Source organism: Cryptomeria japonica, chromosome 11 (genome assembly GCF_030272615.1).
Source record: "Cryptomeria japonica chromosome 11, Sugi_1.0, whole genome shotgun sequence".
NCBI lineage: Eukaryota > Viridiplantae > Streptophyta > Pinopsida > Cupressales > Cupressaceae > Cryptomeria > Cryptomeria japonica.
In genome coordinates, this window is record NC_081415.1 from 575,794,557 (window position 1) to 575,938,735 (window position 144,179).

Genomic DNA, 144,179 nt, shown 5'->3' on the forward strand with positions numbered 1-144,179 from the left:
CTGAGGAGGTAGGATGAGGACCCCAGAAACAATCCAGAGGTGCCATGTGGTAGAGATCTATGCAACAAGATTCAAAGGTTTAAAATATGATTTCAGACTATGGTGAAAGGTAGAAAATTAAACGACCAACCTGTAGAGGGATTGATGACTAAAGGATTTGTTTTGCTCGATATATGTGTTATATATCATTGGAAATCTCTCGATCTGAGGAATCTAATTCTGCAGTCAAGTGTATCCCATGACAAGTATTTTTGGGGTAGTGACCTCGGGATCTCATAAGTTATATTTCAGTCAGAAAGATTGGATTTTCTACAAGCCAAGTTGTGCGAAGCTGTTAATGCTAAAAGATAGGGTAGTTGCCATTTTCAGAGAATGAAATCTTATTTTTTCCTCCCTTCCTTCTTAATTGGATTATCTTCTCATGTTGTAGGGTTCCAGATTTTTGCGAGCAAGGCTCCTGAATCTTGGTTTCCATTTTTTGAGTTTTCCCAAGTTTGTACAATGAATGTCCCTTTTCAAGTAATAGAGTATCTTCTTGTTGTAGATGTTTTGTATTGTAGGTCACATATATGTAAGGAATATACATACAGTTTATTGGATTGTCTCTAGGCCTTCTCTTATTTTCAATAAATCTAGTCTTCAAGGGAGTTTGGGTTTGTCCTCTCAAAGTGGGAGTGTAATGGTTGTTCTTAGGTACTCTTCAAGGAAGAGTTTAAATTCTATGAATAATCATTTTGGATTCAGGATAATGTCTGGATATCTATGATCCTCTATTTGAGTTTAGAATGTATTAATGTCAAGAATTAATACAAGGATATATTTCTCAATAAATTGGATTTGCAATAGAGGTTTTCATTTGTAGATTGATGTATGACTCCATGCCCTTGGATAAGGCACTGATCTTGCAGATTCCTAGTCATTCTTAGAGAGTTTTAATAATTAAATATCCTTTCACTTTTATGTTTGTAGTTTTGGTTGTTCTTGTAGACGTATAAAAATGACCACATTCCTAAATGAATATTTTATGTTCATTTTTCTATTTGATTAAATCCAATTTAATTAAATTATCCACATTCTTCTATTTTATTAAATAAATTATTCAATTTATTTAAATAAAATTCACTATACCATTTAATGAATAAATCATTTTATTCAATTAAATCCCCCCTATCCACTTTTAATTAAATTCAAATTTAATTAAATAGTTATCCCAAATTGAATAAATCTATTTTATTTAATTTCCCCAAATTACAACCAAATTGAATGAAATTCTTTATTTCAATTAAATCCTATTATCCCTCCATCCACTTGCAAAATCCCAAACCCCTTCCTAATCCCTTCTAGAATCTTCTAATCGCTTCTAATTAACCTAACCCTCTTCTAAATTTTGTCACATCCCTAAGCAAAGGGAAGTCACTTCTCAAAAACCTTAAAGTCTTTGATAACCATTGAAGGTTTTCAACCTTCAACCACTAAAACCCTTAAAGTCTTTGAAAACCATTAAAGGCTTCCAACCTTCAACCACTTAATCCCTAAAGTCTCCAATAACCATTAATGGTTAATTCAAACCTTCCCACATGGTTAAAATATTTGTTTTGACTCAACCTCTATCCAACCCAAGGGTCTCATCAGGCCTTTAATGCTTTGACCATGATTATATCTTAATCATTTGCACAAAGGTTTATCCTTGGATTAACTCTTAATCCAGTGGGTAATCTTAACTTAGACTTGACCCTTAGCCTTTAGATAACCATGAGGTCTTCTCAGGCCTTTAATGCCTCCAACCTCTTCTCTCAACCCAATCCTATGTTGACACTTGTCACCATTTCATTGGTACAAATTGTGCACATGGATCCCCAACTTTCAAACCTGACCCTTGATTAAACCTTTCAATCTTGACCATCCATTGCCCTGTTTTTGCTATAAATAGAGCTCTCATTCCTCCATTCTTAACAATCATCTTTCAAATTTGAAGCATTATACTTATGCTCAAATACTTTCAAGCTTTTTCATCATCTTTATGCTCTTCATTTAGCCTCTTTTAGACTAATATGCATACTTAGATTACTTTCTTTATCATTTTAGTTCAATCATAGACTAAATATAGTATGCTAGGATAGTATCCATACTAATCTTGTCATCTTATCATTTAATTTATTGCATTTTAGCATCATACATAGCTTACAACACATCTCATACTAAATTTAGCAAAAGCATCTCTCGTTCTCATATTTGCCATCCCTAAACCATTTTGCTCAGTAATCTGAGAGCAAAAACGTTGGTTTGACGGACATTGTGAGATAGAGAACCATGGGACCCTCCTTGGGAAGCTGAGTAACACTACGTTACTCCATAGCTTGCATCAAGAAGTCCTATGTGTGTGTGTGGACTAATGTATAACATAATTTTCACATATTAAGTTTCATTCGCCCACTTTTCCCGCATACATTTCTGGCGCCCACCGTGGGGCTCGAACCCTAATAACACATCGGTTTTTGAAATTGATCATTTTTGCAGGTCCACAGGAAACGAGAATCAGCGCGTCGAAAAGATATATTAGCGCATCCGCCTAACAGTTTAGCGCTTCTAGCCTACTGTTTAGCGCGTGGGCTCTCTGTCTTAGCGCGTAAACACTTTTCCTTAGCGCATGATGCTGTCTAACAAATTTTTCTGTAGGTGTCGACGCAAACAAAACACATAGTAGCGCATATACCTAGCAGATTAGCACATCCGATCCACATTGTAGTGCATGTAATACATCTTCTAGCGCTTATAATATAAACATTAGCGCATCAGATTCAAACTTTTCCTGCATAACTGACCGCGGGAAAAACAAAAAAATAGAGTAGCGCATGCAACACGTAGAGCAGCGCATCCCAGTAACAGAATAGCGCAGGAAAACAATTGTATAGCGCATCTGGAGCATATTGTAGCGCGTACAGTTTGTTCTGTAGCACATCACAGACAAAACAAAAAAAAAAAAAGAATTATTATAACCGAATTAAAATTCTAGACTTGTAGAAGTCCCCCGAATCAACTAACGATTTTATCTTTTTGTTTGTTTGCAGGGCTATAACGGTTTCTTGCAGGTAAAGCGTGGAAATTCACTTTTACATCAAAACGATTTTTTTTGTTGACCTCCAAAAAAAACAACGAAAATTTTGATTTGTTGACCTTTTTTTCACTTTTCTAGATCAGAAAATTTGTCCTTTAAAGATTAAAAAGAACATCATGTTTTTGTGGAGCAACATCTCTGCATAGATTTTAGCAAATCACTGGTTTGAAAGGATAAAATAAGACCTCATTGTTCGCTTTATCTCGAAAGTGGAAGGTATATGCTCTCCCCTTAACTGGGTGATCAAAAAGCCAAACCACTCTTACGCTTTCAGTACTTCACACATTTAAATCCTTTAGCAGGCCTGCCTTCCCGAGGAGTTGCAATCAACTCTTAAAGCCGTTTATGGCCGGTGTGAAGGGAACGACCTAAGTGGGAAATGGCTTTGATGCCAAGAATTCCAACCCACTATAATCAAATGTGAAAAGTGACGAAAGTCCTTTTCAACAGTTGCGCGCAGTGATTAGCCTTCCCCGAGTATCCTCGAGATACGTAAAGCCTCTGTTCTAAAGGTTGGGAAGCCTCTTGAGGGAGTTTATCACTGACGGCCGAACAGTAAGCCTGATTACGAACCATAGAATTAGAAACTTTGAGTCGAGTCAGTAACCAAACATTGTAACATCATAGTGCAAGGGTGGGGAAGAATCTGCCCCCAAGATTACTCACCATCTATCTCCCAAGATAACTACTCAATTGTGAAGCAATTCACTTTGGGTTAACTTCTGGCAAAAGGAAAAAAAACGGGCGCCCCCTAGGGGGTGACACGGCTGTTTGAGCTGACGGAGTATCGAGACTAGTGGGCTATGATGTTATTAATGACCCTTGAATAAAGAGTCTTTCTGAAGTGTTTTATTTTGTATCCAACCTGTTAAAACATTGGGGATTTGAACACATCCTCGCAGAACATACACTTTCTGTTAGATTAGGCAAAATGACTGTACTTTGTGTGCCATGCTTGCATTTTTTATTTCAGAAAATCATCCATCATACTTGAAAATTTTCTCAACAAAATTCAAAATCCTCACAAAAACACAAAAAAAGAAAAATCAGGTCCGTTTAGCGCATAAGAGCAACATCTTAGCGCGTGTAACAGTTCTATTAGTGCATTAAAACATCAAATTAGCACGTACAACTAAAATAGTAGCATTTCAATCCTAAGGCAAAACAGTGAACAATCCTTTAGCGCATCCAAAACACATTCTAGCGCGTATCAAGAACATATTAGCACGTAGGTATCCACAGTTAGCGCATAAAACAAAACAGCTAGCGCGTATCAGGCCCAGTGTAGCGCGTATATTTTTCAAAACAAATTCCACAACATTTTTCATAGTCCTAGTTTAGCGCGTGGCAGCTACATCTTAGTGCGTGGAAGATATATATTAGTGCATTCGTCAAAACAGTTAGTGCATCTAAAGCCCAGTATAGCGCGTAGCTTTTCCAAACAAACTTGAGCAGCAAATTTCAACAGCATGAGTTTTTGTGCGTGAGACAAACAACTTAGCGTTTGAAAACCATATTTTAGCGCATTATCCAAAACAGTTAGCGCTTGTCAATCCCAGTCTAGCGTGTGAATTTTTCACCCGCTAGAGCAAAAATTTTCCAAAAATAAAATTTTAGCGCGTAATTAGGGGCAGATTAGCGCGTGTGCTTATTAGTTTAGCGCATTAGGGAAATTCAGTAGCGCATTCAACTTCTGTTCTAGTGCGTGATCCAAGACCAAAAAACAGAGAGTTACAAACTGAAAAATTTTGAAAAATTCAAAAACATTTTAGAGGACCTTTTCGTCAAAAAAATCATCTTCTATCAAACCAAAGTGACAAAAACAAACCGTTAAAAAATTTTCTCAAGTTCAATTTGTGTCAAACAAAGTTGTCAGAATCTGAAAATGAATCAAGCAATAGAGGACGTCTCTCCTATCATAATCCGGAAAATTTTCATCATCAGTATCAATCAAATCCTTTAACATCTTACGGATTTTATCTCCAAAACACTTGTCTAAAAATTTTTGAATTGTCAAATCCAGTTTCCAGATCGGGAAACTTCTTATCCATATCATTTGACATGCTTTATCATGAAGAGATATCTAAACCTTCATTCTGATAAAGTAAAATTTGAAATTTTCAAAACAAGAATCAACTAAATCCAAACAAATCAAAGAAAATCATTGATCACTCTTGCATGACTAATCCCCTTATTCTGAGAAGAAAGAACCTCTATCATAACATCACGTTGAAGAAACAACAACCTAGCTTCTCCAAATTCATCAAGAGAAATAAATTTTTATACATCAATCGTCAACTCTTCAAATCCCATCGGGTATTTCTTCATCACGTCAAACGTTATATCCAAAACAAATCCAGCGAATTTGACAAAGAACCCCTGAAAACAAGAGCATACTGTCAAAAGTCTGCTTTTAATCAAAAGATAAACCGCAGAGGAAAGATCAATCCAGCATTCCTGCCCGACGAGTGCATCACATATAACACATCTCGACCAGAACCACCAATGCCCAAATGACACATCGAAGAGGCTTTTGTTCCTTTCATCACTGAAAGCTTCTACTAAAAATGCCTGTCACTCGCTCTCAATGAGATAAACAAAGTGAGACACTCGCAGAATCAAGTATGAATCACAGATTATCAAATCCTTTTGAAGTTCCACCCATCGAAGAACCTGAAATTACTGACGCACTTCTTCGGGAATGTCAAGAAAATCCTTCCTTCCAAAAACTTGTCGAAAAGCTCATGGAAAATGACAAGGAAAAATATCTATTGATGCTCACAAGCAAGGGTGTTAAACTTCCTGAAGATTTCGACCCAAATCTTTTTCAAACCGGATTTTGGCAATATACATCTCAGGAACAAAACCGAGAAGAAGAAACTCACATACCTGAACAACATAACTTTGAACAACACATTCCAGAGCAATGAATACCAGAAACTCACATACCTGAACTTGAAACTCCAGAACAACACATACCATTTACTACACCTTTTTAGTTAAGAACAACTACAAGGGAGAACTCTTCCCTCGGCAAGATAATGCGCCCTTGGTTGCTCTTACTCAACAAATGCAAATGCTGCAAAGACAAATACAAGATATGCAACAAGGGACAACAGTGCGGTATTCTATAAATGAAATCTGTCCTTATCCATTTGACAGAAGATTAAACATGGTACCTTTTCCTCCAAACTCAGACGTTCCCAAATTTCATAAATATGATGGGAAAAGTGATCCTCGGGATCATGTTCGAGAATTTTGCACCATGAGTCTTGAATTCGCTCATGATGACACTTATCTAATGAGGTTGTTCCCAAGAAGCCTGGGAGGACAAACAATGGAATGGTTATCCAAGATTACACCACTTGTCAGATCATTTTGACGAATTGGTTAACAAATTCATCACCCACTATTCTTACAACATCCAACATGCCATAACCATGCTAGATGTTTGCAACACCAAACAAAAGAACAATGAAACATTCATGTTATTCTTTCAGCCTTGGCGATGCATGGTATCCAGATATCCTCGCGATATTCCTGAAAAGGAGAAAATGGAAATCTTCATTGATAACTTGAATGGCGAGATGAGTTACAGACTCAAACTTCAATGCATACCATCCTTTGCCAAATTGATTGAAAATGGCATTCAAGTAGAGGAAGCATGTGTCAAAAAGGGAACACTCAAATTCTACAAGGAAGGAACAAATTCATCAAACTACAATAACCAAAACAATACCAACTTTGACAAATCTCGATTTTGGACTCGAAACAAAAACGAAGGCAACAACGAACCACATGATCCTAAATCGAAACAACCAGTGCTTGCATTATCTGGAAATCCTCAGAACACGAAAAATGCTAAAAATGCTACTCCCAGTGCTAACACATATGCGCAAAACACTGATCAAGGACAAATCAACACAAACAACACAAATGATAATCGAGACAAAAACATGAATCCAGGACTTAACAACAATCCATGCAACAACACGAACAATTTCCAAAAGCGTATATTCACACCACTGGGACAATCACTAGAATCCACATTCAGAGAACTTTTGGCAAACAAGGTTCTTTCTTTACCACCACTCAACAATTATGAACCCCCAATCAAACCACCTTGGTGGAATGATTCACACTATTGTGATTTCCATCGCAACAAGGGTCATAGAACAAATGAATGCATGAGATTGAAACATATAATACAAGACATGATTGATCGAGGTGACTTAACGGTCGATGGTCTCAAAACAAATAATGATCATGAAGCCTTCAAAAATCCTCTCCCAAATTACAACAAAGATGGAGCATCAACTTCAAATGATACACGCGGAGCTCGTATTAATCACATCTACAACAACACAATCAACCACATATCAGCCGAAGACCATCAAGTCAATGTTATAACCATTCGAGATAGACATGATCATGAATCTGTCAATGTAGCAACCCAGACTCAGAAATATGTCTTGAAGGAACACACTGCACCTCCAACTACCACACCAAAGATCCAATACGACTTGGTTAACCAACTATGCAAGACTCCAGCTTAGATATATATCCTGGAATTATTGAAACTATCTCCAAAACACAAAGACATATTAGAGCAAGCGCTATTAGAAACAAATGTACCTCAAAATCTGGATACAGATAGATTCCAAGCCATGGTTGCCCATATGACAGAATCTCATAACCTCACCTTCTCAGAGCATGATAATACTTCATTAAGTCACCCACATAATACTCCTCTGCATATTGAAGTCATTGTTTGCAAAAACCATGTCAAAAGAGTCTTAATAGATGGAGGAGCCAGACTTAATATATGTACTTTAAAGCTTATCCATGCACTAGGTTTCTCAGAAGAATCTATTGATCCTTGTAAAAAGATTACCATAAAAGCATATGATGATGAGGAAAGGTCCTCTAAAGGAACAGTGATATTACCTATTCAAGTAAGAGCAGTGCAAAAGGATACTATATGTCAAGTCTTAGATATTGATCTCACCTACAATATCTTATTAGGCCGACCCTGGATACATGAAATGCAAGCAGTACCTTCTACATATCACCAGTGTGTCAAGTTTCCTTATGATGGATAGGAAATCTCCATATCAGCTGATCACAATCCATTTCAACATTGCAACGCAATGGGGGTAGCCCAAGACAGTTTGGTTCCTTATAACAGAGAAAAGCAGCGATCTTCAACATCCAATCCACCAACAGCAAAATCCAACTCCTTATGGGGAGACTTCAAACAGAAAATGTAAATCAAAGACTAAGGCATGGGCGAATATTCTATGGAGCCTTTATGTTTGACCAGATTACCAACATCACCTAGATCGCATGGTTTACCTACTATATCAACACATCTGGCAACTCAGCCCATAACTAAATTTGATGGTACCTTCATCCAATTGGGACTCTAGCACATGAACCAGAAGATAAGGACGTTCTTAACTGGCTATACAAAGATGAAGAAGAAGCTAATAGAGCGGCTGCTCTAGACATTGTTCTGCCGATGCACCTGTATGGAAAAGGCCACTTAATCATGAAACAAATGGGATATGGCGGTAAAGGACCTATCGGGAAACGCCAAGAAGGAGTCACTGAACCTATAAATCTTCCTTCACAACCTAGTAGAAATAAAGCAGGATTAGGTTCTAAATTCACCTTCCTATTGAAACGGCCACCACACACAAATGCAAAACCTCAATGGAAGGAAAAGAAGAAGTACAAGGAAGAATCCTGGCAGGAAGCACTCTTTGAATCAGCAGAAACAATCCGCAAGGCATGAGAACGTCAAGATTGGAAGTTGCATCAGGGAAAGCTTTTAAATCATAAGAAGGCCATATCTGCAGTAGTGGCTCATGTTAACACACCAATGGCTCAAAAACAAATCATGTCATCACAAGAAACCATCATTCCTCCCCGAGGAAACACAATCTATGAACAAATCCAGACCGTGGAAGATGGATCGGATACAGAATCAACACAGAATATCAAAATAGTATCCATCATCAAAGATCTGTTTTCACCATACAACATACCTGTTTGCAGCACAGATAGAATTTGGGATGATGCCTATGAGACAGATTCAAATGAATATGAATGGGGTACCTGCTTTGAGACTACTACAAATATCCCAGATGATACTGATTTTATATCCATTTCTCAAGAAGAACATAATGTAGAGGATAGACCTCTTGAGTTTGGACCACAACATATCTATGACGTTCAGGAAAGCGAACAGAAATATTACGAACAAGTCTATGTAGAAGATGATACCATCGAAGACCTCGATGAAATCCTAGACTTCTTTAAAAATAAGACCCATCACGATGATAACTCTATCCTAACACTTATAGTAGCTGAACTTGACCTGCCAAATGATTCCTTACCACTTGTCTTCCCTGATCTCATCGACTGGAATGAACCTGAGACTCATGATATCCCAATTTTTCCAGATGATGAATCTATTATCCATTACCTAGGTACCATAAATCCTGAAACAGGCTCTACCGATAAACCAAATAACGATGTCTGTTCTTCAGGGAGTGCCAAGTCTCTCAGTCGCAAAAATGAATCAAATAATGAATCTAATGCTGAAAACTAGTCAATGGCAGCTATAGATCCCAAAAAAGTAAAAATAAAAGACGCATCTGAGGGTGAAAACCTTTTTAAGGCACCTAACGATGGGAGACTTGACACTCTTCCTGAACATTTTCATGAACGATCACCCATATTGATTGAGCCTACTCAATTAATCAACATTGGTACCACAGAAGCAGCTAGAAATATACATCTTGCAGAATCTCTGACAGAAGAAGAAAGATCGGCATTCATCATCTTCTTTAAAGAATAGCAAATCAACTTTTCTTGGTCATATGCTGATATGCCCGGAGTAGATCCACACTTAATCATGCATCACTTGTCCATCTCTACAAGAGTTAAACCAGTCAAGCAAAAGCTACGCAAGATGAATCCACAGGTGGCACTCATGGTCAAAACTGAACTAAAAAAATTATTAGACGTCGGATTCATCTGACCCATTGACTATGCAGAGTGGATATCCAATATCGTTCCAGTATCAAAATTGGATGGTAGTATCAGAATATGCACTGACTTCAGAGACGTCAACAAAGCTTGTCCCAAAGATGACTTTCCTCTGCCCAGTATCGACATAATTGTAGATCTCACAGCAGGCCATGCAATGCTCTCATTAATGGATGGTTTCTCAGGATATAACCAAATCAAAATAGCTCCTGAAGATCAAGATAAAACAACATTCACCTGTCCTTGGGGGACATACTGTTGGAATGTTATGCCCTTCGGCTTAAAAAATGCAGGGGCCACTTACCAAAGAGCAATGACCACAATATTCCATGACATGATGCACACATTTATGGAAGACTATGTGGATGACTTACTAGCCAAGTCCTTCACCAGAGCAGAACATCTTGGCATCCTATCAAAAATCTTTGATCGATTGGAGAAATTCCAAGTCAGGCTTAACCCTAAGAAGTGTGTCTTCGGGGTTACCTCAGGCAAGTTACTAGGCTACATAGTCTCAGCTAAGGGTATTGAAGTTGATCGAGCAAAGGTACAAGCTATTATGGAAATACCACCACCACGGAATATCAGTCAACTCAGATCTCTACAGGGACAACTTCAATCAATCCGACAATTCATCGCTCAGCTAGCAGATAAAAGTCTACCATTTAACCATTTGCTACACAAAAATGTACCATTCAAATGGGAGGCTAAGTGTGCAGAATATTTTTATCAAATCAAACAGTACCTGATGAATCCACCAGTTCTAGTACCACCAGTTGCCGGAAAGCCACTTATTCTATATATCTCAACAACAGATATTTCACTGGGGGCATTATTGGCACAAGAAGATCAACAAGGAAAGGAATGTGCCATATACTACATTAGTAGAACATTAAATGGCTATGAGCTCAACTATACATTTATTGAAAAGGCTTGCCTAACAGTAGTCTTTGCATCTCAGAAGTTCCGACATTACATGCTAGCACACACCATCAAGCTAGTTGCAAAAATTGATCCTCTCAAATATCTACTCAACAAAGCTGCTCTTATAGGCCGATTGGCTAAATGGGTCATGATTCTCAGTGAATTTGACATCCAATACATAGAAAGATGAGCCATCAAAGGACAAGCAATTGCAGATCAGTTGGCTGAAGCACCGCTACCAGGCAAACAAACCATGGAGGTTGAATTTCTAGATAGGGATGTACTCGCTCTTTCTACTAAACAATGGACCCTATACTTTGACGGATCCTATACTCAACATGGTTCAGGTGCCGACATTTTGTTCATCACTCTTGAAGGACACACTATGCCAAAATCATACAGACTTATGTTTCCATGCACAAATAATGTGGCTGAATATGAAGCACTGGTCATCGGCATCAAAATGGCCATAGAATGGAAAATCACAGAGTTAAAAGTCTATGGAGACTCACAACTGGTCATTAATCAAATTAATAACAACTATCAGACAAAGGACGACAAGCTACTACCTTATAAACGAATGGTGGATGACTTCAAATAGTATTTTGTGCACATCACCTTCGAGCAAATACCAAGGTTGAACAACAAAGCAGCCGATGCAATGGCTACAATTGCTTCACTACTACAAATTCCTGAGCAACAGAGTCGTTATGAGTTCCTGGTAGAGCAACTGTTCTCCCCCGCCTATGACCACTCTGAATCCCATGTTATCTATGCCTTGACTAGTTCAGATTCTCCGTTATATGGACCAATATACGACTACCTCAAGCATAATATCTTACCCATTGACCAATCTCGTAACCAAAAACATAACTTTATTCAACAAGCTGCCCGTTACACCCTTACCACTGATACCTTATATCGTCGAGGTCTAGATGGTGCTCTTCTTCGTTGTCTTGATCGTAATGATTCCGATTCAGCTTTACACAAGCTTCATGAAGGTATTTGTGGCACACATTCAAGTGGCACTACTCTTGCTAAAAAGCTTCTACGAATGGGATACTACTAGCCTACAATGGAGAAAGATTCATATCATTTTGCCAAGAAATGTCCTAAATGCCAGATCCATGGCAATCTGATACATGCACCAGCACAGGAACTATAGCCATTTACAACATCCTGGCCCTTTTGTCAGTGGGGATTGGACCTGGTTGGCAAAATACATCCTTCATCTTCCAATGGACACAAGTTCATTATAACTGCAACCGAGTACTTTACCAAATGGATCGAAGCAGTTCCCATGACCACAGTGATCGGGAAACAAATTGCCTCTTTTATCCTGAATTATCTGATCTGCAGATATGGTATTCCAAGTTCAATCGTCACAGATAATGGACGACCTTTCAAAAACCAAGATGTGCAGGAACTATGTGAAAAATTCAAAATCCAACATCAGTTTTCTACACCATACTACCCACAGGGCAATGGTCAAGCAGAAGCATCTAACAAAACAATCTTAAAAATCCTCAAGAAAACAGTGAATGATGTAGGTAAAGATTGGCACGTACAACTCAATCCAGCACTTTGGGCATACAGGACCAGCATCCGCACGCCTACAGGGGCAACACCATATTCATTAGTATATGGATCCGAGGCTATTTTACCCTTGGAGGTAGAAATTCCATCTCTTAGAGTCTCTTTGAAAGGTTTGATCCCCGATGAAGAGTATCGAGTTAACCGACTGCAAGAACTGGAACTATTAGATGAAAGATGCCAACATGCTTATACTCATCTCAAAGCATATCAGCAACGCATGTGCAGGAGCTACAATCACAAGGTCATTCCTTGCAACTTCAAGGTTGGTGATCTAGTCCTCAAAGAAAATCCAAGAAATCAACAAGAGAGAGAAAAGAAAGGGAAATTTGAACCTAACTAGTTGGGTCCCTATGTCATCATCTCAGTCTATGGATCAGGTGCCTATCAGCTAACAAATTCTGAAGGAGATGTGCTCGATGATCCAACTAATAGCATTCATCTGAAGAAGTACTATACTTAAGGTAGCCTAATGCACGGAAAAAGCCAAAAACAACCAAAAAAAAAAATCCAGAAAAGGCAAAAATACAAAGTACAATAAAAACAAATGGTGAAAACCTGGTAAGCAGGCGCCCTTGTGAAAGAATGGCTCCTCTATCTATATCCATGCTCTTTTATCCATCAAAAGACTATCGGCCATCGCCCGACACTTAGCATATATCCATTCAAGACATACTTAGCGTAGTCACTATCCTGAGTTATCCATCTACCGCACTCCACCATGGCTTGGAAATCACTGTACATAATCATATCCCAAGGTACACTCAGCTAGGGGCATTAAATTGTTCAAAAAATTACAAACATTCAAGACATGCCAACTATTGCAAAACTCAGACACATGACATCCAACAAACACAACTAAGCTTCATCACAACAACCAAAGCGAAACCAATACACAAGAAACTCAAGGATGGATGATTTTCTGAAGTACTACATGTTGCATTATCACATAAAAGTCTTGATTATTTTGCATTTTGAACTTTTTAAATTGCTTGGAATCTTCTTCTTATCTCATAAAACAAGCTTCAAAGGTAAAGATCATGAGGAACTTCCAATATTTTCCTAGTCTTCTGTCTGGGAGACCATCATTTGTACTATGTGAATATTTGCCTCGAGATGTGATACATTACATATCACTAAAGGCCTGATTCCATTTCACGCATATAAATGATCTACTCTTGTATGTTTACGCAATACGCACTCAAGTCGTCCTGGTTCAATTATACCTTGACGCTTGTGCTATCTTGCAAAATCAAATATCATGTAAATTTTACTCAGGTCATTATGGTTCAATTATACCATTATGCTTGTATAAATTTTCAACATACCCAAAAATCAATAAATGCTCCATGATGATATTTACAAAGAAAGCAAATAAATGGTTATATCGGACAGCAAATATCGAATGAGAGATGCTCCAAAAACAATTAGTTGCATATCATTTACAATTAGTTGTATATCATAGTTGCATATCATTTTACAATTAGTTGCATATCATTTTACAATTAGTTGTGTATCATTTACAATTAGTTGCATTTCATTTTACAATTAGTTACATATCATTCTTATATCATTCATTACATATCATTTTGCATCATTATTACATCATTTTTTACATCATATCGTATTACAATTAGTCGCATATTAAATCATACATCTCATTTTCAAGATACATCTCACAGCATATAAAAACATACATCCTGCATCATACATTACATTATATATGTAAACATTACATCATCATATAAAAAGCAAGTAGCACACATAACAATGCATCCATAAACACATCACATCGATCAAAAATGGTGTTGTATATATATATCTCAAAAATGATCAAAATCTACAAAATGTGCCTCAACACTATGTCCAGTACACAGTATACAAAAGATCCAAAAATACAACAGAGACACTGTCTGTCAAGTATGACTATCTCCGGACGGAGATGGTCTCGCTCCAGCTGCACTCGCCCCTAGATCTCCAGGAGGGTCTTGTCTAGCTCCAGATACGCTCACCCCTGGATCTCCCGGAGGGTCCTATCTCACCGGCCCAGTCACTCCTCGGCTCTCAGATCGTGTCCCAGCAATTCGAGATCGACTCGATCTCGACTGTGCAAAACTCTCTACACGCCGGTCTCTGGGAACTACAACCTCATAATGCCGCCTGTAATGCTCTGCCTCCTGGACACTCCATGTCAGCTCTCTAAGGGTGTCTCTCAAAGGACCACCCGCTGCTGCTCTCTGCATAGTTGCTAAAGCCTCCTCTGCTCAACCCCGCCGCTCTATCTTCATATCTCTCTCAATGGTCAACTGAGAAATCTGTCGCTGATAGGTCAAAATCTGTGCCTGTAGCTACTGCACAGTAATCTGTAGGGTCCGGATCTATGCATCCTCTACCTGACCCGGCACTCGAACCCGCAATGGTCCCTGTGCTGGAGGAACCCCTCCCACTCGCCTTGTCCTCAGTACGGGAGGTGGGAGTATATCTACCCTCCTCCTCTGAGCTGGTCTCACCATCTCCTCCTCACCCCCCACTGCCACCAAAACCTCCGTCACTCTCCCCTCTCTCCTGGCTCCAATGGCCAATCCTCCTCTCCCCCTCTCAATCCTACCCTGCCGTACCGCTCTCTACACACCTCTGCTACCCTGCCTCCCCCTGGCTCCTCTACCTCCTCCATCATCTCCATCGTCTTCATCATCTCCATCATCTCCCCCCTCCTCTCCATCTGAATTAAATGCTGGCCTCATCTCCTTGGGATCTGAGATCCTCGCCACTACCCGCGCAACAAACAAACGGGCGAACTCCTCTGTCATCCCGGCATCCTGTATCTCTGGGGCATAGTCCCAGATCTGTTCTGCCAGCCCTGTGAACTCCTCTATGGCCACGACACTATCAATAGTCGGCCCCCAATCGGCCACATCCTGCTGTCGTCGTGCATACAAGCACGCTCCCAGTGGAATCCCCTGCTACCTCCCGAACTGCCGCAAAACTCGGGTCACCAAAAACCGCTCAATGACGAACGGAGTCCTCCCAATCAGATACCTCATCATGAAAATGAACGGCATCTCTATCCCATTCTCTGCCCACACCTCGCAACCTGTATACGGTCTCTAGGTGACCATATCTATGTCATCAAAAACTCTCCTCCAGTGCTCTAGTTTGCCTAGCTTACGCTGGACAACTAGGCCTCTGTATCCATAGGCGTATGCTGCACCTACGGGCCTATCTCTGTCTGCCACTGGCCTCGCTACTGGGATGTGCTCCCAGCACCATACCTGTAATAGGGTCACACCCGCTGATAAGCTCCCATAACCGAGGTATACTACCTCATGCAGGCTCCTGTAAAGATGGGCCAACATCGTTGACCCCCATGCAAATCTCTGACCCTGTGTAACCATCTGCTCCAGGACCAGCCCCCATCCTACTGAAAATCCCTTTGACCTGCGATCAGGACAAAGGAATCCCCCAATGAATCCTACCAATACAGATGGCAGCGGTGCATAATCCAGATCCAAAAACTCCTGCCAGGGGATCTCATAGCCACAGACACTCTCATCATGAAATATACGGTGCAGGGCCTCTGTGCCACCCTCCTCTGTTTGCTCATAAGGTAAAATGGCCCCTACCATAGGAATGCGCAAAATCTGGTAGCAATCCTCCGGTGTCATAGCCATCTCTCCAGTGGCAAAATGAAAGGTGTTTGTGTCGCTATGCCACCTCTCTGCCAATGCTGTCAAAAGTCCCCGGTTCATAGTGAACCGAGGCATATCCAGAAGCGAGGTCAATCCACATCTCTCTATAATATCCAAGTCTGCCTGTGACAGACGTGGTATCAGCGTCCATGGTCTCGGGAATCTCTCCCTCAACTGCACAATACCCAAACGCTCCTAGCCACAAACAAAACAAATCCAATATCAGTTTCCACATCAACACAAAGATATCAAAATAAAACTTACATCAAAAACATGAAACAATTTTCTCATCTACAATCAAAGTTCAACATCATATCATTTCATAACAACTTGTAAAACAACTCAAGTTCTCAAAAACCATATCAAAACTTGTAAAACAACTCAAGTACCACAATCACATAAACTTGTAAAACAACTCAAGTTTCCCACCTATATCAGCTTGTAAAACAACTCAAGTTTCCAACCCATATTGGCTTGTAAAACAACTCAGGCTTTCATACACATTGAACTTGAAACAGACAACGCAAATACATCATATTCTGATCAAAACAACAACTTGATAATCTATACATAACTTGGAAAATTGCACATCAAAACAAGTTATACAAATACTCATCTTGGATAGATACATCACAATGCGACAGGCACACAAAAACACAACTTTTCCAATTTGATCAAAACTGCAAAAAAAAAAAAGAAAATTAAAAAAAATTAAAAAAAAATAAAAAATAAAAAATTCGGATGCGCTAACACAGACCTTCAATGCGCTAAAACAAACCCACGCGCTAGGCTGCTTGTCCTACGCGCTACTCTATATGTCCTATGTGCTAGAATATATCTACGCGCTACTCTTTTCTTCAATTGCGCTACCTAATCTGTCCTATGCACTAGAACCTATCTACGCGCTACCATATCCCTCCTAGGTGCTACCCTTTTAGCCCTATGCGCTAGGTTAGTCCTACACGCTAAACCCCTTTGCCTATGCGAACCCCGACAGCTCCTATGCACTAGGTCATACCTACGCGCTACCCTGTTTCCCCTACGTGCTACCCAAGCCTTTGCATGCGCTATTTTATCTACACGCGCTAACCTATAGATCCTATGTGCTAACTAAGCATTTTCGGACGCAACTTCTAAATTTAAATCTGATGCGCTATTCTACACTTCGTATGCGCTACTGTTGACCCTAGACGCGCTAAAATGAACTATCTGAACTTTAAAATTCAAAAATACACCTGAAAACGACAAAATAAAAAATCCAAAAGGGGTCAAAAATGTTGACTTACTGGTGGTCCACGTGCTACTGGTCTCCGATATCTCCGGACGCGCTCGAAACGATGTCTGTGATAGGGAATAGGCATTTTCTCTCTAGAGCAAATTCTCTTTTCTTCAAAATCAATAAAGCACAAATGACTTTAAATCAACCCCTTTTCCCCTTTTATAAGAGGAAAATGAAATTAGGGTTAGCCAACTGGACCTGTAATATGGTCGCGGTCTCCCCTATACCAAAACAGTTGTAATTTATCGGGAGATGAATCAATTTACACACTTTCTACAAGCACGGAATCCTACACATCATACGAACTTCATCAATTTAAATAAAAAATTTTCTAAAAAAATATTGATTCATCTCCCGAGGGGGCATCACCATCAAATCTCGAATCTGGGGCATCACATCAAATCTGGGGCAAAACTGACAAATCAAAGGAGCGACACAACAAAAATTGCATTTGATCATAAATCATGATAAAGCATCATTTTCTTTGAAATAACATGTGCACACACGTCACTTCAAAGAGGGGCAAAATGTAGACGTATAAAAATGACCACATTCATTTATGAATATTTTATGTTCATTTTTCTATTTGATTAAATCCAATTTAATTAAATTATCTACATTCTTCTATTTTATTAAATAAATTATTCAATTTATTTAAATAAAATTCACTATACCATTTAATGAATAAATCATTTTATTCAATTAAATCCCCCCTATCCACTTTTAATTAAATTCAAATTTAATTAAACAGTTATCCCAAATTGAATAAATCTATTTTATTTAATTTCCCCAAATTACAACCAAATTGAATGAAATTCTTTATTTCAATTAAATCCTATTATCCCTCCATCCACTTGCAAAATCCCAAACCCCTTCCTAATCCCTTCTAGAATCTTCTAATCGCTTCTAATTAACCTAACCCTCTTCTAAATTTTGTCACATCCCTAAGCAAAGGGAAGTCACTTCTCAAAAACCTTAAAGTCTTTGATAACCATTGAAGGTTTTCAACCTTCAACCACTAAAACCCTTAAAGTCTTTGAAAACCATTAAAGGCTTCCAACCTTCAACCACTTAATCCCTAAAGTCTCCAATAACCATTAATGGTTAATTCAAACCTTCCCACATGGTTAAAACATTTGTTTTGACTCAACCTCTATCCAACCCAAGGGTCTCATCAGGCCTTTAATGCTTTGACCATGATTATCTCTTAATCATTTGCACAAAGGTTTATCCTTGGATTAACTCTTAATCCAGTGGGTAATCTTAACTTAAACTTGACCTTAGCCTTTAGATAACCATGAGGTCTTCTCAGGCCTTTAATGCCTCCAACCTCTTCTCTCAACCCAATCCTATGTTGACACTTGTCACCATTTCATTGGTACAAATTGTGCACATGGATCCCCAACTTTCAAACCTGACCCTTGATTAAACCTTTCAATCCTGACCATCCATTGCCCTGTTTTTGCTATAAATAGAGCTCTCATTCCTCCATTCTTAACAATCATCTTTCAAATTTGAAGCATTATACTTATGCTCAAATACTTTCAATCTTTTTCATCATCTTTATGCTCTTCATTTAGCCTCTTTTAGACTAATATGCATACTTAGATTACTTTCTTTATCATTTTAGTTCAATCATAGACTAAATATAGTATGCTAGGATAGTATCCATACTAATCTTGTCATCTTATCGTTTAGTTTATTGCATTTTAGCATCATACATAGCTTACAACACATCTCATACTAAATTTAGCAAAAGCATCTCTCGTTCTCATATTTGCCATCCCTAAACCATTTTGCTCAGTAATCTGAGAGAAAAAACGTTGGTTTGACGGACATTGTGAGATAGAGAACCATGGGACCCTCCTTGGGAAGTTGAGTAACACTACGTTACTCCATAGCTTGCATCAAGAAGTCTTGTGTGTGTGTGTGGACTAGTGTATAACATAATTTTCACATATTAAGTTTCATTTGCCCACTTTTCCCGCATACAGTTTTATCTCATGCTCCAATCTAGTTGAGATGCCAATGTAGATCTAGCCCATCTGCAGTAACATCCTTGTTGTTGAGTCTTTTTGAGATTTTTCTGCTTTTATTGATGCCATATGTTTGTAACTGGTTCTATTGTATGCATCAAAAGGGTGTCCCCCTAGGTCTAGCAGAACCTGAAGTGTAGGAGGATCATTAGGATCCTATGTTATGTTGTCCAAGCCCTGAAGCTTTTCATTGATTGAGATTGGCTATTTCATATATAGTTTGTAGGTGAACTTGGGTTTCTCCTTTTTGAGAACAACACACCAGGTCTATCAATAAATGAAAGGAATGCCTCAAGTGCATGAAATTGAGGATATGCACTTGACTGATTGAGAAGGCATGTTGAGATGTCAATCCAGATGAAGATTGTGTTGGCATTTTGGCACTAAGTTGTCATTGATGTCAACTGGTGAAGATATGCAACCGGTATTGGATGCTCTATCAGTTAGCAAAAGGAGAACACTCTACTAATCTTGCCAAACCAAATGCATATTGGTAGGCCATGTCTTAATCGGCGTGATGTCGTGTGGAGCAGAGGTGGAAAGGTTGTTGTGGTTGGTGAAGCTTCATCAATAGGGTAGATGAAACAGGTAATCGTCTTTGATGAAGGAACTATAAATCAAGGGATTGCATCTGATTGACTGCGGCTTGAGGAAGAAGGAATAATAGAGGAAGATCAGGGAGCAGTTAGTGCCTGGATCAAAGAGAGAAGATTGGATTGAAAGTATACCTCGGGAAGGAGACAACGGAGGCATTAATATCAGTTTGATAGTTGTAGGTTGAAATAATGGATTGTGTTTTTTTTCCTTGTCTGAAAAACATGTTTTAGAAAGTGCAAACATTGGTGGAGATAAAAAGATGGACATCAAGAAAGATCAAATCGTGCAAGATCTGATAGGATTTGGTTTTCCTCGTAGATGGTGAGGAAACCCTAACTGTCAAAATTTTGAATTGTATTTTGGCGGGAAATCACCTGATAAGTGATGAGTGCTCCAGACTAAAAGGTGTTGATGCTGAGAAGATTAAAAAAAAAAGGAGTGGAGAGCGAGAAAAGTTGAAAAATCTTGAGAAGGTGTTCCAAACAAGTTGTAGTGTGAGTGAGCAAGCTAACCGGTGAAAGGATTCTACTGGTGGTATCAAATTTTGGCAGTTAAGTCTACCAGTAAGGTATAGCAGAGTAGGCAGAATCCTAGTGTAACACAATGTGTGGTGAGACTGTGTGTAAAAGGGAGAGAAAGATAATAGAGAGTTACTTGATTAAAGAGTTTTAGGATTAATTTGCAGCAAGAAGCCTTAATTGTATTCAAATAGTATTTCAATATACATCACCAAGTTGAAGCTTGGTGAAGGGGTTGGTGATCCTAGGTTGGTGCCCTAAAAGTGTAGGGGTTGGTGCCCAAAATTTTTGTAAATCTATGTTTTGCCTATGAGGTTGGATTGAAGCAGTAGACTTCAACAACTTTTCTCACTGAGGTTTTTTCCCATATTGGGTTTTCCTCGTAAATATGGTGTTGTGAATTACTTGTGTGTGCATGGTCTCTTTGGCTTTCCTTTTTCCATTGCTGATTTGACTATTTAATGATTAAGTAAATAACTGATATTGTCAAGTTACATCACAAGAAAGGAGAAACTTAGAAACCACTGATTCACCCCCACTTTTTCTAAGTGGTATTTTGTGTTCAACAAATTGATGAGTTTGTCACTTTGACAAACCAGTTGTGATATGGTCTGAGCTGATCAAGGAGAAGGCAAGGCTAAGTAGATATAGATAGAGAAAAATGGCCTATTTGAAGATAGAGTCTATTAAGGGTTGATAACATGGTGTCATCATGAGGTTTTACCGGTATGAATGTTCATCGGTAATATGGAAAAGGTGCAGATGAAGAAGACTCCCCATCTGATGAAGATGTGCATAAGACAGGCTAGCAAGAGTGCTAACCGATTGAGTAGTTCATTGAAAGAGAAGCAGAGTGAAAGGTTGATGAGAGACCGGTTTGAGGGTTTAACCGATAGGGTTAGTATAATGGTAGATGAATCCGGTAATGGAGTTGGTCGGTGATTCAATCCATACCAACAAAGAAAACCTAGTAGAGGTGGCAAGCATGAAGAGGTTGGTGGAGTGTCATGTAGAGATAGGTGTTTCTATAGGTATGCATTTAATATGGATCTAATGATTTGGGGATCGGATCAGAAGAGTGTGGCTTAAGGAAGAATGAGCGACAAAGACAAATCAGGGAGTTGTTGGTGCCTGGATCTACGAAAGAAGATCAGATTGTGAGAAGACCTTGAGAAGGAAATGACAAAAACATTAGTGGTGTTTTGATAGAGGCAAGTTAAGAGACGAGGTCGTGGTTGCTAAAATTAGAAGATGTGTATTTGAAGGCACGTTAATGGCGAAAATGTACATCTAGTTGTCTCAAAGATCAGATCAAACAAGATCAGATTGGATTTGGTTTACCTCAAAAATGATGAGGAAACTCTAATCGCCCATGTTTTTGAATTGGCTTTTGGCGAGAAAACCAGGTTATAAATAGGGAAGCCAAAATCATTGAAGGTTGCTACTCAATAGAAGAAGATAGTGCTACTGCAAAGTGATTGAGTGTTACTTTTGCATGAGGGAGAAAATCAATCAAGTACTCAAAGAGTATCTAAGAAGAGACTAAGGGTGAGGGAGAATCGGGTGGAAGTGTTCAACCAGTAGCAGTGAAAAACCGGTAGTGTTCATACTGGTAGAGAAGAACTAAAGGAAGCTGCAGAGAAGGCAGACATAGAATCGATGAATTATAGTACCGATAAATAGAAGAGTAGTGAGGAGGAGATCCAGTAGAGTAGAACAAAGGAGAGGTGAATTATTCGATTTTATGAGCAAGAAAAGCAGCAGATGAGAGAAACATAAAGAGTGGTGTACCGATGTAGCAGAGAAGGTGTCTCACTAGCAAAGTGAGGTATATGATATGGTTATAAGACTCACTTGTAACAGTATGATTAATTTTGTATTTTTAAGTTATCATTGAGATCACTAAGTTGTAGCTCCTTTGGGTTGTAGCCCATAAACAAGTTAGGGGTTGGTGCTCCTTGGGTTAGTGCCCTAAATCAAAGGTTGGTGCCCTTAATCAGGGGTTGTAGCTCCTTAGGTTGTAGCCCTAAACATTAACAGATTTGATTATGAGGGTGGATTGGAGCAGTAGACTCCAGCACCATTTCTCACTGAGGTTTTTCCCATCTTGGGTTTTCCTCGTACATACTGGTGTTATGTGATGTCCCTTTGTGTGATTGCTTTTTTGATTAGTCTCCCCACTAATTGGTAAGTGTACATTGTGTTAGATCCCATAACTGGTATACTCACATAAGTCAAATAAAGGGAAAAAATTTGAGAACCACTGATTCAACCCCCTCTCAGTGGTGCATTGTGTCTAACAATATTTTGTAAACAAGATAGGCACATATTTATTAAAAATTTTAAAAACCGTCAGTAGAGTAGAACAATTTCTCCTTGACGCTCAATTAAGCAAAATGCATACCTGTTGAGCAACAAGATCTTTCTCTTCTTTCTCCTTGGATTTCTCTTCTTGGATAGCCTCTAACTTGTCCTTAATAAGCTCATCAAATTTTGTCATCTATTCTCAAATGAACTTTGAAAAAGAAATTTTTTGAATAATAGCTATTTAATTCTGCAGAAGATTTAAAATATTTACTAAAGAGAAACTTAAAATATTTATAGAATCATCAGAGTATATCAAGAACCTGAAGTAGGTATGGAAACACAAAGTCAATCATATTATTCATTGAGGCAAGTTCCAAAGCCACATCTGGTTTGATCAAGTCATAGCATATGAACAAGCATGAAGCAAAGCATTCTTTCTTGCCCTATAGTTCCAAATGCAAAAGCAAGCCCCATTTCAATTCCCCAATCCAAAATGAAAATTCAAAATATACTTTAGCCTATGAGAGAGAACAACAAACTATGTGTTTTACCAATTGTATACATGTTCCACAAAATACACCTACAATTCCTCTACAAGTTCATGATCACCTGATTGAGAACTAGTTTCCATTACATCCTTGTAAAGATTATCCTTTTTAGATAGTGCAACATGTTAGCACATAATTTTTCTATAATTTCCTTAATTATGCTTTTAAAAATGCTATTGGAGGTGCTCGAAAAGCAAGGGTGAGAAGTTGAGCATACATATTTTGTAAACGAAATAGGCACATATTTATTAGAATTTTTAAAAACCGTCAGTAGGGTAGAACAAGTTCTCCTTGAGGCTCAATTAAGAAAAATGCATACCTATTGAGAAACAAGATATTTCTCTTCTTTCTCCTTGGATTTCTCTTCTTGGATAGCCTCTAACTTGTCCTTAACAATCTCATCAACTTTTTTCGTGTATTCTGGAATGAACTTTGAGAAAAAAAAATTGAATATTAGCTATTTAATTCTATAAAAGATTTAAAATGTTTATTAAAGAGAAAATTAAAATATTCACAAAATCATTAGAGTATATCAAGAACCTAAAGTAGGTATGGAAACACAAAGTCAATCATATTATTCATCCAGGCAAGTTCCAAAGCCACATCTGGTCTGATCAAGTCATAGCATATGAACAAGTATGAAGCAAAGCATTCTTTCTTGCCCTACAGTTCCAAATGCAAAAGTAAACCCCATTTCAATGCCCCAATCCAAAATAAAAATTCAAAATATACTTTAGCTTGTGAGAGAGAACAACCAGCTATATATTTTACCAATTTTATACCTGTTCCACAAAATTCACCAGCAATTCCTCTGCAAGTTCATGATCACCCAATTGAGAACTAGTTTCGATTTCATCCTTGTAAAGATTATCCTTTTTAGATAGTGCAACATGTTAGCACATAATTTTTCTATAATTTCCTTAATTATGCTCTTAAAAATGCTATTTTTCTATAATTTCCTTAATTATGCTCCTAAAAATGCTATTGGAGGTGTTGGCAAAGCAAGGGGAAGAAGTTGAGCATACATATTATGTAAATAGAATAGGCACATATTTATTAAAATTTTTAAAAACCATCAGTAGAGTAGAACAAGTTCTCCTTGAGGCTCAATTAAGCAAAATGCATACCTATTGAGAAACAAGATCTTTCTCTTCTTTCTCCTTGGATTTCTCTTCTTGGATAGCCTCTAACTTGTCCTTAACAAGCTCATCAACTTTTGTCGTGTATTCTCGAATGAACTTTGAAAAAGAAATTTTTGGATATTAGCTATTTAATTTTGGGGAAGAATTAAAATGTTTATTAAAGAGAAACTTAAAATATTCATAGAATCATTAGAGTATATCAAGACCCTGAATTAGGTATGGAAACACGAAGTCAGTCATATTATTCATCCAGGCAGGTTCCAAAGCCATATCTAGTCTAATCAAGTCATAGCATATGAACAAGCATGAAGCAAAGCATTCTTTCCTACCCTGCAGTTCCAATTGAAAAAGTAAGCCCCATTTCAATGCCCCAATCCAAAATGAAAATTTAAAATATACTTTATCCTGTGAGAGAGAAAAACCAACTATATGTTTTACCAATTGTATACCTGTTCCACAAAATGCAATAGCAATTTCTCTACAAGTTCATGATCACCCGATTGAGAACTAGTTTCCATTACATCCTTGTAAAGATTATCCTTTTTAGACAGTGCAACATGTTAGCACATAATTTTTCTATAATTTCCTTAAAAATGCTATTTTTCTATAATTTCCTTAATTATGCTCCTAAAAATGCTATTTTTCTATAATTTCCTTAATTATTCTCTTAAAAATGTTATTTTTCAAATTAAGCACTCTGGGTTTTCTTTTGAGGTGAGGAGGCCTGGCAAACAGGTTCTTGGGATTGATCAAAGTGTACAAGTAATTATCAGAAAGGGTAAAGCTCCCATGCAAAATAGAGTTTTTGTTTAGATTGTATTAAATCCATTATCAATTTTTGTATCTTAAAGGAGTTGAAAATGATTGAAATTTCACATTATTGTTATAAGTTATACTGATGCAGCCACTTAAACTAACAAAGACCAATTTTGCATCGTGATACCATATACTGATGAGAGAGCGTAGCAAGCCAAAGTTGTTCTCATCGGCAGAAGTTATACCTATCAAGGAGCAAAGTTGAGGAGAATTGATGCATCGACAAAAACTATACCGATGTGACCCATTGGCATAGTAAACACTAGCGATAACAGTGAAGAATTGTCATGACGATAGCTGATGTAGCCATCAGTAAGACTTATACCGATAAGAGTGGCAAAAAGAAGAGTCCATCGGTATAACCAAAGCGATCAACATGTGTTACTTTGAGCTACCCCGACGCCTGAAGAAATTATTGGTGAAACATATACTAATGGAACATACTCTATCAGGAAGACTTTGCTTATTGGTATGTTTCATTTTGGATTACCCTGATACCTGATGAAGGAGTGGACTGATTGAGTGGAGTGAAGACACTATCAAAAACAATCATGGCATTGAATCTGATTGCATCGGGAAGAGATATGTCGATGGTGAAGCCCATTGTGAAAGCAATGCCTATCATGATAATGCTAAATGAGTTCACCCAACACCCGATGAGAATATCGGTTTGAGATATACTGATGAGGAGGAAAAGGACTCATCAGCTTAGGGTATCCCAATAAGAGAAAGTAACATGTCAAAGTAGATAAAGGGCTATTCAAAGAGTACCAAAAGGGAAATTTTCATCGAGAAGACATATGTCAATGATCTGTTGTCATATCAAAATTCAAAATTGAAAATTTTAAAAATCTTCTATTTAATACTTGCAGTAGATGCATCTATAGTTTGCATGAGGCAAATTTTATGAGAAGTTCATTATTACAAAAGAATATGGCAGAACTAGAAATTGCCTTGTCTAAATACTGCATTGGTGAAAGAAGATTACATACATAGAACACATTGCACCTTTGAAAATAGAGCAGAGGATTGTAATTGCAGAAATGGAAGCTTCAAGTTCAATGGGAAAGAAGAGGGTGGCCAAGAAAGAAAAAATTGAAGAGGTGCCTCTAGTCAGGAGGTTAAACCAAGACAAGATAGACCAAATGTAGGCACCCAGCCCAAAATCCAAAAGTTTGACACAACACCTAATGGGGAGAGACCAATTAGAAGACAAGTACAAAGAGGTTGGAGATGTCTAGACCAAGGTAAGGGGACATGAACTATTTATGTTCCACTATTTGAGGAGGAGCAAGAAGATGTCACTCTTCAATCCATGGATGACAAATTTAGGTAAGCTAGCAGTCCCCAACGTTTTTTTAACATAATATTGCTAGAGGTTTTGGTGAGGAATTATAATTTGGTGAAGAGGTGCATTCATCTCCCAAATGGGGAAGCATTTATTAGATTTTGTACAGGTACCATAAATGAGGTTTTGAATTTAGACCCCAATCCTAATAAGCCCTTGTCCTTTGGGGAGTTGGAGGAAGAATATCTTAGAATGGACACTACATATACCAGATGGAAATTTTCCAATCATAAGAGGCAGGAAGGAAAGTTAACAGAGGAAGACGAGCCACCATTCAACATTAATTTGTTCAGACACTACTTGCAGTACACATATATGTCATGTGGGAAAGTAGGAGGGGTGGAGGTGCCTGATCTGGCAAGCACTGGGCTGCTGGTGTTAGCCTCTGATATACAAATGTATGAACCTAGGCCTTTTGACTATGCAACATATCTGGTGGAGAGGTTGCACGAAGGTTTTTTAAACCTTAGGGATGGTACTCATCCCAATATCAAATTTTATTCACTATTGATGCATCTAGTGTTATTTTATGGATATGTAAAGGGTTTTTGGCATGAGCGCCTAACCTTAAATACCAAGAATAGGGAAGGTGAGGAGAAGCCCATCCAATTGTGGACATCTCTTTGGGATTCTTGATATATGAGGTCCAACTATATTAAATTTGAAGAACTTATTGTGAAGCCATTGTACCGAATGTATGGGATTTCATGTGAAGGGTCTATCTCTGACGACATCAAGAGGTTCCTAAGACCCAGGGATTATGATGAAAGACACATTGTTGATCATAACAGGGGGGACTGGTTTGTGAATAAGGATTTTACATGTTTTAGAGTATATGGATTTGAGGGGAGCCCCTACATACTGCCAAAACTAGTACCGAACAAAATAGCTTATATAGAGATTGTGAGGAAATTGAGTGTATCCAATGCTAAACATTTTGCAAATATGCGTAAGAAAGCCTTCCTATCCAGGACACTAAGATTTGGTGATTTAACCATAGTGTCAACCAAAGCTTATAAAATAATTGATAGGAAGATGATAGAAGAATACAATTTGTTTGAGCATTATGCTAGGAAAAACTATGATCCTGAAGGATACATTCACTCTTGCAAGAAGAGGTAGAACTTGGGAGGTTATTTGTATGTCAGTATTGAGGCTGAAGATATCTTCAGGAACATGGAGGATGCAGAGGCCAAAGAGATAATTGATCAACTGAATAATGAACTCGTAGAAAAGAGACAGAGACTCCAGGAAACTGAAACTGGGGAGGAGGAGGCAGAAAGTGAATCTGATGAGAATGCAATTAACTCTAGATGGAAAGTGCCAGAGAAGGAAGAAGAGCTACACACTGTAGGGCCAAATAGAGACAACATTATAAGTTCATGTTGACTCTCGATTAGAGGAGTTTTCTGCTTTTGTTGTTGATGATGTTTTAATTCATTCCAAAGAATTTAAATCATTCTTGTACAATTTTAAGGAAGAAATTGAGGGACTCTACTCCCAACATAATGGCTGATAATGAGGCTAATTTGTTAAAGAAATTAAAAGAGGCAATTGATGCAAAGATAACCACAATGACCCCTCAAAAGGGGAGGCAATTATTTATAGAGGCTGGGGTGATTTTGTTTCCTGGATGGGACCTTAGTGCTTCTTTTATCTTTGACAATTTATTGTATTCAGAAAACAAGGAATTCAAATTGGATATACAAGGTGTAAATGATGTATTTATTGGTTCAAGATTTGATCACGATGAGGAATCTTTGTTGTTATGGGCTTTGTACCCTCCCAACAAGAGACCAAAGATCATTTATGTTGACAAGGCCTTTGGCCATATGATGAAACTAAAAGTTGGTGAAATTGATCCAATTTTTTCTGCTGATATCGGAGTGGATATTTTAAAATTCAATAAAGAACAGATGATTAGAGTAGTGAGGGAGAGGAACCAATACAAGGCATTGTATGAAGAAACGCTAAGGAGAAGTGTGCAATAGGTGCCAATGGTTCTTACTCTGGATAGCTCTCAATGGAAGAAAACTGAGAGGAGTTGCAACAAGAAAATAAAAGGATATTAAAACATATGCAAAGTGTGAGGGAAAATACTATTGTTGTATTACTAACTTAAAGATTTGAGGTTTTACAAGGCTTTCTGAAAGAATTTTGGACAATAGAACATGGAAAATATAATTTCACACAACAAAATTTCAAATAGATTGCGAACAAGGTTCCATTATAAAAAAATGGTCAAAGCAGAAATAGAAGAAATTGAAAAAATAAAGAGGGTGCTGGATAAACACAATAAATTTGATGAACAATTACAATTTGAATATGATGAATGCAAACACACTGTTCAACTCATGGTTTCCCAGAGTTAATTGATTAGAAGGGTGAGATAAAGGATAAATATGTATGGATCTTAGAATGTCATCATCTTCTCAATGTCGCCCTTGATATTGCCCAAATTGATGGAATTGAATTAAAAGAGACTATGAAACAGATAGAAAACTTTGTCATGCTAGAAGTCATTGTCAAGGATATCATCCATGATGCAGACACATATAAGTCCAAGAAGTACTTGGAGGATATCTAGAAGTATGGCAAGATGCTGGGAGACCAGACCTGATGTCTAAGTTGGAGCCTAGAGTCATGTGTTTCTATGTTTTTATAATATGTTCATATTGTAAAGACAGTTTTTAGGAAGTTAGTTTTTAGTTAGTTTTTGTTAGTTTTAGTTTTAATGAAAGGGTATTGCCCTTTCACTTTCAAACTGAATCCTCATCTATAAATGGAGGATCTTTTAGAACAAATCGGGGAGATACCTCAAGTTTTATGATCTTATTAAGACAATTTTATACAACACTTGTGTGGTTTGTTTTCTGGAAATATCAAAGTTGATGGATGATACATATTGAAATCAATTGGTCTAATTATCTATTTTTCAATATAAATTTCAAGTGTTCTTCATTCAAAATGGTATATACTTTTCAATTGATTGATTAGTTCCATGTGATAAATCTATTTTATTAGATTGCACCAATGTGTTATCTTATGCTATTGTCATTGAGACTAATTTCTAGTTTGAGCATCAGTTTGAAAGGTTGGTTGGCAAGTTTCAAATTGTCTTATTGGTCTTTCTGAGAAAAGTTAAAATTCAATAAGACTAACTGCATTTTATATTTTAGTTACAATCCATATAGATGCTTTGATGTGATGGTCTTGTTTTGAAAACAAGTTATTAAAACTATCTCCATGGTTATACGTAGGATCTTTCAATTTGAAATAGTATTAAATCAATAAGGGATGAAGGAACTGGTCTATTATTGATCTAATATAAAATCGGGTATTTTCAGAAGCAATCTTCATCAATGAATCATACTTTTAATTTATATAGGCACAACTTCATAAACACTTATAAGTAAGCATTTCATAATTTTCACCAAGCAATAAATATAACCAAACAGAATTCAAGAATCATTTGCCTCCTCAAAGGGTCACTGGTTTTTTTAAACAAATACAACAGAACAAAAGATACTCATGAAATTTTTCCAAACCAAATAGCTTCTAAAGAGAACATCTAGAAAAACTTAACACCCAAGTGAAAGATACCTCGGTAATCCTAAAAACACTAATAGAATAAAAGAGTTGAGATCCATGCCTTACGCATTATGTCAACCACTCATGTGTGGTCTACCCTAAGGGAAAGGACATTCAAGAGGTCATTAATAAGATCCGGGTGTTCTTGCAAATGAAAGTAGATAGCTTTGTAGTACAATTCAAAATTGGCCACTTTAACTATAGCATCTTTGAATTTCATATGATCCCATGCCTCTAGAGAATTCTCCATGATAGTAGTGGCAGCATTATCATATTCATCATCTTGAATATATAAATATGTAAGTTCTTTCCAGTGTTGCTGCTCATCACAAACATGAATATGAGTTCATCAAAGCGACCCCTATTTTGATAGTAATAATTAACCTCTTCCAAGTCATCCACCTGGAACAAAAAATAAATGTCAAAACACAAAAAATATCAATTTCTCACCTTCATAGTTACACATAACACTATAGATGAACCTTCCCAGATTGGCATGAAAACAAAGAGGTGTCTTTGACTAAAAGCATCAATATCCAAAATGTTTAATCTTAATCTTACAATACTTATTTACAAAAAAGAAAAACAAAACACACATCAAAAACAACTTCTGTTGAAAAAAAAAAAAAACTTAAAAAATCTAAGGATATGCATAGGTAAGCTCATTGTCAACTTTTGGGTCTTTAATATTTTTCCTTACCATCAGAAATACTTAACTAGCTCATTATACACATTAGCTAGCTTTGCAACCCTTATCACATCAAAAACACCTTATGTTGAAAAAAAAAAAACTTAAAAAACAAACCACTTACTTGTGGTGTTGTTGTTCATGTTGGCTCTATTGGACCTTGCAATTAAGAGCCAATATACATTATTCAATAAGATTAACTATGTAGCATAATGAAATATTGAGAAGTGTGTTATCTTATTGAGATTTTCTTGGTTTCAAGAATAGTTTAATATTCTCTACTTTATAGGGCCAACCACGTGAAGGTGGAAGCTCATTTGTCCCCTCCCCCCCCCTAACATCACTCTAAATTCTTTGTTAACATCTAACATTCATTCATTGTTTCATCAATTAATAAAATATAACATTCATTCATTATGACATAATGTTCAATAACACATAACATTCATTAACACTCATTAACACGCAACATTCATCAATATTAATTAACACATATCATTCATGAACATTCATTAGCACATAATTACATTCATTAACACATTAAAATCAGTCATTATCAAATAATGTAGATTACAATCATTTTTATTTTTTTTGAAGCTATGTAAAGACTAAGTGGAGTATTGTTTCCTTCATCATTTCCCCTTTCTACAATTGTTCTGCCCTCTACTCGTGATCTCGATGTATGCCTAGTCCTCTTTTGAGAACAAGGACATCGATGCAAAGGGGGCTCCTCTACAATAACAAAGAAATTGGTTAAATTCAAATCATTTTTTATTTTTGTTACAAGTGTTTCATTAATTTAAAGAACATAACTATGGCACTCTTTATCTGATGGCGCTCTTTATCTGATGGGGCCACATCATCTTCGAAATCATTTTGTCTAGCCTCAACCTCAACATGTTGAACACCCTCTAGATCCTCTGGAGTTGAATACAAAAGGTTGCATTAATCAATACAACAATTGCAATTGAATTTGTTTAAAGGAATAACAATGGTCTTCTTTACCTAACTGGGGAACATCACGTTCCTAATGTGTACTTGGATCATGCTCCACTTGGTCACCACTAACTACATGCTCTAAAATATTAACAAAAAAGGTTACGTTAATTTCTACACCAATTACAATTTAAGATGTTTATTTGTATTAATAATTACGTAAAAAATTTTGAATAGAAAATGAATACCTTAACTATTGGGATGCACATCCAGACCTTCATGTGGAGGTTGTGTTCCATGATTATCAGGTTGCATTCCAATGTCATGCACATTGTTATAACTGATTGCTTAATTAAAACAAATAATTTCACTTTATGTTGGAACTTAACATCAAATAGATTATTGGTAAAGTATTCAATTTGAAATTATTTTCATATAGCTTATTTACCTATGTGACGGATGCACCAGAATCTTGTGTTTTCCCACTCAATTCTTATAGTCGTTCAGCCATGGTTGTATAGCCTTGTTGGTAGGCAATTCTCAAGTCATATTGTGTGGGCACTCTATTGAATTCAAAGCCTTGCATTTTTGCTTAGTATCATGAATTTTTCTTGTATTATTTGATAAAAAAAAAATTGTTTGCAATTTATAAATATTTTGATGCGATATTTCATTTACTGATACTTACAATTCATGTGGGAAGTTTCATATAACTAGCAGAGCTAAGTTTGTGTTGCCCGTTCTTTTCTTGTCTTACCTTGGTTGCCTTTGACATGTCACTCAGTCTATGAAAAGTTTGAAATATGTTAGACTATATAAATATAAAGAGTAATTAGTACATAATTACATTCTTAATAGTATCACATACCTTCTTTTGGCGTTTGGTGGTGTATTTCCTTTTTTCCTTTCAATTCTCTCCTTTGCATCCAAAATCACGTCCTTCCACTCCCTCTCTGGAATCATGGGGGATGCTCATACTTTACGTTCTTCTCTAAATGTGTCTTGTGTTGGTCCCTCACATACTTTAGATATGTGCCAGCTTTTTCAAGGAGCTTGGTTTTGTCAAATGTGTCATTTCTGAACAACTCAACCATACGATTTTTGAGTTCTTTTAACTTGTTTTCTTGGTAATTCCACCTTTTAACCAAAAACAAGCCTATTAGATTCATAAATGAATTGAAGTTGCCTTTAATATAGTTCAATAAATGGATCAAAGGAAAACTATTCTAGAAATGATGTGAAATAAAAATAGTGGATTAGGGTTAGTTCACATATGATGTTCCATCTTTTACGTATGGTGGGCCCAAACATCTACAATGCAATGTCATTAAGATTTTTATTAAATATATTGTTTCCTGCAAAAAAATCATAGGATCATTAGTCCAAAATGAGTGATCATTAAGTAAATTACAATTACACTATATATAATAATAATTTTAAAGTACCTGGAACCTTCTGTATCTTCAAGGGAATCAATTATTCATCGCTCACCACCAATGTGGCTTGCAACGTTCCCATACTAGCAATACAGGAAGATCCAGGAAATGATGGTATGTTATAACTAGTATTCACCTTTGGCACATCCTCATGTGCATCTCTTGTTGCTGAAAATGAATCCACTATGAAATGCCCCCAAGAAAGAACACTTCAATGGAAATAAACACATAACAAAAGAGAGGAAAAGAGGGATCTACCAACAGTGGGTGGATCAACATGACGAGCAGTAGAGGACGTATGCATGCTGCTTATTATTGATATTGAATTTGGCAATATAGATGGGGATAACCTTGAATGAGGCGGCATTTCCACAGGAACATTGACAGCACTTGAAGAATAATGCATTAAATATATGAAAACTGCAAGAATTGTAAACAAGGATGAACCGTTATTAAGAGTTGTAAAGAAATATGAACCTTTATTAAGTGTTCAATGATAATCTTAATGATACAATAGTATGAAGGAGAATAACGAAGGTAGGTTTTTATGTAGGACAAAGGTATGGAAATTTGTGACAAGAGGGTAGTGTAAGTGATAAACTAGTACAGTCCTTACAAAAGATAGTCCATGGAATCTATTTATTTAGATTGCTTCAATGTGCTATCTCATGTTGTCAAACTTCACGTTGTCTTATTGGTCTTTGTAATGTCCCTACTTTGAAATATAATTTAATAATAGTAAATTAAAATACAAAAGAATTAAAAAAAGAAAATTAAATTAGAATATTAAAGAATATAATTAAAATAATTAATTATATTTAATTAAGTTAATGAATCGTATGTTGGTATTTTAGATATCTTGATATGGTTTTGTCATTGATGTCATCACTTGTCAACACTTATCAGCACTTGGAGATTTGGTTATGTTCATTGGCAAGTTTGTGACTTATGCACAGTCACTGGTATTTGGTTCACCAGCAGGATATATTGTTCACCGGCACTTGGAAAAACTTGAAGACTACTTGGTTATGTCGAAGACATTATTCGGATACTTTGTTTTGGTGATTTGTTCATTGGTTTATTCGAGTTTGCATATTTTCCATTATCGACAAATAGGTCTAGGTTATGCACCGATAGGCATATCTATTCCAGATCAACACGACCCATCAAGGAGATAATTTTTGTTATTGTAAATGCATTGAGCCAACATCATGCATCGGATATTGTTTTATTTGTTATTGATTTTATTGTAATATCTTTTAGTGAGCTGACCTACTCAATTGGTCTTATGTTATGGTATAAATGTAAGATCTCATTTGTGAGATTGATATGCGATTGAGAAAAGGATTGTAATTCGGTATATGCGAAAATTAGCAGAGCTATACATGCATACATCATTCAAGATTGAAGGAAGGTTTGAAGAAGACATATTAGAGCTAAATTGGTACTGAATCTAGCATAAGAAGATGCTATTTTGAGCAGTACATTATCATTGGATTTAACCATCCAATTGTAGTCAATGTGACTCTCATTTTGTGTTTGAGCAGTGAGCTCTAAGCACTTGGCCTTTCTGCATGTGCAAACCCCATATTGTACACACATACTATCTACAGTAGTATCATTTGATTGTGGGTAAGGTTTCTCACTATGGTCTTTCCCCTTATAGGGTTTCCACACACAAATATTGGTGTTATGTGTTGTGGATGTTATTTTCTTTTTGTTTCATGCATTAATCTTTACTGGTACTACAATTAACTGATAAACTGTCTACCAGTATAAAGTTTGGTTTACCAGTATTAAGCATTAAGTTTGGTTAATTTGATTTTGGTTTGAATTTATTGGACAACTGATTCACTCCCCCTCTCAGTCATCTCGAGGACCTAACAATTGGTATTAGAGCTTAGTCCTCTTTTTGTAGAAATTCAACAACTTGAGGAGATCCAATGTCTTCTAACTATTTTAGGAAGGACAGTCCTAAACTTGATGGAACCAACTATGGCATATGGAAGATTAGGATGGATACACATTTCAATTGCATTGGTAAAGACATATGGGATGTTACAAAGAATGGTTATGTTTCTCCTACTCCAGGTCAACCTAATCCACCTACTCTAGCCAAAGATGAAGAAAATGATTGCAAAGCAAGAGAAACACTTTTGAGCGCATTATCAGATCAACAAATCATGGGATTATCAAATAGATCTACTGCTAAAGATATTTGGGATAAATTGGAAACATTAAATGAAGGCAATACCATAGTCAAAATTGCAAAACTTAAATCCTTCCGAGTCAGGTATGAAAATCTAAAAAATGGAAGAGGATGAAAGGATTTCTACTTTTATGGAAAGAGTAAATGAAATTGTTTTGGGTATAAATGTTGTGGAGGAACCTTAAGTGAAGATGAAATTGTTTCAAAAATTTTAAGAGCATTGCCACCGGCATACAAAATGAAAGTAACTGCTATAAATGAATTGAGAACAATGCCTAATACATCAGTAACTAGAGACACTTTGGTTGGAAAACTTTTAGCTTTTGAAATTGAGGAATTTGGTCTTGTTGCTACTATAAAGACAGATTTAGCTTTTAAGGCATCATCATCATTTGATAAATCTAATTGGAAAGACTTTTATGCAAGAGAACTTGAAGAACTTGAAGCACTATTTGAAAGGAAAATGCCTAAAGGTCCTATTGGAAGTAATTATGAAGGTAAAACACCCTTTAAATGTTTTAACTGAAATAAGATTGGTCATATGCAATCTAGGTGTCTTGATAGACATGCAAGATTGAAGGAAGAAGCTAGAAGAACATACAAGCCTAACCCTGAATATCAGAGATACAAATTCAAGAAAAATAGAGACAAATCTTGTTATCTTGTTGATGAAGGAGTCACCAATGATTCTGATGAGGATCTAGTAGACAATGGATGGGTTTTTGTTGCTATAACAGAAGATCAACCAGCACCTACTATTCAACTAGTAGAGTAGGCCCTGGCAGCTAGAATTGAAGGTAAGGATGAATGGATCATTGATTTAGGATGTTCACACCATATTACTGGTGATAAAAGTAAATTCTTAACCTTTCAGGAATATAATGGAGGTCTAGTAAGATTTGGAGATGATAAAGCTTGTTTGATCAAAGGAAAAGGCACTATGTCTATTAATGGTAAGCACAATACTAATAATGTTTACTATGTTGAAGGTTTGAAGCATAATCTTTTAAGTGTGGGTCAATTAGTTGAAAAAAGATTTAAGTTACAATTCAAGAATGGAAAATGCAAAGTCATGAACAAAACTAGTTTGGAAATTGCAACTAGTAATCAGACTAGAGGTAATATCTTTCATTTGAATAATAGTGAAAAGACATGCTTGATTGCACATATTGATGAAATATGGTTATGGCATAAGAGACTTTTTCATGTAAATTTTGATTGCATTGTGAAAATCAGTACAACTAAGGCTGTAAGAGATTTACTTAAGATTGTTAAACCTCACAATCTGGTATGTAAGGAATTTCAATTTGGAAAGAAAGTTAGAGCATCTTTCAAGAGTATTCCAGAAAAATCCAATAATGTTCTTGACTTAATTCATACTGACTTATGTGGTCTAGCAAGAACTAGAAGTTTACAAGGAGATAGGTATTTTATGCTAATCATTGATGACTATTCTAGAATGTGTTGCGTTACTTTTCTTAGGGAGAAATTAGAAGCACTTGGGAAATTCAAGCTATTTAAGGTGATGGTAGAGAATGAAACCGGTAAGAAAATCAAATGTCTAAGATCAGATCAAGGAGGTGAATTCACATCTAAGGAATTTACTACATTCTGTGAAGTGAATGGAATCAGAAGATAGTTATCAGCACCTCGGACACCCTAGCAGAATGGAGTTGTGGAAAGGAAAAATAGAACTATCTTGGATGCAGCTAGAAGTATGTTATCAGAAGAAAATCTACTTCATGTATATTGGAGAGAAGCAGTGAGTACAACGGTTTACACATTCAATAAAGTTCACATCAAAGGTGAAACCGGTAAGACCCCTCATGAACTATGGTTTGGTATTACTCCTACTCTTAAATATTTCAGAATATTTGGAAGTAAATGATATATTAGAAGAGATGAGTATATTGGAAAATTTGATCCTAGAAGTGATGAAGGAATATTTCTTGGTTATTCATCTAAGAGCAAGGCATATAGATGTTTTAACAAGAGACTGCAGAAAATTGTTGAGAGTAGAAATGTGAAGATTGATGAACAATTTAGAGGAAATTCAAGGTACATAGACTCTAAACTAGAAACAGAGATACTGACAAATGAACCTACAATGAATACACCAGTACAGAATGATGATCCAGTTACACCAGCATCACCTGAAAATTCCATAGTAACTGAGGAACAACAAAAAGCAAAGACACCTCGGTATGTAAGATTGAACTACTCTGAATATCAGATAATTGGAAACAAGTATCAAGGAGTTATGACTAGGGGAAGACCAGTAAATGAAGACATATATCTTATTTCTCAAATTGAACCAACATCAATTAATGAGGCATGTGAAGATAAACACTGGATTAAAGTAATGGAAGATGAATTAGAACACATTGAAAAGAATAACACATGGACATTAGTTCCCAGGCCTAAAGACAAAAATGTAATTGGAACTAAATGGTAATTCAGAAACAAACTTAATGAAGATGGTAAAGTAATCAGAAATAAAGCAAGACTAGCGTGTAAGGGATATTCACAAAAAGAAGGAATTGACTATAATGAAACCTTTATAGCTAGAATTGAGGCATTCAGATTATTCTTGGCTTTTGCAGCACACAAGAGCTACAAAGTATATGAGATGGATATTAAATGTGCATTTCTGAATGGAGATCTTGAAGAAGTTTATATTGAGCAACCTAATGGATTTTCTTTAACAGATGACAAGAATATAGTTTGTAGGTTAAGGAAAGCTTTGTAAGGGCTAAAGCAAGCTCCAAGAGCTTGGTATGCTAGATTGGATAAAAATCTTTTCAAAATTGGTTTTCCTAAAGGTAATGCTGACAACAACTTATATTACAAAGTGACTAATGATGACATCTTGGTTATAGAAGTTTTTGTTGATGATATAATCTTTGGAAGAGAAGATGGATTATGTAAAGACTTTTCTAATGAAATGTAGCAAGAATTTGAAATGTGTATGATTGGGGAGATTAAATTCTTTTTAGGATTGTAGATTTCATAGACTGATAAAGGTATATTCTTGAGTCAATCTAATTATTTGAAGGAGTTACTGAAGAAATTTGGCATGGAAAACTCTAAACTGGTAAGCACCTATGACTACAACTAACAAATTATCATTAAAGGATGAATCAGAACCTATTAATCCGACTAGGTACAAGTCTATGGTAGGAGGTTTATTGTATTTGACACAAACAAGACCTGATATTATGAATGCAGTATGTATTGTTTCAAGATTTCAGAGCAATCCTAAAGAAAATCATGAATCAACAGTAAAAAGGATTTTCCGGTACTTACAAGGAACTACAAATCATGGCTTATGGTATCCTAGAGATGAAGACTTTGAATTATGTGCATACAAAGATGCAAATTAGGCAGGAGATGTAGATGACAGAAAAAGCACCACCGATGGAGCATTTTTTCTTGGTAGTAGATTAATTTCTTGGTTGAGCAAGAAACAAAGTTGCACATCTTTATCAACAATAGAATTAGAATATGTTGCAGTAGCAACTAATTGCACACAGATATTATGGCTTAAGAAAATGTTGAAGGACATAAAGGTAAAATGCAAGAAACCTATAACAATTTACTGTGATAATATGGCAACAATTGATATATATAAGAATCTGGTACTACACTCAAAAACTAAAGATGTTTCTATCAAATTGAATTTTCTGAAAGATAATGTTGAAGCAAAAGAAGTGAAATTGGTTTATGTGAATACTAAAGAGAAGATTGTGGATATTTTCTCTAAGCCTTTACCTAAGGAGGCTTTTGAATATCTTAGAGAGCAGCTTGGGGTTATACCCCCACCGGTAGAGACTTAGACAGTTGATGATTGTCATCAACCAGCAGAATTAACAGAGAAATCTTTTGTTCCGACTTTAATGAGGAGAGCTACTTCTCAGGGGGATTAGTTGGTATTTTGAATTGGTATTTTGTATCTGAACCTGATTTTTGTATTGATTTGGCATTTGATGTCAAAGGGGGAGATATTGATATGGAAAAACACATGGAAAACACATTATCCCTTGGGGGAGAGATTTCAATTTTGGGGAGAGATTGTTAGAGAGATTGATTACTCTCTGTATCTATATTTTGATTTCTAGCTAATGATCTCTTTGGGAGATTCTTGGTTTTTGGCATTTGGCATTTCTATTTTGGCACTTTGATGGTTTTTCCATCTTGTGTTGCCATCAATGCCAAAGGGGGAGATTGCTGGTATTTTGGATATGTTGATATGGTTTTGTCATTGATGTCAACACTTGCCAACACTTGTCAACACTTATCAGCACTTGGAGATTTGGTTATGTTCACCGACAAGTTTGTGACTTATGCACAGTAACCGGTATTGTTGGCATTAAAATGGTTTGTTGATATGAGGATATTGAGAAGGTTGTTGGAGATTGATGATATAATTGATAAAGGATGATTACTGTCTTAATAATATTATTTTGTCATTGATGTCAAGCAATTGATTTTCTGATTCAGTATGATGTTTCCATATCTTAAAAAGTATGTTTTGATGAGTATAAAGATGTCGGTAAGTGACACAGAAAGAATGTGAAAATGAAGGATAGTAATAAGTTATTCAATGGGCAACTATAACCGAGTTAGATAGTGATGAGATTATGTTATTTTGATTGTGTTGATATCCTATATATGTGTATTCAAGACTGAATAAGAAGGAGAAAAGATCTCATGCAATAGATGAGTAAAAGTTTGATACTGTTCTATTTTACTAAGCAAGAAGCCAATCGGTAAACACCAAGGTTATCGATGTCGGTTAAAGAGGAAAGAAGCTACTAAGTGGCAAGCAAAGCTACCAAGTAAAGTTCAGAATTAACTGAATATCAACCGAGCAATAACAAAATGCATTGGATGAATAAATACATTATTAAATGAAGGATGCCAATGAGCTGGAGATTTATAGAAGATTGGAATGACGTGCAAGAAGTTTGTTAAGGATCAACAGTAATGAAAATTCAAGAGTTAGATCTACAACATAGATTGAATGGTCTTAACCGAGCACAAGTACCAAGGAAGGAATACAAGTTCCAAGGCAAGATAAAACATTTTTTAGTTCGAAGGATTCAATGAACCTAATCAAGTTTGAAGATCCGATGGCTAAGATTAATCATGGGAAATGTGATTAAGGAGATTAAGTGGTTAGGAATTGCTTATAAATAAGTTAAAATTGATGAACAATATATGCGGGCAAATAGAAGAATAGTGATGTTGCTGAAGGGATTACCGAGTACAGAAGATTGAAGATATAATTGAAGAATAGATTGAGAAGCCCAGCAAGGATGAAGATAAGTCTTATGACAAGATTATTTTGAGCACATAGAGTCTGCTTTAGCGTTCCAGATGTGAAGTTGCAGATATATTTTACTACTGTTATTTATTTTTGTAAGTGACAAGAAATCTCTTAACCGAGTGGACCTAACAATATTATTTGTAAATCCTCTAGCAAGGTAACATTTGAATGAGTGTTTGAAATCCTTTGACAAGGTCACTTCTAACAAAGTGAAAGATTCTAATAGATCTGAGGGAAACCCCTTGACCGGGTCACATCTAGAAATGTGTTTATGTAATCTGTAACATGATTGGCTTTTAACCGAGCATACTCTAGAAGAGTATATTTTGTTTGTGGGTCCGAAATCCCACAGTGGTTTTTCCCTATTTGGGTTTCCACATTAAATCTGGTGTTAAATATGTTTTGATGTTTTAAGTTTATCATTTTATGAGTTTGAATGTTTTACTGTCATTGTTGCATATCAAGTAAGTTCTACCAAGGTTGAATCTGATTAAGAATTTGCAATTGTGAGCTTATCTGATTCACCCCCCCCCCACCCCCCCCCCCCGCTCTCATCTAACTAACAATTGGTATCAGAGCCTAGACTCTGAAAGAAAAGTTTAAAGGAACTTGAGGCAAGATCTGAAGATGTATAAAAGGGATGCACCAAATTTGAACAAGTCAAGTTTCTCCACATGGCAGAAAAGGATGAAGCTGCATTTATTAGGAATTGGAGAATATGCAACATATTATTTGGAGAATGAATACACTACACCTAGCACCTACCCTATGATGATGGAAGAAATAAAGGCAAAGCAAGAACATATTCAAGCTATGATTGAAATAACATCAGCATTGACCGACTCAGAGTTTAATGATCTAGAAGGTTGTAATGATGCCAAAGCTATGTGGAATAAGCTTATATCTATGTATGGTGGTGATGAACATGTTCAAAGAGAAAAAGTAGATAGTCTAAGAGGACAACTTGAATCCATGAGAATGAATGAAGGTGAAAACATAATCTAGTACAGTACAAGGCTAAAGGAAACTATCAATCAAATCAAAGGAGCAGGAGGAACTATTGAAGAAAAGGATGTAACAAGTAAGTTGCTGAGAACACTTCTACCTACTTATTCCATTCAAGTCTCTGCAATTAATGAATTAAGGTCTGTACCAAACATGCCAGTCTCTTTGGATGCTACTATCGTTAAGCTACATGCTTTTGAGTTAAGTAATTTTGATAACAGTGGATCTCCGATAAACAAAGTTGAATCTGCATTCAGTTCTTTTCATCTTGGTGAATCTAATGATTACAATGATAGAATGTATAAGTATGATGAAGGAAATCACAGTGAAGCAAGTGAGAGATTTCACAAAAACATGGAACAAGTACACAAACTATATAGGGAATCAGAAAGCAAGAAGAGTTTGAAGCATTATTGGCCAGAAGGTTACCAAGACGCAAAGGTAAGTATAAAGGAAAGCTACCTTTGAAATGTTTTAACTGTGATAAAATTGGACATATGGCTTCTAACTATCCTGACAAAGAATCTAGTGAAAAGAGAGAATACTGAGATGATAGACAGAAAGACAACCAATATAGAGGACACCGAGACTTCAGAAGGAGAGATAGAAAGACATGCCTAGTAGTTGATGAGGAATCCAATGATGATAAATCTGATGAGATTGAGATAGAGGAAGTTGTATATGTGGCTATCAAAGATGGATCAGATGAAGAAAGGTATGAAGAAAAAGCCTTAATATCACACATAAATAATAATGATTCTTGGATCATAGATAGTGGATGCTCACATCACATGACAGGTGATAAACATAAGTTTATTAAATTGAAAGATTATGATGGAGGTTATGTAAGATTTAGTAATGATGCACCATGTCCAATGAAAGGTAAAGGTTCTATCACACTTCTTGACAATGCTCAATGTGATGATGTATCTTGGGTTGAAAGTCTAAAATACAATTTGTTGAGTGTAGCATAGCTAAACAATACAGGATACCGAATACAATTTCACAAAGGAATTGTCAAAGTTCATGACAAACATGGAAAGTTGGCTACTATCGGGACTCAAACAAGAGGTAATACATTTCATCTTGACTCAACTCTAAACAATTGTCTGTATGCAAAAATAGAAGATACCTAGTTATGGCATAAAAGGTTTTGTCATGTAAATTTTGATAACCTGATAAAAATAAGTAAGAAGCATCGAGTAAGAGGTCTTTTGAGCTTAGAAAAAATTGAGAATGCTATGCCGAGGATGCCATATGGGTAAGATGACAAAATCAAGCTTTACAAGTAAGTCTTACACTTCTAAAGGAATTTTAGATCTTGTGCACACTGATCTTTGTGGTCCTATGAAAGTTCAAAGTTATTATGGTGATAAATACTTCATATTATTTGTGGATGATTACTCAAGGATGATGTTAGTTATGTTTTTAAAAGAGAAATCAGAAGCCTTTCAAATGTTCAAATGGTATAAGGGAAGAGTTGAAAATGAAACAGGAAGATAGTTGAAATGTCTAAGATCTGATAGAGGAGGAGAATTCATTTCAGATGAATTTAACTTATTTTGCAATGATCATGGTATAAAGAGACAAGTGTCTGCACCGAGAACACCACAGCAAAATGGAATAGCTAAAAGAAGAAATAGATCTATTGTAGATTATGCCAGAACATTGATGATAGAAAAGAGAGTACCTCAAACATTTTGGAGAGAAGCAATAAGCACTACAGTTTACACCCTAAACCATGTACAACTGAAGAAAGGAACTATGAAGACACCGTATGAAATCTGATATGACAAGAAACCAAATGTAAGTTATTTTAAAATATTTGGAAGTAGATGTTATGTTCACAAAGATGATAGAAATGGAAAATTTGATCAGAAAAGTGAGGAAGGAACATTTCTTGGTTATTCCTCTAGGAGTAAAGCATTTAAATGTCTCATCAAATCATCTAATAAAATAGTGGAAAGTGCAAATGTGAAAATTGATGAATTTGCAGAAAGGAATGATGAAGGGAACTCCAAAGAACTAGAAGATTATGAAGAGTTTGTATATGTACAATCGAGAAGTCCTACTGAAAAAGCTGATGAAGAAAATACTCAGTTACCGAGTGATGAAGAAGATCATACAGAGCCTACCAAGCCTATATTAGTAAAATATGTAAGAAGAAATCATGCATCAAGTCAGATTATAGGAGATGAGGATGACCCAGTTATGACAAGGAACAAACTGAGATAGAACACATGTCTGATATTTGAGTTTGAACCGAGGATAGTAAAAGAGGCATTAAGCAATGAAGATTGGGTGAATGCTATGACAGAAGAGATTGAACAAATTAAGAAAACTGACACATGGACACTAGTCCCAAGACTGAAAGAGAAAAATGTAATTGGTACAAAGTGGATTTTCATAAATAAGCTAAATGAAAAAGGTGAGGTCATTCAGAATAAAGCAAGATTAGTTTGCAAAGGTTATGCTCAAGAAGAAGGAATAGACTATGGTGAGACTTTTGCACCTGTGGCAAGACTTGAGGGAGTAAGAACATTGTTGGCATATGCTGCTTACAAAAATTTCAAGGTATATCAAATGGATGTTAAATCTGCATTTTTGAATGGTATACTAGAAGAAGAAGTGTATATTGAATAGCCTGAAGGATTTATTGAAGAGAAGAATAAAGATCAAGTATGCAAGTTGAACAAAGTTTTATATGGTCTGAAGCAAGCACCTAGAGCATGGTATGAAAGGTTACACTCTTACTTAATAAAGATTGGATTTATAAGGACTAGTGAAAACAACAACATGTATATGAAGAATGATAAGGAGAATGGAATACTGATGTCAGCCATATTTGTTGATGATATTATTTTTTGTGGAAATAATTCTTTATGCAAGAACTTTGGAAATAAAATGTGCAAAGAATTTGAGATGTCATTAATCAGTGAAATAAAGTATTTTATAGGTTTACAAATTCTGCAAATGCCAAATGGGATTTTCATTACTCAATCCAAGTATATAAAGGAATTCTTGAAGAAATTTGGAATGGAGGATTCTAAACCTATAAGTACTCCTATGACTACTAATTGTAAACTATCAAAGAATGATGAATCTGCATCTGTTGATGAGACACTTTACCGATCTATGATTGGAAAGTTGCAATATGTAATTTACAGCAGGCTTGATATAGCACATGTAGTAGGTATAGTTGCTAGAATTTCTGCAGATCCCAAAGAAACCCACATGACAGCAATCAAGAGAATTTTCAGATACTTGAGAGGCACTGAAGATTATGGTTTACTATATAAAAAGAGGAACGATTTTGACTTAAAAGTCTATACTGATGTTGATTGGGCAGGAAATATTGATGATAGGAAAAGCACAAGTGGTGGAGCTTTCTTTTTGGGAGAAAGACTAGTGAGTTGGCTTAGCAAGAAACAAGGATGCATTTCACAGTCAACAGCTGGAGCTGAATATGTCATTGCAACATTGAATTGTACCAATATAGCATGGATCAAACAACTGTTGGAAGGTATGAATAAGATAGTTACCGAGCCAGTAACTATATTTTTTGATAATACTAGTGCTATTAACATTTCAAAGAACCCGGTAATGCACTCTAAGAAAAAGCATATCTCTATAAAGTATCATTATCTAAGAGAAGAAGTTCAAGAAAAGAAAGTTGTGCTGGAGTATGTTAGAACAAAGGAGCAAATAGCAGACATCTTCACAAAGCCACTACCCAGGGACACTTTTGAGTATCTCATAAGCAAGTTAGGGGTCCTACCCCTATCTATTACTCACTGACAGAGTTCGGTGAAAGCATCAATTCTATGACTCTACAGAATACTATTTGTGAGTTGATGCTGATTTACAAACTTTAGGAGGGTTTTCTAAAGTTGTGCAGGAATTAGTGAATGAAGACAAATTGCTCTAATCAAGACTTAGATGATACATTTGTATATGTTTTAATTGCAAGGAAATTACTTCACAGGGGAAGTAATCATGAATTAGTTTTACTTTTGGCATTGTTTTCAAAGGAGAAGAAGACTAATGACTGGGGGAGAAAATTTCAGGAGAAGTTTACAGCTCAAGGATAATAGGAGTTGTGGCAGTCCGAATCAATTAGAATAAATAAAGTTGGTATTGCCATCAATACCAAAGGGGGAGATTGTTGGCATTAAAATGGTTTGTTGATATGAGGATATTGAGAAGGTTGTTGGAGATTGATGATAGAATTGATAAAGGATGATTACTGTCTTAATAATATTATTTTGTCATTAATGTCAAGCAATTGATTTTTTGATTTAGTATGATGTTGCCATATCTTAAAAAGTATGTTTTGATGAGTATAAAGATGTCGGTAAGTGACACAAAAAGAATGTGAAAATGAAGGAGAGTAATAAGTTATTCAATGGGCAATAATTACCGAGTTAGACAGTGATGAGATTATGTTATTTTGATTGTTTTGATATCCTATATATGTGTATTCAAGACTGAATAAGAAGGAGAAAAGATCTCATGCAATAGATGAGTAAAGGTTTGATAATGTTCTATTTTATCGAGCAAGGAGCTAGTCGGTAAACACCAAGGTTATCGCTGTCAGTTAAAGAGGAAAGAAGTTACCAAGTGGCAAGCAAAGCTACCGAGTAAAGTTCAAAATTAATTGAGTATCAACCGAGCAGTAACAGAATGCATTGGATAAATAAATGCATTATTAAATGAAGGATACTAGTGAGCTAGAGATTTATAGAAGATTGGAATGACGTGCAAGAAGTTTGTTAAGGATCAATGGTAATGAAAATTCAAGAGTTATATCTATAGCATAGATTAAATGGTCTTAACCGAACATAAGTACCAAGGAAGGAATACAAGTTCCAAGGCAAGATAAAGCATTTTTCAGTTCGAAGGATTCAATGAACCTAATCAACTTTTGAAGATTTGATGGCTAAGATTAATCATGGGAAATGTGATTAAGGAGATTAAGCGGTTAGGAATTGCTTATAAATAAGGAAAAATTGATGAACAATATATGCGGGAAAATAGAAGAATAGTGATGCGGCTGAAGGGATTATCGAGTACAGAAGATTGAAGATCTGATTGAAGAACAGATTGAGAAGCCTAGCAAGGATGAAGATAAGTCTTATGACAAGATTATTTTGAGCACATAGAGTCTACTTTAGCATTTCAGATGTGAAGTTGCAGATATATTTTACTACTGTTATTTATTTTTGTAAGTGAAAAGAAATCTCTTAACCGAGTGGACCTAACAGTCTTATTTTTAAATCCTCTAGCAAGGTAACATTCTGAATGAGTGTTTGAAATCCTTTGACAAGGTCACTTCCAACAAAGTGCAAGATTCTAATAGATCTAAGGGAAACCCCTTGACCGGGTCACATCTAGCAATGTGTTTATTTAATCTATAACAGGATTGGCTTTTAATCGAGCATACTCTAGAAGAGTATATTTTGTTTGTGGGTCCAAAATCCCACAGTGGTTTTTCCCTATTTAGGTTTCCATGTTAAATTTGGTGTTAAATATGTTTTGATGTTTTAAGTTTATCAGTTTATGAGTTTGAATGTTTTACTGTCATTGTTGCATATCAAGTAAGTTCTACCGAGGTTGAATCTGATTAAGAATTTGCACTTGTGAGCTTATCTGATTCACCCCCCCTCTCATCTAACTAATAGGTATTTGGTTCACCGACAAGATATATTGTTCACCGACACTTGGAAAGACTTGAAGACTACTTGGTTTTGTTAAAGATATTGTTTGGATACTTTGTTTTGGTGATTTTTTCATTTGTTTATTCAAGTTTACATATTTACTATTACCAGCAAATAGGTCCAGGTTATGCACCAGTAGGCATATCTATTCCAGATCAGCATGACACATCAAGGAGATAATTTGTTGTTATTATAAATGTATTGAGCTGACATCATGCATCAGATATTGTTTTATTTGTTATTGATTTTATTGTAATATCTTCTAGTGCGCTGACCTACTCAATTGGTCTTAGGTTATGGTATAAATGTAAGATCTCATTTGTGAGATTGATATGTGATTGAGAAAAGGATTGTAATTCGTTATATGCAAAAATTAGCAAAGTTATACATGCAGACATCATTCAAGATTGAAGGAAGGTTTGAAGAAGGCATATTAGAGCTAAACTGGTACTGAATCTAGCATAAGAAGATGCTACTTTGAGTAGTACATTATCATTGGATTTAACCATCCAATTGTAGTCAGTGTGACTCTCATTTTGTGTTTGAGCAGTGAGCTCTAAGTGCTTGGCTTTTCTGCATGTGCAGACCCCATATTCTACACACATACTATCTGCAATAGTATCATCTGATTGTGGGTAAGGTTTCCCACCGTGGTTTTTCCCCTTATAGGGTTTCCACGTATAAATATTGGTGTTATGTGTTGTGGATTTTATTGTCTTTCTATTTCATGCATTAATCTTTACCGGTACTGTAATTAACTAATAAATTGTCTACCAGAATAAAGTTTGGTTTACCGCTATTAAGCATTAAGTTTGGTTAAGTTGATTTTGGTTTGAATTTATTGGACAACTGATTCACCCCCCCTCTCAGTTGTCTCTGGGACCTAACATTGTCAAAAGAAATGGAAGGAAAAGATGTGACTCCCTCAACAATGAGATATAAAAGTGAGAAGAGAACCTCATTTGAGAGGGGGGAGAATTTGGAAATGTGGAGTGCAGATCTGATTTAAATAAGAAGTGCAGATTTGATTTAAATAAGAAGTGCAGTTCTAGATTATTTTCCAAAAGAATATGGACAATGTTGTGTCTCACAATAGGAAAAGAATAGATTGGGTGTGAAGTTACATTAGAAAACTTCAGAAAGAGCAGATGCAAAAGGGATTGATAAAATTAACATGCTCTTGGAAAAACATGACAAATTTGACGCCCAATTGCAAACAGAATATGATGAATGCAAGGACACGGTCAAACATGGAATTCCTACATTAGTTGATCAGAGAGGGGAAATTAAGGATAAAGACAAGTGGATTTCTAAATGTCAAATTCTTCTTGATGTTGCCCTTAGTGTTGCCCGGACAGATGGGATTGATTTAACGGAGACCACAACATAGATGGAGCAGTTTATCACTTTGGAAAACATTATTTGAGATGTCATCTTTGATGCAGATAGTTTCAAATCAAAGAATTATTTTGAGCATATTCAGAAGTGTGGTGCAGTTCTGGGCAGTTAGCCCGTGTGTGTAATGAAACAAACTTTGGTTCTTTAAGAGATTTATGTAATATGTTTTCTGTGTTGGTTGTAAGTTGGGTTAATTAGCTTGTTTGTAATTAGGCTTTAGTTAGTTTGAGTCTTAATGAAAGGGTATGTCCTTTCACTTTCAAACAGAATTCTCTTTTATATATATATATATGGAGAAATTTTAGAGAGAGGAGATGATGTTATCATCATTTTTCAAGACATTTTTAATGCAACATTCTAAGTTTTATTTTCTGGAAATGCTACACTAGTGAAGTACATTATCAATTGATTCTCTCATGTTCTCTATTTATATGAAGATCAGATGTTCTATTAATCTTTGATGACATCTATGTGTTCAATCATTTGATTAGTTCCTTGAGATCAATCTATTTTCTTTAGATTGCTTCAATGTGCTTCCTTATGTTTTTATGTTTTGAAGTAAAGTTGTAGTTAGAATATCAGTGTGGAGGATTGGTTGTCAGGTTCCATTTTGTCTTGTTGGTCCTTCAAAGAAAAGTTAAAAGAGATATAAAGGAAAGAAATCAATAGCTTCCATAGACATCACCAGTGATCAGATCAGATCAAATGAGAACTTCTAATTGTGCAACTAAATACTTTATTAATAGTTTAATAAACTATTATTACAATCATATATACACACAAAATTTATTATTATTCATTCAAAAGAGAGAGCAATAGTATAGACAGGGAAAGGCCTGTGTAAATAACACTAGCATTACAAAAGCAAGTTCACAAGTCCAAAGAAGGAGTAGTTTTTTAAAGAACATGGTCATCACCTGCAATGTGTTGGTCATGTCCACCAGGTTGATGATGACACATGAAATTATGTAAAAAAAACATGCACATATTTTAGTTAGTGACATAAAAGAGTATAAAATATAAACCATTATTGAACTTTTGTTATAATTAAAGCTTTCATTACTACTTACTCGCATGTTTTTTGATGTCTGCATCAATTGATACACCCTATCTTTTATATCATCAGTCTAAGGGTTTGTGCATACCAAAGAAACAATCTCTTTATTAATTTTTGTGATAGGCATTTTTATCACTTCTACAAGGTTTGTGGAAATTGCATAGTCCTCATCGCTTAATACTGTGTTGAGGTGCTGATGTAAGGGAGGTTCCTTTCCCTTTCCCTGAACATCCGATTGTGACAAGAATATTATTAACACTATCAAAATTACTTCAAAACACTCAAGAAAATAATATAATAATGTAACAGTTTGCTTCTATCTAATTTGTATAATTACAATGAGCTTTACCTTCTCAGTAGAAGTGTCGGGACCTACATCCCTATCTATGCTATGTGATGGATCCAGATTGCCCTGTGACAAAGAAAAAATGTAAACACGTTAGCGAAATGAAACCAAGAAACTTAGCAAAAAAACTTAATAATAAGATGGTATATTAGAGTCATTAATTGGAGGTTGGTATAAATGATATATAGTACATACCACCTCCATGTTAGTAACTTTGTTTGGATCTATATGATTCAAATTGTAATCAATTAGCAGCTCTTCCCCTACACTTATTGATTTTATCGTACATGCGAATACATGATTTCCCTCACATGCCTCAAATATGCAATTGGGTTGCTTATTAGTTGACCTAGGTTGTGTACTATTTATAAAACCTGCAATATTCCCTATTGCTTGTGGCCTTCCATCAATGTATAAAACCACTCATTTACTTTGATCATTATCTTTTTGTTGTATATAATTTGTTGACAGTGCATACTTACGCATACTTTTTTTATGTTGAACAATTTGCATCCATTTTTTGTAATTGTAACAAGGTCCGTCATACTCCATTAATTTAGCAACTTTGTTATAATAGACATTTACGTCATCCATGAAAAATAGGCCCAAACCATGTAATGACGAAGGTGCCATGTGATATATCCTCTTGTTAGCACAAAAAATGGTGTTTATTGGAGGAAGTTCCTTGGGTACCCATTATTTCTGTAGATGTTTGTACCTCAAGGGCACCTCAATGTCACCTTTGGTCTCATCATCATAATAACATGACCCCCCTTGAGTAAGGAAAAATTCCATGTGTTTATTGAATTTTCTTCTAATCTTTCGACCTCTAGTTGATCTCCCTATTTTAGACCTACTACATGTCTCACTTTCATCAACTATTCCTACATTTCCCTCACTTGAGGAAGACACATCTGACAAATACCTATTTGGTGGTACCTGCACTCCATCAAATGAGAGTTTTTATTGGTAATGAGAGAGATATTTTGCAAATGAGGGTAATGTTGATGAAGAATTCGGCCCTAAAGTTGACATTGAGATTAAAAATTGAATAAGTCCAACAGGGGCCTCAAGTGTTGATAACTGTATTAGATTTGCTGCTAAAGTTGAGGTTTAAAGAACTAAAGAAGTTTGTTTTCCTAGTAATTTTGAAAAAATAAACTATTTCTATAGGGTGTATTGACTTATACCTGTCAATCCATGAGACTGTACAGGATCCTTGTCAAAGGGGTTCAGGTTCCTGCATATGGAATTTAATTATCTTATGTTAGCTAAAAATTACATGTACCTATACTAAAAATTACATAGTACACAACATGAACAATATGCAATCATCATAATCGTTGTATATTTTTTTATTCCTTACCTTTACTTTATGTAGACTGTGCAGGATCCTCAACTAAAGGGTTGACAATGTCTATAGGCAATTACCTGTTTACACCAAGGGTGGCAGCATCACCCAAAATATATACATGAAATCAACACCAACAATTGAGAATCATAAGCATTATATTTGTAATTTAATAAACAATAAATACATATGTATCATGAGCATCATAAGAATCACATATGTAATTGAGCATCATAGGCATCACATATGTATCATCATAAACATGTAATCTATCACATATGTATCAAAAATCACCATCCATCACATAGCTAATAGACAGTCCACATTCCATAAATAAACACAAAGTTCAAAAAATGTCAAGTGTATCATCATAAACATGCAATCCATCACATATGTATTTTAAATCACCATCCATCACATAGCTAATAAATAGTCCAAATTCCATAAATAAACACAAAGTTCAAAAAATGTCATACATTTCATTCATGTCATTGATCTTCTTCTTCATCCAACTCATCATCATGACCATCATGATCATCATCGCCATCATCATCATCATCATCATTGTCATCATCGTTATCATCATCATCATCATCATCATCATCGTCATCATCATCGTCATCATCATCATCATCGTCATCGTCATCGTCATCGTCATCGTCATTGTCATCGTCATCATCATCATCATCGTCATCGTCATCGTCATTGTCATCGTCATCGTCAGTGTCATCATCATCATCATCAGCAGCAACATCATCATCATCATCTAGATCATCTTCTACTTCTTTGGTATCTTCTTCTTCCATCTCATTATATTTTATCGAACTTCCTCTTGGATCATGTCTAACAACAAATGACCAACCCAGTTTATGTGGAACCTCTGAGTAAAATACCTACTCACATTGGCTTGGAAGAATATAGGGCTCATCCCCAACTAGCTCAAACAACCTTGTATTAACCATTGTGAATCCATTATCATGTTCAATAACAGTTCTATCAGGATCATTTTTATTCAGTGGTAGCCTATACCATTTGACGACGAATAGAACTAATTTGAAGGAATTAAAGTCACACTCAAGTATATCATCCAAATTTCCATAGTATAAATTTTGAGACTCTTGAGGATGAAATATTGGTCACCTCAAAGACTGCAATTATCCCAAAATCACAAGTTTTCTTCGTGTCATCCAACTTTTTGATGCGAAATTTATGACCATTGCAGCACATAGCCTTGTGGTGTTTGACCTGCAATATGTCTAACATATTAAAATTATTGCATCGTGAGTTGATAAACATATGGGTGATTAATAAAATTATACATACTTATTTATCTCTTAAACCATATGCTAAATCAATTTCCCTTTGCGTAACATTGGAATCTCCATTACGATGAGATTCTTTAACCAATGAATTCACACCTTCCCATGTTAGTGTGCGACCAAAATGTTGACATCGTTCAATCTACACCATCATCCAATCAAGATTGTTTGCAATATACAAATGTATCGCATCCCATTCTATACCAACTGTACAAATAATTAAGAGATGACTTACAACCGATTTATTTAGAATATTAAGAATTAATTAACTACAATAACATCTTATAATTACCTCTCACTTTCATCAATCTACCTTTCCCCATCAAGTACTCCCCTTGAAATTTGTTAATGGGGTTGGGATCCCAAATGCGATCTACATGGATCTTTGCTGCAAACTTAGGAAGATATTCAACAATGTACAGCATATTTTGGTATACCATATATCCCTCCACCATAGAACCCTCAGGATGTGCTCTTTGTCGAACCAAAGCCTTCAAAAATTTCAAGTGCCTCTCAACCATCCATATTGACCTAGTGTGTATAGGTCCACACAATTCAATCTCCTCAACTTGGTGTATGATGTAGTGTCCTTGTGCATTGAAAAAAGTTGAAGGTAGACACTTTTGCATTTCATACATTAAATGAAGAATTTTTCTCTTCCAATATTTTATATCATTTTTATGGATTTCTTTAGATGACAACCACCTAGAAGAGATTCAAGATGCAAAAATATATAAACGAGACTTTACAAAATAATATACAATATATTACATAACAAGTAAAACAAATTGCAAATATATTATGTATACAACAAATTGAACAAAAGATCACTACTTACCTCATGTATTTTCCAAGATCATATATGACTTGTTTGACATTATTGTCAAAGGTGTCTAGGAGAGATAGAGATAGAATATACTGCAACAATTATCAAATGGACTTTTCATTGTTTTCTAACATAATAAAATGAAAAGTACATGTGTAGTATACAAATATTTAGTAAATGCACAAGAACATGATTTACCTTAATGAAGGTATGCCAATCATGTGTTTTTATCCTATTGGCATTGTACACTCTAATGAGAATTAAAGGTGTTGTCATTGTTGGCAACCTTCTGGCATTCATCTGGTAAACCACCGACAAACATCGGAACTGGCACCGGCACCGGCAAGCACTTCATCGACAGCGACAACAATGTATATCGGCACCCCAGCTGACAGGAACAAACTTTTATAAAGCTGACATGGCATATTGTATTAGACTCATATATATGTATGAGTTCTTGTAAATCATTTGAACATGTATGGACATGTGATGGATATGGTAGAACTGATGAGCGAATATTAAGGCAGATTTTGTATAAGGTTTATGGTTATAGTATGAGCTTAAACCGGTACTGAACTTGGAATAGCAAATGCTGAATTGTAGCAGTACATTATATTGGATTCTCATAACCTATTTTGTAAGTCAGCGAGACTTCCATTTTGTATTTGAGTAGTGAGCTCTAGGCAGTTGGTCTTCCTACATGTACAGGCACCACATTGTAAGTAATATCCATTCATTGGCCAATGAGTGAATATTGTGGGTCACAAATCCCACCGAGGTTTTTCCAACACCAGGTTTACTCGTTAAAAATCTTGTGTTATGGTGTTTTTTCTATGTTGTCTTTATTGTTCCTATTTACTGCATTAATTCTTATTTACTGGTACACTATTTTGAAATGAAAAATATTTAATAAGGTCAAATATTTTGTAAATCGGTTAGATACTGATTCACCCCCCCCCCCCCCTCTTAGTATCTCTGGGACTATCATTAATCCTAACAATTGGTATCAGAGCCTAGTCCTCTATTTTCAAAAGCCTAATAGCTTGAGGAAGATTCTGACATGGATATAGATGGAGAACTTGAGAAAGCAATTAGAAGGAGCTCTTGCGGACTATGATGCAGAGAAGTTGAAGAATATCAAACTTGAAGATGATCTGAGGACTGCACAGGAATTCATTCAAGGACTTTAGGAAAATCTTACTATTGCTAGAAATAAAAGAAAAGAACTTCATGAGAAGATGCAAAGTGATGATGATGAAAAGGAAACTCTTAATGATCTTGTGAACAAATTGAGGCAAGAAAATAGTACTATGAGGAATGAAATGCAAGACATGACTACGAGGTTTTGTAAAGACATTGAGGACAGGAAAAGAATGAAGATGACTTGACTAGGAGATTCAATGATGTTGGAAATGGAAATCTAAGACTCAATCATGAAAATGATATGTTGAAGACAGATCTGATTCATGTGCAACATGATAAAACTAAACTTATGAGACAAAAAGGAATTTTGGAAAATGAACAAGCTACTGCAAATCAACATAAAGAGAAATTCAAGAAAAGTTCAGAAGAACTTGATGATATGCTAAAAAGTCAGAAACCTAATGGAGATACTAATGGACTTGGATTTGAAGTTTGTGAAAGTTTCGGTATTGCAAACAATCATGATCATAGTAAACTGGTAAGACAACCTAATGCTTACAAATTTAATGGTAAATGCTTTAACTGTAACAAGTATGATCATAGAGCAAATCAGTGTAGATATAGAAACAATCAGAACGTTAATGCACCCACCGGTCAATGTTCCAAATGCAACAAAATTGGTCATAATTCATAACACTACAGAATGAATATGAGATGTTATGTTTGTGGAAGATTTGGGCACTTATCTAATCAATGCAGAACAAAAACTGACATAGGATATGGAAAGGCTAATCAGAAGAACAATGTGACTTGTTATGCATGTAACAAGATTAGACATATTGCAAAATTTTGTAGAAGTAAGACTTCACCGGCAAATAATAAAGGACCTAGTTTGAAAGGCAAAGAGAAGGTAGATGAGGTAAGAAAGAATTTTCAAAATAGTGGATTAGAAAGAGAGATCAGAATGCTGATGAGACTATTCCTTCACCGGTAGAATAGAGTATTACTCCACCGGCAAGAGATTCTTCATCCAACTGAAAAGTAACCCTTTGAGGGTATTGCAACAAGTTGAATATCATGCATCTTACCCTCGGTTGATGGTGAGAAGATGGACTTCTTCTCTACTAGTAGATGTGTTCAGTTTCACTTAACCGGTGAGCATTTAATGTTGTTGTTGGAAGAAAAGACATTATAAATCATTGGTTTTCCCTCTTTTTCAATTCACCAAGCATTCAAACTTTCAGAGAGTGTGAAATCTGAGTGAAGGTATCGAAGGCGAAGAAGTGAAGCGATTTATTTTCAAGCACTCAAACCATTATCAAGTAGCTTAAGGTATTTATCAATGGCTTCCTCCTCTACTCCAGAATTTATTGCAAACCCTACTATTGTAGAAGTTGTGAAATGCCCTAGGCCCATTTTTAAGATCATTCCTGAGATAGCGAAACAAGATGATTCATAGGTGCTTTTTCAAAAATTCCTAAAGGTGTTGCTTATGTTGAAGAGCCTAGAATTTACATTCACTGCAATATTGAGGAATTAGGTTCTGATGAAGTACTAAAGATGTTTAAAATTGCTATCTGTGATAAAAATGGAGATGTCAAACCCAAACACAAAATAATTGAGACCATAGGTTTTGTGGAAATCTTGGACATCCCTCAATTTCCTAAGGAGGTAGTGAGAATTGTCCTTAGCAGGGTTCATGGAGAATTTCTTTGGCTAGATTTAGTTTGCAAAATCACCAAGGAAGCAATTAGGGCAGTGACAAGTTTACCCTCCACTAGTAGCAGGCTAGATAAGACTAAGAAGGTACCTAATAACAAAGTCATGACCTTAACAGGAGCAACATATGATAGCAGATCCCTGAGAGTAAATGACATCCAGGATGTAAATATCAGATTCATAAGCATGATTTTAGGTTATAAAACCACACATGCAAACCGACTCAATTCAGTTTCTAGTCTTTGCATTAAAAGTGCTTATGATATGGTCAATAATGATGCAAAAATATATGTATGTGAGTGGCTAAAGGATGAATTGATAGAAAATGTGAAAAAAGATAAAAGGAGATAAGAAAGGAACATTTTGTTTTGGCAATCTTTTGGTATGTCTTATGTTGTATTTCACAAAAGAAGTTCCCGGTATTGGAAAGAAAGTCTTTGGTTATGACATACTGGTAGGAAAAAACTGCTAGAAACCTTCACTAGCATGGGTACTGATAAGGGAAATAATATCACTGAGTATTTCAAAGCCTTCCAAGCAAAAATGAAAACCAAGGAGAGACTACCACAGAGTGTAGTAGACAAGTACAATAAGAAACTATGTTTTGTGATTAAAAATGATGAAATTTGGATGGAAGCAATTGTTCCTAGAACTGTATGGGTAACTAAAATGGGGTATGAGGCAAATGTAAACATTACTGAAACTTATTCTAAAGCCCTGTTAGAAGCACCTAAAGAACCAAAAGAAAAGGTATTTGGTAATGCAAAAACAATTGAAAGTGGTGTACAAACATTGAAACAAAGAAATAAAAGAGAAAAATACATAGCGAGTGCAACCAAGCAAGTGAAGGAAATAAAAGAAAACATTATGAACATCACTGGAATAAAGGAAAGTGACCTAGAAGGATTACAACCAGAGGCACATATCTCACTGGTTGGTACATCATGTGAAAGTGAGATACCTACAGAATTTAAGAGAGTTGATAGGAAGATAAAACCCTCACTGGTACCCTCTCCTTCACCAAAGAAGACAAGGAAGAAGCAACAGGTAGTGAAACCACCGGCAAAGAAGTTGACGTCAAAGAAGAAACAAAAACAAGTCACACCACCTATGGATAACTTACTGAGTGAAATCACTGATGATGACAACTTGGCTAATGTTAGCAAACTGTATAATACATTCACTGATGCAGAAAGGAAAGTATTGAGAATAGCATAATTCTACATCTTGATATATACAAGAAAGTGTTAATAGAAGTTGTAGATGATTTGCCTAATGAATTGTATAGGAGGTTAGATGCAAAGAGAATTTCAGTTATGGAGCTAGATAAGAAACTTAAAATTGAAAAACTTATAGCGGTACATCTGGTTGACTCTAAAGAAGAGATTGATGAACTAATTAGTGAAGCTAACATATCAGTTTTTTCTAGTGGACACTAGCATGTAAGCTTAATGGATGGAGGAGTCAATGAAATTGCAGAAGAAATAGTAGATAAATGGGATATCTTTTTCGTAGAGAAGGAAAAATAGGAAGAGTTGAACAGACCTAAGAAAACTTTCAAGGTTTATCAAAAGGACAGAGACAACGGAAAAGGTAAAGTTGGTGGATTACCAAACATAAAAGTAACTGACAACCTACCACCACCTTTGGTTACTCCACCGATACATACTAAGGATATACTAGCTATTGAAAATGTTGAGACACCACATGAGGACACTAACCCTGAGTCAGAAATTTTATACACCATGAATATTGACACTCATGTTGTAAACATTGTAGTGGACAAGGATAGCACTGAGGTGAAAAATGATGTTGACCAACCAGAAAAAAATATTGAGGTTGGGATACAAATAGAGAAAGTAGAGAAAGAAGAGCATTCAGTGGAACCTTTGGACAGTGGAATGGTTACTGGTAATATTGATGCTAGCACTAAGAAACCCAAAGAGACAGTGTAAGAGATACCAACAGCAGATAATACAAAGAAACCAATAGAGAAACCGACACATACATAGGCACACATTGAGGTAGTACAACCAACAATCACTGAGAAACCAAAACCATTGCTAGTAGAAATGAAAACTTAGACTGGTCCACTAGAGGTTGATTCAAGCAAATTGGTTACTCCCACTAGAAGCACTGAAATTGTAAAGGTAGTTGGTTAGACATCTAGTACTTCATTGAGCAAATTTAGACCTACAAATGTGATAGAGGTACTTCTGGACTTAATAAAGAAAATAACTGACTATAATACATTGGCCTATAAGGCGATTGATGATACTATTCCTATTCTTAAGATGATTGCACCTAAATGCAATGTAGATAATGTAAAGGATTCTTTAAGTCAGTTAGACACATTGTCTAAATATATTGCTGGAAATATACTGACAGTTGATCAAATTAATGAGGAAACATTTAAGGAGAAAATGGAAAAGGAAAAAGAAAAATTCTTTGTAGAAACAATAAAGAAGTGCATGGAACACATTGACACACTTTTACCGACACTGAATACAACAATTTTGGAGTATAAGGAACTATATAGGGACACATGCAAGCCACATCTGTTGACAGTGGATATTGAAAAGGAAATAAGTAAAGTTCAAAAGGAGATAGATGATATAGCTGATAACATCATTGGTTCATCTGAACCTATATCAGTTATTGAGCAAGAGATAGCAGGATTTGAGGAAAAATTGGAGAAGCTAGAGAAAGAGAAAGCAAGGATCAAAGCAAATGCTAGAGAGCTTTAGTACAAACTCAGTCCTAAATTAGACAACCTTATCTCTCTGAGAAAAGAGATCTTTGAGGCATTAATTCAAGGGAAAAATTCACAGGAGCATATGCATCATCTCACTGGTAAAATCCAAATAACTGAGGCAACCATGACTGACAGTAACATATTCATACAGAGCTTAAACTTGGTTTTGGTTGACATATTTCTGATTGTAACCAATCGGTTACAAAGTTCAAGGTGAAGTTCTGCACTCATTTGATAATTTTTGACAACCTTTGTCATTGATGTCAAAGGGGGAGTAGTGCACAGATTTTTGGTAAAATTTTGGACTTCACTTTTTGGGACAATTTTTAGATTTTTCTCATGAGTGTTGCCATCAATGCAAAAGGGGGAGATTTGGCATTGCACACTCTAATGAGAATTAAACGTGTTGTCATTGATGGAAACCTTGTGGAAAACTTCAGGCAACCATGTGGCATTCATTTAGTAAACCACCGGTAGACACCTGCATCGGCAGGCACTTCACTAGCAGCGACAACAATGTATACCGACACCCCAGCTAACAGGAACAAACTTTTGTTTATTGCATTTAATTGTAAATATCTTTTGTAAATACAACATGGCATATTGTATTAGACTCATATATATGTATGAGTTCTTGTAAATCATTTGAACATGTATGGACATATGATGGATATGGTAGAAGTGATGAGCGAATATTAAGGCAGATTTTGTATAAGGTTTATGGTTATAGTATGAGCTTAAACTAGTATTGAACCTGGCATAGTAAATGCTGAATTGTAGCAGTAGATTATATTGGATTCTCATAATCCATTTTGTAAGTCAGTGAGACTTCCATTTTGTATTTGAGAAGTGAGCTCTAGGCAATTGGCCTTCCTGCATGTGCAGGCACCACATTGTAAGTAATATCCATTCATTGGCCAGTGAGTGAATATTGTGGGTCACAAATCCCACCAAGGTTTTTCCCACATTGGGTTTCCTCATTAAAAATTTTGTGTTATGGTGTGTTTTCTATGTTGTCTCTATTGTTCCTATTTACTGCATTAATTCTTATTTACCGGTACACTATTTTGAAATGCAAAATATTTAGTAAGGTCAAATATTTTGTAAACCGGTTAGATACTGATTCACCCCCGCACCTCTCAGTATCTTTGGGACTGTCATTAATCCTAACACATCCCTAGCCCAAATTCACTCTTCTTTGATATGAGATTGTTTATGTTCACAACAAGTCCTATGGGAAATCAAATTTTTTGTATGACTTCTTTTATAGCATTACTTTGCTAGTCCATTAATAACCAAGGAAGGGAACTTATATTAATCTAGTCTCCATTTCTATTTGATTGAATGATATTTTTCATTGCATGATTGGATTCGTGAATGTCACTATAAATTTTGACAATTTTCTCTTTGTCACACCTTCCCTCCAATATTTTCCATAATGTCTCTATTATATTTTTTCCAATATGCATAGTATCGAACAAATGCACAATTTGTTGTTGCTCGTAGTAGGGAAACCTACTAAATTGTCTCATATAACTTTTTAGTCCTTTTGGAAGGTGGTCATTAATGCCTTGATGACCTTCACAATCATCAATTACATCATCAGTAAACAAAACACAATAGAAAAATACAAATGCCAAACATAAACCATTAGATGGAATGACATTACCTTGATGATTAATTTTATTATATTCTAACTTCCATAGGCAAGGTGTCATTCTCTATGGCTTTGATGTAGTCTCTTCTTTCCCATTGAAAAGTTTTTGTCAGTATTTCGATACTTATGATTTATGTGGAGGAAGTGCCTATACTCATCAAACACCTACTTTCCTAAACTTTTTGAATGACAGGATTTCATCTTTGGACCACAAACTGGACATGCAAATTTTCCATTTGTTTGAAGACCTACAAGATAATGTTTAATTGGATTAAATATGTTAATTTTTATAATTATAATTATAATGTGCAACTTGAACACTGTAACATACCACAAAAGTGTGTTATCCCTGGGGCATCATGTATTGCCCATACAAGCATTGCATGGAATTGAAATTGTCTTTGTCATATTGGTCTAGAGACATCATACATAGTGACACCATTACATAACTCCAGAAACTCATCGATAAGAGGCTCAATATATACATTCATATCTTTAACTTGGTACTTACCTAGTTGAATGAACAAAAACATTACATAATTATTATGACCAATTTACTGCAATATTTATAATTAAATGTAGATGACTATTAAATGATAAAATACCTGGAACAATCATCACCAATATTATGTGCTCCCTCTTTATTAACATCCATGGAGAAATGTTATTGTTGATAACAAAAACTAGCCACACCGAGTAAACTGATCTCATCTCTCCAAATGGATTGACACCATCCGCTGCCAATGAAAGCTTGAGATTACGAGGTTCTTCTTTAAAGTGTGGCAACTTTTCCTCTATGTCCATAAATTTTGAACCATCCATGGGCATTCGAATAATGTCATCTCAACTTCTATTGTGTGCATGGTAATCCATAAATTATGTCGAGCTAGTGCACCTAAATAATCATTGCATACATGGAATAATGGGAATATAACGAAAAACCTTGCGAGGCACCTTTTTTGTTATTTGATATGTCTGATATCTACTGATATGTCATTCGGGGCATTTTGTTGTAAATTCATGTTGTTTATGATATATAATATGATCATTGGGACAAGCATATATTGCTTGATACTCCATTCCAATATCTTTCAGAATGGAAGATAATTCTCAATATGAACGAGGTAGAATATTTGATGGTGGTAACAAAAACCCACCTATCACTCTACAAAATATTAATTTGTTAATATAAAAATATTAATGGTACATGATTACCCTTTATTAACTATAATGACATATAGGACATACCTTAACATACATGAGATTGTTATGTTGGATAAACCATTCATAACCTTGAAGTTCACTAGCAACAATAAAATAGAGAGAAGAGTTGTTTAGGAGCCTTGACAAAGGGGCTTGTATGCCTTCTCAAGTACAGGTAAATCATGAACAACATAAAAGTCATCTTGATCATCATGATCGGCTACGCCAGTACTAAATGTGTCATGGATCAATGTATTTGTACCATCATCTTCAATTGTGTTTTCTAGTGCATGATCATCATCTTCCATGGGATCATTATCTTTAGCTTTGATATTCACACCTCCATGTTCCTCCACTTCGAAAAACATATTCATCAAGTTGTGTTGGTCCATATCATGTTCCCTGGGGAGCTCGACCTATATAAAAATGATAAACATAAATAAACCATGATCATGATCTCATCATGAAGTAATTTTTTATTTACATAAATGGTTAAAATGATATAATGAATAGATTACCAATGGATGATAATCATGTCCCCTTCAATGTGACCATGCTGCCTACAATGTTTCTTAGTTGTTTTGATTAGAAGTCTTCTAGTCTTTAAGCCCTTACAAATTTTGAAGGGACAATAACATTTTCCATCACTTTTTCTTTTCAAGTTAGACCACAATCTAGAAATTGTCTCCTTATTTTGTTCTTTGTTGATATTTTTTGACATGGTCTTTCTTCACATGCAAAAAAATTGAGCTATCGAAACTTTGATGCATATCCTTCACAAAATATGCAAAAGGATATCGCAAGTATGGAATTATTCTTAGAACTAGTTATATAGAAGTTGAAATGTTACTTAAACTTAGACTCACTTCAATTATGAAGACTATTTTATTTAGATAGTTTTCTTGGCTAAAAAGGAAGCTTGATTTTGGCAAGTTGATGAAAAATATTTGAGTTTTAAAAAAAGAGAAACCTTTTTATTGTGTCATCTAATAGAATCAACTTAGGAATGATGAATTTATGAAGAATTCAATCAATTCATTCTTAATGTATTAAGGTTTTAATTTGAGAATTTTAAGGTTTTATCATTCATAATGTGGTTTTGAGTAAATGGCATTTAGGCTCATTCCATATTTAGCCTGCTAGGGTATAAGATTTCTTCTAATTTATACAACCAATCAACATGAAACCAACTTCATATGAAAGAGAATTGAATTGACTATTAGAGTCCAAAATATGAAGAAACTTAAGTAGTTACATTCAAAGTTATAATCAATTCTTTTATTGCAACCCTGTCAACAAGGGTTTTATGACAGTTTCGACAAAAACCATTAGAACTTTCTTTATAATTCATGGCTGACCTTGAAACTTGTCTTGAATTAAAGATAACTCTTCATTCTACAACATCAAATAGGTTATTAGGGGTAGAAGAGAATGGAATATTGGGACAAAGAGACAAAAGTCCAGCTGTTCATTAAAAACCCATAAAAGGAGGAAATAAAAATAGATGAAGAGAAGAAAAACCTAATATACTTAGCAGAGCTTCCATGTGGGACTGACAATTGGAACTGAATATTAGATAATTAGAATAAGTCTAGTAGTCAACAAAAAGTCTGCAACTCCACAAAAAGTGAGAAAAATGACCAAAACCTTCCTGGACAGAGAAATGTTTTGGGCTTTTACAACTTTCAACATACGATAATAGCAGGTGCAATGAAGAGGAACAACACCTAGAAAAATTTGACCGAGGGAGATCCAATTAAAGATTTCTCAAATTTGTTATATATGTGGGCAAAATAAGGCTATATGCCCAAGGGGGTATTCAAGCAAAAATTCCAACTGTTAGATTGAATCCCAACACACTCTACAACTGGTGCCAAATTCAACTATGGAAAATTCAAATGCTTATCACCTTATTTGATTCTAAAATATTTTTCTGTGGATTTGACAAAACTGGGAAGTTAAAGTCTATTTTGTAACACCACTTAGATAAATATGTGGACATCACTGCTTCTTATGTCCCAATTCTGGTATAGTAAATAGGGTATACTTATTTTTTAATTTTTATACAATACTTTTAGCCTTTATCTAACATAATCGATAATTGGAAGACTTTTCAATAACTAGGAACTGTAGCATTAGGAAAGTAAAGAAAAATAGATAAATGAGAACATACCGGTAGGATGACAAGCTCAAATTTATGAGACACGCACTCTAAAATGAACTTGTCTGCAACCAACTTTACATGATTCAAAAACACAACCTGAAAATCCATAGGAATTTATAGGCATGCAAAAATCTACAGGAATTTATAGGCATGCGAAAATCTACAGGAATTTTTCCATCTCCAATAGTTCGATACCCTCTAAACTAGCTACTCAATCCTTCTATATCACCTGCTAGATAACCCAATTTTAAACCAAACAAGGAAAAGATAACAATATGGTTGATATAAATATGTTGTTGTTAATTAGAAAGTCAAGAGTTAAAGGGAGAAGGACACATTGAACCCGATTTGTAGAGAGGCAAAGAAACAAAGGAATTGCCAAAGGCAAAGGAACTTTTAATTCAATCTGTCACGTGCAATTTTCAAATGAACCCATGCTTTTTTTTTTTTAATAATGCATGTGGCCGTCAGAATTCTGAATAACATGGGCTTCATTGGAAAATATCATTGGCATTTCAACATTATTGGGCATTTAAAAAAAAAATCAAATTTGATCACAAAATGCCTTGTCCGTCGGAAACCTCCATCGAAATTTGAGGTCAAGTGTATTAGTGCCTACATGGGAGATGTTTCTTATATTAGAGGAAAGAATGAGGAATATCTTTGGTGCATATCCAAATGTGGATAGGATTCCTTTGCCTAATGAGAGGCCTAGATTGGTCGTTGAACCTCAAATTCAGTAAGTGGAAGAGGAGCCTAGTTCTCCCCAATCTATCGGTTCCCCAATTGGTCTTGTTTCTCCTCCATCATCTCCCTCATCTATTTTTGATGAACCACCATCCACTTCTGCTACTATTGAGACATGGTTACCACCATCCCAAGAACCCCTTCCACCACCAAGATTACCTACAAAAGCTACAATGAAGAAGCCAATGATTGCATCTTCCTCCTTAAGTGGACAACTTCATCAAATTCTAGAAATTCATAGAGTTGTGACTCCTCTACATGGGTTATCTCCGGGAAAAGATATTCATTTCTAGTCTTATGAAGGCTTTTATTTTCAAGGAGAGGTACCTCTACCTACACACAGATTTGACATCAAGTTGGGTGTCACAATTCCGGACCCCTCTCAGGAATGGGCCCTTGATACTTTCAAGCTAGGTGGAGAGCTTAGTGAGGATATAAGGCTCAATGATTGTGAGAAATTCATGAGTCATGATCAAAAATATCATAGATGAAATGGAAAGAAGGAAAGGTATCAAGCTTGACAATTTGAGGGAGGATGAAAGATAGGATGAAGGATGAAGGTTGCTAAGGAACAATTAGCAATTATGACTCATGGGATGGGGAGACACGTTGTGAAGAAGATTGGTGTACTTCTCCTTGAAGGGTGGGACATATCTTCTACAATTACATTTGATGCCTTAACAAGAAGGCATGATATTTACTTAGATACATTGAATCCATAACAGAGGAGCAAATTGCTCTTAGGAGCCATTTTTTATGACTATCTAGATCAATTGGTTATTTGGTGTTTACATCTAGTCACAAGGAGGCCAACACTGAGTCATGAAATAGATCGGTTGTTTGAAAGCCTAATTGTCAAAAGGATGGTTGATACTTCTGCTACTAAGACCACCGGAATGACCATACAAGTGGCAGGATTTGCCAATAAGGTGGGAATAAAGGCTAATGAGGAAGTTCATATCTTGAGGGATAGGGTAAAATCACTTAATGAGAAATTATATTTAGGACTGATGTATAAGCCTCTAGCCCTTCCAGAATATTCATCTAAGGAAGGAATAAGACTAAGAAGAAACCTAGCTTAGGCTAGGCTGGACATTTCAAGATTGAATAATGAGATTAACATGTTGAAGATGGATAATTCAAGGATGGAGAAGAATGAAGTTAAAGAGATGACTCAAGGAAAGCTTGAGTCTAAGTTTAATACAATTTTGGATCATGTGGATGCATCATGGTATAAACATGGAGAACTCAAGGTTTTTTTGAAGAGCATTTAAGAGGGTAAAGGTTCCTAGCTTTCTCTCTATCTCATATGAGAAAGATAATTATAGTATTGGAAATTACTTTGAGCCCCTTCCTCCCCCATTTGCATGACATCATGGTGTAGTTTAGATCAGAGTTTGAGGTGATCAAGTAGATTCTCATCATCCATGAAATGTACACACAGATAATTAGGTTTGAGATCAAAAGATTTCAATGATTGGTCACATTTCACATGCCAACCATGTTTCATAGAGAAACATGAACCCTTGAAGAGAAAAAGATATTAGGACCAAATTCAAATTGGAAAGAAGAGATTGGGACTACATTAAAGCCTATATCAGTTGACATCTTTGTAAATGAGACATAGATCATGAAGAAGTTAGAGTTTTACATGGATGCAATGTTAAGGTTTGACAGTGTAATGACAAGGATGGAGGTGGCCATAACCAAGATAGTGTTGGCAACAATGCAAAAAATTGAGGGGGGGGGTGAATCATTTTTCCCAAAAACCTACTACAACTTAAACCACAAATCAAATCTGATAATTAACAGTTTAAAGCATGAAACAACACCACATCAATAACATGCATAACACCAAGATTTTTTAAGTGGAAAACCTGATTAAGAGAAAAACCATGGTGGGAACCTACCCACAATGAGATAATACCCTATTAGGAGTAAGTGAAATATTACAATGAGGAATGCACATGCATTCAGACACACTGCCTAGAGCTCACTGCTCAAACAAGAAACCCAGAAAGGGCTACAACCCTTAGGGATGACTTACTACCTTACAAGAAGTCTCATTGAATTACAAAAGCATTTGGACAACAACCCAAACTACATGAACTATGAAAATAGCATCTCCATATGCTTGGGTATAGTTTTGGTTTAGCTCACTACCAAATCTTCGTTGTAACACATTCCTTTGTATAACTTCGCACAACTTCTCTGCTACTGAATGATTGATACAATATTCACACATAGCATGATACCTCACAATGATTATTGCATTCATTTATATAAGTCATCAACCTATATTTCAAGGTTGGCTAAACCCTCAACACAAATAACAAAATAATAATATCACACGCTACAACAATATATGTGAGCTAAAACAATGTTGGCTAAGACATAGTCTAGGCCTAAACAACCACCATAAATATGAAACACCTTCAATAATTATGCCTCGATCATTCACAACATGCTACCACATCATGAATGTCGCATAACAGGAAGAACATCACCAGACAAGGAAAATCTTCAATAACGCACACAATAATCAATGCGGACCACCAATATACACATAGAATAGGATCAAGAAACATTCACAAGCAACGTGAATTTCACCACAACAACTTGAATTACTAGAATCATGATCATCTCTCTACCAGACCTCAAGAACACCAACATAACTGACTATCAACTTGAAAGGTTCCCTTGTGGATTTCTAAATCATAAACCAATCTAACTGAGGACACACACCATTGTCTAGAATGCATCCCACACATCTGCAACTAAAGATATTATAATTCCAGAGCAATATAGAGCACAAACCAAAATATCGAGTAACAAGATCAACTGAATAACATCTTCAATACCAAACCTCATAACTCAATCAAATCAACATTTGAACTACTGAAACTTCTTCTAAATAAACTAGATATAAGTATCTCAAAATCAATTAATCCACATCATCTCATCTACAACATACAGGCTAAACCAACTCATTCAATCTGACTGCAACACCGGAATACATAGAAGAATATGTTGACAGCAATGACAACACACTATTCCAGCAAACTTCCCAATAGATAGACAATGAAGACTACCACCAATACATTAGAAGACTTCAAGGGTACAAGAAAGATGAATTGGGAGCCTTATGATTCTTTCTTCTCTTTGTTTCTGCATTTTCTAAATTTTGAAATTTTGAAATTTGAATTTCCCACCTTTTTTTGAAAAAAATTTATCTTTCTCAACATGTATAGATGAAAGAAGATATTATACTTGATTAGCTGACTCATTTGTGACATTTTAAAATAATAATGATTTTCATCTTCTCTATTCAATGCATATCTTTGGTAAAAATATGCTAAGATGTTGTATCTCCATGTGCATTAAATAGGTTTGTGGATTATTTGATCCTCCAACTTGATAAGAGTTATCGTGTGTAGAAATGAATAACTCCAAATTATCTACAACAACTACCACTTACAGAGCAAACAAGGAGAATGTGTCTTTGTAAATAAATCTAAAAAGTAATTTCTCTTATTCTGTCAAGCGATGACCTAACACATTTTGGAATTGTAAAAGGCTTGAAGCTTGTTGCATCCTTGCTTTTCTATAAAAGGATATTCAAGGTCTTGTGTTGAGTCTCTAGGTTTATATTTGAAGAATTATTCAAGCATAGTAAAATATTTTTCACTAAGAGTGAATTTGCTCTCAAAAAGTGCCTAGGTTTTGCAATATAGTACTGTTATCAGTTTCATGTCCTATTTTGTAGTCTCTTTGCAAATGGATATGTGAAAGTACTTTTATGTTATAAAAGAATCTTGAAATAACTTCAATGATTTCCAAGTTGTTCTCCCTATTTGTGCTCCTAAATCTTGTTCAAAATCAATATATTAAGGATTTTTAATTTTTCTTCCACATTGTGTTGTTGAATTTGTGTGAATTTGAGCTTCTTCTAAAGTGGGAGATTAAATTACTTTATTCATTCAAAGGGATTTTGTAGAGAACAAACCTTGTTGAGTTACAATTTGGGAATTCATTCATGTTATGAATAATATTAGATATTGGTTGAATAAGGAAAAAGATGTTGCAGAGCCTGCATATCTTATATTGTAATAATCATTCATCTATCCTAATGGACAAGTCATTGGTAATAGAATTATGTTGCTAACTATGGCGCTTGAAATCTAGAAAATTTATCAATCTTTATATTCATTTTTTATTTTATAAATTCCAGTTTTAGAGTAATAGGCTAAATTGACTCTCATTGTGATTCATAATACATATGTAAAGGATAAAAGCCATATCCAACAGTCTTAAGAATTTTTTTGATTTACTCTAAATATACTCAAATCATATTTGTTGCAGTACTAAAAAAAGAGAATTAGGACTATTGAAGTATTGTTAAAGGGAGACCCGCCTAGGTCCAATAGAGCCTAAAGTGTAGAGAAAATAGCTTGTTTCTTATCCCTGGTTATTTTTTTGTCAACTGACCCATTGATCCAATTCCTTGAACATTGAGGTTGGCTTCTCTTAGAGGATTTTTGGAGCAATTAGTTTCAAACACCAACACTCCCTATATGATCAAGATTGGGAGGACAGTGACCTATTGGTGGATGATCTCTAGGTTGGCATATCTCTTTCTTTATCTTGTAGATTAGAGCCTCTTTGGACTCTACTTGTGTTCCCATGTACTTTCTTTATGTGTTTGTTCCCTCCTAAAGGACCCAAGTTACCCCATTGGTACTTGGAAATGAGAGGTTACATGTCTTTATATGTTACGTGCTCTCCTAAAGGACCCAAGTCATTTTGTAGGTGCTTGGGAATTGGATTTTTTTTGTTGTAATCTTCCTTTATTTGTTAATCACCCTTCTTCTATTTTTTGTATCTTACTTTTTGATATTGAAGATGATGCAAAGCATTAGGGGCATTTAGGCTCTCTTTCATGTTAACCCGATTTTTATTTTCTCTTTCTCTTCATTTGCCTTCTTCATACGATCCATAAAGTTTGATACCATGATGAAAAACCCATATTCATCTATATATAATCTATTTTCACTACTATGGGATTTGACATAGAATTAACAGATCCCCCTATGCCCTTATGTTTTTGTTGATGTTGTGGGTGTTATGTGTCATCTATTCCAAGGTGGCATTCCATAGAAACATCTCGCTATACTGATATGACATGACATTTGTTCTCCTTATAATGACACATGATTCACACATACCATTCTAAGTGGGGACCTCTCATGCTTTCATATTTTTTCTTTTTTTGCATTCATTTGCAATTTTTGCTTTATCATAGATCCCCATCTTGCACTATCTTGTTTGCCAATTAGTGGGGGCCAAACCATTTGATCTATCATCTTGTTTGTCTATTAGTGGGGCCAATCCACTTGATCTAAGTTGCCCCATCATGTGGCCATCTAGCATAACTTTCTACCTATACCAATGTAATCTATCATCTTGTTTGTCTATTAGTGGGGGCCAATCCACTTGATCTAAGGTTGCCCTATCATATGGGTATCTACCATAGCTTTCTACCCATACCAAAAAAATTTATAAACCATTATCTTGTTTACCTTGGTGGGGGCCAAACCATTGGATCTTATCACCTTTTGTGGGCGCCAATTCACTCTATTTAAAATTGCCCTATCATTTGTCTATCTAGCACAATGTACTACCCATACAAGTGAATTCTATTTATCTTTTTTATCATTATATGTTATCTTAGTGCTTGTAATATCAAGTTATTGGATTTTTCATCTAGCATATTTGTCTATAGCTAACATGTTTTTGATAGAACAACCTAGAAACATCTTTTCAAATATTCAAGACTCTTCCCTAGGGGTATCTCTGCACAGGTAGAGGATTTTGCTTCCCCTTCATATCTTGATAATCTTTACTTTAGCTCACATTTTAATAATAATATGCTCGCTAAAGAGGGGGGGAAATGTAGTGTCATAAATTACACCTCATGTAATTATGTACTACATCAGTGCCTTCACTTTATGCTGATAGGAGAACTCCTTGACCACTTTGTCCTTTTGTCAATCTTACTAGCCTTGTCAACCTTTGCCTTGTTCTTTCCTGACCATGTTGACTGTTTGAATTGTAGACACTAGTGTGCTATGGAAGTGTCCACACACTGCGCTTGCATCCCATGAATCTGATAGCTTGAAGGTGGTCATTTTAGTGTTATGCATGCCTACACCTAGAAGATGCACGTAAGGTCTTTGTGAGTGATCACTGACATTTTCCTTTGTTCATCATGCCTATCTTCTCCTTTGAAGCCCACTTGTGTCTCACTAGTCATTCATTCAATCTCTCTTGCTATGAATTGGATCACTCCATTAGTTTCTTGCATCTATACTTGTCTAGAAGCTCATTTTGGTTGCATACTCAGCTCTCTCATATTACCATCATTGTCATGCTCCAAGGAAGACTGGTTTCTTATTCTTCATCTAGCAATCTTCTCACCTTGGGTATGGAAGGAGAGTTTTCTTCTTCCTCTTTCTCTTGTTATCTCCCTAGCATAGTATTAATTATCTTTACTGTATTGTTATTTATCAGTTTCCATTATCTTTCTATCAATCTATCTTCGATGTTAGTGGAGGTGGAAACACCAAAAAAGGGGTTTGATTGTGGAAAACCTCTAAAACACAGCCACAACCTTATGTCTTTGTTTTCTTTGTGTGTAGGTTGTCGAGTTGATTTGAGGAGCTAGCTAGAGGATTCAAGGGTGGACTAGTTGTGAGGATTTTCATCTTTTGTCTCTTAGAATTTCACAGTTAGTCGTGCACATTTTGTTTTAGCATTATTTCCTACTTTTTCATTATTTCAGCATGTTTCCATCATAGTTTGTTCTCTATACAGTCTCAATGACTTTTTTTGCATGGGATGTCAGCATGTTGTTCTATTGTCTAAGACCTACACATGAGTCCTTAGATAGAGTGATAGTGTTGCATCAGAAGACCTCTATGAAACATTCAATGTCATCTAAGGGGTACCAAAAATTTATAAACTTTGTACGGCATCCTAAGTGGAGAGGTAAAATAGTAAGTCCCAACTAGTGTTCACCTTCCTATTGGGTGGTTCACTTTTTTCCCTCTATAGTCTCTACTCATTTATATGTTTCTCGTGTAGTGGGAGTACTGAGAATATTTATGTGCAATTGAGGTAAACCTCATTGGGAGATAGTCAAATCGATCTTGAGATATTTAAAAAGTACTTTAGATTATTCTTTGTGTTTTGGAGGAATCAATGCATAGTTGCGAGGATTTGTTGATTCTAATTTAGTCGTAGATTTGAATAAACATTGATCCACTATAGGTTATGTTTTCATATTTGTTGGGGAAGCAAATAGTTGGGTTTCCAAATTGTAGCTAGTAGATGATATGGTTAAAGTAGGTGTTGAGTGATTTGAGATACAAACAAGATAAATTCATTTTGTTCTATGATAGTAATAGTGCTATGCATTTGCTGAAAAATCTTGCATTTCATTTTTGCACTAAACATATTGAATTATGTTTTCATTTCATTCGAAGTGTTCTTGAAGAGGGTAAATTATAACTTAGAAAGATCAACATTATGGTGAATCCAATTGATGCATTGGCAAGGTAGTTCCAAGAGATAGTTTTGAATTATATAAGACTTCTCTTGGCATTGTTAAGATGTGGCATTAGGAGTAAAGCAAGGGAAAGTCTTTGATGTGTTGTAGTAGTCATTGGACTTCAAGTGGGAGATTGTTGGATATCTGAAGCCCAATGGTCTTATGTATTTCCCTCTATTTAGTCTCTTGGCTATTCACATTCTAGTTGAGACATGTTTATTTGTTGGATGTAAACTACTGTTGTAAAGTGTGTTTTAAAACCGAGACTAACAAAGAGTTTTCCTTGCTTAGAAAGTGATTGTAGCCTTTATGGTCAACCACTATAAATTCATTTTCTATGGTTTTTCTCTGTTTTAATTTCTTTTTTGCAAATTCATTTGTTGCCACCTTTTTATTAACACATATTTGGTCTATCGACTTAAGATTGTTATATTTTTTATAGAGATCATTATATTAACTAATAACTCAAATTTGATCAAAATTGTTATGCATTAATCTTGAGTTCCCTTCTAACTCTTCGAGATAAATAAATCTTCCTTGATCCCTTAACTTAGTTATTATACTATATGATAGGAGATATAATATGTGAATTCTCTATGAGCCAAAATAGAGTAGGCATTCATGAATTGAATTGAGTTATCTTTTCTCTTGACCAATCACTGATAACTGTGTATTGGTACACTCTAGTATGTGAGCAGATTGGGCATTGGCAAAATGACCAAAATTATGTTGGGGATCCCAAGATCCAACTACCTTCAAGTATTATTTAAATAAAATATATGAATAAGGAAAAGACATTCTTTATCTTATATAGGAGAATGAAAGGTTGATGTTTGTTAGTATCTAGTTGTTTGTATTATAAGACATTTACGACTAAGAAAATTATATCTTATAATTGTAATAAAGCTCTTACATTGGCAAATACTTAACTTTCCTTAACTAGTTACTTGGTATTATATTGAGGGTAATGTTTGAATGTTCTAGCAAGAGAAGTACCAAATTACCTATAATAATTGGTTAAGTTGTTTCTTTTAGTCAAATATTATTTTCTTAGATAAGTTGGACAGTGAGTTTGTCTTATCAAATTGTTAAACATACTTTATTATTATTGTACGCACTGAAAATTGTCCTTAGTCTTCGACGACACTTTTCACCAACCTTTTTCATCTAAATTGATTAAATAATTTTAATTATTTAATTAGTACTAATATTCTTCTTCTAATTTCCTATAATTAAATAATTTTTAATTATTTAATTATTGTTCTTCTAAAATATGCATCATTGTCTCTTTCTAATCAATTAATCTTGATCTTAATCAACTAATCCTAAATATTTTTCTTTGATTAAATAATTAGCTTAGAATAATTTTTTCTTTGATTAAATAATTTGCTTAACATTTAATCCATTTATTCTAAGCTAATTATTTTTCTATGATTAAATATTTATTTTTTAAATATTCAATCCCCTTTCTCCATTTATTCTAATTAAAAAAATTTATAATTTATTTAATTATCATGTCTGTATGAAATAAATAAATTTAATTTATTTATTTATGACCTCACTTAGTTCTTCCACTTTCTTATTTTTTTATTTCCAATTATCTCTTCCACTTTCTAATTTTTTTTATTTTCAATTATCTCTTTCACTTTCTAATTTCTATCTCCCTTATCTCTTCTACTTTCTAATTTCTATCTCCCTTATCTCTTCAACTTGCTAATTCCCAAATAGTCTTTTCCTCTATTTCATTTTAGCATATTTTGGTGAAAATAGATGTTTCCAATAGTTATTTTAATTTATCTCTTTTTATTTCTATTTCTTCCTAAACATTGGAAATGCAATTTCCTTTTTATCTTCACTTAACAAGTCATCTAATTTAATCTTGTCCATTGATTACTTTCAATCTCAAATAAATCTTAGCCATCCAATCAATCCTCAATTTGCCCATAAATTGGACACTTTGAGTAACTTTATTCTGCGATTTTCATCTCTCATTGTCAATGTAATGCCCCGCCAGGAACCCTAAAGGATCGCAACACAACAAGGCAACTAAAAGGCGCAATAATTTTTTTTTTTTTTTTAAGATTAAAGGAAATAATCATAACTTTGCTCAATAATTAACATAAGCGGAAGACTAACATTACATCCTAAAGGGTTACCAACAAAGATTACTTCTAAATAAAACCACATCACAATATTAATCCAATCATCCATTTAAATTAAGGAAAGCCAATAACGATTAAATAATTCATATTCATAAATTGATCTCCAAAAGATAGGCTTAAAGAATTACAACATACATACTTCCAAAGATTCATTTATACATAATAGGAAAGATAATTGAAACAATATACATCCCATGACTTAAATTACAATATTCCATAAATTACATGGCTTCCATAGAACAATAAAATACAAAGGTTACAAGTTGTTGATACAATGACCACACGGGCCTCAAGGTACAAAATCAAGAACATAAGTGCTACATGAAGCAAGAACCAAAATGCACCGGCGAAGCCAATCCTCGCGTGAAGGTAGGAACAAGATATCCGATGGGAAGTGGCACTACCACCCGACCATGTGATCCCATAATGGAACCACCCCACCGTGCTAGGAGATAGCAGAAGACCCTCAAGCAAGCAAGAAAGTACAACAGTACACATGACTCCACAGTACACAAGTGACTCGACTCACAAAACACTAGCGACCCTAGAGAGAGAGTGTCATCACATGGCTTAACATGGTTACCCTAGGTAGGTCTCCATAGGTCCCGGCCCCCATCATGGGTTATCCTGGTAACCTCTCCCGAACCCCCGGCTCCATCTAAGCATCATGCGGACCCTACCATCTTTTCGTGAGGACAAGGTGGTAGGTTTGCCATTCCAGGCCTTCCCAAACACCTTGAGCCTATACAAGCACTCAACCGTGTACGGGGTACATTATCTTAATTAAATTAATAACTACCCACCCCCTAAGCAAATTATTAGGTTATCACTTAATAGCTGACTTTCGAGGGGTTATCCTGCCATCCACTTTGGGTGCGGCCCCCGCTCGAAAGCTACTCTCTCTACTAGGTCACTAACTGGATAAGACTATCTATGAGAACTCTATGGTGGACTAACAACCATAAATTATCCAGACATAACACAGGTGGAGGACTCACAGTCACAAACCCAGGGTTGACCATAAGGGACATAACACATAAAAGCCCACTTCCTCAAGGTTTGAACATCGACACCTGACCAAAGGTAAACATCGACAACATAATGACCATTTAAACATAATGCAACGACATTAAAACAACTAGACTGCAATTATTAAAACATGAGATCCTACACAAGCAATCTTTCTTTGAGCAGTCAACATTTAAATCAAATTAAACAATTGTAAATATTGGCTAATATAAAATAATTCCATAATAACAACTATTCGTCGAATACAATCATCATACGATTATTTTACAATATTTGGATAACTACGCTAATATCAAATTTACCCTAAACTTTCCTTTATTCCAACATTAATACTAACCTCTAAATCATTTTATTTATCTTCACGATACCAAGCAATTAATCCTCATCACTAAATCGAAAAATTACTAATTAATCTTAACATCATTATAAACTACAATTAACACATTATTATTATTTAATATTAAATAATAACATATTGTTATTATTGTTTAAATAACAATATATTATCACTTAGCATTAAACACCAAATTAACACTTATTGAATTTATTTAAACCACTAACATATTATAATATTATTTTCATTTTTTTATAAAACTAAAAAAAAATATTAAAAAAAACAAATTTCAAACAACAACGTGGGGCCCCCACGCACCCACGGCAGCATGCGCTGCTTTTCCCAAGCTGGGGAATGCAGCGAGTTGCATCCTCAGCTAGGGGAAAGCAATGCTGCTACTACCCCATGCTGGGTGAATGCAGCGAGCTGCAGGGAAGGGGGGTGCGTGGCTGGGTCGAGCCCAGCTCCCCGCCACCGCCCCCAATGCAATTGATTTCAAAATTTAATTAATTTTTTTTTGTTTTCAATTTTTTTTTTTGTTTTAATAACAATTAAATTTTGTTTTTTTAATAAAAACAACTGAGACAAAAAACATGGAATTAACAGAGATACAGAGAGGAGGACCTCTGTAAAAAAATACAATTAATCTCCAGCCAATCCCTTTTTTTTCTACAACCATTCAAACAAATAGAATCATTTAAAAAAAATCATAGGAATGGTATGCTTCAGTAGGAATCCCAGCTAGTTCAAAACCCAAATCCACCCTTCAAGCAATTTTTTTTTTTCCAGAATTTCTTCTTCCTCCTCCAAAAATAAGCATAACCCCCAAAATCTCCTCCAAGGTAATTTAGTAAGACAATCTTTTAACCTAATTTTCTAGGTTGCAAAATTTCTATTTAAAAAAAAAAACATTAAAATCCCACCATTGACTTTCTTTTCTTTTCTTTTTCTTTTTCATATTCCTCAAAACAAATAAATGAAAATTCCCTCTTTTTTGAAAATTACATTTTTCATAAATAGCAATTAAATCAACTTTTCTACTAAATAGGAAAACAATGAGTTAACTTTATTTGCATATATTAAAAACAATTAACTAATTTATTCTACTTCTTCCATTGGATCTAAACACGATTACTTTGCCAAAATAAGCAACTAAAAGTTAAAATCTAATAAACTAATCAATTAAGCTTGATTCAAGACATAAGGCATAATAAGGAATAAATCGCTCAAGCCAACAAATAATGACAACATATACTTTAAATAAATAACCGAACCACTATGGCATGCAAATCGAGGAAAAGTAAAAAGACTCAAAATTTGAACAAAAGGGATGAACGACCGACTGATGGCACTCACAAAATAAAGACTGAGGTAAGGACTAGGGTCAAAAGCTATCTCCTCCACTCCCATCGGACATATAAGGCACGCTCAGACCTGTGAAGCCAGGTGGAGACGATACCCTGTACCTACCCGGTACTTGTACCTGCAATATCCTGCATCACCGAAGCACACATACATGCATATAAATATAGAATACATGGCACGCACACCGATGAAGGAGAATCGTGACGTTCCCTGTCTCATCGAAACGAGTGAAGGAAAATCGTCCCCTTGCATCCAATACAATAGCAAACACGCAACATATATATGACACATCGCCTAGATAAAGTAAGATGTCAGTACGAGCAATAATCCATGAAATACTAGAAATCACCAATACTGAAATACTGAAAATAACTCATGCATCCAATATCCAGATAAACATGAAATAATATCAAATACGTCTGCAAAATGTCAAGCAATAAAGTGTCAACTGAATAGTAAACTGCAACACAAAGACAGTCTAATAAGTCCGATCAAAACGGGGTACTACAGTCAATTTCCTTTTCACTTGTAGGTGAGATCCACATCAAATTTGAAATTGAAAGAAGAACAATGGAGGTCAATGGAGGATACATCTATATTTTTTATGGTTTGCATTTTTTTATGTTTTATTTCACATTCTTCTATTGATTGAACTAGGACTGGATTTTGTTACATTTTAGGTTTGTGGTTGCCTAATTATGTGCTTTGATGATTTTTCCCAAATTCCTAGTTACATTTTCTGGTAAACCTGACGTGAACATGTTAAATATGATAATTTTGTGAGTCTAATATTTTCATGAAAGTTTTATATGTGGATTTGTTCTTGCATGTGGGCTTGTGGTGCTAATATGTTGTTGCATGCAAGTTTTCGATAATAATTTATTGTTGCATGTAGGTTTCAAGTGTTGATTTGTTGTTGCATGCAGGTTCTACGTGAGGATCTATTATTGCATGTGGGTTTTATGGAGTCTAAACAATGATTCATGTAGGATTTATTAACATGCAATGAACAACAATTCTTCACATAATTTAACTAGAGGGTTTGAATGAGTAACAACTCTTCACATGGCCTAATTAGGAGGTTTTAATGAACAACAATTCTTCACATAGCCTAATTAGGAGGTTTGAATGTCCAAAATTTCCTCACATAGCTTAATTAGGAGGTCAATCAACAACAATCTCTCATTACAATATACTAAGGGTTTCAAAATGAATCATCACATAGTCAAATTAGGGGATTGAATGAACAACAAATTCTCATTTCATTTCATAAGGTGTTAAAATTAACCCCACAATATCCATCTAGATTTTTAAGTAGGGGTACAAATTGGACATTTTATTGATGATTTGTGCAGCATATTGGCATTTGTGGGCAAAATATTTCATTGAAACTACTAATTGATTTGGTCTAGGACATGACCTCTTATAAAAAACATAGTGTTTGTGATTTTTAGCTTAGTGTAAACTTCAATTTCCTAAAAGATAAATAACATCGTGTTTTTTATATCTTATTTCATTTTGAGTGTGTGATTTTACCTTTAGAGGGTTTGCCTCCCAATCTACCTAGAATTTTGCACAAGTGTTGGTGAGAGGAAATGACCCAAGTGGAAATAGGTTGAAGCCAAGCCCTTCCAAGCCACTATAAACAAATGTGTTTGTGATGAAAGTTAGAAGTGATGAGTGTTACATGCTATCATAATAGCATTATGTCTTCCTTAGTGCCTTTGTGGCATGCAAAAACTTGTAGAGAGTAACCTCTACAAGTTAGGAGGCATCCTTTAACAAAGTGGAAAATGTTTTTGATTATGGCCACTCGTATAGATGCCTTGCCTACAAAATTTTGTGTTTATATTTTCCAAAAACCTTCTACTTGTTGACTTAGACATTTTGATACGTGCATGTCAAAGAAACCCCTCATGTGCCATTCAATTTGAGATAGTAAATTTATTGGGAAGTGATGACCTAAGAAATTTGAAGTTTGGTATGCTCAAGAAGTGAGTGTCGTGGAGTGGAGCCAGTGCTACCAAGATTCTAACTATCCAGTTGAATGAGGTATTTATTGCTAGGGGATTCAACAAGTATTATCCTTGCACGCCTTAGGATTTGTTGTTGAATGTGCATGAGTTTCTTCTTTCATGGTCAAATAAATATTTTTCCCAACCAATGATTGGTGCAATGAATAATATAATTCAATCAAGTTTTGATCTAAGGCAATCACAATTCTATCCAACCCAACAACAAGACAGTATTGATCAAACTTTTTATGATGAAACAAGTGTCCAAATAAGAAAACTAGAGGAAAAAATAGCTCGAGAAAAAGAGATCTTGAAACACAAAGTGAAAAACCATGTAAATATTAGATCCCAAATGTCCAAAATATTTTGAAAATTTCAAGGTCAAAACCCAAGCTTTGAGCCAATTGTTGTAAAATCTCTCATTGAACAATTAGACATACCAGCTCTCATCTCACAAATAGAGATGATGAAATGATTTCAAGAAACAAACACAAACTTCAACCAAGTCCCAAATGAAACTTCATTCACTCAAATCTTGAATCAACAACCAATCATCCAACAACAACAACCAATGGTTCGACATATCAAATCAACACAACCAAAAGTTTAACATATCCAAGAAATCCAACTAATAGTCCAACATATCCAACCAACACAATCAAGGGTGAAATTACAACAACATGCTTGACCAAACACACAATATCAAAAATTGGTCCAACCAACTACCAAGTATCAAAAACAAACTCAGATTCAACAACTACAACTAGAAATTCAAAAACAAAAGTTATAACTCACACTAGGAAAAATTTCAAATATGTCAGACCAATTCAACCAACGTCAAATTCAAAATAAAATCATAACACCAAACCAAAACCAAGTCACCTTCAAACAAGTCCAAAATCCAAACCCAATCATGTCAAAACCTCACAAGGATTCAAATGTGTCTCCAAAGAAATGTATCTCTATTAAAAAGCTCTTAAAGAGAGTCCTAAATGATTTTTCTAATATAGATCAAAATTATATAACCATATCTAGCAATAGCTCACCATCCCCGCATAAGAAAATTGACTCTCTAGTGGCACCTATCCCTACACCTTTTGAATCTTTTCAAGAACCCTCCATATCATCAATCCCTATCCCTACACTGTTAGACACAATGCCATTATGTGCTTCATTTCCCATCAAACCTATTTCAAAGGACCCCATTCAAATTACATCCCCCTCATGTTAAAGCAATGATTCCTTTCTATAATCCCATGTGCATACTTAAAGTCCAACCCCGTATCAAGAGGATAATTTAGAGCACGAACAAATGAGTCCTAAAACAAATCAAGATCAAGATCCTGAAACTTTATCATCCCATCCAATTGTTGACTAGGATTTGATCTTCCTAGACACTCATGATGATCCCTCTATTCCTATCCATTCTATCCCAAAACATAATACCATTCCAAATCTCATTGATATTCCACTTTGTGAGAAAGTTCAAGATATCCCTTTCATTATGGACATAGATTTTATATGATCCAGTGTTTGGATAACATTGATATGATTATGTAATTTACGTTGATATGCAGTACTTTGTTTTGATGCTAGAAAATTCTTGATGCATGCTCTATAAATATTTAATTCCATGATAATTGTGATGATTCCATTTAGTAGATTTTTCTATGTAGATGTTATTAGATAATTGGAAACTTGATTATTATAATTGATATTGTATGCAATGTCTAAATTATATTATTTTCATATGATAATATTATATGTGATTTTTTGAATTACTAATGTGCAAAGTGAGATGTGCTGAAAAATTAATCCATGTGACCATGGAAACTATTTGGAGAAATAAGCGTAGACCTATGTGTGTTTGTGAAGCCAAGGGTTGTCTATTTGGAGAAAAAACACCTCGTTTGTAAATGTGTTTTAATTTGTAAATGTTTATGCTTGGATGTGTGTTTAATTTAAAAATTGTTTAAATTATTAATTCCAAAAAAGGGACATTGCCATGTGTGTTTTAGTGATGTGTAATTCTTTTTGTGGTGTCACTTGACACATGTGTTGTAAATTGAGTTGGAAATGACATGTCCCTTGGAAGGAATTGGTTTTACCAATGTATTTTTCAATTATCCTAGTATGGTCCCATGAAAGTCTTGGATAGGGAGCCATTAGAAGGTCAACTTAGGGTTGACCCGTAGGTAAACTTTGGCTGAGTTTCTAGAGGGTTAAACTAACTCCTAGGGTCAAGTTAGGGGTATTTTTAATGAGCCATATGATGTACCTATGGATGAAGGTCAAATTTAGTCATGTGTCCACTGCCTAAGGACTATTTACTCGCCCCAAAAGTTGAGTTTTCCAAGATGGCCGAATTTCAACTTTTGAGGAGCCTACCTAGGTTAGACAACCCTCCTCATGAGTGACATTGCTCTTCCCCATTCCTTTTTACCTTTTTGAGGGGCCTTGGCTAGAGAGTTTGTAAGGTGTTGGGAAGACCAACCTATGAACTTCCTTCATCCTTCCCAAGAGGGTTGGAAAGAGTGAGGAGTGTCTTCTTAGAGATTGGTTTGGGAGGGAGAAGTTTGATCACCCACTCTCCATTTTTGGAGACATAGATTTTCTTGAGTTTGGTTCTGGGATTAGGAATTTTTTGGCTAAGTTTTGAGAGGAAAAAGATAGTGGATTTGGGCAGCTCTTCTACAACTTCTATTCATCCTTTTTGGTAGATTCAAGGTTAGGCAGTTTACTATCTCATGTTGTTGCTTTGAGTTTTGAAAGATTGTTTGTTGTGGTTGTTTTCCCATTGTTGATTTCTTAGTATGTTTAGGAGGATGTTGGGTTCTTCCTTTTGTGTTTGTGTTATTGTGGTTTTATGATTTTTTTTAGGAGTTTTCAAGGCCAAACTCGCCCTTGGGAGGGTAGAGTGGCCTTGGGGTGAAGGGTTGTTTGACAGCCTATGAGTGGAGAGGCTCTCTTTGGAAGAGAGTGATTTACAAGGGGTTATGGGACCCATGTTGCATAGTATTTGTTTATGAAATGGGGGTCATAAGGAGAGTTTGTTGGCTTCTATGCCTTGTGGGACATAAGGAATTGTTGGGACAAGTTTGGAACTTGTGGATGTGCTTTTTGATAGCCTTGTGTAATGCCCCGCCAGGAAACCCCTAAGGGTTTAAATTAAAAACACTCAAATAGAGTGTAAATTTTTTTTTTTTATAATTATTTAGAGCGTTAATGAAAAGTTACATTATTAAGATAAATTGAAGTTAACTCAATTCATTATTAGGCACGACATTAAAATACATTGGAGTTATCTGTCAACTTAGCTATCATAGCGGAAGACTCAACAATCCTAAGAGGTTTCCCAACGCGATTACCTAACCTTACACCTAACTCAACTTGCGTCATTAGATCCATTAAATTGGATATCTTACTTACGAGATAATGCATAGATCTAGATTACATATGTGTTCATAGATATGACATCTTAAAATTTTTGGAGGCGTACATTTACTTTGGTGGTTAGGAGGCCATTGAGGAGTCATTTACTCAATGCACTTAATTTCATAATTACGTTAAGGGGGCCCCCAAAAGGGTTCATGTGTTTAATGTGATGAAGTCCACTCCTTGGTTTTGTGGTATCCATTCACAATAGATTTCATCCTTTAATGTTTTAAAAATATGCCTAATGAGATTCATTCGTTCGGGTTAAACTACGTTCAATATAACGAGGATTCCTTCATTTGATCTTAAAATATTCACCCACATTTGATACCTCCTTTAAAATATTAAACAGTGTGGTTAATAAGATAAATTTGTTTCTTTCGGATTAAACTTCCATGAGTAGAGTGAGGGCTCTTCATTTGTTATCATGCGTAGCCTACTAATGAGTTGAAGTTCTATTATGAAAGGTAAAATATGAGTAGCCATAGGATACATTTGGTGTTTTAAAAATAATACTACTAGATGGCTAGAATCATTACATGAAAAATGTATTTGAGCCACAAGAGTTCATCCTTTAACTTTATGATATAGTTAGGAAGATAATATTTAACATTTCAAGATTGAAGTAATTAGATCATAATGACGTTCTGCTATTCGGATAAAAATACAATTATCTTTTTGCATATCTCTTGTTTTGTTCTCTTCTTGTTAAATGATCTTAAAATGAGAGAGATACTTTTACTAGGATTTAATGTTTAAACAACAAATCAATTACTTTTCCATTTTAGTTTAATTTTAGCAATCATGAGGGGTTCCTTTTATAAGGGATTAAAAATATGGATATCTAATTGAGTCCACACGAATATCAAATTAATCTGATGAGGGTTAATGGTTATGATTAAAGAGTGAACTAACTTAACAAATCATCCAATGCAATGAAGCAAAATTAACATGGCGTAAATTTCATTCACTAAGGCAAAAGGATAGATGTTGATATGATGTTCAACCTTTAGATTTCAATTCTAGGAATGGTGACATAAATTTTAACTTTGTTTCCTTTTTACATCCATTCCATTTATATACTTAATAACAAGTTAATCCAATAAAGAAAACTAGCAAGGTTCCTTCCATTATTACTACGTTCATTTAACCTCATCAAAATACTCCTTTCCACAACTCTAATTACAATATTTTAAATGCTTGCCATAACCATGATTCACCAAGTTTTATGAACTTAAATAACTACATTTATCCATCTGAAAAATGTTATACATTTAAATTTGAATTCATTTAATTTACACTTTACACTAAGCAAGAATACAACCATCAAGATAATTTAAAACATAAACAAAGTACGCTATAAACATCGCATGACACAGAATATGATCTCGGAGTTCACCCCGGATGGGCTACATCTCCGGGTCTGCTCAACTGCAAGACCCTTTTGGTATTTAATATAGTTAAGGTTACATAATTACATGTCTTTACAGTCTTGCCACTTAGGCGATTACAATCAATATACAACAGACACTTCGGACATTAATTACATAATGATCCCTTTTGTAACGGATCCTACTAAGTACATCAAGTAAAAAGGGCAAGGATTCCTTAACAGGTGGTACCTTAAATGGGGTCTAGACCGACGTTGGATAGACCAAGGAAAACAGATGACGGGGTCCCAACAAATTTCCAAATTAATAGATCATGCACAAACGTTAACGAGTAAATACAACATTTTCTCAAATTGACATAAACGTCTATTCAAATTAGTTAACACTAGATCCCCACTAATGATAAGATGGTTTTCAACAATAGTCTAGCCCCCTTTCTAACGACACAAAACAAAATTTCCCCTTTTTCTATGAAGAACAAATACATAATGAGTGAATGACAAAAAGGAAAGGAATCATTTCCGAGCTAAATTAGCTTCTATTGCATACATTTAAGGATCAAAACCATCACCTCCATTTAATTTACCCTTTATCATATAGTTATTTATCATTTGGGTTTAAAAATTACAATGAAGGTCATTGCTATATTAAGGCCCATAAATCTGTATATATATATTTAATAATACATGCTAAATAGGTGTTACCCATATTAGCATATATTTTAAATATACACCTTTATCCCCTTTTGGTTAAACATACTTGCTAGAGTATAAACTACATCTCATTATTTTTTTTAATACCAAAATAGTTCTTATGATAACTTTATACTAATAAGTAAAATCCCCTTTTCTTTTATTTTAAACATTATATATACTAATATAAAATCCCAACTCATTTTGAAAATACAATATATTACTTAAAACAGGTTTTACACCAATAACATCTCCCCATTTTATAAAATGAAAACCCCCATTTCATGTTTAACTATACTGATAAGATTTTTTTTTTTTAAAAAAAACATTTTAAAAACAAGCAAAGGGCGGCCAAACCCTAGGCGGCGAAACCCTAGGGCGGCCGAGCCCGAGCCGAAGAGGCTGCGGCCTCCACGGAGGACGCAGGCCCCTCGGCCTCCACTTACAGTGGAGTCGGGGGTTCTGCGCCTTCCGTGGGGGTCGCAGGCCCTTCGGCTCCCCACACAGTGGCGCCGGGAGGGACTGTGGCCTCCATGGGAGACGCAGTCCCCTCGGCCCCCACTGTGTGTGGGCACCGAAAGAACTGCGAGCGGCGCGCGGGGAGGGGCGGGTTGAGCTTCGGCTCCCCCCCCCGAAAACCCCAAATTTTGTATATATTTTTTTTTTGTTTAATAATTTTTTTTTTGATTCGCCTCACAGTCCGAATTTTAATCATTTAAGAATGCTTCAAAATAAAATAAAATAGGTATACAACGAAAATAACGAAATCTCCCATCATTTTATTTTTATTACAGGACCATTCTTTTTCCAGATTTTTCCAAAAATCATCGTTATGGGAAAGATAATTTCCATCAAGTTTTCAGATCACAACTCCATTAAGAACAAGGATTTGATTCAAGAACAACCAAGTTTGAAAAAAAACTGAAACTAAGCTTCAAGGAAACATTCATGGCTAATATCATTTATTTCTTTTCTTTTCTTCAACATTTCATGGAGAACACAACAACAACAAACAGGTAGATTGGAATCCTACCTCAAAATGCAATTTCCAGGCATGAATCTTGATAAAATGCTTCCCATTCTGCTGCTCCCATCCAAATCTTCCATTTTTCTTCCAAAAAAAAACTCCCAAAACCAAGAACCCCCAAAATGTCTCCAAAACTAGGTTAAAAAGAAAAAGCCCTAATTTTGCCCTAATTTCAATTTCGAATTTAGGGTTTTATTTCTAAAATACAATAAATGAAAATCCAAATGGGAATCATTCATTCCCTCCTTGTTCATTTTTCTTTTAAAATTTAAAAGCTTCTATTTCATATTCAACTCTAATTTAATTTACTGAAATTCAAACTTTTATATTTTATCAACTATACAAGTAAGAAGAAATAATTTCTTTTAAACAATAATAATTTTCCCTTTTCCCTCCAAATGCGAAAATGCGTAATTTATTGCTATCTCCCAAATGTCTTTAAATTTTTCCTTTCCAAAAACGCATAATCTCATTAAATTCATTATTTTGAAATTAGCTATTAAATTAACTCGCTACAACATAATAAAGCGATATTTTTAAATAAATGACTAATCTAATGCAAGAGTTTAATTTATTCTAATTTCTCGACTACAAATGCATAAAAGTTACAAATGCGTAAATGAGCACACTAACCTCAGTTAAATACCTTAAACTTGCTACAATAATAATTTAAAGCAAGTCTCTTTAATTACTGATTAATCGTATAAAGAAGCTACCTATTTAAATTTCTATATCTCTAATGTGTACGTTTAATCATAATTTTAAATTTAATACTTAGGATAACAAACCTCACTTACCTCGTGCAAGGCACGCAAATCGAGGTAGTCCTCCAAATCTCTCGACATGCATCCCAATGAAAAGCAAGCCCCACGAACCCACACATGGTGCTCACCTAACCATGGCTAAGGCAAGACGAGAGTTATATGACCACAAATCCGAATTCAAAAGATGAAGGAGCATACTCAACCTTGCAAATTTCCAAAGGAGATGAACCTTGCCCTAAGCGGTATTGTACCTGCAATCTCCTGCACCCATGAAATTCATACAAGCATGCATATACATATACATATTCAATGAAGGCGTTAGCTCAAGATTTATCTCAAGGGTTAGGGAACAATTGCATTTACACGAAAATCGATGCAAAAGCACAATAATAAGTATGCACAATTTATTTATATTATCTAAACTACACATTGCATATCGGTTACTCTACCATTCAAAAATGCCACATAGGAAGTCAATCAAGGTTAAACGGGTTTTAAAAGTCCGACTAGGGTATGGGCATTACATTCTCCCCCCCTAGGTTCCGACTTACTCCTGGAAGTCGCAAAGTTGAACGGAAGTTCTGCAACACTTATTAGTCCTTAAACTCAATTAACAACTATCAATTTACACAAACAACTATTCTGTCAACAACTTAAAACATTATTCACCAATAAAAATGCATCTAACATCATTCACACCTTCAAATATTCTATAATTTACACTCAATCACAGCATGGATACGAGACTTTTCCCTTTTTATTTCACCAAATTTAAGCAATTTAAAATATATAGACACAGTTTTCATACTCATCTATCAAACAAGACACGAAAATATGCTCTCAAGGTCAATTTCTCTCACCAATTCATCTCTTTCACAAAACTTTATCACATAGGACTAGCTTCACATATCAATTTTACAACCGAGTTAACTTTTCAACATATAAGAACAACATAAGAACTCAATTGTTTACACTTTTCAGACATACAAGAACTTTTCCAATGACTATGCCCCATAACATAGTGACAAGTTAATACCATTTATTCCATGATTACACATAATTTCCATCCACAAGACTGGTTTGCACAACACAATAGGCCACATGTGAGCATGTCTAATGCTCGGTCAAAGGTAACATATATGATCCACATCTCTATGTCTGCTCTCAGAATACATACATGATCAACAAATATCCATCATCTCACTCAAGGGCTTGATGGTGCTAGGGTACACCCTAGCGGTGCCACCTTCCATACAAGTCCCTCGTGAATATCCCTTGTCGTGTAAGGTGTTTAGCCTCCAAGAGATAGTCACCACTCATAGGTAGGTAGTGGGTCTTAGCTGTTTTCACAGCCTCACATACCTCCATCCTCAAGGTTCCTTGCGTCTACTTCCTCGTATACACTCATCCAAGCCCGTCTCCTACGTTCTTGGAGAGGAATTCACATTACAACACAAGACCAGCATACGAAAACAACAAGGATAAACCGGTTTAGCCACTAAAGTACCAAAGGTTAAAGATAATAATTGTCAATCCCAACAATAAAACAAGAAAATAATTTCCGGATTTGCAACATCAAATCGAGTAAAATCGAGATCGCAAGTTCGTGGCTAAACTGTCAAGGTCAAAGTAAAATAAATTGCTGGCCCACAAGATAATCAATAAATAAATAAATAAAAGAAATTCAGAAGTGCACATTACATCACTATGTGACTAGTAGCTAGCCACCAACGAGGAAGGAAGGAACAATCGTCTAGCTATCCTAGTAGCTCATCATGTGGTGTGACCAAGTCACACATCCACATGGCATGGCAGTGTGCACCTCGGCATCACCCCGCATCACGTCGTCACGTGGCATGGCTCTACCCAATACATAGCGGTAGACCGCATGGAATGTCTACTACATCCCGCATCGTGTCTCAGCACGGCATGGCAATACTCCAAGCGGACAAGGCACGCAATGGACGTATCCCGCATGGCAGTGTACCCCGCAGATAAGGCATGCGCTGGTCACACTCCGCATAGCGATGTTCCTCTCAGGATACTCGCCGTAAGCCAGAGGTATACATGGCTAAGGTCTACCCATAAGTCTACCAACACTAGCCAGTTGGTAACTTATGTAGAACAATAACACGCCTCTCATGAAGACAAGGCAACAAATGCTCCAATGGAATCCAACAATATGCTCAAAAACTGTCATCTATATGCTCAAGATAAAGGATAGGAATAAGGCTGGCACACATGAACCTCATAAATCGGTTCATCACAAGGGGAAGTATTGAGTACACCTATGTTATAGTTTCGTTACAAAACCATGCTTTTCCTCGAAATAGGGAAGCTAAAGTCGCTTCGCGTCGACATTACTCGTACGCTGTTCATACTATTCAAGGAATGGTGACTTCTACTACTACCCCTTCACATACTGACTTATCAACAACCCGTGGGTTGGCACTCAGTAAGGAAACAAATAAGCAACATCACATAGATAGGTATGGTTTCCCATACTCATAAACAAACATATTCCCCATGGTTGATTACTTCACCATCCCATGGGCACACAAAACAAGTACGGGTTTTCTCACAACACACACAGAATAGCACCATTACTGGTTTAGTCACATTTACGGGGAGTACTTTACATTATGCTAACATATACTTAAGGGAAGTTTTAATTATGTTTTACACATGAATCACCAACAAAGTTTACTCTAGATCCACGTACTGAAATTTTCAACAATTCAAATTTACACAACGAGATAACATCATTCTAATATCTTTCTCAATCTCCCCTAAGCATTTTCATTCACATTATTAACTATGCAATTTCCCTTTTCAAGATGAAAAACTTTCCCCTTTCAATTAGAAGCCCAAAGCAACATAAAATTTCACATGCATTCTAGCAAAACTTCTACTTAAATCACTGCATTCTAAATAGTGTTTCAAAAACAACAATTCCTATATTTTAAACGAGAGGAGGAAGAGAGTTGGAAAATCAACTATTTCCTACGAATACACAAGAATTTCAAAATCACACCATATGCTCGGACATAAGTTTATCATTTGAGTTGCACGGTTTTCATTTTGCTATCTTTTAGGAAGGTGTCAAAGCATCCTAACATGACATTTCTAATCATTATTGCTGCACTATAATGTTCTAGTTTTCCGAACAAGAATTCAAAATGACCAAATTTTCTTTTTGTAATACAAGTCTTCTAGAGCACAATCACTATTCGTAATACAATGCAATACAATAATACATCAAATCTAACATTGGAAATTCATAATATAACAAGGAGGTAAATGAAGAGCTATCTCCTAGATTTTTTACACATTTAATGCATACAAATCAGCAAGTCTTTTATTTACTCATTTCGAAACATAATAAGACAATTACCCATATCCAAAGTAAGTTAAAAGTGCGCCACTTAATAGGTCCTAATCACACTAGTTGAGTAAGCACATAAAACAATCTTTTGAGGAGCACATCAATTTACTCTTGAAGCTACTACAACATGTCCTCTTTTGGTTTTCCTTCTACATCAAGCAATTCTCACGAAATCAACTTTACGCATTTTGAAGCACTTTACTTAAGATGAAATTTAATTATATTACCCCTACCAAGCACATGGAGCACCCTTTATTGCAACCATACAATTTTCCTATCATTAACCAAAAATTAACTCCTAAATCAATCCTTTTATCAATCTAAAGCACAAAAACGTTATGAAGCTCACACAAGGCTCAAGAAATATCATCCTTTCTCTTGCAATTAGAAAACTTAACTAAGAGGTAACTACACATATCAATTCATTTTATTTTACTTAGAGAAAGAGAAAAGAAGATGAGTCATAATCACTCAATGTACTACATGATAAGCATTAACATTTGTCATACTAGCCTTTCAAGTGGACAATCATTAAAATAGATCAAACCATAAACAAGCACATTTCATACTTTTATGCTCAAGATATTACAACCAGCCCAAATGGATCAGTCAACAGAGTAAAACAAGGCAAGAACGAAGGTACATACGAATCTTTTTCCAAGGTAAGAGAAGTCATAGACCAAGACCTCAATAGGTAGACAAAACACCCATAATTATTTCCAAAACACCCACATCAATAAGGTGAAAACAAAGTGTGAATCACACATGTTACACACAAACAGGGTTTGTTAAATCACACTCTCACATCAAGGTGGACAAGCATACAACATAAGATAGACACACACACACCAACTAAGAGCACAAGTGAAACCAGAGATCCCAGTGTTGCAACATGGGCTCTGATACCAAGTGTAATGCCCCGCCAGGAAACCCCTAAGGGTTTAAATTAAAAACACTCAAATAGAGTGTAAATTTTTTTTTTTTATAATTATTTAGAGCGTTAATGAAAAGTTACATTATTAAGATAAATTGAAGTTAACTCAATTCATTATTAGGCACGACATTAAAATACATTGGAGTTATCTGTCAACTTAGCTATCATAGCGGAAGACTCAACAATCCTAAGAGGTTTCCCAACGCGATTACCTAACCTTACACCTAACTCAACTTGCGTCATTAGATCCATTAAATTGGATATCTTACTTACGAGATAATGCATAGATCTAGATTACATATGTGTTCATAGATATGACATCTTAAAATTTTTGGAGGCGTACATTTACTTTGGTGGTTAGGAGGCCATTGAGGAGTCATTTACTCAATGCACTTAATTTCATAATTACGTTAAGGGGGCCCCCAAAAGGGTTCATGTGTTTAATGTGATGAAGTCCACTCCTTGGTTTTGTGGTATCCATTCACAATAGATTTCATCCTTTAATGTTTTAAAAATATGCCTAATGAGATTCATTCGTTCGGGTTAAACTACGTTCAATATAACGAGGATTCCTTCATTTGATCTTAAAATATTCACCCACATTTGATACCTCCTTTAAAATATTAAACAGTGTGGTTAATAAGATAAATTTGTTTCTTTCGGATTAAACTTCCATGAGTAGAGTGAGGGCTCTTCATTTGTTATCATGCGTAGCCTACTAATGAGTTGAAGTTCTATTATGAAAGGTAAAATATGAGTAGCCATAGGATACATTTGGTGTTTTAAAAATAATACTACTAGATGGCTAGAATCATTACATGAAAAATGTATTTGAGCCACAAGAGTTCATCCTTTAACTTTATGATATAGTTAGGAAGATAATATTTAACATTTCAAGATTGAAGTAATTAGATCATAATGACGTTCTGCTATTCGGATAAAAATACAATTATCTTTTTGCATATCTCTTGTTTTGTTCTCTTCTTGTTAAATGATCTTAAAATGAGAGAGATACTTTTACTAGGATTTAATGTTTAAACAACAAATCAATTACTTTTCCATTTTAGTTTAATTTTAGCAATCATGAGGGGTTCCTTTTATAAGGGATTAAAAATATGGATATCTAATTGAGTCCACACGAATATCAAATTAATCTGATGAGGGTTAATGGTTATGATTAAAGAGTGAACTAACTTAACAAATCATCCAATGCAATGAAGCAAAATTAACATGGCGTAAATTTCATTCACTAAGGCAAAAGGATAGATGTTGATATGATGTTCAACCTTTAGATTTCAATTCTAGGAATGGTGACATAAATTTTAACTTTGTTTCCTTTTTACATCCATTCCATTTATATACTTAATAACAAGTTAATCCAATAAAGAAAACTAGCAAGGTTCCTTCCATTATTACTACGTTCATTTAACCTCATCAAAATACTCCTTTCCACAACTCTAATTACAATATTTTAAATGCTTGCCATAACCATGATTCACCAAGTTTTATGAACTTAAATAACTACATTTATCCATCTGAAAAATGTTATACATTTAAATTTGAATTCATTTAATTTACACTTTACACTAAGCAAGAATACAACCATCAAGATAATTTAAAACATAAACAAAGTACGCTATAAACATCGCATGACACAGAATATGATCTCGGAGTTCACCCCGGATGGGCTACATCTCCGGGTCTGCTCAACTGCAAGACCCTTTTGGTATTTAATATAGTTAAGGTTACATAATTACATGTCTTTACAGTCTTGCCACTTAGGCGATTACAATCAATATACAACAGACACTTCGGACATTAATTACATAATGATCCCTTTTGTAACGGATCCTACTAAGTACATCAAGTAAAAAGGGCAAGGATTCCTTAACAGGTGGTACCTTAAATGGGGTCTAGACCGACGTTGGATAGACCAAGGAAAATAGATGACGGGGTCCCAACAAATTTCCAAATTAATAGATCATGCACAAACGTTAACGAGTAAATACAACATTTTCTCAAATTGACATAAACGTCTATTCAAATTAGTTAACACTAGATCCCCACTAATGATAAGATGGTTTTCAACAATAGTCTAGCCCCCTTTCTAACGACACAAAACAAAATTTCCCCTTTTTCTATGAAGAACAAATACATAATGAGTGAATGACAAAAAGGAAAGGAATCATTTCCGAGCTAAATTAGCTTCTATTGCATACATTTAAGGATCAAAACCATCACCTCCATTTAATTTACCCTTTATCATATAGTTATTTATCATTTGGGTTTAAAAATTACAATGAAGGTCATTGCTATATTAAGGCCCATAAATCTGTATATATATATTTAATAATACATGCTAAATAGGTGTTACCCATATTAGCATATATTTTAAATATACACCTTTATCCCCTTTTGGTTAAACATACTTGCTAGAGTATAAACTACATCTCATTATTTTTTTTAATACCAAAATAGTTCTTATGATAACTTTATACTAATAAGTAAAATCCCCTTTTCTTTTATTTTAAACATTATATATACTAATATAAAATCCCAACTCATTTTGAAAATACAATATATTACTTAAAACAGGTTTTACACCAATAACATCTCCCCATTTTATAAAATGAAAACCCCCATTTCATGTTTAACTATACTGATAAGATTTTTTTTTTTTAAAAAAAACATTTTAAAAACAAGCAAAGGGCGGCCAAACCCTAGGCGGCGAAACCCTAGGGCGGCCGAGCCCGAGCCGAAGAGGTTGCGGCCTCCACGGAGGACGCAGGCCCCTCGGCCTCCACTTACAGTGGAGTCGGGGGTTCTGCGCCTTCCGTGGGGGTCGCAGGCCCTTCGGCTCCCCACACAGTGGCGCCGGGAGGGACTGTGGCCTCCATGGGAGACGCAGTCCCCTCGGCCCCCACTGTGTGTGGGCACCGAAAGAACTGCGAGCGGCGCGCGGGGAGGGGCGGGTTGAGCTTCGGCTCCCCCCCCCGAAAACCCCAAATTTTGTATATATTTTTTTTTTGTTTAATAATTTTTTTTTTGATTCGCCTCACAGTCCGAATTTTAATCATTTAAGAATGCTTCAAAATAAAATAAAATAGGTATACAACGAAAATAACGAAATCTCCCATCATTTTATTTTTATTACAGGACCATTCTTTTTCCAGATTTTTCCAAAAATCATCGTTATGGGAAAGATAATTTCCATCAAGTTTTCAGATCACAACTCCATTAAGAACAAGGATTTGATTCAAGAACAACCAAGTTTGAAAAAAAACTGAAACTAAGCTTCAAGGAAACATTCATGGCTAATATCATTTATTTCTTTTCTTTTCTTCAACATTTCATGGAGAACACAACAACAACAAACAGGTAGATTGGAATCCTACCTCAAAATGCAATTTCCAGGCATGAATCTTGATAAAATGCTTCCCATTCTGCTGCTCCCATCCAAATCTTCCATTTTTCTTCCAAAAAAAAACTCCCAAAACCAAGAACCCCCAAAATGTCTCCAAAACTAGGTTAAAAAGAAAAAGCCCTAATTTTGCCCTAATTTCAATTTCGAATTTAGGGTTTTATTTCTAAAATACAATAAATGAAAATCCAAATGGGAATCATTCATTCCCTCCTTGTTCATTTTTCTTTTAAAATTTAAAAGCTTCTATTTCATATTCAACTCTAATTTAATTTACTGAAATTCAAACTTTTATATTTTATCAACTATACAAGTAAGAAGAAATAATTTCTTTTAAACAATAATAATTTTCCCTTTTCCCTCCAAATGCGAAAATGCGTAATTTATTGCTATCTCCCAAATGTCTTTAAATTTTTCCTTTCCAAAAACGCATAATCTCATTAAATTCATTATTTTGAAATTAGCTATTAAATTAACTCGCTACAACATAATAAAGCGATATTTTTAAATAAATGACTAATCTAATGCAAGAGTTTAATTTATTCTAATTTCTCGACTACAAATGCATAAAAGTTACAAATGCGTAAATGAGCACACTAACCTCAGTTAAATACCTTAAACTTGCTACAATAATAATTTAAAGCAAGTCTCTTTAATTACTGATTAATCGTATAAAGAAGCTACCTATTTAAATTTCTATATCTCTAATGTGTACGTTTAATCATAATTTTAAATTTAATACTTAGGATAACAAACCTCACTTACCTCGTGCAAGGCACGCAAATCGAGGTAGTCCTCCAAATCTCTCGACATGCATCCCAATGAAAAGCAAGCCCCACGAACCCACACATGGTGCTCACCTAACCATGGCTAAGGCAAGACGAGAGTTATATGACCACAAATCCGAATTCAAAAGATGAAGGAGCATACTCAACCTTGCAAATTTCCAAAGGAGATGAACCTTGCCCTAAGCGGTATTGTACCTGCAATCTCCTGCACCCATGAAATTCATACAAGCATGCATATACATATACATATTCAATGAAGGCGTTAGCTCAAGATTTATCTCAAGGGTTAGGGAACAATTGCATTTACACGAAAATCGATGCAAAAGCACAATAATAAGTATGCACAATTTATTTATATTATCTAAACTACACATTGCATATCGGTTACTCTACCATTCAAAAATGCCACATAGGAAGTCAATCAAGGTTAAACGGGTTTTAAAAGTCCGACTAGGGTATGGGCATTACACCTTGCAATGGCATTATGTTCTTCTACTTGTGGAATTCTCCTCTAGGTATTTGGTCCACCTTCACCCCACTCGAAAAGTCACATAAGTGATGATGTCTATCCTTGGGTTGGGAGTGTGAATGTTGTGAGTTTTCTTGCTTGTATGTGTATTGATTGAGTCTCTCATTTAGCCTTGGTTCTCCTAGCTTGGGGGTAGCTTCTTGTAAGCCTAGGTTGGGAGGTGAGCCTCCATGGTCACAACCTACAAGTTTTTATTATAAGTTTTCTTGGGAAAGGATTGGAAACGAAGCTACGATTGATCCTATTGTTTATTGTATTTAATTGCAAAAAAGAAAAATAATTTCTTATTGTATTTAGTTGTAGAAAATAAAAATAATTTCTTATTGTATTTAGTTGCAGAAAAGAAAAAAAGAATTTCTTATTGTATTTAGTTGCAAAGAAAAAATATATATATATATTTGATAAGCCCTCATGTAGTAGAAATGAGAAGCTTGATTTATTTATTTCCTATTTTTAGTAAAAGAAACTATGGTGTTTTAAATGTAACTGTTGGATTAGTTTTACCATGTAATGATTTATTTATTTCCTATTTGAAGTATACATTCTTGCAAACTGAATAATGCATTGTTGAAGTTATCTCTTTAATGATATGTTTCTAGAAAAATAGTAAGCATGAAATTTATAGTTTGTTCTTATTGCTATTGAAAAAAAGGAAATGCAAATCTAAATGTAAGTAGAGTAGTCACTTGTATATAAAAGGAATTTATTTGCTTAAGTTCAAAACACAAAGGAAAAGAAACAAATAGATATTTAGAGTGAATGTTAATATTGCATCTTGTCTTCTTGTTTATGGATTAAATAGATTTTTTTTTAAATAATTGGTTGCAGCTGTTAATAAAAATATCTCTATCATATTTTTTCTATTCTGTAAATGCATGTGTAGAAAAAAAGTTAGGAAATATTGTAAATCTAGTTATAGTTAACTTAAAGTAAAAAGGAAACTATATGTTAGTTAAAGAAAACAAAAGTTGATATATTCTGTTATTTAAGAAGATCTTATTGTTAAACTTGAAAAGAAACAGATTTAAAACAAGAAATATACATATATACATACACATATATATGTATATATATATATATATATTTACTCATATATATATATAAATATATAGATATATATTTATTGTAATGAAAATGCCTAATGTTTTAAAACCTACAACTAAACTGTTGTATTTATCCTGAAACTGAATGAATAACACATAATCTGCATTAAATTTAAATTATATAAATTTAATAAACTATGAGTAATCTGGAAATAAAGGAAATGATTTCTTTATTCTAACTATTCCAACTATACCATATTTAAATCCTAAATACGATTTGCTATTAAAAATGTTGGCATTGCACACTCCAATGAGAATTGTAGGTGATTCAAGGTATTGTCATTGATGGTAACCTTGCAATCCTATTGCATCGGCAGGCATTGACACCAGCAAATAGTTCACCGACAGCGACAAAGATGATTACCAACACCCTAGCCGACAGGATTTTGATTATTGTATATTGTATTTAATTGTAATATCTTTTTGTAAGCCAACATGGCATATTGTAATAAGACTCATATATAAGTATGAGATCTTTAAGATCATTTTAGACATACATATAGATGATAGGATGGATATGATAAGCGAATATTAAGGAAGATTTTGGAGTAAGGTTTATGGTTGTTGTATGAGCTTAAACCGGTACTGAATCTAGCATAGAAGATTCTTTTTGTAGCAGTACATCACATTGGATTTCCATAATCCATTTTGTAAGTCAGTGAGACTTCCTTTTGTAATTGAGTAGTGAGCTCTAGGCAATTGGCCTTCTTGCATGTGCAGGCACCATCTATTGTAAGTAATATCCATTCATTGGCCAGTGAGTGAATATTGTGGCTCACAAATCCCACCAAGGTTTTTCCCACACCGGGTTTCCTCGCCAAAAATCTTGTGTTATGGTGTTCTTTCTATGTTGTGTTTATTGTTCATATTTACTGCATTAATTCTTATTTACCAATACACTATTTTGGAATGCAATTTATTCAGTAAGGTCAAAAAATCTGATAATCAGTTAGATACTGATTCACCCCCCGCTCTCAGTATCTTTGGGAATCCTAACAATTGGTATCAGAGCTTGGTCCTCTCTTTTCAAAAGCCTAATAGATTGAGGGAGATTCTGACACTCGTACAAATGGAAAACTTGACAAAGCAATTGGAAATAGCTCTTTCAGATAATGATGCAGAAAAGTTGAAAAATATGAAACTTGAGGATGATCTGAAGAGTGCACAGGAATTCATTCAAGGACTTCAAGAGAATCTCACTATTTCTAGGAATAAAAGAAGAGAACTTCATGAGAAGATGCAGAGTGATGATGATGAAAAGGAAACTCTTAATGACCTTGTGAACAAGTTGAGACAAGAAAACAATGCTATGAGAAATGAGATGCAAGATATGACTATGAGGTTTTGTAAAGACATTGAAGATAGAAAGAAAAATGAAGATGACTTGATTAGAAGACTAAATGATGCTGGAAATGAAAATACAAGACTTAGTCATGAAAATGATATGTTGAAGAGAGATTTGATGCACACACAAAATGACAAAACTGAACTTATGAGACAGAAGGGAATCTTGGAAAATGAGTTGGCTACTACAAATCAACACAAAGAGAAATTCAAGAAAAGTTCAGAGGAACTTGATAACATGCTGAAAAATCAGAGACCTGATGGAGATACTAATGGACTTGTCTTTGAAGTTGGTGAAAGCTTTGATACTACAAACAATCATGATCACAGTAAACCAGTAAGAGAACCTAATGCCTACAAATTTAATAGTAAATGCTTTAACTGTAACAAGGATGGTCATAGAGAAAATCAGTGTAGATCTAGAAACTATCAGAACACTAATGCACCCATTGGTCAATGTTCCAAATGCAACAAAATTGGTCATAATTCAGAAAACTGTAGAATGAATGTAAGATGTCATGTTTGTGGAAGATTTGGACACTTATCTAATCAATGCAGAACACATACCAGCATAGGATATGGAAAGGCTATTCAGAAAAACAATGTGACTTGTTATGCTTGTAACAAGATTGGACATATTGCAAAATTTTGTAGAAGGCATCACCGGCAAATAACAAAGGACCCAGTTTAAAAGGCAAAGAGAAGATTGAAGAGGTAAAGAAAGAATTTTCTAAACAATGGATTAGAAAGAAAGATCATAATGTTGATGAGATTGTTCCTTCACCAGTAGAATAGAGTATCACTCCACCGGCAAGAGATTCTTCATCTAACTGAACTAAACCTTTTGGGGGTATGGCAACAAATTGAAAATCATGCTAGTTTACCCTCGGTTATTGGTAAGAAGATGAATTGCTTCTTTACCGGCAGATGTGTTAAGTTTCACTTAACCGGTAGGCATTTATTGTGGTAGTTGAAAGAAAAGACATTATAAAGCAAGTGTTTTTCACTATTTTTCACTCACTAAGCATTCAAATTTCCTAAGAGCGTGAAAAAACCCAAGCAAAGGCATCCACAGCGAGAAGTGAAGCAAAATCTTTCAAGCATCCAAACCTAAAGGCATATTAAGGTATTTATCAATGGCTTCCTCCTTTGCTTATGAATTCATTATAAACCCTATTGTTATTGAAGTGGTTAAATGCCCTAGGCCCATATTCAAGATCATACCTGAAGTAGCGAAGCAGGATAATACCCTAGGTGCATTCTCTAAAATACCTAAAGGAGTTGCATGTGCAGAAGACCCTAGGATATACATACATTGTCATATTGAGGAACTAGGTGCTGATGAAATCATGAATATGTATAAGACTGTCATTTGTGATGAGAATGGTGTTGTGAAACTGGTACACAAGATCATTGAAACCCTATTTTTTGTGGAAATACTTGATATTTTGGATTTCCCAAAGGAAGTTGTGAGGATTGTACTTAGTAGAGTTCATGGAGAATTCTTTTGGCTTGACTCCATCCACAAGATCAAAAGAGAAGCAGTTAGGGCAATAACTGGCTTACCTTCCACCGATAGCAGGCCTGACAAAACTAATAAAGTTTCAAAAAACACTGTGATGACCCTAAACGGTGCAACCCATGACAGCAGATCCTTAGGAGTCAATGATGTGAAAGAAATAAATGTTAGATTCATTAGCATGATACTAGGATACAAAACTACACATACTAATAGATTGAACTTTGTTTCTAGTCTGTGTATCAAGAGTGCTTATGATATGGTGAATAGTAATGCTAAGATAGATATATGTGAATGGTTGAAGGATGAATTGATTGACAACTTGAAGAAAATTAAAGGTGATAAGAAAGGTACTTTCAGATTTGGTAATCTACTTGTGTGCCTTATGCTATATATTACAAAGGAAGTTCTCAGTATAGGCAGGAAAGAATTTGGTTTTGACATACCCGTAGGTAAACAACTATTGGATATCTTTACTGGTATGGGAATAGACAAGGAAAATAATATAATTGAATATTTCCAAGCATTCAAGGCTAGAATGAAAACAAGGGAAAGGCTACCTCAGAACATTGTTGACAAATAACAGAAAGAAATTTGTTTTGTTATTAAGAAAGATGAAATTTGGATGGAGGCAGTGGTTCCTAGAACTATTTGGGTGACAAAAATGGGTTATGAGGCTGATGTAAACATAATTGAGACATATGTCAAAGCCCTACTTGAAGCCCCTAGAGAACCTAAAGAGAAAATATTTGGTAATGCTGAAACCATTGAGAGCAAAGTACAAAAACTTAAAAGAAGGAAGAAAAGAGAACAATATATCAGAAAAGCAACTAAATAGGCAAAAGAGATAAAGGAAAATGTATTGAATATCACCAGTATTAAGGAAAGTGACTTGGAAGGGTTACAACCGGAAGCTCACCTCTCACCGGTTTGAACTTCATCTAACAGTGAAATACCAGCTGAGTTTAAGAGAGTAGAAAGGAAAAGAAAACCTTCACCGGAACCCTCTCTTGCACCTAAGAAAGCAAGAAAGAAACAACAAGTAGTAAGGCCCCTAGCAAAGAAAATGACACCAAGGAAGAAGGAAAAACAAGTTATCCCTCCTCTAGACAATCTTTTAAGTGAAATAACAGATGATGGGAATTTGTCAAATGTTAGTAAATTATATGATACTCTTACAAATGAGGAAAAGGAAAGCATAGAAAATAGAATTATCCTACACCTAGACATTTATAAGAAAGTTTTAATAGAGGTTGTAAATGTGTTACCTAGTGATTTGTATAGGAGACTTGATGCAAAGAGATTAGCTATTATGGAGTTAGATAAGAAAATAAAAATTGAGAAGCTACTTGCAGTTCACCCTATTAAATCAGTAGAAGAAACTGATGAGTTAATAAGTGAGGCTAACAGGACAGTATTTTCCAGTGGTCACTGGCATGTATCTTTAATGGCAGGCAGAGTTAATGAGATCAAAGGAAGAAATGACAGATAATTGAGATATCTTCTTTGTGGAGAAAGAGAAGAAAGAAGAACTTAAGAGACCCAAAACTTTTAAGTTCTACCAAAAGGATAAGGACAAAGGTAAAGGAAAGGTAGGTGGACTACCCAACATAAAAGTAACAGGCAATTTGCCACCACCTCCTTCTATTACTTCACCGGTTGAGACTGTTGACACACCGGCAACTGAGAATATGGAAACCACATATGAGGATACAAATCCTGAATCAGAGATCCTATACACAATGAATATTGATACACGAGGTAAATATTGTGGTTGATAAGGAAACCACTGGTGAGAAGAAATATGTGGCTACTAAGCCATGGGCTGAAACTATTGAGGTAGGAACACATGAAGAGAAAACAATGGATAATGTTGAGATTGGGGTTCAAACACAAGTTAAAAAAATTGAACAATCAGTTGATCCCCTAGCTACTGGAATGGTTATTGATACAAACATTGAGAAACCCACAGAGTTGAAGAAACCGGCTACTGATAACATAATGAAACTAGTTGAGATACTGGTAGTGGACAGTAAGAGGTGCATACTAAGAAACAGGTAGTGAATATCACTGAGACTTCATCAAAGAAACTAGTAGTAGAGAGCACAGTGAAACCCACTGAGGTACAGGTTGAGAAACAGGAAGAGAAAAAGGTTGAATCATAGATTCATACAAAGAGAGTGCTACCAGCAATGGCTGAGATGCCCAAGCCTTTGCTAGTTGAAATGTGGGAACAAACTGGCCTGCCAGAGGTCAATACAAGCAAAGAGGTTACTCACACCGGCGAAATGCAAATTGTTAAGGTAGTTGGACAATCATCTGGTTCTTCCATGACATAATTCAGACCAACTAATGTGATAGAGGTATTATTGGATTCAATTAAGAAAATCATAGATTGTAATGCACTAGCATACAAAGCTATAGATGATACCATTCCTATTCTAAAATTGATTGCACCCAAGTGCAATGTGGAAAATAAAGATTCTTTAAGTCAATTAGACACATTGTCTAAGTATATCACCAACAACTTATTGACAGTGGATCAGATAAATGAGTAGACATTTAGAGAGAAAATAAGCAAGGAAAAAGAGAAATTCCTTGATGAGACAATAAACAAGTGCATGGGATACATTGACACCCTCCTACCGGCACTAAGCAAAACAATAATGGAGTTTAAGGAGTTGTACAGAGACACATGTAAGACTAATATTTTGATAGTACATATAGATAAGGAGATCAGTAAAATATAGAAAGAAATAAATTATATAGCTGACAATCTCATTGGTTCATCAGAACCAATATCAGTTATAGTACAGGAGATAGTTGGTTTTGAGGAGAAAATTGAAAAATTAGAAAAGGAAAAGGAAAGAATAAAAGGAAAGGCAAAAGAGCTTAAATGCAGACTTGGTCCTAAACTTGATAACCTCATCTCTTTGAGAAAAGAAATCTCAAAGGTGCTTGTACAGGGACTGAAGACCCCAGAGGAGAAAATGCACACCCTCACTGGTACCATTCAAAGAACAAAGGCAGCATTGAAAGACAGTGACAAGTTCACTCAAAGCCTGAATTTTGTATTAGCAGACCTTTTTCAGATTGTAACCAACCAATTACAGTGTTCTAGTTGATAACTACACTCGGTTGACATTTTGACAGCCTTTGCCATTGATGTCAAAGGGGGAGTAGTAGAGAAGAGAAAAATGATTGATAGAAGAGATCATCTACTCAGGGGGAGCACACAATTTTGGTAAGATTTTTGGACTTCAATTTTTGGATATAATTTTGGATTTTTCTCATGGGTGTTGCCATCAATGCCAAAGGGGGAGATTGTTGGCATTGCACAATCCAATGAGAATTGTAGGAGATTGAAGGTATTGTCATTGATGGCAACCTTGCAATCCTATGGCACTGGTAGGCACCGATAGACTCTACATCGACAAATAGTTCACCGGCAGTGACAAAGATGATTACCGGCACCCTAGCCGACAGGATATTGATTACTATATATTGTATTTAATTGTAATATCTTTTTGTAAGCCAACATGGCATATTGTAATAAGACTCATATATAAGTATGAGATTTTAAAGATCATTTTAGACATACATATAGATGATAGGATGGATATGATGAGCAAATATTAAAGCAAATTTTAGAGTAAGGTTTATGGTTGTTGTATGAGCTTAAACCGGTACTGAACCTGGCATAGCAGATGCTTTTTGTAGCAATACATCACATTGGATTTCCATAATCCATTTTGTAAGTCAGTGAGACTTCCTTTTGTAATTGAGTAGCGAGCTCTAGGCTATTGGCCTTCTTGCATGTGCAGGCACCATCTATTGTAAGTAATATCCATTCATTGGCCAATGAGTGAATATTTTGGGTCACAAATCCCACTGAGGTTTTTCCCACACCAGGTTTCCTCGCCAAAAATCTTGTGTTATGGTCTGCTTTCTATGTTGTGTTTATTATTCATATTTACTGTATTAATTCTTGTTTACCAGTACACTATTTTGGAATGCAATTTATTTAATAAGGTTAGAAAATCTGAGAACCGGTTAGATACTTATTCACCCCCCCCCCCCCCCCCGCCCTCAGTATCTTTGGGAATCCTAACAAAAACCTCATGTATATATATTAATATATATTGCTGGGAAAAATGGTGTCTCAACCTTGCATTTATGTGAGGTTACTATTTATAGTAAGTTTTCATTTGAGCACGAAATGGTGCGAAACTCTCCCTGAAGCTTCTGGTTGGCTAGATAAGCATTCCGGTAAAGTTGCGTTGCAAGGTCACAGCTAGTTTTGAAGATATTAAAGTTTTCATCTTGGAGGGGTGCGATAAAATGTTTAAACTTAATTTTGGGGGCTTTAGAGGCTCCGAAACGCCCTGAAAAGTGGCTATAATAGGCGTAGTGGGTTACGACATGATAGAGCACTTCGCGAGCTTTCTGACGCTTCAAATGGTTCGTCAATCGGACACCCGGTTCTCAAGTTATGGCCTCCGAAAGTTTGTACTCCTGAAATAGGAAAAATAATTTGTATCGGATACATAAATGAGCTGTAAAAGGGAGCGACACGTGTTGATGTGTGCTTTAACATGTCATAGGGCATCTAGAAGGGAGATAAGGTCAGCTACACCTTATTGGGTGGTTTTAGCCCATGGTTTTGTAATACCGTTTGACGGTTTCTTGTATTGTATCTCCTATTTATGAGGTGTGTGAGATAGAGGTTGGGTGTAAGAGAGTCTTATGGCTATTGAGTTGCCTCTGAATCTCTGATTAGTGGTACTCCTGCGAAGAGCTTGCTCTACAAGTATGTTGTAATCTGTTTTTGATTGCTGAATAAAATATTGAGCTGCTTTTGTAGTGTGGGGTTTTTCTCCCGAAAGGGTTTTCCCCACGTAAATCACTGTGTTGTGGTATGAATGCTATTATATCTATTTCTATTTTTCTGTAACTATTGTAATAATCTGAAAAAATTTTGCATTACCCTCCTCTCAAGGTTAGTGTAGGAAGTTGTTTCCGCTACTTAACTTCCTTACATATATATTAACATATATAAATGTATACATATTAAAATGTATATTATAGTGATTACTGTGAAAACCCTTTAAGCAGAGTTAAAAAAAAATTGTTTCAAAAAAAAAAATAATAATAAAAAAAAAAGATTTTACCAATGCTAAAAATCAGGATGGGGGAGCCGAGGGCTCTACCCCACCCACCTCCTCATGGGATCCCACAGTGTGTTGCGGCTGCCACTACTAGTTAGCCGAGTGGATGGTTGCGGCCACCACTATGGTTAAACTGCAGTGGATGGTTGCGGCCACCACTATGGTTAAATCATAGTGGATGGCCATGGCCGCCACTGTGGTGAGCCATAGTTCGGCCACTACCACGCCCTCTCCCTTGGACACACTTCGAATGCATTCCCTCTTTTTTGACCCTCATCGAATCTCTCGGCCCTGGTTCATCCTCTTTCACCTGCATACACACACCTCAAAAAAAATGTGTTAAAGCAAGCAACCCTAACCCAATTAGGGAATAATTAGTCTACTCTAAATATTGACAATATAATGATGGAGTTGATTAAACCAAATTTAGGAAACCATTCTATTTAATCCTGAGTTAACCTTTAGTTAACGCAAAACTTATTTATTTCATTTTAAATGTAGATTATTTAGTGTAATAATGTTGTTTTAAAAAAAAAATTGTTTCATTTTTTGCCCAAAAGTTTGGGCATGACATTTTGGTATCAAAGCAAGGTTTCCAACACTAGGAACCTTTCTCCATTACGTTTAGCTTTTAATATTATTTTCTATAAGAATTGTTAATTATTTATTTATTTACTTTATTTTATTTTATTGATCATTAAGGATGCCGCCAATTACGTGACAAGCTCGTAAGCACGGTAGGGGTCCTAGACATGCTTGCATGGCATGTGAGGATGTTGTGTAGGATGAGCCAGGTCCAGAAGGGGATTGAGAAGCTGCTCCCGAACAACCGATTGTCCCCAATAGAGAAATTTTGGTTGCACTCCAGAACCTGATAGGAATAGTTCAGGATAGACTCCTAGCAGTAGATCGTCAGGCAGAGCACCAAAATTTTGAGAGTCATAGATCTGCAGCTAGGGAGTAGAGTAGGAGTCCACCTCCTAACCGTATAGAGGCCTAGGCTGAGCATGAGCCTGAATCAGTCCATCTACCTGAGGCATCTCTAGTAGTGGCACTAGTTATTTTTGAAAGAGCACCCCGTGATCCCGGGGATCAAATCAGGGAGATTTTATGTCTTCAACCACCATCCTTTGCAGGATCCACCGATGGGGTAGAGGCTAAGTTTTGGATTTTGATTCTAGAGAGGTGCTTCGGATTGCATCCCTATGAGAGCAATATGAAGGCACGTATTTCCATTCACCTTTTGAGAGGGATGGCTTCCATATGGTGGAGGCGGGAGGAGTACAAGAATGATTAGCTAGGGACACTATCACTTGGGACATCTTTATAGAGAGATTCAGAGATAGATACCTATCAAAGAACTATAGGCAACACAAGATTGATGAGTTCCATAGCCTTCAGTAGAAGGGTCTCTTTGTGTCCCAGTATGAGAGCAAGTTCTTTGAGCTCTTACCATACGTTGACTACCTGAAGGATGAGAAGCGACTCGTCAACCAGTTTATTAGAGGATTGAATGCCAATACAGTAGGACCATTTAGGATGGCAGTTCTAGGAAGCCTTCAGGCTTTCATGGAGAAGGCCTTGATATCAGAGGAGATTAAGGGTAGATCACAGGACACGTGGGATCGGCATCAGAACCAAAACCCTATACTGCAGTCTTTTGGGTTTCAGAAACCCCACTAGAAGGGTAACCATAGGTATTCATCGGGGTCCTTTAAACCCCCTCCTTCATAGTAGCCATAGTAGAATTAGAGGTAGAGGCCTCCAAAAGGTCATCAAGGATTTAAGCCCAAGTAATGGTAGTCACAGGGTCCTAGGCGTGATCAGCGATCACAGGTTCCATATGATAACTCAATGATGAATAGTGAGTACCAAACCAATACTAAGAGGGGAGGGGTGAATCAGTTTAGGCACAAAGATTTTTCCTAAACCGGTTTGACTGCAAACTATGAACTTGATTGGCAATCACTATCATTCGTTTGAACCAGATTACTATCGGTTAAATACAATGTAACTGTGAAAGACATGAACCGGAAACACTTATCTTTCCACACAACCTACACCTTCATTTCACTTTATTCTTGTCCATAAACAGGTAATTTATCATCAGAGATACAATAACTTGCTAGCTCAACATGATTCATCACTATACAGGAAATAATAAAACATCACATGAAAGAGGCATCACACATGACACACATATTTTTCACATGGAAACCCAACTGGAAAAAACCATGATGGGGATGAATACCCACAAGCTATTTTTGAACTCTTTAGAAGTCTACTCTGTTAGTAGCCAAGTCCAGTTAACAACTGTTACAACAGGTTCTGTTAGGAACCGATCCTGTTAAGGATCACCTAGTTAAGGGATGGCTAGAATACCCGGTTAAGGGTTAAACCTATTAAAGGTTACCTTGTTAGAGGATTTTATGAACTCAATGGTTTTGAGTCACCCTGTTAAAGGATTTATAGCAAGCTGGTTAAAGCTACCCTATTAAGGGATTTTCCAACTGTTGAAGTGGTTAGAGATCAACAGGTATTAGAATGATCTGGTAATAGCACTCAATGCCAATGTAGATCCACTTTAGTTTCTTTCTTCTACACACACACTATGCAGGTATCAATCCTCTTATCTAGTCTAGCAAAAATCATGTATCTCTACACTTAGATACACACACAACATTTGCCAACAACTTCAACAAGAAACACAACATCGACCTTATAGGAAACAGGTAGGTCGGTAGCATAAACCCTAAACCCTAAACATTCAGGATGAGCAATTTGGATGGTTCAATCCTGACCATTGAACACTTTGCATTTGAATACAATGGTCTAGAATAGATCTCAAGACATTCTCCATCATTCGTTCTTCACCGCTTCATGGAGATGATAACCCATCATGCATTCTCCACCATTTATAGAGACTTCGCACATTCTTGAGGTAGATAGGATCGATCTCCTTCATGCAAGATCCTTCATGCGCACAAGGCTGATGTGGCAACATGATCTGATCTCCATTACAATGCTAACTCATCACACAATGTCATCAGTTGAATCACATAGGCTTGGAACACTTCAACTGGAAACCCTAAAGCTGAGACTACCAACCGGTAGTCATACCACATTCCATGTATCGGTTCTCATTTCACTATACCGGTTCACTTGGACAAACCTACCGCTTCTCATTTTGCACATATGTCAGTTTACAACATCGTACCGGTTTACTTTTCTATTTGCTTAACTTTAAAAAACCGGTTGAGCATATTACTAGTTCACTCTTCAGCATATTGACATCAATGACAACATACAATGAAATCCTATCATCATACCAGTTCATATGCCAACAATCTCCCCCTTTGGCATTGATGGCAATATACAAGGATATCTCTTCACTTTACATCTTCTCCCCCTAAGTTGCAGATATATGTTCTCCATCACATCTTCTCCCCCTTTGACAATAATGCCAAAGTGGAGGCACAAGCTGCCCTCTTCCACTATACTGCTCCCCCTGAGGAGTAGCATCCTTCAACACATCAATCCTGAAATGATATATCAATGGAAGACCTGATTGATGTGGAGCACATACCTTTAGTTTACCTCTTGAAGGGGAAGCACCCCTAATTCACCTCTCAAATAGGTAAATGTAGCCTACGATAGAGGCTTGGTGAATATGTCTGCTAACTGCTCCTTACTGGAAACATGTTCCAATACCACTTCTTTGTTCTGAACCTTTTCCCTCAAGAAATGATACTTGAGTTCAAAGTGCTTGATTCTAGCATGTAAAACTAGATTCTTGGAAATGTTAATTGCATTTTTATTGTCACAAAATATACTTACTAGTTTAGATACAGGAACTTTGAAGCCATTCAATACATGCTTCATCCAAAGAGTCTGGGTGCAATTCATAAAAGCTGCAACATACTCTACTTCTGATGTAGACTGGGAGATACAACTCTGCTTTTTACTCATCCATGAGACTAGTCTACCACCAAGAAAGAATGCACCACCGATTGTACTCTTCCGATCATCCACATTACTAGCCCAATTAGCATCTATGAACACTTTCAGGTTGAAATCATCATTGTATGGATACCATAATCCATAGTCAATTGTTCCCTTCAGATATTTAAGAATCCACTTGACTGCTACCAGGTGAGATTCTCTTGGGCTTTTCTGAAACCGAGCGGTAATACCCATTGCATGAGCAATGTCTGGTCTGCTATGCACTACATAATGCAACTTACCAATCATTGATCGGTATTCTTTCTCATTTACCACTACTGAGTCATCCTCTTTTGATAGTTTATAACTGGTCACCATTGGTGTACCAACCAGTTTGTTGTCTTCCATGCCAAAGGTATTCAACACCTCTTTGACATACTTGGACTGAGTAATAAAGATTCCATCTTTCATTTGTTGAATATACAGTCTAATGAAGAACTTAATCTCCCCTATGAGTGACATTTCAAATTCCTTCTTAATCTCATCTGCAAAGTCATGGCTCATCTTGTCATCTCCACGAAAAATTATGTCATCTACAAATACTTCATAGATCAGAATATGATCTCCCTCTGATTCAAGTAGATATTGCTATCTTCACTTGTTCTTTCAATTCCAATCTTTACAAGATGGGAGTGCAAGTGTTCATACCATGCTCTAGGTGCCTGCTTTAGTCCATACAAGTCTTTATGTAGCCTACACACCATGTCACTGTCTTCTGAATGCAGATTTTACATCCATTTGGTATACCTTGAATCCTTTAAAACTTGCATATGTAAGAAGCATACAAACTCCTTCCAATCTTGCTACTAGAGCAAAGGTCTCTCCATAGTCTTCTCCTTCTTCTTGGGCATATCCTTTACATACTAGTCTGGCTTTGTTCCTTACCACTGTACCATCCTCATTCAACTTATTTCTGAAAACCCATTTGGTTCCAATGACATTTTTATGCTCCGGTCTAGGTACCAAAGACCATGTACCATTATTCTCTATCTAATGAAGTTCCTCTTCCATTTCCTTGATCCAGTCTTCATCATTATGTGCCTCTTTGGATGATTTAGGCTCAAATTCAAAGATCATACATGAGTTTTCTCTGACCTTTCTTCTTGTAATAATTCCTGCATCTTTGTCTCCTATGATCTGCTTTGGATCATGATTGAGTTTGACATACCTAGGTATGTTCTTAACAGCTTCCTCTTGCTTTTCTTCTTCATCCTCATCTTCATCAACATCATCATCAACTGATGTAGGAGCACAGTTACTGGTACTAGGCTGATTTGCAATCGGTTCCCAGAAGGTTACTACCGGTTCATCTCCTACTTGCTCACTACCAGTTTCCTCTAGTTTCTCAAAGTTTTCATCAATCCTAACATTGATACTTTCAACAATTCTCTGAGTCCTATTGTTAAAACATTTGAGAGCTTTACTCTTGGTGGAATATCCTAAGAATATTCCTTCATCACATTTTGCATCGAACTTGCTCTGATGTTCAATCCTCTTGATATAACATTTACTACCAAATACTCTAAAGTAGCTTACCACTAGTGTCTTACCGATCCAATACTCATAAGGAGTCTTATCCTTTCCTTTTTTGATGAGTACCCAGTTCATTGTGTAGATAGGAGTGCTCACCGCTTCTCTCCAAAAGGTGTGAGCAACCTTTCCTTGGATCAACATAATTCTAGCTGCTTCAACCACAGTCTGGTTATTCCTCTCTACTAAGCCATTCTGTTGTGGAGTTTGGGGGGCACACAGTTGCCTCTTGATGCCATTCTCTTCACAATATTTGTTGAATTCACCAGAAGTGAATTCCCCTCCTTGATCAATTCTAAGGCATTTGATTCTTCTACCACTTTCCTTTTCTACCAGTGCTCTGAAAGCTTTGAACTTTCCAAAGGCTTCAGACTTGCCCTTCAAGAATGTGACCCACATCATTCTTGAGCAATCATCTGTAAGAATCATAAAATACCTGTCTCCCTACACACTCCTGGTTTTCATAGGACCACACAAATCAATATGCACAAGATCAAGTAAATTGTCTGCCATGAAGGATTTACCTTTGAAAGTTGAGGAAGACATTTTCCCCATTTGACACTCCCTACATAAAGGATTTTTCAGTTTTCTCAGCATCGACAGTCCTCTAACTGCCTTGATCTTACTAACCTTCACTATGTTATCAAAATTTACATGGCAGAGTCTCTTATGCCATATCCAACTATCATCAAGCTTAGCCATAAGAAATATGCTTATATTTGCATTCAGCTGAAATAAGTTACTTTTGGTCTTCATACCAGTGGCAATCAGTTCACCATTCTTTCCTTTGATTTTGCACACTCCATTTTTGAATTCTAGAATGAGTCCACTATCATTTAGCTGGGAAACACTCAAAAGGTTGTGTCTGAGACCATCTACCCAACACACATTGTCAGCACTACTCTTTCCATTCAGAGAGATAGACCCTCTTCCTTTGACCATACATGGTGAATCATTACCAAAATGGACAACACCACCATCATACTCTTCTAGAGATAGAAATTTACTCTGGTCACTAGTCATATGGTGAGAACAGCCACTATCAATAATCCACTCATTGGAATTATCAAAGTGGGAGACAAGAGCCTTCTTATCTGACACATCTTCCTTGACTGTAACAAACATAATATCTTCATTTTCTTCATCTTCTAATTCCTCATCAGTGACACCTTCATCAACTGCTACAAAATAGTTTCTCTGGTTTCCTCCTTTGAACTTTTTGAACTTTTTCGATTTGTCTTTGTTGTCACCATTAGGACAATTTACCGCAATGTGTCCTATCTGGTTACAAGAAAAGCATTTTAAAGGGAGCTTACCTCTATATTTACCGATTCCTTTAGGAAGTCTCTTGGCAAGAAGAGCTTCAAATTCCATCAGAATCTCCTCATCATCCATTTCTCTACTCTATCTTGGTTCACCACTGGTGCTTGCTTCTTTTCCTTTTCTAGATGGTGCAACTGATGCTCTAAAGGCTGATTCAGTCTTCTGAACACTGCCATCAAAATTGTTTAACTCATAAGCAGTCAGCTTTGCAATGATAGAGTCTAGGGATACCTTAGTCTTGTCTATTGACCTCAACTCCTGAATAGTTGCAACCCTTATTGCATAGACCAGTAATAAGGATCTCAAGACTTTGCTAACAGTAGTGGCATCATCTATTTTACCTCATGCACTCTTGATGTCTCCAACAACAGTCTTGATTCTTATTCCATATTGTTGAATGGTCTCACCTTCAACCATCTGCATGTCTTCAAAATTTCCTCTAAGGCTTTCTTCCTTAGCTTGCTTCACATGCTCATCACCGCCATAGATAGATTCCAGAGTATCCCATACATCTTTGGGATTTTCTTTTTCCTGAACATCAATAAACTCAATGTCAGATAAACTACTAATTAGGGCTTCCATGACTTGCCCATTCTCCTGAATCTCTCTCTTTTGGTCATCGGTGAGAGTACCGGTAGGAATAACATAAGCAATCTCAACATAGCTCCAGTGTTGAGCACCCGTGCTTCTGATGTATATCTTCATTCTATCCTTCCATATTTTGAAATTATCTCTGTTAAAATTTGGACCTTCCCTCTTCATCATTAGAGTAGGATCTTTTCCTCAAGCGGTTAGGCTTATAACACAGAGGACCTGGAGGATGCTGTGATATCAATTGATAACTCAATGATGAATAGTGAGTACCAAACCGGTACTGAGAGGGGGGGGTGAATCAGTTCAGGCACAAAGACTTTTCTTGAATCGGTTTGACTACAAACTATGAACTTGACTAGCAATCACTATCACTAATATGAACTAGATTACTACTAGTTAAACACAATGTAACTGTGAAAGACATGAACCGGCAACACTTATCTTTCCACACAACCTACACCTTCATTTCACTTTATTCTTGTCCATAAATAGGTAATTTATCATCAGAGATATAATAACTTGCTAGCTCAACATGATTCATCACTAAATAGGAAATAATAAAACATCACATGAAAGAGGCATCACACATGACACACATATTTTTCATGTGGAAACCCAACTGGGAAAAACCATGGTGGGGATGAATACTGACAAGTTGTTTTTGAACTCTTTAGAAGTCCACTCTATTAGGAGCCAAGTCCAGTTAAGAATTTTTACAACAGGTTCTGTTAGGAACCAATCTTGTTAGGGATCACCTGGTTAAGGGATGGCTAGAATACCCGATTAAGGGTTAACCCTATTAAAGGTTACCTTGTTAGAGGATTTTATGAACTCAATGTTTTTGAGTCACCCTATTAAAGGATTTATAGCAAGTTGGTTAAAGCTACCCTGTTAAGGTATTTTCCAACTGTTGAAGTGGTTAGAGATCAACAAGTATTACAATGATCCGGTTATAGCACTCAATGCCAATGCAGGTCCGCTTTAGTTCCTTCCTTCTGCACACACACTATGTAGGTATCAATCCTCTTATCTGGTCTGGCAAGAATCATGTATCTCTGCACTTAGATACACACACAACATTTGCCAACAACTTCAACAAGAAACACAACATCAACCTTATAGGAAACAGGTAGGTCGGTAGCATAAACCCTAAACCCTAAACATTCAAGATGAGCAATTTGGACGGTTCAATCTTGACCATTGAACACTTTGCATTTGAATACAACAGTCTTGAATAGATCTCAAGACATTCTCCATTGTTCATTCTTCACCGCTTCATGGAGGTGATAACCCATCATGCATTCTCCACCGTTTACAGAGACTTCGCACATTCCCGAGGTAGATAGAATCGATCTCCTTCATGCAAGATCCTTCACGCGCACAAGGTTGACGTGGCAACATGATCTGATCTTCATTACAATACTAACTCATCACACGATGTCATCAGTTGAATCACACAGGCTTGGAACACTTCAACCGGAAACCCTGAAGCTAAGACTACAAAATGGTAGTCATACCACATTCCATGTACCGGTTCTCATTTCACTATACCGGTTCACCTAGACAAACCTACTACTTCTCATTTTGCACATATGCCTGTTTACTTTGCCAGTTGCTTAACTTTAATAAACCGGTTCAGCATATTACCAGTTCACTCTTCAGCATATTGACATCAATGACAACATACAATGAAATCCTATCATCATACCGGTTCATATGCCAACACCATACACACCTCCGACATAGACTCAGCAATCCTCCAGGGGTGGTTTTAGTGGATCGAGTAGGTCAGGAGGATAAGGATACTCTACGCCATAGGGTGTTTAGTTTCAGACATGTGGGTCTTGTTTCACTTGTGGGGCCATGGGGCATAGGTCAAGAGAGTGTCCACGTGGGTCTTGTTTTATATGGTAGGAAGTCAATGGATGGCAGGTTCAAAGCCTACAGTTGGGGACATGGGTAAATCCCACAGAGTCTTCATAGTGGTTGACAACCACCAGGTAGAGCATCAGGCCATAGTCATAGAGGCTGTAGGTATGATCAGAGGTAGTAGTGGTTTTACCTTGTTTGATTTAAGAGCTATTGATTCTTTTATATCTCCATTGTTTGTGGAGCATTGCGAGCTAGTGGCATCTAGGCAAGGTGTTAGCTAGAGTGTTTGTTGAGTCAGTGGTTAGGGGTTGTTAGCTTCAGATTGGGAGTACAACCACCTTAGTAGACCTTCAATTCACACCCCTAGGATCTTGGCATTGTTCTTGGCATGGATTGGCTATACGCCCATAGAGCCAAGATGGATTGTCACTAGAAAAACATCGAGTGTGTGGAGATCAGGGTACCTCCATAGTAATTTTAGGGATTCAGACACCCGTATCACTTCGTATGATTTCCGCTATGCAGCTTAAGAAGAGCATGCGAAAGGGATGCTAGTTATTTTCCATCACCATCAGTTATAGAGAGTAAGAGAATGAGAAGGAGCCTTCCCTAGATGATCATCCTATCCTTGAGTAATTTGAAAACATGTTTCCTTGCGAGTGACCTGGTATGCCACCTAGCAGAGAGATTGATTTTCATGTAGATCTTGTACCAGGAGCGGCACCGGTTTTGAGAGCACCATATAGGATGAGCACTATTGAGCTTAATGAGCTCAAGATGTAGCTTGAGGAACTCTTAGAGAAGGGTCACATTCATCCTAGCATCTCCCCTTGGGGTGCACCAGTCATCTTTGTGAAGAAGAAGGATGGATCCCTTCGGTTATGTATGGATTATAGGCAGTTGAACAAAGTGACCATCAAGAACCAATACCCTTTGCCTAGGATCAACAACTTATTTGATCAACTTCAGTGTGCCAAATTATTTTCTAAGATAGATCTAAAGTCAGGGTACCACCAATTAAGGATTGTAGAGAGAAATATCCACAAGACAACTTTTCATACTAGGTATGGCCACTCTGAGTTCACTGTGGTCCCATTCAGTCTTATGAATGCTCCAGTTGTATTCATGAGTCTCATGAATGGGGTATTTTGCACTTTCCTTGATCGGTTTGTGATTGTGTTCCTTGATGACATATTGATATATTCTCAGAATGAGAAGGAGCATGAGGGGCACTTGAGACAAGTATTGAAGTGCTTGAGAGATAATCAGTTGTATGGCAGTCTTGTTAGACACAATGTACCACTGAGAGGGGGAGGGGGTGAATTAGTTGTTATCAAAACTTTTTCCCTTCAACAATCCTATGAGAGCATACTAGTTGATAGATCTAACCCAATTCAGACTTACCGGTTGGTTGGGAGACTAACACAAATGCAATCATACAAGGGACATCTCATAACACTAGCATATATGAGGAAAACCCAAGATGGGAAAAACCTCAGTGAGTAATGCTACTGGAGTCTACTACTCCAATCCAACCTCACAATGAAAAAACACTATTACAAAGTTTAGGGCGCCAACCCAAGGAGCACTAACCCTTGACTCTAGGGAACCAACCCAAGGAGCACCAACCCCTAACTTTATGGGCTACAACCCAAAGGAGCTACAACCCCTGCATCGAGCTACAACTCAGTGAACACTAAGATAACTTCAATTACAAAAGTATTTATCTTGTTACAAGTGAATCTTGCAACCTTGTCATATATCTTACTCTGTCGGTGAGATACTATTTTACACTGACTCACTTCTCTTGTTGATCTTTACCTACTTCTTCTCTATCTACCTTCTCTGCAGCCTCCTTCACTTCTGCTTGACTAGTATGAACACTACCAGTTCTTCTTCTCCAACCAGTTGATTGCTTCAACCAAGTTCTCCCTCTCTCTCACTCACTTCTCTTGGATGATTGTTGAGCACTTGGCTGATTTTCTCTTTCTTGCAAAAGTATCCCACTTCACATTAGCACAATGATTTTAAGTCCAGTAGCTCCAAACAATCTCTTTGGCCTTCATACTTATAGGCTCATTTTCCCGCCAAAGCCTGATTCAAAATTTGGACGGTTAGGGTTTCCTCACCATCTACGAGGAAAATTGAATCTAGTTAGATCCTGCATGATCTGGTCACCTTGATGTCCATCTATTCATCTCTGCCATTTTTGTGCCTTCTAAAACACGTTTTCCAAATATGAGAAACATGATCCTTTTTCTTGACCTACATCTGTCAAACTATTATTAATACCTTTGTTGTTTCCTTGTCAAGGTATTCTTTCAATCCGATCTTCTTGCTTTGATCTAGGCACCAACAACTCCCTGATTCTTCTTTGTCGTCCATTCTTCCTTGATCCATGCACATCAAATCCAATCCACAAATCACGAGATCAATAATTAATGCATACCTATCAAGATGCCTAACTCGACACTGCACATCTCCAACCTTTGTGAGCTTGTTAGTTTGACACCATGTGGCATTCATATCAACCAACTACTGACTTGGCTCTTCAAGTCGGTCTAGATAGGATCACTGACCAAACACCCTACCGGTTCCTTTTCTCTGTTAGTTTATTAACCCTGCTGATATCTCTCATTACACTGGTTAACTCTCCATGTCTTCACTTTGCTTGAGTTGTTGGTGAAACATCTAAACTAGACTCCAGACATGTATATCCAAAGTGTTCTCATTCTACAAAGTGAGAGTCTTCTCGATCTACCCCTTGTCCATATTAGCAGTGGACTTACATACCGGTTACCACTCTTGATGACACGATGTCATCAACCTTTACAAGATTCCATCTTCAATCAAGCCACTTACCTCTATCTAGATCTACTTGGCCTCACCCTCTTCCTAATCAATTTAGACCATATTTCAACTGGTTTGTCTTAATGACAAACACATCACTCTTCTTCTGTACTGGCATCTCATCATGCCTTCTCTGTTAGTCCAGTGCATAACCCTGATTTCATCCACTTAAGGCATTCCCACTAATCACTAGTAGATCCGATGGGAGCACACTCACTTTCGGTCATACTTCACATGATTATTGCATATTCAACCGGTGGGAGTCCTGTTGTTTTGCAACTTTACAGCATACCAGCTCATTCTTCTCTTTGAGTATTGATGTGATTCAGATAACATTCTACCTCTTCATCACAAACAAACAATCAAACACCTTGTCCATTTGACATACTCTCCTAACCTTACCAGTGTTCTACAACACAAGGTGATATCCAAGGTATCACATCCTATACTTCTCCATAGTAGGTGTTGCACATACACATCTTCTACCGGTGGTCATCCCATACTGGTTGACATTAATGACAACACAATGCAACCAAGTTTATCGAAGTGTGCATTCTTTAGATTAGAGGTCAGATATCTAGGTCATGTTATATCCGTAGATGGGATGTCAGTTAACCCACTAAAGATCAGAGCTATTATGGATTGGCCAGCACCAACTAGTGTGATAGAAGTCAGGAGTTTCATGGGTCTAGCAGGGTACTACAGACACTTCATTGAGAGGTTCTCTAGGGTTGCACATCCTATTACATCCCTTCAGTGAAAGGGAAAGAAATTTGAGTGGATAGAAAGGTGTGAGAGGGCCTTTTAGGATCTCAAAAGGGCACACACTAGTGCACCTATTCTTGTTGTGCCAGACCCCTCGGCTGATTTCATGGTATGCACAGATGCTTCCTTGGATGGATTAGGAGAAGTTCTTATACAGGAGGGTTGAGTTATAGCATGTTTAGGAAACTTAAGACTCGTGAGCTTAACTACCCTACTCATGAACATGAGCTTGCAGCAGTGGTGCATGCACTTGTGAGGTGGAGACATTTTCTTTGGGGTCATCATTTTGAGCTTCATTCAGATCATCAGAGCTTGGAGTACATATTCACTCAGCCTAATCTTAATGCTCGTCAGAGGAGATGGACGAAGTTTTTATGTGAGTATGATTTTTATGTTCACAACATCAAGGGGAAAGAGAATGTAGTTGCAAATGCCTTGAGTAGGAGACATCATGAGATATGCTCCATGTCTATGGACATAGATTTGAGAGGTCATATATTGCAGCAGTTGCCAGAGGATGAGTGGTATTTAGAGGTATGTCAGGTAGTACAATCTCAAGAGACCCTGGAAGGGAAATATGCAAACTATTCATTAGACTCTGATGGACTAATATGCCATAGATGGCGCATCTATGTACCTTCTTCCAAAGGATTGTGTGATTTCATTATGTTGGAGGCTCACAGAGCTCCTTATGCAGCACATCTCGGAGTTAAGAAGATGCATGCAGATTTAAGACAGTTATATCATTGGCCAAGTATGCAGAAATTCATTGTTGTACTAGTAGCCCGATGCCTTGAGTGCGAGAGAGTCAAGGCGGAGCACCGCCATCCAGGTGGGTTGCTCCAGTCTCATGCAATACCAGAGTGGAAGGGGGATACTATATCGATGGACTTTTTCATTGGTCTTCCTATGTCATCATGTCGGCATGATGCCATGATGGTGATAGTTGTCAAGTTGACCAAAGTGGCCCACTTCTCACTAGTTCAGACTACCTTCACAGCACCAACAATGGCACAGGTATTCTTGTGGGATATTGTCAGAGTTCATGGTGTTCCACACAAGATTATCTCATATAGAGACTCCCTCTTCACTTCTACCTTTTGGAAGGCGTTACAGGCAACAATGGGTACCAGACTCAACTTCAGTACAACCTATCATCCAAAAATGGATGGACAGACAAAGAGGGTAAACCAGGTGTTAGAAGACATGCTCTGTATGTACGTAATAGATCATCAGACTAGATGGGAAGAGTACCTTCCTTTGGTAGATTTTTCCTATAATAATGGGCATCATACTTCTTTGGGAATGCGACCTTTTCAGGCTTTGTACGGAAGACCTTGCAGGACACCTTTGAGTTGGGACTGCATTGAGGACAGAGTAGCTATTGGTCCTAAGATAGTTCATGATATGGAGCAGCAGGTGGATTTGATTAGACAGTGCCTTAGAGAGGCATTTCAGTTATTTTCATGTTGGACCTACTATTGATACTATATTTTGATGCATTATCGACATAGATTTTATATGATCCAGTGTTTGGATAACATTGATATGATTATGTCATTTACTTTGATTTGCAGTACTTTGTTTTGATGCTAGAAAATTATGGATGCATGCTCTATAAACGATTTAATTCCATGATGATTATGCTGGTGTCATTTAGTAGATTATTTTACGTAGATGTTATTAGATAATTGGAAACTTGATTATTATAATTGAAATTGTACGCAATGTCTGAATTGTATTCTTTTCATATGATAATATTATATGTGATTTTTGGAATTACTAATGTGCAAAGTGAGATGTTCAAGAAAATTATTCCATGTGACCATGAAAACTATTTGGAGAATCAAGCTTAGACCTATGCGCATTTGCGAAGCCAAGGGTTGTCTATTTGGAGAGACAACACCTCATTTGTAAATGTGTTTTAATTTGTAAATGTTTATGCTTGGATGTGTGTTTAATTTAAAAATTGTTTAAATTATTAATTCCGAAAAAGGGACATTGCCATGTGTATTTTAGTGATGTGTAATTCTTTTTGTGGTGTCACTTGACATCATGTGTTGTAAAGTGAGTTGGTAATGACATATCCCTTGGAAGGAATTGGTTTTATCAATGCATTTTTCAATTATCCTAGTATGGTCCCAAGAAATTCTTGGATAGGGAGCCATTAGAAAGGTCAACTCAGGGTTGACCTGTAGGTCAAATTTGGGTGAGTTTCTATAGGGTTAAACTAACTCCTAGGGTCAAGTTAGGGGAATTTTTAGTGGGCCATATGGTGAAACTATGGATGAAGCCCAAATTTATCCATGTGTCCACTCCCTAGGGACTGTTTAGTCACCCCAAAAGTTGAGTTTTCCAAGTTGGCCTAATTTCAACTTTTGAGGAGCCTATCTAGGTTAGACAACCCTCCTCATGAGTGACATTGATCTTCCCCATTCCTTTTTACCTTTTTGAGGTGCCTTGGCTAGATAGTTTGTAAGGTGTTGGGAAGACCAACCTATGAACATCCTTCAACCTTCCCAAGAGGGTTGGAAAGAGTGAGGAGTGTCTTCTTAGGGAATAGTTTGGGAGGGAGAAGTTTGATCACCCACTCTCCATTTTTGGAGACAGGTTTTCTTGAGTTTGGTTCTGGGATTGGAAAGTTTTTGGCTAAGTCTTGAGAGGAAAAAGATAGTGGATTTGAGCAGCTCTTCTACAACTTCTATTCATCCTTTTTGGCAAATTTAAGGTTGGTTGGTTTACTATCTCATGTTGTTGCTTTGACTTTTGAAAAAATTGTTTGTTGTGGTTGTTCTCCCATTGTTGATTTCTGAGTATGTTTAGGAGGATGTTGGGTTCTTCCTTTTGTGTTTGTGTTATTATGGTTTTATGATATTGTTTTGGGAGTTTTCAAGGCCAACCTCACCCTTGGGAGGGTAGAGTGGCTTTGGGGTGAAGGGTTGTTTGACAGCCTATGAGTGTAGAGGCTCTCTTTGGAAGAGAGTGATTTACAAGGGGTTATGGGACCCTTGTTGCATAGTGTTTTGTTTATGTAATGGGGGTCATAAGGGGAGTTTGTTGGCTTGTATGCCTTGGGGGACATAAGGAATTGTTGGGACAAGTTTGGAACTTGTGAATATGCTTCTTGGTTGCCTTGCAATGACATTATGTTCTCCTACTTGCAGAATTCTCCTCTATGTATTTGGTCCTTGTTTGACCCACTTGAAAAGTCACATAAGTGATGATGTCTATCCTTGGGTTGGGAGTGTGAATGTTGTGAGTTTTCTTTCTTGTATGTGTATTGATTATGTGTCTCCCATTTAGCCTTTGTTCTCCTAGCTCAGGGGTGGCTTCTTGTAAGCCTAAGTTGGGAGGTGAGCCTCCATGGTCACAACCTACAAGTTCTTATTGTAGGTTTGTTTGGGAAAGGATTGGAAAGGAAGCTACACTTGATCCTATTGTTTATTGTATTTAATTGCATAAAAGAAAAAGAATTTCTTATCGTATTTAGTTGCAGAAAAGAAAAAGAATTTCTTATTTTATTTAGTTGCAGAAAAGAAAAAAAGAATTTCTTATTGTATTTAGTTGCAGAAAAAAGAAAATATATATATATATGATAAGCCCTCATGTAGTAGAAATGAGAGGATTGATTTAGTTATTTCCTATTTTTAGTAAAAGAAACTATGGTGTTTTAAATGTAACTGTTGGATTAGTTTTACCATGTAATAAAGATGTATTTTTATTTGAAGTATATATTCTTGCAAAGTCAAGAATGCATTGTTGAAGTTATTTCTTTAATGATATGTTTCTAGAAAAAGATTAAGCATGAAATTTATAGTTTGTTCTTATTGCTATTGAAAAAAAAGAAATGAAAATCTAAATGTTAGTAGAGTAGTCACTTGTAAATAAAAGGAATATATTTTCTTAAGTTCAAAACACAAAGGAAAAGAAATAAATAGATATTTAGAGTGAATGTTAATATTGCAACTTGTCTTGTTGTTTATGGATTAAATAGATTTTTTTTTAAATAGTTGGTTGCAGCTATTAATAAAAATATCTCTATCATATTTTTCTTATTCTATAAATGCATGTGTAGAGAAAAAGTTAGGAAATATTGTAAATCTAGTTATAGTTAACTTAAAGCAAAAAGGAAACTATATGTTAGTTAGAGAAAACAAAAGTTGTTCTATTTTGTTATTTAAGAAGATCCTACTGTTAAACTTGAAAAGAAATAGATTTAAAACAGGAAATATATATGTATATATATACTCATATATATAAATATATACATATATATTTATTGTAATGAAAATGCCTAATGTTTTAAAACCTACAACTAAACTGTTGTATTTATCCTAAAACTGAATGAATAACACATAATATGTATTAAAGTTAAATTATATAAATTTAATAAACTATGAGTAATCTAGAAATAAAGGAAATGATTTCTTTATTCTAACTATTCTGACCATACCATATTTAAATCTTGAATACAGTTTACTATTAAAAACTCATGTATATATATTAATATGTATATATACACACACATTAAAATGTATATTATAGTGCTTACTATGAAAACCCTTTAAGCAGAGTTTTAAAAAAAATTGTTTCAAAAAAAAAAAAAAAAAAAATTTTACCTATGCCGAAAATCGGGATGGGGGAGTCGAGGGCTCCACCCCTTTGCCTCCTCATGGGATGCCACAGTGCCATGTGGCCGCCACGGTGGGTTAAGACATAGTGGATGGCTCGGTCACCACTGTGGGTTACCGTAGTGGATGGCTGCGGCCACCAGTACGGGTTACTATAGTGGACGGTTGTGGCTGCCACTGTGGGTTACTGCAGTGGACGGTTGTGGCTGCCACTGTGGTTAAATTGCAGTGGATGCCCATGGCCGCCACTATGGTGAGCCATAGTTTGGCCACCACCGTGCCCTCTCCCTTGGCCACATTTCGAACACATTCCCTCTCTTTTGGCCCTCCTTGATTCTCTCGGCCATGGTTCATCCTCTTTCACCTGCACACACACACCTCAAAAAAAATGTGTTAAAGCAAGCAACCCTAACCCAGTTTCGAGTTAGGGTTAGCTTGATAGGAAAATAGGAAATTAATAAGAAAAGAGTTGAGTTATAAAAATAATAAATCAACCCTAGATAGGGTTTGGATTAAAATATTATATAAATGAAATGAGGGGGAAATTCTTCTTCAAATTTGAAAAGAATTACCCCCATTTGTTTATAGTCAATAAGTAGAAAAAATTAACTTCTATTATTGATTAGGGGGAAATTGTTTTTAATATAGACTTTATTTAGGAAAAATATGAGTAAGTATACACATATATATAGCTATATAAATATATAAATATATATATATATATATGCTAATTTACATATATATTTAAATATGGTTGTTGGGTTAAAATTCTTTTGGGGATTTTATTAATGGAACTTATTAAAAGTATAATGTAAAATTTTAACCTATGAGGTCAATGTTGGCCAAACACTTAATAGTTGAAATTTAAATATCAAAGGGGAATTAAATTTGACCTTAATATAAAATGAATTTATTACTCCATTATTATATTTGATTTGGTTAACTTTATTAGTTTAATTTAAAGACGTTTTTTGTGTTTTCTCAATTAATTATTTTTTAATATGAGTTAACATTATTTTATTTAGCCTTGAGTGTATTAAAACTTTTGAGATAATTAATGTCTCTTGATTTAATATTGGATAAATTTTAATTAGTCGAAATTAATTAATTTAGTTAAATTAATAAATTAAGTTGTGACTACCCTTTTTAGAGAATAATTAGTCTACTCTAAATATTGACACTATAATGATGGAGTTGATTAAACCAACTTTAGGAAACCATTCTGTTTAATCCTGAGTTAACCTTTAGTTAAGGCAAAACTTATTTATTCCATTTTAAATGTAGATTATTTAGTGTAATTATGTTGTTTTAAAAAAAAAAATTGTTCCATTTTTTACCCAAAAGTTTGGGCATGACAGATTCTTACACTTTGGTCAGGTTTGATCCATTTCATGATCCCATCATTTCTACCATAACACATCCACCTCATCATGGACTCACGTCTTCTTCCCAAAGAAAAGAAAAAACCAAAAGGGTAGACCATCACAAGAAATAACCCCTTCATGTTAAAGATAATATTAATGGTTATGGCTTCAGTGACATTCCTCAAGACGTTGGTATCTAGGTACCAAACCTAAATCCAAACATATGCCTTCTCCTTCATCCCTTCCATCCATCTTAGGTCCCTATATCCCTTTGTCCCCTATTCAAGGTCACCAAAGGAAAACATCTTTGAGAACCTTCCATCCATCCAAAATAACTTCATATCATTCCTATCCATCCATACATACCTTTACTTCTCCAAGAAATTTGGATGCCAAGCATAAAAGTCATAAATCCAACAATTTGCATGTATTCAAGGATCAACATGTCCAGTCTAATGGACATGTTAAAACAAAGAAAAATTTGATCCAAAAAGAAAAATAAAACCGAAAAGGCCACAAAGGCCAAATGCTCAAAAAGAAAAGTCAAAATCTATATGGGTTCTTAAGGCACTTGTAGAAGAAATACTTTCCAAGTGACCACAAAAACATGAAAAATTAAAAACCATGTGGATCCCTAAGCAGCTCCTTGAAGCACAATAGTCTAAAGAAAAATCCAAATTGGCATCCAAAATTGCTATTCCTCCATCCAAACCTTTCAAATGTATTCCTCCATGACCTTTGTCATCTATTTTGGTCCTTATGTCCCAAAATCCGCATCCTTTCCTCCATGAAAATCTCAATATCCTAGATCCATTTTTCCTCCATCAGTCCATCACCCCTCAAGGTGTGTGCCATTGTTGATCTTGCCTGCATTTCCATCCCCTCAAGCCCAATTATTCCAATACCCTATCCATTATCTAATGCATATTTTCCATCCTTCTATCCCTTTGATCCAATCCTTTGCATTAATCATTACCTTAGTCCCATCTCATTTTCATGCCATTATCCTACCAATGTCTTTGAGTATACTTTTAATAGTCATGGTCCATTGCAGCACAAATTTTAAAGGCTCCTTTCTAGACAACAAGATTCTTGAGTCATTCGTCCATCTCCTATCAAGTATCCATTCTCTGCCAAAAAGTGAAAAATGCAAAAAAAAAGAGAGAAAAAAATGAGAAAAAAAGGCAAAAAATAAGAAAAATAAATAAAGAAAAATCATTCGTCTACTAGTGAAATCTAGGCAAACAAGCACCTTGGGAAAGTACCATGATGAAAACCTAGCATATAGGCATCATGCATAAGCTATTAACTTCTTGCATACCATACTTGGGGGTTGGTCATATCCTATTGCCCTTCATGATCCTATCATGTCCTATTATCCCTCTATTATTCCATCATCCTTAATTATCCTATCATAGCCTATTGCCTTTCATTATCCTATCATCCCTCATATCCCTAATCCTTTTTCCAAATTTGATCTTGACAAGGCTAAGGATCTTCATGAATGTCATGCATCCTATTCACAACTTCTAGTCTATCATAGCTTTTGGTCCTTATCCATTCGCTTATTACAACCTTTTGTCCATATTTCTTGTCTTATTGCAACCTTTTGTCACTATCCCTTAGCCTATCACAACCTTCAATCTGTATCCTTTATCCATTTTTTATCTTGCTTGTCCTATCCATATCCTATCATCATCCGTACACTCATCCCTTGATCTTGATCTTACATAAGGACATAAAATGCAAAACATGGTTTCAAAAATCTCTTGACATGTCCCTCATGCCATTTCATTCCTTAACATTATTACATCCAATCTCTTAGCCCATCATGTGATAGCTCTTGGACATTGCATCCGCTTTGTCTCCATAATAAATGGCACATGTCTTCCTTCTATCCACCAACATTTCAGCAAGCTTGTTTATCCATTTGTCATATTCCTTGCCTTGCTAGAGACTGGGGGTAAAATCATAACATCAGTCAAAATCGAATAAAGTCTTGAAAAAATTCCAAAACAATCAAATAAAGTCCTAAAAAAAAAATTTTAAAATCGAATAACGTCCTAAAAAAAAAAGTCAATAAAAATTAAAAAATGTCCCAAAATAATCAAAAAATCGTAAAATGTCTTTAAAAAGGCACAAAAAAATTTAAAAATTTCAAAATCCTAAAAATTTCAAAACATCAAAAATCCTAAAACATTTTTTTTTCATTTTGCCAATAAACTATCCCTCTTGTATATAGACGGACATCTGAGTAGACATCCAACAACAAAACATTAAACAAAATACATATCAACAGATGGACCATTCAATCGAGAAAGATTTCAAACTGGTCTAAATTGTCACATCAATAAAAAAGCATTAATATTATCGATCCTTTTGTCAACATTATCATGGGTCTTATACAAGGTGTGGCATACTCGAAACCAGACTGAGTCCTATCTTAGATGGGGTACTACATTCCCTGAAACCAGACTACATGATTGTTGTATCATCACAACATTATCACTTTTGACAACAAAGATCAGATTGTTTGTTTGACTTGTTTGAATTGTGAGTCTTATCTTCTACCGATTTTTATCTTTGACCATGTTCCTATGTTGCTCAATGATGTCACTAAGTGATTTAGAGTGGCCAGGATGGCTCATGGTCTCTTGGTTTTTTTTCTATTTGTAGAGTGTTTTGTAGCATTTTGGGGCAAGTATGTTTGGGGTGTCAGTGTTGGCATGTTCATGTTCTGACTATCACACATACCTCAATTGTTGACACATATAATGTCTTAGGATGGTTGAACCATTCCTTGTCTGCAACGTGTTTGTTTTATGCAAACCAATTGCCTTATCGCCCTACCATTCATTTTCATGGTGCACCACATCTGTTTTGCCATATCAAATAAAAGTCCTCAGCTACAATTAGAATTTGTGAAAGCAAGATTTCATCACACTAACCATTCTTCACTTCCCATTTGCATTACTTCTGGCTAACATTTATGTTGGTGTAATTATTTAAGTTGACTTAGGTAAATGCATAACATCGTAATTTTCATATGAGACACTTAGGGATGTGCGTACATTGGGAGTGTGTATGTGGGAGAAATTCCACCTTTTATGGTATGATATTGTTGTTACTTTATCATATCCACTTATTGTGGGATCATAATTCCACCTTTGGTGAGTGATCCACCTCATGTGGAATACTTTACTATTTCTCCTACCTACCCTTGCTGACCCTTGCATCTCATTAAGGCACATGTCATCATTGTGTACTCTCTTGTCTCTTATCCTTGCCTTTATAAGTAGGCTCATCTACATTGTATCTAATTTCTAATGATGCGGTTAATCAATATTTGCATCTTGATTAGAATACAATTTATTCTCATCAAATATTTTGTCTCTCTCTTGTGCTATTCAATGTGCTCTTGATCTTGGCTATTTTCAACAAATTATTACATGGTATCAGTCATTGGGGCTTCATTAATTAGTCTTCATTGAGAGAATTTAAAGCATTCAATTTTTGGATCTAAGGAGTTGCACATTTTAGGGACATCCTATGGCAATTTTCACCTCACCATTACATCTGGGAGGTTGTTTCCATGAAAATTGAGTATAAATTTGCCATTTTTTTATGAAAATCAAATTTCAAGCTTTGGAGGAAATTTTTGCCCAATTTGGGCGTATAGTACGGATTTTTTTAGAAAAAAAAAACTTAATTTTTTTCTACAAATTTTATTTATTAATATATATATATATATAGATATATATATTAGTTTTTGGGTTATTGTAAAAGTTTTTTTCAAATAAAAAAAAAAAATTATATTTGTTTGGGGGGGGGCGTTGTGTCACCCTCACCCCCACCATACCTGTACGACATTTATATTTTGTAGGGAGTATATTTTTGTGGGTCTCATCACCCTATCTGCAACACTACTGGTTATTTCTCTCCAACACCACCATGTATTTACATCAATGGCCCCCACACCATGCATCTAGTCCCCACACTCACTTTGCTCTGTGGAGCCACCACCGCTAGTGGCTCATTATTCTCCCTGCTAGTTCATGTACTTCCCCCCAGAATCCTCCTCCTACTACCCATGGTCCTTAGCTCCGCTCAACTTCTCTACAACCGTTCTTGGCCCGTGCCCTATTCTCACCGCCTGCAACCACTGTTTTCTCCTCTCCCACACAACCCTTCCTCATTCGCCCACATGGATAGTATGACCAATAGCCTAGCCACCTTTGTAGTCCACATTAGCTGACTTTACACTATAGCTTTCCACCATGTGATAAAACATCATACGTCCAGTCCACGACAGCTTGAGGCCACATGGTGCCATCTCACTAGCCCACATAGCCACATCATACACAAGTGGCAAGTTTTGATTTGAAATCATGGTGCACAATTAGCGTACGGATCCCAATCATCTACCACATCATCTATATGGTTTTCCACATTATTTGACACATCCATATTTCATATATCCACATCATTTGTACGGACCATTCATTGCATGACACGTGTTAGTCTGTACGATGCAGACATGACACATAGGGGGTGTGAAGTTTTTGTGATGGCCAAATGGGCATCAAATTTAAGCTCATCAAATACTAACTTCTGCACTGCATCATCATTTCTTAAAAAATTTGGACCCCCTCTCCAATGGGCTTTTCAGTTTTGAAGTCCAACTTTGCAAGGCCATAACTTGTTCAATTTTGCTCCTTTTTTGGTACAATTTTTTTTTTCATTTGAGCTATTTTTTCATTCTCTTTGTAGTAGTGGTGTTATTTTCTAATTTTGGTGGACATATTTTTCACAATTTGCATTCTTTTGTGACTGTACTTGTCCAATCCTCATTTTTGCAACTTCAAAGGCTATGTTCGAGGTCATATTACCTCATTTTCAGGTGTCATTTTTGTGAAAGTGCATAATTTTTTTTCTACTTTCATAATCTACCATCAGTTTGCATTGATTTTGAGTGGATATTATACTTTTAGCATTTGGTAATTTTGGCCTATTTGGTACTTGTAATTATTTGGAGACCATTTATAATTTTTATTTAAGTCCATAAGAGCCTAATTGTGGTAGTTGTAAAACAAAAGTCAAAAGTCCACTTTTTCATTGATTGCAAGTGGCCCATTGTATACACACTGCACATAAAATGTTAAAATTATCATTTGAGGGAGGGGGAGGGGGGGTTCTTGATTGAGTGAATTCGGGGGGTCTCTCTTGTGCTCTTGTCTTTTGATCTTCTTCTCTTTTGTTTCATCATGGTTTCACCTAAGTTTCCTTTGTTAACTGCACATAACAATGCTTCTTGGAAAAATGATGCTTGGAGAAAGTTAATGGAAAAAGGTTTAATGCAAATTGTTGATGGAACAATAATGGCACCTACAAATCCTAAGGCTGGTCCTAATGCTCAAGTTTATTGGCTTGGTAAAAACTCTATGGCTAATGGTACATTAAGGAATGTTGGCATATTGCCATAACTGATAATGTGAATGGATATTGGCATAACTATTGATGATATTGATGAGTCGATATAAGGATTGTTGGTGATGATATAGTTGAGATGTTGTTTGATGACTTGATCATCAGTTTATGTTGTCATTGATGGAAACTATGGTTACATTATTTTATCATGTTATCTAAGTTGTTTATGATTGAGCAAAAAGCTATGGAATGGATTTGATAGTTAACTAGTAAATAGGACTTTAACTGGTAAATATGAAACTGTGTCATGCTTAAGTAATTGGATCTGGAGATTGATGAGGAATTTGGTGTTGTGATTTGGAATATGTGTTTGTAACATTATAATGAGGTTATAACCAGAACTACATCATGTTTTCGATACCAGAAGTCATGTTTGTGATTGACTGATGTATTTTCTGTAGGGTTTTAGGAGGGTTTAAGAACCGGTATTCAAATCTTATGACCAATAATGATTTTAAGTTTGGTAGTGTATTACATTATGTTTGTAAGATGGTGATGACGTGGCTGAATGCGTGTGAAGTGTTAAAATATTTTTTTGATGCAATTAAAGATGGAATCTCTTGGGAAATAGCAAAGAAAATAGAGGAATGTTTTACGGGCTTGATTGCTTATCAGATTGAAGTGTGGTGATGATTTATGATCATTCAATGACTATAATTGATTTTTAATTTGTTGTAATGATCCATATGATGATCTATAATAATTTGTAAAGATTTATGATGATCTATGATGTAAATCTTAGTATGAGGTTAGGGTTTTATAACCTAATAAGTTGTAAAGTCTATTTAGGGTAAGTCTGCGATGATCTACGATGTCAGTGATCAAAAGAAGAGTGTGTGGTTGAACCAGTGTGTGTGTGTGTCTATAAGAGAGAAATAGATTGGAGCTTAAAAGGATATATACAAGAAAGCAGAGAGTTCTATTTTTAGATCATACATCTATTGTTCCCTAACAGTTGTAGTAGACTCAAAATCCCTTAACCGGGTAGGTCCTAATAGGCCTGATTGTATAAATCCCTTCACTGGGTGACTCATTAGCTTGGATTCTAAATATTTTCACAAGGTTACTCCTAACAGAGTAAAGCTCCTAATAGAACTGAGGTAAATCCCTTAACTGGGGGAGTCCTAATAGGTTCTGCTCCTAACTGGGCATAATTGTAAGCTCCTAACTAGACTAGGCTCCTAACAAGGTGCATTCCGAAAGAGTGCATTATCTTTTGGCTACCAATTCCCACCGTGGTTTTTCCCATTTGGGTTTCCACATGAAAATCCTAGTGTTCATGTGTTGATTGATTTTTATGTGTTGAGTTGATATCTTTCTATTACATGCATGTTGATGAACACTTAGAAGAACACTTTGATAAATCTGATTAGTAGTATGATTTCAATTATTACTGGTACTATTTATGAGTCTTTTTGAAAGAATTTTTTGATGATTGATTAAGTTTTAAAGTTTAATGTAATTACTGATTCACCCCCCTCTCAGTAATTACCGGATCCTCACAAATAACAAGGAAATATGTCTCAAAAGATCTTATCTTCCATATTGAAATATGTACAATAGTCAAAGAGTCTTGGGAGAAATTTGCTTCTATGTATGGAAAAGTTGATAAGGTTAAGGAGTACATGATTAATAGTAAACTCTCTAGCCTTGATCCCAAGAATTTTGATGCCATTGAGGACTATGTAACCAAAGCTAATGAACTTAGAGCACAACTTATGGATTGTGGTATAACCAAGGATGATGATCAATTGGTTTTCAATTTGGTGCGTAAGCTTCCATCTGAATATGCAGCCTTTGTGTCTAGCTTCCATACTCAAAGATTGACAAGCAGTACATACTAGGGACAATCTTTTGCTACATTAACAGAATGGTTGATTCTTGAGTAGGATAAGTTAAGGCAAATTGGGATTCTCAAGTCTTCAAAGTCCATGGATTTGGTGGCTAATCAAGGGAATCATGGAAAGGGATCTAACAAGAAGAAAAAGCACTCTAAGCCAAAGCCACAACAAGAGAAAACTCAATCACCCTCTCCACAAAAAAGTGATTCTACATCCTCATCCTCATCTAAGGAGAAGTTTTTTTGTGCATATTGCAAGAAGTCAGGACATGAAGAGCACTATTGTTACAAGAAGGATATTGATGAGTTGAAGCATCTTCTTGAGAAGAACAAAATCATTTTACCCTCTAAAATGTCTACTTTAGCTTCTCCTTCATCCTCCAAAGAAAAGGAATTTGATAAGGGAAAAAATCACACTAAAGGAAAAGCTTTTTGTGCTACTACAAGTCATGATTCAGGGAGATGGCTTCTAGATTCAGGGGCTTCTCATGATATGGCATCTTCGCAGTCTATGTTCTCTTCATTTGAGCTTTTCCACATGCCATCTATTTTGATGGACAATCATACTTACATAAATGTGATTGGGAAAGGATCTATTACCATTGGGGATAACTTGTTCAATGATGTGTTATGTCTAGCTCATTTGCCAAATATTCTTTCCATATATTAGATCACTAATGGGGAAACAAGGAGAACTATGGAGATTACACCTGATTTAGTTATCATTAGAGACTTGGAGAGTAGATCTATTCTTGCAACTAGGTGGTGGATCATGCATCTCGGTTGTACTCTTTTTCACATTTTGGCCCTTTTGATGATGATGATTCTTCATATGTTGATCACACTTGTTGTGATGATTTGAATTTCGAGGGAAACTTTGGGTACTTGAACTTGGGGATTCTACATGTGACCCCGTTCTTGAGACTAGCATTTCATCTCCTCCTCTTGATATCACATCACCTATTGCACTTGATGATGTAGATGATGTGATAGTTTTTCCGTCTTGTGATTCATTTTAGTAGGATATTCCATGTCTTCCAACTTCAATTCATTGGGATGACTATTTGATAAACATTGCAAGCTTTTTTGTGGAGTACTACATTCCAGATTTGGGAGACATGATTAATGATATTCATCTTCTCTTTGATGAAGATTATCCTTCTTTGATTGTTGTGAGGGAGCACTCTGACCCTCTTGTTCATTCTCTACATGATCATTCTTTTGAGGTTGACATGATTATGGATACTTATGTACAGTAGTTGGAGGAGGTCTTTGTTAGGATAACCGATGGACAACTGAGAGGGGGGGTGAATCAATTGTCAAAAAATTATGTGAATTAAAGAACTCAAAACCTTTTATCAAAATAGCAAAAAATAGATATCGGAATAACTGATAAAGCATTAAAACATAATTATAAACCAGATAATTAATACCATGCATCCATAGCACATAACACCATTATTTGTACATGGAAAACTTGATAAAGGGGAAAAGCACAATGGGAAACCTTACCTGCAGTCAAATGATACTTCTCCAGAAAGTATATGATTACAATAGGGGCCTGCACATGCAGGAAGGAACATTGCCTAGAGCGCACTGCTCATCACAATGGAGTTTCACTAACTACAAAAGAGGTTAACCACCTCAAAATATTTGGACAACAATCTAGAAAGAAGAACTACCTATGATAGCATCAAACATGTCTAATTACAGTTCTAGTTAAGCTTAATATCAGAGGTCTTAAACCTCTTGCATAAACCTAACTCGATCACCTATGATCAACCAAGTACTCTCCTCAAATGATTATTACATTATTTGCTCATTGCATATATTCTACAATGAGATCTTACATATATTTATACCAACCCAAGACCTAAACAATTAGGTCGGCCACCCAAATGATAATTCAATAAATCTATTACATAATCCTAAAATAAAATCATAAAACATGTCGACCTGAGGCCAAAAAAATATCATCCAACTAATAAAACATCCCGAAAGCATATCAGGAAGATCTGTCAACATGTTTCATGAAACCGATCCATAACCTAGATAGCACCAGACCTAAATTAGATCCACACACGCCAAAGCAATGACTCCAATCAATTGAGACATGAACACAATCACCATAATCATCCTAAATCCCTTCTTGAAGCCGCACCAACACCACTTATGCATTAAATCAAACATATTCAATAAAGCTTTGTCAGTGAAACCCTTACTGGACCTAAAAGGTAGGCTTACTAGAACATAAGATAGCATCTAATCATTAGATCAATACCAACTAACTAAAACATACTTCAGAAGCATATGAACCATTCATACAAAATTATTCCATCATCCAGATCATATCAATAACAATCAAATGATAATCCTTCCAATTCAATCCTTCTATCGAAAGTCGATAAACAACCATAACAACTAGTGTTGACATCAATGACAAAACATCAATGCAACACATAATCAATTCCTTCATATTGCCAACAATCTACCCCTTTGGCATTGATGGCAACACTAGATGTGAAAAATATCTAAGTGCCAAGAAATGCCAACAATCTCTTCTAAAGGATATAGCAATGAAGTTCTGAACCAATTCTGAATCAAGAGACCAAATACTACCAAACTCCCCCTGAGGAGTGTAATCAATGTAAAAAAATAGCATTGGTTTTTCATATATATCTCTCCCCCTTTGACATCAATGCCAAAGATATGACATAGACTTCAAACATAATATGAAATTTCTAAATCTCAAGCATGACTACTCCCCCTGAGTAGTAGCATTATTTCATCAATCCGGAGCAAAAGATAGCTCTGATAATGCATACTGGACTGATACACATCTACATCATTTAGGTCTCTATCGAGGGGGTAGAAACCCCCAATTTGTCTCTCAAATGCTCAAATGATTCCCGAAACAAAGGTTTAGTGAAGATGCCTACTATTTGTTCATTAGTATTCACATAAACCAATCTAACTTCTTTTGCTTCCACCTTTTCCTTCAAAAATTCGTACTGCATTAATATGTGCTTAGTTTTGGAGTAAAATATCGGATTCTTTGATATGTCAATAGCTGCAAAGTTATCACAATGAATAACAATCAGATCATTACAACTTAATTTTATATCCTTCAACATTTTCTTCATCTATAAAACTTGAGTGCAATTAGTTGTTGCTGCAACATATTCTGCTTCAGCAGTAGATAAAGATATGCATGACTGCTTCTTGTTGATCCATGAAACCAATTTCTTTCCAAGAAAGAATTCTCCACTGAATGTGCTCTTCCGGTCATCAACATCACCTACCCAATCTACATCTGTATATGCACATAAAGTAAAGTCGTCATCTTTAGGGTACCATAAACCATATTTTATTGTTCCTTGCAAATAACGGAATATTCTTTTTACTGCACTTTCATGATTTTTTCTTGGATTACTTTGATATCTTGATACAATACTGGCTGCATTAATTATATCTGGTCTATTCTGAGTTAAATATAGAAAACCACCAATCATGAATTTATATCTTGTAGGATTTACTAGAGGGGATACATCTTTAATTGACAATTTTTCACTTGTAACTATAGGAGTACTAACCGGTTTGGAATTTTCCATACCAAATTTCTTCAATAATTGTCTTAGATATTTAGTTTATAGATAAAGATGCCTTTGTCAGTGTGATTAATCTGCAAACCTAGAAAAAATCTTATTTCTCCAGTCATAGACATTTCAAATTCATTCTTCATATTATTAGAGAATTCCATGCACAATTTTTCCTCACCTCCAAAAATGATATCATCAAAAAATACTTCAATAATTAGAATAGCATCATTAGTGATCTTATAGTATAGGTTACTATTAGCATTACCTTTTGTAAAATCAAGCTTCAAAAGATACTTATCCAACCTTGCATACCAAGCTCTAGGAGCTTGTTTTAATCCATATAGGGTTTTCCTTAATCTGCAAACCATGTTTTTATCATCTTTTAATGAAAATCCATCTAGTTGCTCAATGTAGACTTCCTCTCCAAGTTCTCCATTCAGAAATTCACACTTAACATCCATTTGATAGACCTTGTAGTTCTTATAGGCTACATAACCAAGAAATAGTCTAACAACTTCAATTCTAGCTATCGGTGCAAAAGTTTCATCATAATCAATTCCTTCCTTCTAAGAATATCCTTTGTAGACTAATCTAACCTTGTTTCCTACAACTTGTCCATCCTTATTTAGTTTGTTTCTGAAAACCCATTTAGTTCCAATGACATTTTTGTTTTTAGGTCAGGGAACCAAAGTCCAAGTATTGTTCTTTTCTATCTGATCTAATTCATCTTCCATAGCTTTTATCCAACATTCATCTTTACAAGCTTCAATTACTAATGTTGGTTCAATCTGAGAAATGAGACATACCTCTTCATTTGCCAATCTTCTTCTTGTCTTCACTCCCTTGTTTCTGTCTCCAATGATCTAATTTTCAGATTGATTTAACCTTACATACCTTGGTGTTTTGTGATTTTTCAGGTTCTTTGTGCTTATCTTCAGTTACAATTGAATTTTTTGATGATGTCAGGATAATTGGTTAAGTATTTTGTTCCAGTATAGGCATTACCAGATCAATTATGATCATTTCTACTATCGGTTCTCTATCATAAGATTTATCTTTGTCTTTGTGTTGCTCATCAACCTTCACATTAGTGCTCTCCACAATTTTCTACAGTCTTTTGTTATAACATCTATATGCTTTTCTTTTAGTTGAATAACCAAGAAATATTCCTTCATCACATCTAGGGTCAAACTTTCCAATGGAATCATCTCTTTTGATATAACACTTACTTCAAAAGAATCTAAAATACTTAAGAGTAGGGGAATGACCAAATCATAATCCATAAGGTGTCTTACTGGTATCTCCTTTGATATCAACTCTGTTAAATGTATAAACTATTGTGCTTATTATTTCTCTCTAATAGATATGAGGAAAATTAGCTTCCATCATCATGGTTCTGGCTACATCCAAAATGGTTATATTCTTTATTTCCACAATACCATTATGTTGAGGTGTCTGGGGTGCAGATGACTGTCTCCTAATGCCATTTTTCTCACAATAGTTGTTGAATTCAATGGATTTGAATTCACCACCTTGATTTGATCTTAGACACTTGATTTTCATTCCTATCTCTGTTTCAACCATAGATTTAAAGATCTTGAATTTCTCAAAGGCTTCAGATTTCTCCCTTAGAAAAGAAACCCACGTCATTCAAGAACAGTCATCAATGATTAACATGAAATATCTATCTCCTTGAAAGATTCTTGAGTAGGACCACATAGGTCAGTATGAATTAAATCAAGAACATCATTAGATTTATCAGGTATGCTCTTAAAAGTAGTTCCGATTTTCTTACCCATTTGGCATTCCTTACATACTAGATTGTGAGGCTTCACAATCTTAGGTAATTCCCTAACTGCCTTAGTTGAACTAATATTTACAGTGAAATCAAAATTTACATGACACAACCTCTTATACCATAGCCAAATTTCATCAATACGTGCAATCAAACATGTTTTTTCACCGGAGTTCAAATGAAAGATGTTACCTTTTGTTTGTGTATCGGTTGCAATCTCCAATCCTGATTTGTTAATGATTTTACACTTTCCATCCTTGAATTGTAATTGAAAACCTTTGTCTACCAGTTATCCTATACTCAAAATATTATGCTTTAGACCTTCAACATAATAGACATTTTCAGTGTTATGCTTACCATACAATGAAATGATTCCTCTTCCTTTGATCATGCATGCTTTGTCATTACCAAATCTGACTTGACCACCATCAAATTCTTATAGGGTTAAAAACATTATTTTATCTCCTGACATATGATGAGAACATCCACTGTCTATTACCCATTCATCTTTGTCTTCAACTTTTGTAGCAAGGGCCTTTTCTTCATTTTTGACAACTGGTTCTAGATCATCTTCCTTTATAGCATAAAATACCCATTCTCTTCCATTGTCAGATCCACTAGTTGAATCTCATGTCGGTTCTTCCTCTAAATCATCAGTTACTCCTTCCTCATCAACATAGTAACGTGATTTGTGTTTGTTTCTCCTATACTTGTGCTTGATTTGTTATTCAGGGTTAGGCTTAAAGAATCTTCTTTCTAATTCTTCTAATTTTGAATTCCTTTCAAGACATCTAGATGCAAAATGACCCATCTTATTACATGCAAAACATTTGAAAGGGGATTTTCCTTCATGCTTACTTCCTGCCAGACCTTTAGGTATTCTTCTAGCAAATAGGGCTTCAAGTTTCTCAAGCTCTTCATCTTCTTTCCTTATCTCTGCCAATTCCTTTACATACAAAAATTTCCAATCTTGCTTGTTGGTTGATGATGTACATGCCTTAAATGTAGAATCAGTCTTTGCAGCTCTTGGAGGGCCAAATTCTTCAAGCTCAAAAGTAGATAGCTTCCCAATAAGAGTATCTCTATTGACAGAAGTATTAGTTATGGTTCTTAGCTCATTAATTGCAGTTACCTTCATCTTGTATGCCGATGGAAAAACCCTTAATACTTTTGAAACAATCTCATCCTCGCTCAGAGATCGACCACAACACTGAATTCCTAATACAATTTCATTTACCCTTTCAAAAATTATTTCATCTTCCTCCATCTTCAAGCTTTCATATCTTACCTAGAAACATTCAAGTTTTGCAATTTTAACAATGGGATCACCTTCATTCAAATTCTCCAACTTTTCCCATATGGCTTTTGCTGATGATTTATCTGATATTCCCATGATTTGCTGGTATGATAAGGTGCTTAAGAGGGTTTCTCTAGCTCTGCAATTATTTTCAATGTTCTTTTCCAACTCTATCAATGTAGGATTACCATATGTTAGATCATGAGGAGTGTAACCTTTCTGAGTTACCTCCCAATTTTCCTTTCCAATGCATCTTAAATAAGTCCCCATCTAAATTTTCCATACTCCATAGTTTGTTCCATCAAGCCTAGGGTTGTCCTTCCAATAAATAGTAGATGAACTATTAGCTACCATAGGATCTTCCTCAAGTGGTTAAGCTTTAGTAGAAGAGGACCAGGCTCTGATACCAATTGTTAGGATAACCAGTGGACAATTGAGATGGGGGGGTGAATCAATTTTCAATAGATTATGTGAATTAAAGCACTTAAAACCTTTTGCTGGAATAGCAAAAAATAGATACCGGAATAACTGATAAAGCATTAAAACATAATTATAAACTAGAGAATCAATACCATGCATCCATATCACATAACACCATTATTTGTACGTGGAAAACCTAGTAAAGGGAAAAACCATACCAGGAAACCTTACCCATAGTCAAATGATACTTCTACAAAAAGTGTGTGATTACAATAGGGGCCTGCACATGCAAGAAGGAACACTGCCTAGAGTGCACTGCTCATCACAATGGAGTCTCACTAACTACAAAAGAGGTTAACCACTTAGAAATATTTGGACAACAATTCGAAAAGAAGAACTAGCTATGACAGCATCAAACATGCCTGATTACAGTTCCAGTTAAGCTCAATACTGAAGGTTTTAAACCTCTTGTATAAACCCAACTCGATCACCTATGATCAACCAATTCCTCTACTCAAATTATTATTACATTATTCTCTCCTTTCATATATTCTACAATGAGATCCAACCCGGGACCTAAACAATTAGGCTGGCCACCCAAATGATAATTCAATAAATTCATTACATAATCCTGAAATAAAATCATAAAACATGTTGTCTTGAGCCCAAACAAATACCATCCCACCAATAAAACATTCTGGAAGCATATTGGGAAGATCCATCAACACATTTCATGAAACTGGTCCATAACCTAGATAGCACTGGACCTAAATTAGATCCATACATGCCAAAGCAATTACTCCAATCATTCGAGGGATGAACACAATCACCATCAGCATCCTAAATCCCTTCTAGAAGTTGTACCAACACCACTTATGGATTAGATCAAAGATCTTCAATAAAGCTTTGTCGGTGAAACCCTTATCGGACCTAAAAAGTAGGCTTACTAGAACATAAGATAGCATCTAATCATTAGATCAATACCAACTAACTGAAACATACTTCAAAAGAATATGAAGCATTCATACAAACTTATTCCATCATTCAGATCATACCGGTAACAATCAACTGATAATCCTTCCAATCCAATCCTTCTGCCAAAAGCCGATAAACAACCATAACAGCTAGTGTTGACATCAATGACAAAACATCAATCCAACACATAATAAATTCCTTCATATTGCCAACAGTCTCTTTATCTTTAGAGGAGGCATGTGAGTCTTTGGAAATTATTCTACATTCATCTCCACTAGATCTTGGGCTACCCTTTTTGGAAGTGTGGATCAGTACACCACCTTTGGATGGGACAACTTTCAGCATCTACATGGGGACACTTGAGCAGTTTTCAGAGACTTCATACATCATGATTTTTTTTCATATCTTCCCTTCATGATGGGGAGACTTCATGGATACAGCTTTGGTTTTGTTTCTTCCTAAGAGGAGGATGTTGTTTGATGTTCGTGGAGCAATTTCTTCATTCAGCTTCGAGCTTCTACCATTGGTGTTGATTTTACATTGAGGGAGGGGGGGTACTTGGTCTCTCTTCTTCTCTCTTATGGGGGGATACTTTTTCCTCACATGGGTTTTTGTCCTTCACATACTTCTTTGAGAATTCCCTTGTATATATTCATCTCTCTTTTGGGTGGGGATTTTTTCCCATGTTTGTTTTTTCCTTTCTTCATTTGTGAGATATTTCTTTGTATTGGTTTGTGTGCATTCACATTTGTAAATGGGTACCTAACATGTCCTAGTAGTCGGAACCCATCTTGCATTGTTGACTTAAGTGCATTCCCCTAATTTGCACTTAAGGGGGGTGTTGGTGTAATTATTTATTCACATAGGATATAATTACACCTTACTTAAGTTGACTTAGGTAAATTTATAACATCGTAGTTTGCATCAAGACACTTAGGGATGTGCATACATTGGGATTGTGTATGTAGGAGAAATTCCACCTTTTATGGTGTGATATTGTTGTTACTATATCATAACCACTTATTGTGGGATGATAATTCCACCTTCTATGGGTGATCCACCTCATATGAAATATTTTACTATTTCTCCTACCTACCCTTACCTACCCTTGCATATCATTGAGCCGCATGTCATCATTGTGTGCTCTCTTGTCTCCTAGCCTTGCCTTTATAAGCAGACTCATCTACATTGTATGTAATTTCTTATGATCTAGTTGATCGGTATTTGCATCTTGATTAGAATACAATTTATTCTTATCAAATATTTTTTCTCTCTCTTGTGATATTGAATGTGCTCTTGATCTTGGTTATTTTCAACAAATTCTTACAATTTCTTCTATCCCATCAATCGTTCTATCTGTTCATCAAATCAATCACTATTCTGCAATCTATTCTATTTGATCAATCAATAATGTCTTCATTTGATATCAATCACCCCTTTTCTACAATCAATTAGCATTCTTCATTTCATACTAACTAATTTTCTCTCTTATCATTTTTCTCTTTCATCTAACATTCTTCTCTTCTTTCGAGAGATCGTTCATTTCTTTCATACATAAACAATCTCTTGAGGGGGAATCCTTCCTCCATCCTACAGTCTACTAGGGCATGATTTCTCAAACTTTTCTTTGAAATGATGCTCAAAATCACATTGTCTCAAAGAGGGGCACAATGTAGACATTGAAAAATTGTCCTAAGTCTTCGACGATACTTTTCACTAACCTTTTTTGTCTAAATTGATTAAATAATTTTAATTATTTAACTAGTACTAATATTTTCTTCTAATTTCCTATAATTAAATCATTTTTAACTATTTAATTATTATTCTTCTAAACTATTAATTAAATAATCTTCATTATTTAATTAATATTCATCATTGTATATTTCTAATCAATTAATCTTGATCTTAATTAACTAATCCTAATTATTATTCTTTGTTTAAATAATTTGATTAATTATTTAATCCATTTATTCTAAGCTAATTATTCTTCTGTGATTAAATAATTATTTTTATTTATTTAATCCTCTTTCTCCATTTATTCTAAGTAAATTTATAATTTATTTTACCATGTGGGTGAAATATTTATTTATTTATTTATTTATGACCCCACTTAGTTCTTTCACTTTCTAATTTTTTTATTTTCAATTATCTCTTCCACTTTGAAATTTCTATCTCCCTTATCTCTTAAACTTGCTAATTCCCCACTAGTCTTTTCCTCTATTTTATTTTGGCATAGTTTTGTGAAAATAGATGTTTCCAAATAATTATTTTCACTTATCTCTTTTTATTTCTATTTCTTCCTCAACATTGGAAATGCAATTTCCTTTTTATCCTTACTTAACAAGTCATCTCATTTAATATTGTCCATTGATTGCTTTCAATCTCAAATCAATTTGTCATCCAATCAATCCTCAATTTGCCTATAAATTGGACTCTTTTCTCATTCAATTTTAACCATGCTTCAAGTAACTTTATTTTGCGATTTTAATCTCTCATTGTCAATTTGCTTTTCACTTGCATTTTCACTTGTAGGTGAGATCTGCATCAAATTTGAAAGTGAAAGAAGAACAATGGAGGTCAATGGAGGAGACATCTATGTTTTTGATGGTTTGTGTTTTTTATGTTTTATTTTCCATTCTTCTATTGATCAAAATAGGATTGTATTTCATTGTATTTTAGGTTTGTAGTTTCCTAATTATGTGTTCTGATTATTTTTCCCAAATTCCTGATTACAATTATCATTCCAGCCAAATCTTTGACATTATATTATGCAATGAAGCCTTGAAGATATCATAAAAATTAATTATATATAAAATATTTATGTTGGAAAGAGACACTATACAGGTAGTCAGATGTCATCATTGATGGAAACTCATGTCAATAATTTCATCTACAGTTCATGATTTGCTTCTACCAAAAGTCAAATTGAGTTTTTGGATAGGTCTAATGATTTAGAATAGAGTATCCAGTAGAATGCAGCATTTTGGTTGGCATTATGTTTCTATTAAATATTTTTTGTTGTGGATCTAGAGGAAGATAGTTAGATGACTTGAGTGTTGTATTCCAAAATCTTAGCCTCTAGTTATGATTGTCGTGTAATTTGGAAGATCTAGTGTACAAGTTTTTAGGATGAATAGTGGTATGGCCGACATGTGTGAGAAATCATTGTATGGATTATGTGGATCTATTTTTGGTGATCATTTCTATGTTTAAGGATGTTTAGCCAACATATGGGTAGTGTTTGGACAATTCAGTTTGGTCAGCATATGCATTGGAGTTTGGATTGAGCCAACTATGTTGCACATTTCATTATTTGGATAGTGTTCTTGAAGTCGACATATAGAAGATATAATTTGATGTTGTGGATATAAAAGATCGATGGATATGATCATTTTGGATATCAATGGATGTGTGAAAAATGTTTGTGATAAATTGTGCATATTTTCATGTGTGCAAGTGAAGGATTTCTACTCTGGAATATTGCAGATCAGCAGAACAAAGCAGTGGTAGAGCAGTGAAAGAATAAGTTTTTTGTGCTTAACGGGAATTGTACCCTGGCATTTGTAGATTCTATTTTTCATTTCAAACATTATAATTATATTTTGTAAAATATTTTTTAAGACAGTGAACCTTTAGAGGTTGTTTCCCTTCTTTATTTTGAGCAATGAACTCTAGGTAGTATGCCTAGATGCATGTGCATTCCCAATGTAATATTTTTATACTTCTAATAGAGTATATTGATATTGTGGGTCTCATCCCCACCGTTTTTTTTCCTTAACTAATTTTTCCACCTATAAAATCTGGTGTTATGGTGTTGCTTTTTATTGCTTTGTATTTCTACTTCTTTTCTTTGTTCATTTGCATGAAGTGATTGAAAGAACAAGTTAATAACGTTAAAAATTATAGAACATTGATTCACCACCCCCCCCCCCCTTGCAGTGTTATTTGATTCCAACAATTGGTATCAGAACCTAGTCCCTTGAAGAAGCCTAATAGCTTGAGGAAGATCTGAGAAGGTGAATCAATAGATTTAGGTAGTCTTCAGCATCATCTTATTGTGGCACTTGATGATCTTTCAATCAATCCCAAGTTGAGGTTCAGAAAATGAAAGTGAATCTTAAGGATGTTGAGAACTTCATATAGTCATTGAAATATTAGTTGAACAAGTCGAGAGAGAAGAGAAAGGAACTTGTTGATAAGCTAAAGGAGAAAAAAAGCCAAATAAATGATAATCAAACCCTAAAAGAGAAGACAAAA

At 35.5% G+C, this 144,179-nt stretch overlaps 1 protein-coding gene across 1 annotated transcript; it reads left to right on the forward strand.

Moving 5' to 3' along the window:
- The first annotated feature begins 28,144 nt into the window (after positions 1-28,144).
- Positions 28,145-94,683, forward strand: LOC131860345 (uncharacterized). The gene is made up of 4 exons (XM_059214738.1): positions 28,145-28,346; positions 58,818-58,949; positions 85,943-86,206; positions 94,415-94,683. The coding sequence occupies exons 1-4, from the start codon at positions 28,145-28,147 to the stop codon at positions 94,681-94,683; spliced, it is 867 nt and encodes a 288-aa protein (XP_059070721.1).
- Positions 94,684-144,179: the final 49,496 nt, after the last annotated feature.

Coding starts and splice junctions, on each gene's coding strand:
- LOC131860345 (XM_059214738.1), top strand. CDS start 28,145: ATGGAGGATGCAGAGGCCAAAGAGATAATTGATCAACTGAATAATGAA. Junction 28,347..58,817: donor AAATAGAGACAACATTATAA/GTTCATGTTGAC, acceptor TAAACATTGTAG/TGGACAAGGATAGCACTGAG. Junction 86,207..94,414: donor CGGCGCGCGGGGAGGGGCGG/GTTGAGCTTCGG, acceptor AAACAAGCAAAG/GGCGGCCAAACCCTAGGCGG.